The 144,179-nt window shown below is 29.0% G+C and overlaps 3 protein-coding genes and 1 long non-coding RNA gene across 4 annotated transcripts; all 4 read right to left on the bottom strand.

Annotated features, from left to right (window-relative positions):
• Positions 1-3,101: 3,101 nt before the first annotated feature.
• LOC129975466 (uncharacterized protein DDB_G0290685-like) lies at positions 3,102-5,543 on the bottom strand (the record flags this gene model as incomplete). Its single annotated transcript, XM_056088527.1, has 2 exons — positions 3,102-4,364; positions 5,394-5,543. Coding segments are annotated over 2 exons (1,413 nt in total), but the record flags the coding sequence as incomplete, so codon positions are not given.
• A 19-nt stretch (positions 5,544-5,562) lies between these two features.
• On the bottom strand, positions 5,563-6,048 carry LOC129975085 (uncharacterized). The gene is made up of 3 exons (XR_008785008.1): positions 5,992-6,048; positions 5,841-5,875; positions 5,563-5,651 (listed from the first exon to the last, which is right to left on the bottom strand). It is a non-coding gene; the product is annotated as an uncharacterized LOC129975085 (long non-coding RNA).
• Positions 6,049-40,173: 34,125 nt separating this feature from the next.
• On the bottom strand, positions 40,174-103,416 carry LOC129975960 (uncharacterized). Its single transcript, XM_056089268.1, has 4 exons — positions 103,283-103,416; positions 45,790-45,845; positions 44,115-45,499; positions 40,174-42,412 (listed from the first exon to the last, which is right to left on the bottom strand). Exons 2-4 carry the CDS (start codon positions 45,830-45,832, stop codon positions 40,961-40,963), a joined length of 2,880 nt encoding a protein of 959 aa, XP_055945243.1. The 5' UTR covers positions 45,833-45,845; positions 103,283-103,416; the 3' UTR covers positions 40,174-40,960.
• Positions 103,417-109,630: 6,214 nt separating this feature from the next.
• On the bottom strand, positions 109,631-133,843 carry LOC129976523 (galactoside alpha-(1,2)-fucosyltransferase 2-like). Its single transcript, XM_056090136.1, has 4 exons — positions 133,568-133,843; positions 116,729-116,925; positions 112,115-112,366; positions 109,631-110,639 (listed from the first exon to the last, which is right to left on the bottom strand). Exons 1-4 carry the CDS (start codon positions 133,806-133,808, stop codon positions 110,175-110,177), a joined length of 1,155 nt encoding a protein of 384 aa, XP_055946111.1. The 5' UTR covers positions 133,809-133,843; the 3' UTR covers positions 109,631-110,174.
• Between the last annotated feature and the right edge of the window lie 10,336 nt (positions 133,844-144,179).

Genomic DNA, 144,179 nt, shown 5'->3' with positions numbered 1-144,179 from the left:
ACTCAACAACGGCACTTAGAAAGATTTATTTTATTCTCTTTTATCAGTAGTACAGGAAATGATTTCAAAGGTCTGTGTTTGGATTTATTCTGTGTATTTGCTTATAAAGGATCATTCGTCTGTAATTCAAAATACTAATAATGAGATGATTTGTAATTACCGGAAATGATGATTACTAAAATGCAGGGAATGAAAATGAATAGGAATGACCAATGTGTGTCAGTATTTTTTGCATTGCTCTTCTTTTTGAAATGTGTACTCTGTTAACTCGTTACGATCGAATGTGCAGAAAAAGAAAGACTCCAATAACCTTAACTGATATATAAAAAAACATTAGATAGAAATCATTTGCCTTCCTAATCATGATAGACACGTACTCTATGACTTTGTTGCTTTGCATGTCTTTTAGTTTATTTCCAAGCAAATATTTATTTAAATATATTTACATTTATTAAATAAAATTTGCATGGAAATATACAATTTAAGTAAATTGTTGTTATAAAAGTACAGTGGAAAAAAGGATTTTTATAAGAAACTTTCGAAACTTTGTGGAACTGAATATTGTCGAACTGATATTTTCATCCGAAAAGTAAACAAACAAACAAACAAAAACAGAATTATTTTTTGTTGATTTTAATTTCAAAAATAAGAAGTTATTGTTGATTTGGGTTATGAAGTTTTCAAACGTATTATTTAAAAATTTGAGTTACCTTTTTATTTTTACTTTCCACTTTATTCAATGCGTTTCTTTTTGTAAAAAATATTTTGACTTATGAAAAGCTTATGAAATATTTTGACTTTAAAAAAAAGTAATAATTATTGGTCGTGTAAAATGCATCATCATAAAGCATTTTTTAACAACTTTTTGATTTTCCTATTTTATTTTTTAAATCAGAGATTGGATAAACATATTGAACAAACATGTGATTTTTTTTATCGACGTGAGAAATAAAATATAAATGCTCTCGTTATTTCTTTATTAGTTCCTTTTAATAGATAATATCATTATTATTCTATTAATCAACTTAAAATATTGTAGAAAAAAGAGATTGTATGGTTGGCCATATAAGGGCAAATAATTTTTTGAATTACATCGAGTTCGAATTATTGGTAATAGTCTTCATATTTTACATTATTTATCCAACTGGTGAAAATCCTTTTAATTGTGTTGTAAGAATGCTAAATTGAAATTGGATTTTGTAGTCTATTAAATAAGTGTAGACAAATGGTCCACTTTACAATGTTATAAGATTTCATTGTATTACAGAGCATCTTTTTTCATAGCTCTCTATTTAATATTAAAATAATAGAACTTGAAGAAATGATAATATTCAAAATATTCTCATATTTATAGCAGATATTTTTAATTACTTGAATAAATGAAGTATTATTGCATGGATTAGAAAATAAATGTAGGAAAATGCTTGAAAAATTAAAATATTTGTGCCATTTTTTAAGTTTTTAATGCATAACGGACTCGCTTTGATTATTGAATTTTATCATTTTAGGAATGCAGATCTATCAGAATTCTTTTAGAACCAATCTTGCGTAGGCTTAAGAAAATCTGAATTCAAATATCAAAAGTAAAATTAAATATGATGCAAAATTTAGCTTATATAAATATGTTGTCTAATGAAATTATACTTAATTTCATTAAAAAAATAATAATGGATTCCACTGACATGATTTTACAAACATATGACAAATGTTTCACCCCATGTAATTTTTAAAGAAATACGCGTATCATTCTGACTGTGACTTTATGCCCATTTTATTTTTTTAAAAATGCTGAAGAGATTTTAAATTCTAATTGATGTGGCCCATCTGGCATGCGTTCCGTCAGATCTAAATTGCTTACTTAAATACATTTTATTATTAGCTAAGCAACATAGAATAAAATAATTGCAATTTTACAGAGTAGTATTCATTTAGAAATACAAAATGAGTGGGATAAGATGACACAAGAAGGATAACTGATTCTTTTTCTTTCAATAAGTTATTTTTTATTTCTACAGGCTATATTTCACAATACATTCAATGCTAGTACATAAAGAATAGAGATGACAAGTATACAGGGAAAAATAACCAGTTTCATGTAGTTATCCTTTACAGAAGGAACTGATATAAATCTAATACTTTTATCAAAATTCTTCTTTTTCACGATTTCCAAATGTTGTTTCTGAATTCCATACCAAATTTACATAGCTAAAAAAAATCTAGTAAAAGAATTTTCAAGTATGTAACAATTTTCCTCTAAAAGAATTTGATAAATATAGTATAAATGCTGAAGATATTTCAAAAAGAAAGTTCTTTTATTTTATTTTTTAGTATTATGCGGGCTTTGAATATTTCCCTATTATATATATATCGTAAATATTTAATACTTAATTTTTTTGATAATATATATAAAAAATTTATATGTGAAGACTAATTAATAATTTTAAATTAGCCATCAGTATATTCAACAAAGCCATATGTAATAAAAAAATCTCAAAAAATTAACTGAAAGATTATAAGAATGAAATATTTCCCACAGAGTTCTCTGTTTTCTTGTTTAATTTTTCTTTCTTTCTTCCTCTTTTAAAAAAATTTCGGTTATATGTTATGATTACTTATGAGATTCTTCTATATTTTGATAAAAAAATATTTAAATAAAAGAGATAAATGAACTATGCATTATATCATGCTATTCCTCATTATATCAATCTGCAATACATTTACTGACAATACAGAGCAAGCTTATCCAAAGAAAAGCATAGTAAAATAATACCTGCTGAGTAAATTCTCAAGCTCCAAAACTTTCGAAATATAGCGGCAACCCTTTAAAATTGGCAAATATTCATATTATCCAACAAGATAATGAGAATCTGCCAAAATGTTCAACAAGCAAACAAAGATTCACTTGCCAAAAGCGGAATGAAGAAAAGACAGAAAATCGAGCTCAACTACATCACGGAAAATATTTTTTAAATTCTATATCTAACACCATTAAATATGATATCACCATTTCTAAACATTGAATTCTGTTTCATAATCTAAAAGGTACCATAAATGCTAATGTCCCTGAGGTATAATTTGTTTAATAGAGGTATTGGAAATAATCAAGAATTCCATACGTAATCATAGTCATTTTCGCCAGCTTGTCCTTCAAAGGAACCTTTATCATTAAAATTGAGGGAATCGCTATTACCTTCATCATAATCGGGCTTCCAATTATCATGGCCACCCACATTATTATTTCCTAATTCAGATTGAAAATGACCAATCCTATTACCCCACTGGTTGATATCTCCTGCACTATTCCAGTTGCCGTTACCATCTTCGCCTTTAATGTGTCCTTCAGGTTGGTAGTTATCAGATCCTTGCCAAGAATTATTATCTTGCAAAGAAGGTGGTCCAACTCTGAGGTTAGGATTATTGGGCAAACTGTTCCCTTTTTCGTTGAATGAATACTGGAAGTTTTGTGCACCCATGCTCCAACTGTTTGCACTGAAGCTTCCTCCTCTTTCTGTAGATCCTTTCGTAATTTGATTCCCCATACCAAAATTTCCACCACCAACTTGACCCTTTTGTCCTTGAATATTAACAGGACCATTTGGAGGCAAGCCACTTCGTCTTTGCATTTTGTTATTACCGCCCGATATGCCTCCCTTCTGGACCCCTCTACCTTGTCTAGGTTGATTATTAACACCTTTATTTCTTCCTGGGATATTTCCTTGGTTACCCCATTCAGGATTCATATTACCGGTCATTCCAAATCCTTTCTGACTTCCTTGATTCCCACTGTTCTGCCAGTTACCTACTCCAGTATTGCCTCTGCCTGATCCTTTGTTTTGACCTCCTTGATTTCTTCTGTTTTGCCAATTCCCTCCAACATTACCTCTTCCCGATCCTTTGTTTTGCCCTCCTTGATTTCCAGTGTTCTGCCAATTGCCTCCAGCATTATTCCTGCCAGATCCTTTGTTTTGGCCTCCTCTTCCACTGACATTTGTATTTGGTCTTCCCTGTGGTTTGTTGGAACTTTCTTGATTTCTCCAGGGTCCTTGCTGCCCACCTTGGTTCATTGCACCTTTCATACCCCAGTTACCATCCCCACCTTGGGTACTCCATGTTGGAATTCCAACTGCTGGCGGTTGATCGGAGCCTTTGAAGTTCCCTTGCTCTCCTTTTCTTTTTATTTTTGAACCGTCTATTCCGATGTCAGATCCCCTAAAAAGATTTTCATTCCGTTCGTAGTGGAAAGGTGCCTCGCCACAATTGACGTTGAACCACCAATCACACACGAAGCTTTCCTGGTTGAAAATGGTTCCAACAGGACAAAGGAATGAATTCTGCCTGCCGCCGGCTTGACAAACATGGAAAACCTGAGAAGCAGAAAGCAAAGGTTAAAAAAATCGACAATAAATAGCAATATTTGACATTTAAAGTTATACAGAAATGAATATATTTGTTTATTGCTGATTGAAATCAAATTAGTGTTAGAATATCTGCAAAAATGATTGTGTTATTTATTCAAGAATCAAGAATAAGCTAATGTATTTCATTTTGTCTACGTACAAGCACTATATTAGTTTTAAGAATTGATAAATTGTCTACGTGCAAGAACTATATTAATTTTAAGAATTTATAAATTCTATGATAATGTTCAGCTTACAAGAATGTAGATGAAATATCATTTGAGAATCATATCAGCAAGTAAGATATATGATTACTCATTTAATATGAACAATTTAATTTACTACACTTTAATGCCTTATTACTCTTATAATGGAATACCGAAATTTCAGAACATTTTTTTTCCTTTTTCTTAGAACAGTCAAACTTTTTATTCAAAAAAATCTGAATTTTTCTGTGGAAAAATTATTTCTGGAATAAAATTAATGAATATGTACTCGTTTTTATTTAGGAATCATATCTATCACTAAGAGTTCACGTAGATTGAGACATTGACTATGAAACGTTGATTATATTGACTATTCAGTTAGTATAAACATTATAATTATAATATTGGAAATCTTTTTCTTAAAATTATCTATGAAAAAATTATTATAGAAATTAAATTTTTGAATTTAAAGTTTGAAGTTAATCTACCATTAAATTACCAATAAAGACTCTTTGTTGATTATTATAAATGTCCAAGAAACAGCACAATTAATCTAAATGTGTATACTATAGTTCATCCGTATAGATAAATGAAAATTTAAAAAAAATCGTTTTATAAGAACAAGATTTAGTAAATACACTAAAAATTCTAAAGTAAGATCATGCGGAAGTTTGTAACTCAAGTCTCCTATGAAAATTTAGAAAACCTTAAGAAGAATTGAAATGCTTCGCACATACCAAAGCTGTGAATAATTTGCTATGATATATAAAGAACCCCGAAAGAAGCATACCTGGCATTGTGACTCAACATCGCCATAGTAACCTGGGTTCTTCTGCCTTCTACAATCAAAACTGGTTTCAGGAATTTTGTCAAAATTTGGATAACTTTGTCCCGGAATTCCGGGGATGGAGTCTTCCAGTTTATAGCCGCCTTTTGCATTTCCCCAGGAGTTGCTTGGTTCGTCATCCCATCCTCCCAGAGGACCTTTTGTTTGACCGCCTTTCATATTCCAGTCCTGCTGCGGCCAGTTCTGTTGACCACCATCGCCCTAAGAAATTAATTTTCACGTTAAGAATAATCCATTATAATATTTAAATAGCTCATTAAAATGATGAAAATACACCCATCTTAAGTTTGAAATTGCAAATTCATCTGATATTCAAATATATATTTTTTATTTAAATATATGATTAATTTATGATTTTTTCAGAAATTTGCGTGGCAATAAATTACTTACCCTACTTAGAGATAAGCCTGCACATCCGATAAAAACTGAAATAGATGTGTGAAAAAAAATTAATTTTGATTTTATAATTTGTTACTTTATACAAACATAGTAATAAGAAACCATATTCTGAAAATAATTATGACAATAAAAAATTACTTACTAAAAATTCTAACAAACCAAATCTTGAACATTCTATTGTTCTTTCAAACTGCTTCCTGTAAAAAAAAATTTGAAAGAATTTTGTTAAATTTCATCATTTTCGTTACTTTGCATTGCTTCAGAAAATTATTTTTTTTTCCAAACACTGCAAATTAACAAAAAAAATCCTTATAGCATGTTTTTTAAAAGAAGAATACTATATTTTAACCTTTATCGGATTATTTATACGAAAATAAAAACGATAGTAAATTTTTTTGTGTTTCAATAAGAAAAACTACTGTTCTGTTGAGAAAAAAATATAAAAATATTGATATTATAAAAATTACAAATTCTGAGCGTATATAATTTCTTCCTCATTTTTAATTCCTAACAAGGGAAAATCAAAATTAGTTAGACATGAACTTTTATAGTTATTTTCTAAAAAAATGCATAACTTAACGAAGAAACTGAAAAAAGTATGCAGTCTTCATGCAGTCACATATTATATTTTATTACTGAATATTCTCGATATTTCAGTTCGAAATTATAATTATCCCAAATAATTTAAAAAACAAAGTCCATGGAACATGTATATAATATTTTTAATATTTTCAGTAAACATTTAATAATATTTACATTTAATTCCTTAAAATCTGAAATACATTTATTTCAAGAAAAAAAAAATTAAACTGAAATCGTTTTCTAAATCCAAAGATTTCTCTTTAAAAAGGAAAGCAATTTTACTCATTCAAATTCATAAAATATTTCGGAAATTTTTTGAAATAGAGTATTGTTTAGAAATAAAGATGCTGTATTACATGGAGCAAACATTCAAGAGTGTTTGACATTCATCTAAATCTGAAGGATATTTAACAAATGATACATTTTTCGAAAGGTTAAAAGGATTAATAATTTTCTTTTTTCAAGTAAAAACAATTATTTACTTAAGAAAATATACTATTTCCTAATATATTAGAAATAAGTAAAAAATTTTCGTTACCTTATCTGATCAATACAAACAATCACACACGAGCTGAGAGCTGTTATTTCTACATTCTCTTGAAGTTTGTTTTTATAATATATTTTTTAGATATCATTAATCATTATTTATTTTTAGTCTGCGAATTAACGCAACTATTCTTACTTAATTGCTTCGAATTCTTTTAATATTCTATAAATGGCTTTTTCTATAGAAATTCTCTATAATTATCGTAATGCTCAAGATTGTCTATCTGTTATTACATAATATTTCTCAAAATAAGCAATTATTATAATGACTTTGCGAGCATTTTGAAAAACGAAACTTTTAAATATAGCTACGTAAGATTTATTGTCATTTGTAAATAAATTAATTAGTAAATGAAAAATTAATTGAAAATCCATAAAAAGGAAATTTAAATGTTATTTTGGGTAAATTAAAGTATGGACAAAACTTGCGTTGGAAAAGAATATCTTTCTCATCTTTATAATCTTATCTTTGGATTAGCAAATGTGTTGAAGTAGAGTGATAGTGATTGAAATAAAGGCTTTATTAAATTTTTTGAGAACTACAAGTTTGTAAGTAAATAAGCATTATTTTGAGTGTAAGTAATTTTTTAAAACTTTATAAAATATTCATGATCTTATTTTATGATTATATAATGCGAATATAAGAAAGTTTTCTTTTAAAATATTTTTTAAATTTAACCTCCTTAATTTGCTTAAATATTTTGGATTATTAAATGTGTTACAGTAGAGTAATATTGCCGGAAATAAGGGCTTTATTAAATTTTTTAAGTCTGACAAATTTGTAAGTAAATAAGTATTATTTTGTTTGTAAATAATTTTTAAAAAATTGTGGTGGAAGAAAGTCATGATCTTATTTTATGATTATATAAAGAGAGTATTTAAAATTTTGCCTTTAAAATATATATTTTTTTAATTTAATCTCCTTATTTCTCTTAATTTTTGGATTTTCAAATGTCTTTAAGTAGAGTGAATAAGGGCTTTATTAAATTTTTTTGAGGCTGGCACATTTGTAAGCAAATAAGAATTAGTTTGTTTGTAAGTAATTTTTAAAAAATTTAGATGTAAGATAGTCATGATCTTATTTTATGATTGTATAATGCAAATATTTAAAAATTTGCCTTTAAAATATTTTTTAAAAATTTAATCGCCTTATTTCTCTTAGTTAAATTTAAAAAGTAAAATTGTATCAATATTTTCTTTTTGCTTAATATTAGATACTGAGTGATTGTAGCTATTATTAACTTTAAAATATAACTAAATTATTAATCTTATTATTGTTAATTTGGTAATAAAAATTATTTAACACAGATTTAACTATAATTAATGAAAATAATTTTTTTAAACACGGTTTATTTTCATCTATGTGCTATAAAGTAGGATTTTTATTTTAATTATTTTCGACTTTTGTATGTTATTCATTTTTATACATGTTATGAATTCTAGAAATCAATTTTCCACATATGCACAATCATGGGGTGTCCCTAGTATGGAATCAAAATCCAATTAAATTAATCCAAATATATTAAATATACTTTATTACCGATAATTCATAAATATACTTTCATAATATTTTTCAAAACTCAAGAACATGCGGAAATGTGTGGAAATTCCATTAAAAATTCTCCTCATTACAAACATGAGATAAATCGAGGTAAATAAATGACTATAAAAATAAATCATACAAAAATTCATTAATCTTTTAAGCATTTTACTGAAAAAATAGATATTTAGCTTTATTATCCAACCCCTTTTAAGATTGCATACTGCGAATCTAAGATTCACGAATGTGAGATAAAAATTTTAAAAAAATCCAATTTTGAATGGTCTCACAGTTTTTCGTCTTATTAGGTGCAAGTTGAGGATCTTGTCATCTTCTTCAAATATACATAGATTCTCTTTCAGTAATTAGATGAATTTTACAGTAAATTAACCAAAAATTCCATAATTATTGCAAGAGTTAGTGATTATTCGATTTCAAAATCGAAATTCTGCCGTTAGACAATTCGATACTTTAACAATAAACAATTCTACAGATACCAAAATTTCATACAGAAATTCAAGGCTTAATGATATAAAAAATAATTATTGTCTTTCTCTGTTTCAAGTTTAATCATCAATTTGAGAAAAGGAAATGATTAAATAGAATTTTCATATTAAACAATGCAAAACTATAATCATCATCTATCAGTGCCATTAACAATTAGAATGTTTTTATGCAGGTGAGAAGTCTAGAGTACATCCATTTTATACGATGTAGGGAAATATTTTTTCCATTGATTTTGAACTATTATTCGCTGGGACAATTGATTAATAATATAGCTATCTTTTGTTTGAGTGTTAATAATGAATTACTCAATGGAAACTGGCAGTTTTTCAGAATTATTTAAAGGACATTCGAGAATGTTCTTCATTGATGCAGCATTCTCCTATAAAAACATTAATAATTTTCAAACAGATTTTAAAACATTTATGCTAAAATTTACCACTAAAATTCTTATTTCTTATAATAATTTTCTTTACCTCTAAGGAACTTCTTAATAAATAATTTGATCAGTGTTTCAATAAAGTATGAACAAAAGATCAATAAAAATATTTTCATTAATTACAGATTTTATTTAATATATAAAAAAGAAATTTTCTTATATAATAAATCGAATTTATTCGGAAACTTTTACAAAAGAAAGAGTCAATTTTTTTTCTTTTAAAAATCGTAAAACCAAAATGCAAAGCGCCAATCGGTTTTTGAACGATAATTCCCAACGACCAAGCATTACAAAATAATGCCGTTTGCATTTAAATGACTGAAAGGAGAACAAAATAGTAACTCAAACAACATGGTTAATTTGATCAATTATCAAATTTAAATTTATATTTATAGCTTAATTTTTTTCCGAGACCTTTAACAGAATATCAAAAATGAAATAGATAATGTTCACTTTTACTAAAATTTGTCTTAATTTTAGGACAGAGACTATAGTTTTTAGCAATAACTCTTAACTAATAATTTAATGAAAACTTTTAAAGGCTATTAACAGACAAGATCAAAATGACCCATAAGATTAAAAGAATTATTTAAATAATGTCATTTTTGAAATTTGAGTTAATATCTTTCATTTTAAAAAATTTTTTGTCGTTTTTCACCGAAATTTTTGAAATGAAAGTTCGAAATACTCACGTGTACCTAATGTCTTCCAGAACTTTTCCTAAACTCCCACTCTCGATCCTTCGAACACCTCGGAACAATTCTCTAGACGTATCAATTTCACTTTTATACACATCAGTCTGTTCCAATTACATTCCTTACACTTTTGACGCGACGAGTCATTAAAAAAAGAACACTTTTCATCTCATCGGGGTCACTGACGAATCTTTTGTGGGGTGTTGCAAGCGACGCACATCCCAAATGATCTTCTCAAAGAAAGTGAAAGAATGCCTCAAAGATCCCATTTTGCTCAATTTCTATCAAAAGCCTTCGACCTTCCCATTGCTTGGAAGGGGTCTTCCAACAATAGGACAGTTCTTGACCGGATGTTGGCCAAAAGAACACGCGATTTGCTTTCTTCTGTGTTCTGTTCTCTTTTCTACAAGGTTTTGACTATGTGGGACGTATGTTTGCTCTATGTTAATTGCTTCAAATTAAAACAAGAGTTCTAATTAGACTAAAACCCCTTCTTCGAATACATTATGCAAAAGGATGGACGGCAGACAAAAGAAAGTGTTCGTTATTTAAACAAAGTCGTGTTGGAAATGGTGCGAGAAATAGATGGATTAGCGTAGTTGGGGAGGATGGTAACATGGTGGGACATTGTTCGTGGTTGAAAAGGGTGTTGTAAGGGATAGAAATTAATTAAAATAATCGTATGGGAGGTGTAGTTAAGTTACGTAATGAAATACTTTTGATTTTGAATTGTCGTGAGAAAGAGAACCAGTGTCTTTCTTTGTTCTCGACTCTAGCTTCCGGAATAAAAACACTGACATAAGAATTAAAAGAAATGGAAATCATCATTTATTGCTTTTAGAGAGTTATATCATATACATTTTGTTCACAATGGGTAAGAAATGAGTCTATATATAACTTCCACAAAAATTATTGATAAAAACATTTGTAAAATGCATCATGAAAATTGCAAAATGTTGTACAAAGTTTTTAAAAAATGAAAATCATTTATACATACTGTAAACATTTGACCGGATATATTTCTATTAAATAGACTATTGTTGTTTTATATATTTTGATATATTTATATTTGTGTATTGTGTGCAGGTTTCTGAAAATTTTTGTATGAGTTCATCTATTTAATGTTCAGAATAACTCAATTTTGTCTCAATTTTCTTCCTGTTTTAGTTTTTTCATAAAATAAATCCACTATTAAATAGGCCTCAAATTAATAGATGGAATTTAACAGATGCTAAAATTTCTTAAGCTTACCAAATGAGTATCACAAGGATTTTGTTAATCGAAAATATAGTATTGTATTAAATAATTCTAAATCTTACGCCAGCAACACATGTTTAAAGGATCCCAATTTTAATACTATTCATAACATAAATAAAGGTTCAATAGACTTTGGATTTTACGAAAAAAATTTTTTTTCCTTTATTAGACCATTAAATTGAGATATATTATTCCGTCAAAACGAAAACTTAGTTGGATTTTAAATGACATAAATAATTATATGTTATGCTTTTGAATCAATACATGCACTTTTGAACATTACATCATCTATTGTTATTATTTACAATATTTAATAAAATATTTTTACCACACTAACATTTTTAAAAAAAGTGCATCACTCTTCTACTGTTAAAACTGACCGAGTTATGAAGGTTTGATTACAATTTAGGACTATTCCCCTTATTTATATCGAAAAATAATGGCCAATGAAACGGTTCGTGCCAAAAGCAGCTGTTGTTGGCTTACAATTGAAGTAAAATGAAACCGGTTTTTAATTTAAAATCTTAGTGTGTGTAGAATATGTTATTACATGTGACTATAAGATCAGGTTAAAAATAAAAATGTAAGCTTCTTTATTTCTTCGGCATAGCATTCATTAATTTTATCACTTCAAACAAAATAAAATATTATTCTCAGAGTCATTTAAGACATTATCTAAACAGAAATAAATGCTGATATCCTGGGATTTAGAAATTTGATAATTGGCCTAGATTTAAGTGTGCATTTTGTATGATGCAATGCATTTTTCATTTAGTGGTTCAATCTGAATTTAGTAATCATTATAACACTAACATCTGATCTAATATATAGAGCAAACATTTTTCTCGTGTTCTCTCTTTCTAACAAGATCTCAATTTACAATCAAATTTTTATTTAAATTTGAAATTACGAAAAATCAGTCAAAATGATGATCAACTGAAATTTAACTTTCATTTTTTTTATTACTATTAATACACGAAAACATTGCAATATTGTGACAAATATATTTCCTTTGGTAATGTTATTTCTTGCTATAAAATTATTATTTTTCTTATTTTCAATATAATGGTCATGTTTTATTAAATTTACAGAAAAATATGGAAGTTTTACATTATCCACATTTTCTGAGTTTTAAAAGTTATTTAAATACGATTTTTCGTAATTTTTTTAAATATTTACTTTTTTTAAATTTGAGAAAAAAATTATGATATCTAATAAATATAAACCAGTTTAAAGACTATGCTGTTCGATTTAGACCTTTTAAGTTTTTCTTCTGGAAATAAAAAATACTTACGTTTACATTTGTGAGTTTGCCGCAAAACAACTTTCTTTAATTTGAAGTTTTTATAGCTAAAATGAAACAGAATTTAATAAGTAAGAAATGAAATTTCACAAGAAAGAAAGTAAGGGAGAGATAAATTCCACGCAAAAGAAAGGTACTAATTGTCGCTATGTAGCATTTCTTACCAGGAAAAGGGCGCAATTGAAAATGTGGCAGTTGCTCCGGGATCCCTAATATTGATTAAAAAAGTATATTTTCAGTGAGATTCATATAGCATCTCATCCATTTCTTTATATGCAATTTCTATCCCTCGAGCATTAATAAAATTTTTCGTAGTCCATTTTCCGAGTGCTCATTGTAGTTAACCCGTTTTAAATTTCAACAACGTTAAAACTTCTCCTGTTGGGCATTATTTTTACGGATGTTTTTGATGTTATTATTGTTTCATGCCTTCTCTAGTGTGTATATGTATTCTGCTAAATGTACCTATTTACTATGTATAAATCGTTAAAATATGTAGTATATAGATTTGTTAAATATTCTATCCCATTTCTTTTATCAATAAATGTTTGATTTCAATCTCACTTTAAAACAAAGAACAGATCAAATTTTAAGTTACATAACTGGAACTTTTTTTATTTTTTACATACATTATGAAGATGAAATATAGAAACTTCTTATAAATAGTAGTTTATTTCTAAAATCTTAAATATTAAATACTGCTTTTCATTTCTAATAGAAAATTCAAATAATTGCATATTTGAAGCAAAAAATGTCAATATATTATGTTAAACATACAATATATGAAACAAATTAGAAATATGTATTAAAAAAAATTTTTTTTTGTCAGTAGAATATTTTCAGGTTATATTCTATTGAAATAAGTATTTTGCTTTTTAACCTAAAAATAAAAAAAAGTAAATATATTTGTGTAAATGTTTTTTTTATATATAAGTATAATTTTTCTGTATAATTACTATAAATTTTATAGTACTAATAATTACGTAATATAGATCTTATTTTCCATCATAGGGTCTCGAAAAATTCTTCTGTAAGAAAATAAAATAGCTAAAATCTCTTTTTGTTCCAAAAAGAGTCAAAAGCAAAGAAAATTTTAAAAATCTTGAGTCTGAAGATAATAATGCATTTTTTTTTTTTTTGGAAGTTGAAATGTTCTCTGTTGTAAACAAACAATCAGATGTGAATTGTAAACAAAACAGGATTTGTTATTTTAAACTTTCGTTATTTTATAGCAAATCAAAAACTGGTTGTGATGCAATAATCTGTAAGTTATAAACTTAAATTGGTATTGCGATTTTAAATAAAATCACAACAAAATTAAGATAATATGTTTGTAAGAGTTCAATAATTACAGTAAACTTATTTTAATTTTAATATACTTAACAAAAGAATTAAAGAAAATGTTGCATATCAAATAACAAATCTGAAAAAATAAAATATATAATTAAAAATAGCACTTTAAAAATATATTATATCCTTGCAGTAAATAAAAATTGGCTTAACTGATGCGTGCTCCTTATAAGCACTATAACATAAAATTTATCATGCAATTAAAGCATATCAATTAAAAATCTTTTCTTCGTGCTTATTAAAATTTGTATAACGTACTTTTGAAAAAAAAAGTGCTAAAAACCATATATTTTTATAATGCGTTTTTGTTGTTTAAATTTTTTAAAACTTTATGAGTTTATGATTTTTAAAAATTATATTTCACACCAATTACCTTCGACTACCAGCTGGTTTGCCAAGATTGAAAGTCTTTAAAATCTTCAATTAAATATTTTACATAGATTATTTTAAATGGCTTAAAGTAAAGAAAATTGTTCGTACTTGCTTTAAGTCCTAAGTAAAGTAATTTTAATACACACATAAGGTGTTATTTTAGGAGCATTGCGCCGTTCTCATAATTGAATTATGTATTATCTTAATTTTCTGTTACCTCCCTTAAAATTTGAAATAGAAGTTACGGAACTTCATTTAATATAAGCAATTTCTTCCTGAAATTAATTAAAAATAAACGTAATAAAAAATTTCACCTTTGATTATTTTTTTTAAACAGAAACTAACTCATCAAAGAAAAATCAGAGGAAGTAATCTCACCAAATCTTTCTCGCTTACTCTCTAATAAAGATGTTATTTCTCGCACCCCCCACCAAGAATATAATTATAAATCTTGGATGAGACCTGTTCTGTGACTTTGACTTTCTTCTTTCTGTGACACTGACGAATGAGAATCACTAAACTTTGAACTTTGGCGTGAATTCAGCTCTTTTACTAAATCTATCGCATGATCCTTCATGCATTTTTGTGTTTTACCAACTGATTGAAACCAAAGCTTGACATAGAACTACATATATCATTTTTCATATTTTAAATTTTTGAGTTATAGTGTTTACATCCTTGCGAAAATATTGCCTAATATACGAGCTGTCAACTTTTTTTTTTGACATATTTGGCAGAAAATTTTATATGAATCGTCATTTCAGATGCTAAATCTGTGTATCAGTTTTTTTTACCTTCAAATGTTTTTCGTTTTGTAAAGATGAGAAAACATGAGCCATATACTCATGTCTTGGCCATCAACAACGAAAAAACAAACAAACTAGGATGAAATATTTGTAGAAGCAATAATATCGATTTACAACAGTAAAATATAAAATATGCAAAAAAATACTGTTTCAAATTAAATAAAAGTAGACAAAAGAAAAAGAAACTGTACAGAATTTAAATTAGTTGAGCCGTTCCTGTGATATAATATGGTAGTTGTGAGAGAACACTTTAAAATTTCGCTTCATTTTTATTAAAAAAATGACAACGAAATTCCCATTCCCACCCTCAAAAGTCTGCACCAAATTTGGTACTTCTGAGTCTAACGAACTGTAGAGTAAAAAACCACACACGCATGCACACACGCACACGCACGCACGCATGCGCACGCACACGCACACACACACGCACACACACACACACACACACACACACACACACATACACACACACACACACACACACACATCGAGTCAATGATTGTAAAAAAATAAAATTTAAAAAAAATAAATTTTTTGGTTGTGCAAAATGTTCTGGCTCCGACAAACAAACAAAAACACAATTTCAAGGTTATCTTTTTCATTTTCTCGTATACGGAATTATGCAGGATGTATGGTAATAGTTAGAAAAAAATCGAATTTGAAATTTTGAGGAAACTCCACGTTTTAGACGTTCTTGAGTTCAAAAAACATAATTTTAACAATATGTTTATCTGATAATAATACTAAACCACTTTCAGCTAGACTGATGAAATCTGGTGCGTGAACTTTAGAAATTTTTATATTTCTATCAAATTTTGAATGAAATCCATTCAGAGGAAGTCTGCCTATTTGTCTGTTCGAGTACACGTGAACTGGGTAACGATTAAAAGCAAAGAAATAGGTAGAAAATATTTGACACACAAAATTAGCATCTCATATAGAAGTTTTTATCAAATTTTGGACCATATCTGTCAAAGGGTTGAATGTCTGTCGGTCTATATTTCCAGATGTATTTAAATGCTTAAATAAATGAAATTCGATATGCTATCTTGTGACTATAGCTGCAAGTTGGTGTCAAATTTTGGTTTGAGCTGCAAAAAGGAATCCAAAATGTATAATCGCAAGATAGATTCAATAAAAATACTAGATTCATACCAGACTTACATTTCACAACTATTGTTTGCCATTGTCAATACAATGAATTGGCCTTATCCAAGGCCAATAATGTTGTACTGGAGGGATGGTGATAGGAAATTTATTGAATAGTATACTAGAGTTTCCTGAAAACTGTTGTTGTTTCTTATGGCACTTGCCATGGACAAGCCCACTGTTACGAAGACAGCGATTTTAAGCCAGTGGGGGAGCGTCTCTTGTTTTTCTAGTAGCGCCAACTAGGGCCAAGAGTACGACTTTGCTACTCACGCATCACTCATTCGCTCGCATAACCCCTTTTTACAGGAGGGCACATTCACACATCGCACAGATAGAACGACAACCATGCCCAAAGCGGGACTCGAACCCAGGTCGCCCAGAACAAGGGGAAGACGCGCTACCCTTATGCTAGGACGCCGGCTCCTGAAAACTACTCTCTCTAATTAGAATAAGATAGTCAGAAAAAAATAATAATAATAAATACTTTAGCTGGGCATAATTTTACAATTGAGAATAAACTTAATTTAAGTATTTAAATTATACTTAAGATTTAAGCTATACTCAGCAATAACGTTATGCCATTAAAATCCGAATTAATTCAATCTATTGCATAGAAGATCACTTAGAAAGGATAGGACTTACATAATTAATTTGGGAGTTACCAATAATATAATTTTTTATCCTGAAAAATTTCGTGACTAGGTCAGAAAAAATTTTGAAATTTATTCCTTATTATATAGCTATATTTAGCTATAGTGTGTATTAGCGATATAATTATCTTATATCGCATCTAGAGAACGATAATTAAATCTGACTGTTCATTCGGAATACTTAGAATTTGCTGTAATCCTTTCTTTATCCTTCATTTCCGCCAGGAGAAATTACTATTCAAATTAAAATTTAACTGCTATCCAAAGAAGCTCCTAAATATCCGGATAATATGGTCTTATGTATATATTATATGTCATGTACTATGGGCTTACTCTCATTTCCGAATTTCATCAACAGCTTATATTTTACTTCTCAGTTAATATTATTCATATATAGCTGAATAATTGAATCTGAAACTCAGCCACGTTATTAATTTACCATATTTTTATATGGCGAGTTAAAATAATATTATACATATTACGAACATTATTAATACCGGTACTGTTCTTTATTTTTAAAATTCATTACTATAAATAGATATATTAAATAAACTAATTTTTATGATGCATTCTCCTTAGTGCACTATAGTGTAGATAATTTTCATTTTCATTTTTTTTTTATGTTTTGTATTCTTTAATTTATAAGGAATTATTTTAAATATTATGTAATCATTATTGTCGATTGTTTTATACTTTATAACCAATCTTTTCCTCTTATTCACTCTAAGATGGTGGCATACTTACAGAATTAAAATGTAATTAAATTAATCAATATTATAATAATTTAATTCTAAAAATTTAAAAAGGATAAATTTTTATCGAAGATGCAATAGTAAATAAAATTTCAAGATTAACATATCCGGAATAGAGGGGAAAAAAACAATTACAAAATTTTATTTTTGTAAACAGTGAATTAAAAGTAACGATACAGAAAATCCAAAGCACCCATCCTTGGGTTATACAATGAAAAATCAAACTTATACAATGAAAAATCAAACAGTTCAATAACGGATAAAAATGTTTTAATCTGCACGAAAATACAAATTCACAGTAGCAAAACACACGATGCTCATAAAAGAACAGCATTCGCAATAAACAACAGCGCATAAGCAGAAAGTTTCTATTTAGCAATGCAATAGAACAAAGCTCTCAAAGAGAGTTCGCTGGCGATGACATTGAAAAATCAAAATTCACTCAACTACTCCCTTGAACTGAACTGATTTGACTGATTATTCAGTACTGATTCGATTCGCCTGCTGAACTTTTACGTTTTGTCTCTCGACATTTTAATTTCTGAGACAGGGCAACAGGTGCATTCTAGAAAAAACGCTGGAATTCGAGTCCTAATGCAGGTATCGCCAAGATTCTTGAATATACCGGATCCTTCATTTTTGTCTCTAAAACTGTCAAATTCGGCACCTAAATTCCCAATTGATCACCACGTTTGTCGCAAAGGTCATGGATTATTGACACTACAACCATTCAGCATCCGTTAGAACTAGCTATCTGTAAATCAGAGTATTAACTTTATAGGGAAACAATATTACAAATTCTTAACAGTAAACTATAGTAGGAAAATATTTATTTCCTTGAGGGTATTCATAATTTATAGAGTTATCAAGACTAGGAATTATTTGTTTTAAAATGTTAAATTCTGAGGGGGTTAGGACATAGACACCGAAATGTGATTAATTGTAATTGATTAGAACACCATCTTAGAGGATTGTTTCTTTTCCTTATACGTTTCGACCAGAAAATAAATAATATTTTTCGATGGATAAGTGAAGCTAATTTAAACCATTTTTCCCTTTAAATGATAAATTTAAAAAGTAGTTCTATTTATTAATTCACAAGTTGTTATCCAAATCATTATTTTTAAATGATTGTTTACTTCAGCTATGATCCTCTGGTGACAGATTTTTTTGTGTGTGTGTGATTGTTTGCATTACTGAGTAAATATGCAATGCTTCACTGTAGTGATGGATAACATAGTCTATGCATGAGCATGAACGGAAATGAAGTTTGAAATGAAATTGAACGGAAATGACAGAAATGAAGTTGAAGTTTGAGTTAAGAAGCTCCGAAATATATTACCATTCTGCAAAGGCCTTGTAATAAACAGAAAATAAATTGAAATTGTAAAACAGAATTCAGGCAAAAATAAATAAATAAATAAAATAAAACATGTGAGTTTAATACCGGAGCTTAAATCAATCACTGCCTTAGTTCGAGCGACTTCATATGATCTTTTTCTTAATAGAGCATGATTGGTTTACATATAATAAAGCTGGAACACGCTCGATTTCGTCGAAAATATCGCAACACAAAAAAGTTATCCCTTTGAAAAAATGTTAAGGATTTTCTTTACTGGCCTATGTTGTAAGAAAATTCAGAGTTTGCCGGTCATCCTTTAATGTAAAGAGTTGATTTAAAATAAACTACTACTTAGCATAAAACTAAGAACAACCGAACAAATTTTCCGGCTGAAAGTAGAAATAGAAATCTAATACACCGCATTGCTAGATTATTCTTACTAGTGCTTTTAGTTGTTGAGTTGTATAGACGCTATTCAGATTTTTAAAAAAATTAAAATTATTTATTGAACATTTATCTAAATAATCAAATACATTTTAAATAAGATTATTTCAAATAATAAAAAAATTATTTTAACGTATTTATTTTAAATTGAGTTCTGATATATTTAATAATTTATTTTTTTATACAGTCGCATAAATGAGCAATTTTCATTGGCTTATGATTGTAATATAAATCGTTTGCAAGAATATTTTGGAATCGCTTGGTTTTATTTTGAAATTCATCATTTAGATTGTTGTTTTCACCTGCTAGATGATTTCTTTTAGTCTTCAAAAATATTTTATTATAAATTTCTAGTTATATAGACAGTACGCAGTTTTCACATAGAAGTAATATGGAATAATATTTCAAAACCAAATCTCAAAGCGTTTCCTTAACAGTGTAAGAATTAGAATTCGGTAAGTCTATTTATTCTTTACTATTTCCTGTTTCGAAAAGTGTTAATTCCTAAAAATAAAGTTATTTGGAATAGAGTTTTTTTTATAATTCTTTTATTTTGGTGCTTATTTATTCATTTCTAATTTCCAAATATTTTTACGATTAATATATTATCGCATTACTAACATTTCCTCTCCTGCTTCTATCAAAGCTTCCTGCTTCTATTCTCATAAAATTTTAAATATTAATCAATACACCTTTTTTATAAAGGTATAAAAAATAAAATCAATTTCTTAATTGATAAAATCATATGCTTTTGAAGATTACGAAATACAAAATATAAAGTTTATCTGATGTTTAGGTAGTTTATTTTTTTACTTCAAATTCGAATTCACAGAGAAAGATTTAAGAGTATGTGCGAAATCAATGTATGGCAAAAAATTTAGATAACTTTCTATCAACATCTGTTATAATACTAGAAAAGAGGAGAAAAAAATTAAATCAATACAACTCAAATATATAATTATTATTGAAGATTGACAAATCAAAACTACATTTATAAAAATTGCATTAAGCAGAATTTCCAAAACTTTTAATGCTTAGTTTGACCTTTATTTTGAGTTAAGATATCCATCTACTTTCTCATTCGCTTTTTTTTCGATAGATAATTCTTGAATGAGATAACTTTCTTCAAGAATGTCTTAGCATATTTTTTTTTAATATTTCCATACAATTTTGAACAGAATAAAGCAGAATTCGCTTTCACGTTCAGCAGTTCTTTTACAATCGAAATGAATAGCCTCCCTTTCTCAACTGAGAAATGAGGACATTTTGAATTACTAAACACTAGCATGCATTGAAATTGAAATCATGACTATCTGAACGAGATTCGGACATGCGAACTTTTATTTCAGTTATAACTTTTCCACTGCTTGAAGGGTTTTATATTTCTAACAATAAAGTGCTTTATACCTGTAAATATCATTTTCGCATTGTCGGTATAGGTATAAAACTTTAATGTAAGCCTATAAGATACTTGTTTACTTTTAAGACTTCCGGGTTTATTTTGAGATTTCAGATCGCCAAGATAATTACAAAATAGTCAAGCTCCATTAAACATAAGATGCTAAGATTTTAGCATTTATCATGGAGGTCGGGTATCCATAAAAATTAACTAGTACCGGTTATACCAACACTTACTTTGAAGTGACGGAAAATCCCATATTAGCTTTGAGAGATCTAATTCCTGATTCTTTGTTCTGATTATTAAAAAAAAAAATCTCCAATTTTTTTTCGGGTTTTGAATAGTTCTTTTTTTTTGGGGGGGGGAGGGTTAAATATTATACCAGATTGTGCCTATATGCATATAGCAATAGTTCTTTTTTTTGAGGGGGGGAGGGTTAAATATTATACCAGATTGTGCCTATATACATATAGCTGATATTTAAAAACAAAAGGAATTTACTGGATTTAATTTTAAGTAATTAGTTTCCAAATTTTTTTCTCCGTCTTCTATTCCAAACAGAAATCTGATAACCTTGTTTTAAAGAATATTAGCTGTTATCGACATGAATCCCCTCGAATGATTTATAAATTCATTCGTAAAATTATGTTCGCGCTATCATAAATTATGGTTAAAAGGAAGAGATATTCCAAATTAGCCAAAAATGTTCCAGTTTATTATCTTTTATATCAACTTATCATTCTTTAATATTTAGAGCGCTTTGGGTTAGAGCTCATAAAATCTGATTTTTTTTTTTTTTTTTTTTTTTGTAAATGTCACTATTTAACTCATTTAAATTGTTTAATTAATTTTATTTTTCCTTAAAATATAGCGCTTATTTATTAACAATAAATTCTTTTTAAAAAATGAGACAGCACAAATTATTATCAGTTACAAATTGGTCTTAAATTTCTTAGAACAAAGTCATTGTTGAAAGCTAGATTTGATAGAAATCTTTATATGAAACAATGATATCCATTTATTTGCTCGCATTATCTCACATGGTGTCGTTGAAGTAATAATATAAATCATTGATACGTAAAGTTATACAGCAAAGCAATAATGATTCAGTTATAAGTTTAGGAATGCCTTTAACAATGGTCAATTGAAATCCGACAATTTCTATTAATTGAAAATAAAATGATGCATTTACGAAACAGCAGATGGCCATCTTTCCATAATCTGATGACAAACGTTTCCTCTATAAAACTGATAGCCATCAACAATGGACAACATAATCATGTTATTTTTATAATGAATAACTTCGAAAGATATCCATTAGGCTAGTGACCACTTATCTAATTTTTTAGATTTTATTAATCTTCTTTCTTAGTTTTGTTTTTTACATATTTTATTAATTTTGCAGATCAACAAAATTCTAGACTGAAGTTATTCACATTTCTAAGAACATTAAAACTAAGGAAAGATAAATAAAATTTTATATTATTTTTAATTTTTCTTACATAAAATTTCTACTACTAATAAAGATGAATGTGTCTGTCTGTCTGTATGTGTGTTAGAAATTTACAAGCCAAACTGTTTGACCTACAACTACTAAATTTGATAGCACGGATTTTAAAAATAAATTTGGTTGTCCTCGAAATGATTTTTTTTTTGAAATTCAAATTATTTATAATTTAAGCAAAATTTTGGCGTTTTTCTGCAATAACTTCCAAAAATATTGTTGCACAAAAATAAATTTTATCAAATTAAAAATTACCTTTTCAGTGAAATCGATCTAATAGTCATGTGAATTCTTCCTGAATTTCTTCAATAGATTATATTGTTGCTTTGAAATTCAAACCACTTTCATTGTTTCACCAAATGTTTAAGCGTGATTGTTGAAAGCTAAAGAAGAAGGATTGTTTTTAATATCTGTGTACTTTTTAAGCCAAATAAAAAGTGAAGTTATAATAACGTGAAATTTAGAGCATAGATGAACTAGATATTTACGTATTTAATAATTCTATAATGTCATATGATTAGCCTCAATAAGTCAATATAAGATTGTCAATCAATTGTCATATATAAGACAATTGATATAACAACACTGTAATGTTTGGCAATTGAACGGTGTCATGGACATGAAATTAAATCTAAACGATTTAACCAAAATTATTTATAACCAATAATGCTGATAAACCAGCTGATCGCCAAAGGTGACTTGTATAATAATAGTAAAAGGATAATGATAAAAGAATAATTCTAATCAGTGAGTAAAATGTAGCCATCTCAAAATTCAAAAGATTAGCTTTGGATAAAACTCCACATTTCAGACGTAAGAAAATGCCAATTTCGGAATTGTTAACAGACTGTCTGGAAACATTATCATATCAATACGAGAAGAGTTAGTTGAATAGAATTTGGTATGTTACCTTTATGTTAAAGTAGTAGAACAGTATAAAATTCGGATGAAATATGTTAACTGAAAATTTGCCGATATGTAAATCCATTCGGAAAGCACAAAGATAACGGAAAACTGATGAGAACTAGATAGATGAAATTAGGAATATAATTACATTATTAAAATTGCAGATTTATATTAAATATTTGAATAAAATCCTCTATTTGTTTGATAAAATGGTCTGACTTTTGGTTTATTTGTTCGCACGCATGTATTGGCCTTACTCAAAGCCGCGATAAATTAAATAAATGAAAGTTTGTACATAGTCTTAAAATTATAATTATAGATTTAGACTCAGTCGATCAAAGGGAAGGGATCATAAAGATATAATTAATTCTCTTCACTATACAATGAAACTAATTATAAAACGTGCCATAAGTGTCGAAAAAGCTAAGCAATTCGTTAGGAGAAAGTTTTTAATTATTTCCTGATTTGCTTTCTTTTAAGAAAATAATAAATATCTTTGGTTTTATTTTATTAACGGATTTTATTTCTATTCGAAAATTTTTAATTTTCACGATAAAAAAAATGGCATTCTTTGCACAACAAAATCAATTGATTTAATGCTTCGTAAATGAAGACATCCGATCGGCAGAACGATTTACAGTGAATTCCTGTAACCAATAAGCGAACACGAACAATAACAATCACTAATAACGAGTTGAGGTATTATTGTACTAATTTCAAAAGAAATTATTGTACCGTTCAACAAATATCAAATAAAAAATTACTTTTATTGTCAGAACAGAAAGAAAATTAAAAAAACTGGATTTTGAACAAATATTTAACAACAAATTTGATTAGTTTATATATAAGTTAAAAGAATTGCTCTGCTTTTTGCACCCAATTTTTGCAATTTTAGGTCTTATATTTCTGTTAATTTTTCTAATTATGCCTTTTCAAAATTGTTTTGATATAATTTCGAACAATAGAATTGCTCTTTGATGAAAAAAAGTGTCAAGATAGATTCTATGCATGCACATTACGGAAAACTTTCAATCTCTTGTAATTATATTTACACAAATTATTTATACGAAAAGGAAATAATAGGCTTGTAAACAATGAGCGTGGATGTTTTAACACTTGCAGTGCGATTAAACGAAAAAAAAAAATAAATAAAAAGAATCGACATAAAATTGAATTTTCAATTAACTATTACTTCTCATTTTTTATTATAAAAATTTACCTTTTTCTGCTTTGCATTTTGTGGAATTAATATGCTACGTTTTTAATATGATGATGTACTCTGATTAATGTTCATTTGAACATCTAATTTTTATAATAATTAATTAGTATATACTGAAGTTATTTTAAATAAAATCAAAATAAATAAATCAATAAATTTCTTGATACATTTCTTTCTAATAATAACTCACAATATATGTAATTAATATTAATGGTCTGTTTTAAAGTAATACTTGGCTATTTTGCATTGGACCTCGTACTTTTGAATTGCGGCCCTATGGCAAAGACGACACCTATGCACTCCCCTCCCCTCTCCCAACTTTTGAGCCACACCAGTGGGAGGACATTTGGTCCGAACGGATTTAAACTGCCCCGAAGTTGAGACCTCACTACCAAGACACCACGGCCTCTACACAAATACGCTAGTTAATACGATATTTGGGTGTGTAATATTTTAATGTTCCATTTATAGAAAATCATATCCGACTATTACTGTTGTTTAAAGACAGATAAAATAAAAATAATGAATAGTCGCATAATAAGACAAAATAACATAAAACTTAACAAAGCTTATTGTTTTCATAATAGACACTTAAGATGAACATCAGAATCATGGCTGAATGTTTTACTTGTGATAGTAAAAAGTAAATACGCTAATTGCCTTAACTATTTGATCCACGAATTTATTATCCTCCCAATTAAATGACAAAACCTATTTAGAATATTTATGTTTATTTCTATTCCTAGAAGAACGTAAAGAGCAACTGCGATATTTTAAGTGTTTCAAAGATTTTTTTTTCTTTTTATGAAAACTAATCTCTGTTACAAGTTATTTATAGATTTAAATGTATCAAAAATAAAATTCCATGAAAAATCAAACCCTTCTTTTATATAAAGAAGGTATCAGATATTTAAATTTCTGTAAAAGGATAAAAAACGCACATAATTGGCCAGTCAAAATACATTCTTGTTCGAATAGTATGTGTATATATATTAAATATTCGCATATCCCATAATTCACATATTGTATCTATACTTACTATTATAAATGTGAAAGTTTGGATGGATAGATGGATGGGTGGATGTTTGTTAATCAATCACGCCAGAGCGGCTGAACGGAATTGGATAAAATTTAGCACAGAGATAGATTATAGTCTGGAATAGGACATAGGCTACTATTTATTCCAGTTAATTGAGTGATTAATTTTTTTATTAATTAAAAACTAACTTTCCCACCAAAACTCTTCACTCCCCCCCCGCCAAATGAATAGGACTTCATTTTTTCCCCCCCACGTTAAAGAGGCTAGGCTTAATATGGTTTCGATCGATTATTTCAAATGATTCTGTTCGTTTTCATAGTGTTTGATGCATTTAAAATTCAAAATTGTTAATGAATCGATCTTTCGAATTCATTCTAAATTACTTTTAAATTGAAATAAAATAAAATAAAGGAAATAAAAATTTCTAATCCGCATTGCGTTTCCCTAACTAGCGTAGAAAATTCACGCATTTGCGTTACGCCGACTGGCGTTGAAAATTCACGTAAGCGCAGTGTGTTCTGATTGTCGACAACTGTATTTTCATTTTAATTAAAAGTTTAAAAATTATGTGTATTGTACTGTTGTAGCTATCTCAAACTCGATCGATAAATAAAATAGATTTGACTTGATTTTAAAGAAATACGGACTTGATTTTCTATTTTAAAATGACGACCAACAAATCCCAGGGTCAAACCAGAGCTTAATGCTGTATACATTATGGTATTAGAATAAAAATAAATGTTGGAATTTTTATGCAGATCTTCCTCAATCAATTACAAGTTTCTTGATTATATCATATCTGACTCTGCTTTCAACAGCACTATAATGATACGGTTTGTTAATAACATTTTACATTTTGATCAGACCGTCAGTTCTCATACATACACATCAAAATTTCCACGCGTACGAAGTCGCAAGTAATAGCTAGTTGCTAATAGAAAAGCATCCTTGTTTACGTCAGCGGCGGAATATAAGGTGGTCACAGGGAGGTGAAATAAAAAATATTATTAGCCTAGGTGTTAAATAAATAAATTTGTATATATATATATATATATATATATATATATATATATATATATATATATATATATATATATATATATATATATATATATATATATATATATATATATATATATATATATTTGTATTTTGTAATGTTTGATTAGTTGTTGGGATACTTATAAACAATGAATGTCTGCCAAAAGAAAGCTTGAATACAGCGCACCTATAATACATAAAAACATATCTATTTTCATCAAATTATTGAAACAGAAAATAATCTAAATTATTAACATGTAAATTAAGTTAAAAAAAACTAATTAGGCTGGCCATTTTATTAAAAGAGTTGCAAGATGCAGACTTTGGTCACAAGATGCCTAAATACTCCACCAGCTAAAGTTGATAAATAAATATTGCTTTAAGATCATATGTCTTCACCATGGCTAACAAAAACCAATATTCTCTTCTGAAGATTTCTTTATTTTATACGGGTTTTGGAGATCAGTTTTTTGAAGGGAAGAGGACGGATAGAGTCTATCAAAATAAATATTTATTACATTCGATATGATTGTGATTTTTTTTCGTACAATATTTATCGTTTTTAATTGTTGGTTACAAAATACTGCTTAAACTGATGTGTAGCTTTTAAATCCAACACAAGATATCTACGTGGAATTATGTGTGTATGTATGCTAACAGTGTATTCAAATTCACAACAAACTAGAAAGATAAGAATTGATACATTGCCCTAATATAAATAAATAATGTTTAGAAAGGCGTCGTACAAAATCCAGTTAAATAGACTTTTACATAATATATATATATATATATATATATATATATATATATATATATATATATACAAATTATAAGATGGTGGAAAATAATTGGCTGTATTTCGCATGAACTGAATCATTGAAATTCTTACTCTACAAATTTATCAATATGGATATGCATACACAAAAACCAAAGAGAGGAGATTTTCTTTTTCGAAATTCCGTTTTGTTACATACATATATTTTGTGTGAAAATAGAAAAATTAGTCTTAATAAATAATAAACACTTGATGTATCAGGTTAAGAATGTGTTGTATATTCAGACACAAATAAGAAAAATTATATTAGAAAAAGTTAGAAACCATTTTCATCCGAGAAAAATGTTGAAATGTGTGGCGCCATCTATCAATTAGCAGAAGTAATTATTTTAGATATCGCCCAACTATCCCTGTATTTCATTTATATTTCTTCTAGAAATAAAGATAAATATGTACAGTTTCCTATATGCATAGATACGTGTTAGATCTAGAGTTACCAGATATGGCGCAGATACATTTCGGAAAGTGAAAACGTGGATATAAATACGATTTTCTTTGAAATTTTAATTAAAAATTAAGCGAAGTTTTAGAATTTTTCTACACTAACATAAAATAAATTTTTACATCATACTAAAATTTCGTAATTTTCTTTTTAATGATAACAATATAATGTGGGCACATTTTTTCTGAAATTAGGTTTTTTTTTAAAGTTTTCATTGTTTTAAAATATATTGTTATCAGTTAATTAAAAAATTAAGCAAGTACTGATGATTTCTAGCTAAATCTCTCGAACAAATTATCTGAAAAATATTTTTAACCGCACCTAAAATTCAAAAAAAGTATCTTTTAAACTATACCCATTTTACTTCAGTGTAATTTTTTCTTAATTTTAATAAATTAGGAAATATAACTAAATATACCTTCTTTAAAAATATTTTATAGTTATAATTAAATTCGAGCTAACTTCCTTATCTCATCAAATCAATTAGTTCGGAGATTTTGCTAATGCCAAAATTGAGATTAAAACATTGCCTTTCTGAATATTAACTCCGAAGTTGGATTTTCGCTTCTAATATTATATCTTAATATTCTACACATTTTTTTTAAATTTATAAGCAGATTAATTTACAGTTCGCTGATTGCAATAAATTCTTATTTTTTTAGTGTTATCGAATTGCAAGGTGAAATTTTAAACAAAGATATACAGGGTGTTTATAAAGTCCCGGACCCATTTTGATGTTTAATAACTCATAAAATAATGAAGATATAAACAAACTTATGGCATTTATTGATGGAATAACTCATATATTTTCCTTTTCGGGTTTGAATATTTTTACTTTTGTAAATATCGTCTGCACGTGTGGTTAATTTCAGATAATTTCATTTTGCAGTCTAAATATATGTACTTTTCTAAATATCATCTGCTTATTAATTGCATTTTTCTCTCTTTTGTTTTTGGCAACTATTGCAATGTTATGTTTACTTTTGATGTGTTTGTTCTATGTAGTACTTTTGTATGTGATGTTTTATTCGAGCGGATATTAAGGAGAATGCATACACCACAAGAGAAAGCACAGATTTTATGGTGGTTCATAGAAACGAAATCGATAGTGCAAGCACAGAGAAATTTCAGAAGAATTTACCAAAAAGATCCTCCATCCAAAAACAGCATCTTGCGGTGGAAAAAGAATTTTCTAGAAATTGGAAGTATCGCAGATAAGAAACGTTCCGGACGTCCTTGCGAGGAGGATTGGGTGAGGAGGTCCAATTCCTTGGCCACCCAGATCACCTGACATAACGTCACTGGACTTTTTCCTTTGGGGGTTTGTAACAGACAACGTTTTCAGGAGGAGAGTGTCGAACATTGATGACCTAAAAGCCAGAATTACAACCGCAATAGGCTCTGTGGATTCCGACATGCTTGCCGCTACCTGGCGTGAAATTGACTATCGACTTGATATTCTCCGTGCGACGAAGGGGGCACACGTGGAAGTTCATTGACAAGGGTCATGAAACTTTTTGAGTCTATTTAACCATTTATGTTATTAATTTTAATCTATCTTTATTTTTTTATGAGTTATTAAACATCAAAATGGGTCCGGGACTAAATAAACACCCTGTATATTCCATACTGATAGTCAACAAAGGTGGCTATTTGTCTTATAAAGGAATCATGCGTCCCGGATTCAGTATGATAGCTCTATTTACTGCTTATCCTTGTTTTTTTTTTAAAAAAAAATCCGACTTTTATTGTCATGAATAATTTTTTAATTAATCATTTATATTTTAGAATGAAATATTTGAATTCTAATTTAGCTTTCCCAGAGAGCCGCGTCGCACATATATGTGCGACAGGAATATTGCACTGAGTGACTCAGTGACTCGCATTGCACTGAGTGATATTACGCTATATTTTATATGGGTGTCTGATATTGTTTCCGGCGTTTTAAGCGTAATTTTTGGTTTTCGCGATTGTAAAATAATAAAATACACGAGAGTATCTTCGCGCATATGTGAGTGATATCAAAATAAGCTAAAAAGTGATAAAATTTAAACAATTTAACCAAGTCTTATATAGAGCAACATATTTGATGTAGAATTAGAAAAATATAGTCGTGATCCTCTGGGGAATATTATTTACTTGACCGTGTCATGCAAATTAATTAAACATACCACTTCGGAAGAATTAAGCATTTATTTATTAAAAACACTGCTAAATATATCTAAAAGAAAGAACAAAAGACGTAAAATAACAAAATATTATATTTATAAAATTCGGAAAGCTTACTTCGTCATTGTTAAATTATTTCCAAGGTATTTTTATTTTCTTCTTTTTCACGTCCTACATTTCACCATTATAGATACTAAAAGTACCTCATACTCATCTGCTAATCAAGGATTCGTCAGTTTAGTTATTTATTCAGTTACAACTTAATACTTAGCAGTACAAAAAAAAATTGCTTTACATTCTAAATTTTTAATCTTTTCCTTGCAGACTTAAAAATTCTATACTTTCAGATTGCTTTTTACTTTGTTATATCTGAAAAAAATCCATTATAATCAGAGAAAAATCTTAACCATTTGGTAAATACCATCGTTTACAGATACCTTTCAATAAATAAAAAAACACAGACATTTTTAGAATTATGTTTTCTGCATTCGAACATGGTAGCTTAAAAAACACAATGAACTAGAAACTTAAAAAAATAAATGATAAAATTAATGAATTAAAAATTTAAAAATGCCTTTTAATATCAATGTAATGAAAAAAAAAATTACATTGGTATCAAAAGGCAGATCCTTCATATTGATGCGAAAATAATACATCAAAAATAGCACGACTCAATTATTCCATGAAAAAGATATTGTTTTAAAATGCATATTCAGTTCTTTTAAACATATGATGCTGCTTAAAAGAAAATACTTTATTTCCCTGAAATATGCCAGAAAGTATGCAAAGTTTGAGCAAAATCTGCCATTAAGAAATCTGTCATTCAATTGCTTGTTAACGTAATAATTAAGACACAAAAACCAAGGAAGATGATATTTGGCATAAGGGTTTTACTTTCAGAATTTTTAATATTTTTCAAAGTTTAAATAAACAAATTGTTAAAGTTGTTGACTGCTTGTTGGGTTTTATTATTATTATTATTGTGTATATGAGCGTAATAACTTCGAAACGTTATAAGCCGAAAGGAATTCCCCGAAAGTGTAAATTTGTTTCAAATTTTAGATTCAATTCATTAAAAAGCAGAAGACAATGCATACGCGATTTTCTTTGAAATGAAACATAAAACCCGTTCTATTGTGTAAATATATGAAAGAAAAAAAATCGACGAGAAAGCATTCTCTCTAGCTTATTTTTTAATGTAAATGGCACAATTGTTCTAATTAATGGTTAGTGTTTACTTTTATCTGAAATTAATTGTGTCTTTGTCTGTGTATCTGAATTAATCTTTATTTATTATTCTTATTATATTTATATTTATTATATTTATTATTTATTAATCTTATCTGAATTAATCTTAATTTGTCTTTATCTGAATTAATTGTGTCTGAAATTAATTGTGTCGCGCTGAAATTAATTGTGTCTTTGTTCCGTCTTAATATATTTGTTTTATTACGTTTTAGTTTTGGATAAAAACAAATTTTTTGCAATACCAAGTGTCTTTATTCGCCATTTCATGTACACACATGTACCGAGCTATAGCTCTTGATACATTTTTTTTGTCACTTTTTACAGTCATTCTTGGTATAGATGACTTTGCAGTCTTCAAAAAAAAAAAAAAAAAAAAAAAAATACAAAAGCGATTTTAAATGTATAATTTAATTAATGTGCTAGTGCTATAGGGGCCTGGTTGAAAATTTCGGGTTCGGGACTGGAGGATTTCAGGCTCAAGAACCTATTCCACCGCAGGGTAAATAAGTGGATCTAAAGTATGCCAAATCCGTCTGGACTAATTTCTATCTGTCTGAGTGGCAGGGAAACCTGGGCAAAGGAGCGCCATCTCAAGTGTCGTCTTCATCATCTGAGCCGCGGCTCAAAATTTCAAACTACATTTTAAAATAGGTGTATCAAATTTAAAACGAGGCGTTAATATAACTAAATTAATGCATTAACAGATTTTATTTTTTGAGAAACAATTGGAAGTTCAAACAAAATAATAAAAGAATGAAACGGTGTTCGAAAATATTTAAGGTGTATGCACACGACACTTCGAAAATCGTTCAAAATATCGAATATTTTTTTTTATTGCTTAATAATGTTCTCTGATCCTTTAGCTTTCAAACGATACCAAGATGTTGTCAATATTCGAAATATTTCTCAAGTTATAATTATTTTTCTTGAGGTGCTTTCATTAAAAACTCTAGTCACGTTTTTTTTGTTTTTTTTTAACTGATTTTATGAAGAATGATATTTTTCCACTATGTTACTTCATTCAAACAATTATAACTCAACAATAAATTAACCAAATACAGTTATTTATATATCAAAAAAATCTGTATGAAATAGCGCATTTTTTGTTCTTCAATCAAAGTTATATTTATAGTGTTATGTATCTGGCAACAGCCAGATTAGAGAAAGGAACTGTTATGTATCTGGCAACGGCCAGATTAGAAAAAAACCTTCCAGGCTATGTGACGTGCGCGTGTTGTTTGTACCTTTTTGAGTTCCGTAGTTCTTCGTATTGTACTTGTTCGGTGTAGTTGTTGTTATGCTCGTTCGTGCCTGTGCATCTTAATACTAATAAATATTCTTTGCGTGTATGTAAAACGAATCGTATCGTCTCTCGGTCTACCTGGCATACATGACAAAAGAGTTGGCGACGAGGATGGGATCTTCGAACATTAGTTTTGAATCTTATGATGCGTCTGTGGAAGACTGGTCCAGTTATGTGGAACGTTTAGAATCTTACTTCGTTGTTAATGGGATCGAAGATAAAATGAAAGTCCCTGCTATTTTAAGCCTTATGGGAGCACAACATATAAATTGTTAAAGAATCTGGCCACTCCGAACATATAGGAATAAATTGTTAATAGCTATTTAAAAGTTAAAATTACAGAAAAAATCTCGCTTTTTCTATTCATCGTTGATGAAAAAATTGTTAATAAAAACTATATATTTTTATTACTTGATTGAGGCAGACAACATGAAGACTAATATTAGGCATCATTTCTAACTAGAATTGTGTGTCTGTACAAATTAGAATTGAAGATATCATGTTTCAAAAAATAGGCTAATAAGTTTATTAAATACTAGCCGCCTTTGGCGACCAGCCGGTTCGCCAATCTTAATGTTCGTTTAAATTTTAATAATTAAATAGGTTGAACCGGAGTTTGACCCCCTTCTTCGCCACTTTGCGATAACGCTCCAAAGCTGGCAATCTTTATTATGCACTATAATTGAACATTTGCTCCTTTGCTTTTGAACATTTCGCAAGGCCGTTGTTGGCGATTTTTAAAAATTGACCTAAGCAGGGGGTTAAACTCCGGTCGTACCATTAAATATTTTACGCAATTCCAACTTTAATAGATTCTTCAGCAAAATATTTTAAAACTTCAAATTTTGATAGTCATATAATTTACTCATGATATTATAAAGGCCTTCAGTCATAACGTGATATGTATCTCTCTAATTTTCTGTTACCCCTCGTAGAATTTATGCTTTAAATTAAAGTGTAAATGATTAATCTGCAATTAATATAATAATATTTTTTACTGAAACAAAGCATTTTTTTTAATAATATGATTACTGATAATAGAATCATGTTGTCATGTCAACAGTCAGAAAACAATACGCATGCGTGAATTTTCTTCGCCAGTTACGTTAACGCAAATGTGTGAATTTTTCTACGCCAGTTGGGGTAACGCTATGCAGATTATACATTTTTAATTTCCTTTATTCTATGTTATTTTAATTCAAAAGGACTTCAGAATGAATCTGAAACATGTATTAATTAACAATGTTTAATTTTAAATGCATAAAACATTAAGAAAATAAACAGAATCGTTTGAAATAATCCGCCGAAAAATGTTAACCCTAGCCTCATTACTGTTGGGAGAAAAAAAAATGAAGCCTTACTCATTTGGCGGTGGGAAAAATGGAAGATTTTTTTGGCGGAAAAGTTAGTTTTTAATTAATAATTAAAATTATAATTAAAATTTCAAAAAAAGGGACCCCAGGTGCACATTCCCGACCTCTAAGGTATACGTGTATCAAATTTGATAGTTGTATGTCAAATGACCTGGCCTGTAGAGCGCCAACACACACACACATTGAGCTTTATTATAAGTATAGATTATTTAATTAATTAATAATTAGTGAAATATGGTTTTTTCTCATTGAAATGAGTTTAAACATATATTAATGACCTAGTGTGAAAAAAACTGGATTTTTAAAGTTAAAATTTAAAAAAAATCTTCTAGTGTGTACATACACCTTAAGTTAATTGAAATTTTAGTCATATTTAAAACGAGTTTCTTAATTGTCTCCAAATATTGATGAATTTCCTCTATATGATATTCAGGGTGGCTTACTTTTCATATAATATTGTTTTCAACTTTCTTATTATTTTTCTCAATAAATTTCTACGTCTTGAGATAAAGTATTCCTTTAATTTTTTAAAATGTTAATTTTTTTGTAATTTTTATTAATTAATATAAATCATTGTTGTAAACATGGTACAGCTTTGCAATCAATATTTTTGAAATTCATCACCAGATGGCGCTATCCATATGGAATAAAGGTTTGAAATGATCAAAATATATCATTACATGCTAAAAATTCCTGAACATTTGTAAAGTAGAAAATGGAAATGGATTATAAAATTCCATTTTTACATGCCTGAGATAAAAGGTATGCAAAAATTAAGTGTAATAAGAGCATGTAAAATCCCAATCTGGTATTTTCCCGATTGTTTTTTTTTAAATACTTGCATAAGATCGATCGTTTTTTATTTGATATTACAACAGTTTTTACGTTTTCTGTTATAGATAAGACAAATAATAACTGAAAAACATTATCCATCCGCTACTTTTATCGTTATTTCAGTGCGTTGCAAACAGTCTGTCAAGAAACAAGAAAGATTAATTCAGACTGATAAAATTAATTGATGCTGTTAAGCTTAGAATATTGAATGATATCTAAACCCAAATCAATTCTTCTTTTCACGCGCTCTTAATATAGAAATTAATGAAGTCTAATATGTAACAATACAGCAAAAACTTTATGGCGCAAAATGTAATTATTTTCATCATATTGATGATGTGATCATTTCGAAAATTTATAAAATATTTTACTCCTTAAACGTAAAATTAACGTTTCTTAAACGATTAATAAAAAGTGATTTATATGCAATATTTTTATATTTAAATTTTTAATCTTATTTTAGATTTATATTATAAAAATTAAAAGAAATTTTTAGAGCAAGAGTAAACTAAATTCATGAGCCATTTTTTCGTAAACCGAATCAATGCAAATGTTATTTTGTTTATTGAGGATCATGGTGGTGTAATTCAAAAATCTAATTGAAATTGTTAAATGCTACTAATTTAATCAACAAGTAAGAAAAAAACGAAAGCATACCTCAACCATTTATCTCTAGAAAGCGCCGCATGCCACTCAGAAAAAAATTAATTTCGAAGCACATTCCTTTGTTTGTGAATTTCGGTCTTCAACCTCTTTGATTCTCAACAGCCAGTATCTTCAGCTAATATCTGTTTTTTTAAAAAAATGCTAAGTTTGAAATTCAGAAGGAATCTTTCTTGTGCGCTGTTTTTTTAATGAAACCATCAATCATATAATTGATTATGCTTTTATATTTATTTGTATTTATATCACCGTCACGACTAAATACTATGAGAGAGCAGTCTTTTTTAAAAGTTAGTCGAGTTTAATTGAATTGAAAATGAATTTTATCTATTTTATACTATGGTTAGCGAATATTCAGAAGATCATAAGATTTTCAACATGTCTTTTAATATTTTTAAATGCTTCTACTTTAAATTCTTTAATTAATTGCTATTTATCTTCTGTTATACAACATAATAATTAATATTCATTTTCTTTTAAAAATTGGAAGCAAATAAAAGGAATTTTGTGCATTTGTTCAAAATTCTAAATTAATGTAATTCCTTGTTTTCATAAGAAAGCGGCGGGAAGAGAAGCATTATGGAGTATCTGACCAGTCTACTTTGATAAAACAGAAGGCATCAACTCAATCTTATCAGGAACTGGTTATTTCTCCTAGATTTATTCAATATTTCATAAATTTCCCTTCTCATCAAATACATTCATCTGACTGAAATCGGAAATTAGCCGCCAACTCGCCAAAGTATCATTTATTCTTACTTTCTTGTATACTAAATATCCAGAGTGAAAGTAATGCGATCATTTAAAATTAGAATTTAAAACGAATCTCTACATTTCAAACATTCTTAAATCCAACAAACACGTTTTGGAATTATATCTGTCAATGAATTAGATAACTCAAAAACAGTTTGAGCTAGATGTCTGAAATTAGGTATCTGATCTTAACACTGTTTGTAGATTTCTGTTCTGTTTTAAAACGAAATTAATTCACAGAAAAATTATCTGTTAAAGAGAAAATGAATACATTAACTACAAACTAGCGGAGTAGTCTCCCCAAAACTTTCTCGCATATACTCTAATAAAAAGGTTATTCCAGAGAAGGCCTTGGATAGCATTGGCGTACTATAGTTACGAAATATTTTTTGGCTCGAATTTAGCATTTTTACTGAATCTATCGAATTATTTCGTGATTAATCCCTGGCTTGTGGTTAATAACATCTGAAAATCGAATTTGAGTTTAAGAAGCATTTAGATTGTAACAAAAATTTGGCGTAAAACTATACATAAAATCCCATACCAAATTTGATATATTTAAATCATTGTGTCTTTGTGATATCACGTTTTCATGTTTCTAAAAGTACCACAGACGGTCAAGCCCTATTTGGATTTTGCTCAAAATTTGATAGGTGTCTAAACTATGGATGTTAGATATATGTATGGAATTTTATCCATCTAGCTCTCATCGCTCAGTAGTTATGGTGTTAAATTATATTCCAATATATATTCCGAAGAACCAGATAGATAAACTTCCTCTGAGTGGATTTTGCTCAAAATTTGATATGAATCTACAAAGTTAGTATAAAGATTGTATACCAAATTTCATCCGTCTAGATCAAAATTTTATTATGATATCTTTGTTACAGACAGATGGACATTTTCTAAAAATGTGTTTTTCGAATTCAGGGAGTTTCAAAACGTGGAGATTCGTCAAAATCTCCAGTTCGAATTCTTTGACGATTTTTGTCTCTATACTACGTATAAGAGAAAGTACAAATCAAGAACTAAACAGATAAAATTTGGTATACAGTTTCAGCATCTGTAATTTAAATTGCTATCAAATTTTCAATCAAATCAATCTGCTGGTGGGTTAGTTGTTTGTTATTCTTCGCATCCGGGTGCATATAAACGCGATGATTAAAAAATGCAACGGTTTAAATAAGTGAAATTCGGTTACAATCATCCTACTAAAATTGTAATATTGTGTTATATTTCCATTTCAATACAAGGAAGTAAAAGGCTTTCGTATCTACGAAGCACTGAACACTCATGAGTAGTACTATGAACACAAAAAATCTGAATACTCGTATTGTTCACGACCTTAGTCTATGCCCACGATTTTTATGTGGGTGGGAGCGGATAACATCTTTATTAAATATGAGTAAAATTTTCAAGGTAATTATTTTGGTGTTAAGTTAACGCTTCATTTTTTAAATTTTTCTAAAAAAAATATTAACTTTCTCAGTGGAGAAATTATTTTACCCACAACTACACAAAGCTCCTATTTTCGACTTTTCCTCCTTTAAACTTATTATATATGTCTTATTCCATTCTGAAAGGATTTTCCGTGTTGATTCTAATTTTACATGAAAATAACAGTCATTGCATCCTGAAATTTGTTAATATTTAAATGCTATCTTTACGATGTTGCTTTGTAAGACTCAAGACGCAAGTCCTAAGAATTTAAAAACTCAGTTTCTTTTTAAATATTCCTTAATTATTCTATAAAAAATTTAATTACTTTTTTTGAAATTGGTTGTGATTAAAATTTGGAAATAAAGAATTTCAAATGCTAAATTTTTAGATATGTTAAAAAATAAAATTCAAGAACAAACTGACAAATATTTTTTAAATTAAAAAAAATTATATTCATTAAAGAACTACAGAAAAAAAACCCATTTGGAATACGCTTGCCTACTGATGAATATATATATATATATATATATATATATATATATATATATATATATATATATATATATATATATATATATATATATATATATATCTGCAAGAAAATTGCTTTAAAACTAACTTATACCTGTGCTAATACTTTTTGTAATTTGTATGATTTATAATTATATATATATATATATATATATATATATATATATATATATATATATATATATATATATTGTATCTTACTCAATAGATAAAATATTCCAATATTCTATAACATTTATCATAGACTAGATAACAAATCTGTCTCTTTCTTTTTATATTAATATTAATAAAATTCCTGAAATTTACAGCATCGAACATTTTAAAATTAATTAAATAATATTTTGATAAATTTCGTTAAAACGTTTTCACCATTTCAGACAGCTGGAATGCTAAACTATTGAGGATATTTTAACTTTTTAATGCAGACTGAATTTAAAATTCTAGGAAATCTTAATGATACTTCAGAATAAATGTGACCAGAATTTTTAAACCACAACCGGGAATTCGCAATGGATATTAGGCAGAACTATCAGCCGTGATGAAACAAAGAATATTTTGCCATTTCGGGTTTAATTATAATATTAGAATAGATATACATACAATGGAAATTAATAATATTTGGAAAAAAAATTCCATACAGAATTGCCATTAATTTTTTAAAGCAGCGTATCGTTGTCAGACGGTAGTTATAAGAAAATAAAAGCTGGAAAGTTTTTGAGAAATATTTTTTAAAATTGAAACTTAGTTCCTCCTCTTTTAACTTTTCTTCTATGTGATACTAAAATATCATTTTACATTACATTATGCCATTGATTTATACTTATTAAATAGGACGATTTGGAAGCATTTTATTCAATGACGGAATATATCTGGAATGGAGAATCATAAAGGAGACTTTTCTGTTGATTCGGGACATCTGTCTCTTTAATTTATATGCAGTTCGAAGTGATAACTATTAATTTATATCAATTATTTGATTTTTCATCTGTTAAATGCGAATAGGTTAACATCTATTAGTCGAACAACTATGCGTGTAATCATTGCTGCAAAACTTAAAGAAATGTAAGCAAAAAATATATGTTTGGGTATAATTATAGGTGCAGAACAAATGAAATAAATTAGTGAAACATAAAAAAATATAAAATTGTTTTAAATAATAAACAAATTGGATGTGTCATAAAAACTCAAGCTATGAAATAATAGAAAAATATGAAAAATATAGAAAGATATGAACTTTATTTAAATACAAAAAGTATTGCACTAGAATAATACATGCACATACACATATTGAAGATGAAATTCAAACACTGAAAATCGAGAATGAAGGTCTTGGAAATGTAAGCAACAACACAGAATGTACACGACATGCAACAAAAATGCGCTTATGTACAAAAGCAATAAATTAAATACTATTCGCATCTTTTAAATTCTAATTCAACTACATTAATTCGTAAAAAATAAATATTTACAAATTGTAAACAAATGTGTTTATCTTCTCGAAATATTTCGGTTTATGATCAGAGATATTGCCTTCACTAATTGTACTTTTGCATCTAAATGTGTAGTTTTCAATTATAGAATGGGATCAATTTATGCTTGCGTGTTGCTTGTCAAATCAATCATACCAATATATTTACAGAATCCATGCTCATGTTGCCGGAGACATATATATACACCATCATATATGCAGTTAGATAACATGAACGCTGACATTTTGACTGTGATTTCACATTAACATTCCTCATTATTTCTAAAAAATTACCATGAATTAAACGATTTATAAACTCTTAAAAGGAAGTGTTATTTTTTAACATTAGAAGTACTAAGATATATCCACTCTTATAAACATTAATAGATGCGTGTATCTTAATATATGGATTAAACCTTTAGGCTCAAACGTTTAAAAGATATAATGTACTCCAGAATATTTAAATAAATTCTGTATATAAAAAATAAAATTATCAAAAGTAAAACTGCAGACATAAGGCCAGTTAAAACACCAATTGTTTAACGCATGGATCTTAATCCATGCTTAATCTTTTCGAGAATCTTTAGAAACAATTTTCTAAGGAGGGCTATAATTTTATTGTGATTTATTAACGAAAGACAACAGATGGCAGTTGGAACTCTAGTAATTTTTTTTTCAGTAGACTTAAGGTGTTGTCTCGAAGAATGATAAATAGAACAATATTCCTGAAAAATTAAATATATATTTTTCATCTAAGAAATATTTTAAGCTTATATGTCTGAATTCTTTAAGCAATTTTATAAACCTAGTTGTCATTGTCATTCTCTCTTTCTTAGGAGAAAGAGAAATGATTAACGATTATAGCATGTGTGGCACAATCTTTCAATTTCACTTCCTTTATCAATATATATCTTTTTACCTATCTCTATAATCCTAGATATAACAGGCACACCATTATATAAAAATAAAATACTCAAGACCAGTATGCACGTAAGCAATACACAATACGCTGTCATTTCTTCTGAATTTAAGGAACCATGTTTTCTCAACTTAATTCTAAGACTCTTCTAAGTATTTGAGGGGGGAGGGGGTATGTTTGAGTGATAAAATTAAATAGATCAGATTTTTTAGAAATCTACATCATTCTAGCTCATTTAACGAAAGCATTGTCTCTGTTCATAACAAAAAAAATCTACAGATTCTTTTTTATTTAGTTAGTCCAGTTTTGTTGTTCTGAATTCCTTTCAGAACTATAATCTTTGTCATGATCGTAATAATTATTATTATTCAAACTTCTCCAGTTGCCGTAAGTATGAGGAGTGTCTTTTGCATCTTGTACATTATTAATTGCCTGGATCGAATCATTCGGGTCTTCTTTCCAGCCTTCCTGACTTTTATTTACATTTTTCTCCAAAGTGTCTCGCCACCAGTTATTTCTCGGTGTTCGTGCCTCTTGAAGAAGTGCTGTTCTGGTTGAATCCTCTATGGTTCGCCATTTCCTGCTCGGTGCTTCCGGTTTATTACCAATTTCCTGTAAGTTATTTCGATTTTCGTTACTAGACCAACTTCCGTCACCTTCAAAAGGTTCCAAAATATTTTCTTTTGCTTTCCATTCATTACGTTGTCCACCTACTGGCGGTTCATTAACGAATTCTTTCTGTTCTTCAGCTGCTCTTGCATTCCAGTTTTGATTTTGAGCCTCATTTTCGTATAGTTCAGCTCTGGCATTTGTGTTTGAATTCAATGGTGGTGGTATTTCTTCCAATTTCATCCAGTTACCTTCTTGGCCATCCAATGCGATTTCTGAATTATCAGATCCCCACCTTTTATCTAATTCACTATCATATGTATCACCACTTCCCCAGCTTCTTGCCTTACGTCCTTTAACATATCCTCCTTTTTTAGAATTTTCATTTCCCCAATCTCCTCTCATTACATTTCCATCGGGATTCCATCTTCCTCCTTGATTTCCGTCAACAGGACCACCTTTCACACCCCAGTTTCTTTTACCAGATTGATTCCCATCTCCCCAATTTCTCTTACCACTATCTTGAGCAGTATTTCCTTGTCCATAACCATTATTTTGTCCACCTTGCCCATATCCAATATCTCGACCACCAGCTTCAATTCCGACGTCTGGTTTTATTCCATCGTTATTATAAGGCTTTGGACTTTCTACGTTCGGTACATTCACTGGCTGATCGATTGGAGGGCGAAAAGTATCTGGTCTTGCCACTTCATTTGGTCCATAAGTTTCAGGCTGTATTGCTGGCCCCACTACTGGTGGAGGAATTGGTTCTACCACTCCAGCCTGTCCAACATTGTTTACACCAACTCCTGGTGGAATTATTGAATCGACTTGTCCACCTCTTCCGTAATCAGTGCGTCCTACATCTGAAATGACCCCAGTATTGATAGATTGGGGTGTAGCTACTCCAGAACCACCAGTAGGTCCTTCTGCCCCAACTGGAGTACCTTTAAAATTTCCTTGTCCACCATGTCCTCCTTTGTACAGATCCGCGTTCAGATTGTAGTACATAGTTGTGTCCTCACAATCATAATTGAACCACCAAACGCAAACAAAATACTGTTGATTGAATATTGTTCCCAAGGGACACAGGAAGGAATTGTGACGACCATCAGCTTGGCAAATATGGAATACCTGCGACGAATAAAAATATTTTAGAGTGTGGTAAATTTGTGCCATAAAATTATATATTACTATTGTGTAATAAATAATATTGTGAAGACAACAGCTGTAATGCGATTTCTGCAGTTCCAAAATGACAAAGGAAACTCAGCCGTTGATTTAAAAAATATTAGTGAATAATTTCAAACTGTAAGGCTTATCGATTTAAGCAAAATCATTAATAAAGTCTAACATAGGCTTATAAACAGAAGTATTCAGGCTTATAAACAGAATTTTTATTATTTAATTGAATAATTATACTCTTACTACAGTCTCCATTTCGTAATCCAAAACGGCAGATTATTGGAAAAGTGATTTATGAGCCAAAACCATACATAAGAAATTACAATACGCAGTCAATACGAAGTTAAATTTACAATACGCGGATAAACATAAACAAATTAACATGCGCACATTAATATTCCTTTAATAGCCGTCTTTATTCAAAGCTGAAGGAATGAATTATCTAAACTATTCATCAATGCATAAGCGTATTGGATTGCAAATTTTCTTTTATGTAATTTGCATGCACAATTGTAATTTATATTTAGTCAAAGTTAATTGCAATATTATGGAAATCTGATGACAGCGAAGTTATTTATAATCTGTTTGATAATATTAGAATGAGCTAAAAAGAGAAACAATAAAATAAGAACTGAAACATGTTTCATTTTAAACGTTAAAAATTATTTGTCAGAATTTTACTTTTTACTTCCAAAAACTATCTTGTGACTTATAGATATGAAAATGCAAAAAAAAAAGGCAAAATAAAAAAACCAAGCAAAATAAAAAATAAAAATAATAAAAAAAAACTAATTTTTTTACAATTAATTCAAGGAATATAATAGTCATTTTAAAATTATTTCTTTTGTCTAAAATTCTAATAAGGTAAATTTCATAAATTTGAATGATTGTAAAGTGAAATGGACAAAATAAGTAAGTTTGTAATGGGATTAGTATTATTTTTTGTTTCTGACTCACTAACTATTCATTGCAGGATTTTTTAAATTTTCAATAAAAATTTAATTTTTAGAATAATTTTATTGATAATTGCTAGAATAATAAGAAATAATTTTAAAATTAATTTTGATTTTAGTTCTATATTACGAATAAATTAAATTTTAATCATATATTAAAGATGATTAATTGATTAATTAATAATTTACTTTGGATTTATTTACTATTAAGAATTTCACATTCAGGCCAAAAACTGTACGCTATTGTACGCTATTTAAAATAAGTACACTATTTTTTCTTCAAAATCTAAATTGCATAAAAAGTATAAAATGATATTTTTTCTAATTTTGTATTATAATTATTTTTTTCAAATTTTTACTTATTAAGCATTGTAAATAAATTTCCTGAGTTCAAGTAACAATTTCAATTTTTATTTAAATTCAATTTAAATTAAATGAATTGAATTTGAATGAGTTATGCAATTATTACAAAAATAAACTTGTTCAATGTGCTTAATTTCATATCAGCCTAAAATTATGAATGATCACTTCCATATTCTAAAAATTTTAATTATAAATAAAAAAAATTGTACGTTACATAGTTATTTAAATTGAAATTTTGGGAACATTTAGTTTAACATAGCTAATTATCTTATTTCAATGAAATTGTGGAGATAAATAATTGTATATAATGCTCATTTTCCTACAAAAACTCTTACCTGACATTGAGCTTCTACATCACCGTAATATCCCGGATTTTCGTGTTGTTTGCAATCGAAACTTGTTTGGGGAATCGTGCTGTAATTTGGATAATCAACTCCAGGTGTTCCAGGAATGGAATCTTCTAGTCTCCACTGACTTGGATCATCCCCAGGATATCTGCTAGTATCACCTCCTTTGTAATTTCCCTGAGGAACTCTTGGTGGAAAGCCTTCTGGCAACATCCCAGTATCACCCATATCTCTATTTCCCCCAGTTCCATAGTCACTATCTGGTATTCCTACTTCCCCTGGTTGATTATTTCCTTGGTTAATATCTATCGCTGGAACTTGGTCAATCGGTGGTTTGCTGATATCGTCTTGAACTGCAGGCCACTGACCTCCTACAGCTGGACCAGATGCTTCGTCTGGTTTCCATTTACCTTCTACAGGGGCACCTTCGGTTAGACCAGGTATATTTGAGCCTTGATTTTGGTCCCATTGTCCTCTCGGAGCATCCGTGTTAACCTCTTGATTCCAACCTTCATTTATTTTCATTTGTCCTTCTCCTGGACTCCACCTTGATCCATCACCCTGGTTTGTCTTTTCTTTGTTCCATATTTCATTATCTTTCACTTGACCATCAGCGGGATTCCAGTTTCCAGGATTTTGTTGATTGTTATTACCAGTCCATGGTCCAGGAGATTTTTCTTGAGCATCGTTTGGTACAAAAGGTCCAGCAGGTTGCTGATTTGCACCATCGTTCCATCTATTTGAATCTTTGACTTGTGCATCATTTGGGTCGAAATTTCCTTGGGAAGGATAATTTCCATCAGACTTCCAACCACCTGAATCTTTTCTTTGAGAATCTGACGGACCAAAGTTTCCTGATCCTCCTTGGTTGTTCCCAGTATCCCACCTTCCTGAGTCTTTTACTTGAGAATCAGAAGGATTCCAGTTTACTTTAGTTTGTTGAAGTTCTGCGCCATCCTGATATTGCGAATCCTGATTTCCCCAATCATGGCGATTTTCACCGGAATTCCACCTTCCAGAATCTTTTACTTGAGAGTCATGTGTACTCCACATTCTTTGAGGAGGTTGGTCATTCCTTCCATAGTTTTGATTTCCACCAACTTTCCTTTGCAAATCACCCTCAGACCATCCTTGAGAAGATGGTTGCCATTGATTGCCCTGTCCATTATTTCCTATATTTCTTATTTGTGTATCTTGGCTCCATCCCCGATTGTCTTGATGATTTTCTATACCATTCCAATTTCCAGCATCTTTCACCTGCATACCACCAGAATTCCAGCCACGGTCTGATGCAGCATCTGAAGGTTGCCATCTATTTGCACTTTGCTGAGACCAGTTGTTCCCTTTGCTGTCAGCCGCAGCAAGTAAAAATCCTGCAAAATAAATATGCATGTATTTTATATTTTAATAATGAAAATATAAATTAACGAAGCTCTATTATTATATATTCATATTAAAATAAAAAGAGCTTTATGCAATGCCCATTTATAGAGCAATGGGAATAATTAAACCAGTACATTCAAAAGCCACTTCAATTTTTTCAGGTTAGTCAAGATTTTAGAAATGAAATAAGGCGCCCCCAATAATTATAAAGAACTAGCTGGTAGTCGAATGCTTCCAGTTAAATTAAAATAATAGAACATTCCTTTTTAAAATCACTTACCCAACAGAAATATAACTCCCTTCATCTTCTTAAAATCTGTCATTGTGTTATCCTATCTGTAAGAAAAAGCGAAGATATTAAATCAGTGGAAGAAAAAACGGAATTAAACGGGAAAAGTGGAATTCAATGGATTCAAATTTGAATCCATTGAAAAAATATGGCCTGGAGCAAATAATAAGATTAAGTTTTTAAACTATTTCTGGGCAATGAAAATAAAGAGTTGGCAATACGGAAATATGTAAATATGTTTGTAAAACATGAATGTTTTGAAATATGTTTTGACTCTTGATAAATTGAAATCTTTTATAGATTTTTTTTCTCCTAATATCTAAGAGCTGAAATAATTTCCATAATTTTTCTGAACTAATTTCTCAAAATATAATTACATATAAAGCGATAGCATACCACCAATTTGTTTAATACGTAAATAAACCTAAAATTGTGGAAGCCTTTTAATATTACACAAGAAAGATTCCTTCTCTCCCCCCCCCACCAAGATAGCTTTGTTTTGCTTTTGGTTTATTTGTACAAAAACCCTTCTTTTGATTATATTGGGCTAGGTGTAGATAAATTAGCATTCGTCTAAAATAAGATTAAGCCAAAAATTATTAGGAAAAGATAAAGAAATCGTGAAAAAGATGAGTTATGATGATTTAATTATTTTTAAAATAAAATTGTGGTTCAAATATCTCTATAAATTACAAAATAAAATTCCACGAATTAAAATAATTAAATTTCGCACTTATCCTAAATATGTAAATTACGGAATCAAATTCCACAAACTAAAAAAAGGTAGAAAAATTTGCACAAGTAGGATGTACCCACCAAAAGGCGAGATCCTCTGAAAGTAATGTAAGCTTTATGAATGAAATAATGAGTTTTTTAGTAAAATTTGAACATGGATACATCACAGTGGGGATATGTAGGAGCCTGTTTTCCTAGTAACAAATGTTTTTGGGTGTATATACAATATGTCACACCCATGTAAGCTTAGTAAATAGTTTTCGATTTTTGAAGGAAGTTGAATTTCGTATAAGAGATTTGTTAAAGAAAACTATTAAAGAATTAAAAAGTCTGCCCGTTGGATTTGCCTAAATTATCACATTTTAAACTTTTCCTTACAGACGCCAAAGATGCTGTAGTAGTAAACATTTTCCCTCAATTTATTTCAAATTATGGTAGCTACTCTTGAAAATTTCTTAAAGAATATAATAAAGAAATTATTAGAATTTTTGTGGTGCAAATGTGGAAAATAGAAATGACATATTATTAAATCTGTGGAATTTTGCTCCTTGAGGTTAATTTCTCTTTTTTTTCAATCATTCTGTGAATTTCTTTAATTGAATTTTCTTATTGTATTTTAAAACGTATGGCAACTAGATATATTGCCAATGAAAAGAAACAAGATATGGTAATCCAATTAGGGGTAGAAGGGAACAACTGGTTTTATTGTACAAAGACTTGAAAAAAAGTGGAATTTTTTCTTATTTCATTCTACTAGTTCATGCAATAAAATTGTCCCGATTTCAGTATTCGAGGGAAAATTGTAATTCCTGGTACTGCACTTTACAATTACTAGATTAAATTGCCCCGTCTTGCAGACAATCCGATTAAAATGCGGGATTATATCCTTGTCTCAACTCTAGAAAAATAGGAACTTTAAGTACATTTATAGCATATTTTTAATTTTCATAAATAATCTTAGGATTTTTCTTATTTTATAGTATTTAGAATGGCTCCTTTTCAGAAAAATATTGCTTTCTTGTTTTGATATGCGGATCGATTTTTAAAAAATGATTACTATTTTCAATATTTTAATAAAAACGTGTTTTAAAACTTTCTTAAAGTCAATGCTTTCCTCTTTTCTTCTTTTACATATTTCTTCACTCATTATTATACATATTATAGAACTTTCTAATCAACTTTTTCTTCAAATTCATTACCAGATGGCGTCTCGCGTTTAAAATAAAACATAATTATAGTTGATAGATTATCTAATTTTTAAATTCTGAAAATCTTGTCTTGTCATCAGAAAAACACAAATACACAGAATTTCAGAATTCTAGTACGTTAGAAAGTAACTTGAAAGTGGAATATAAAATTCCATGGAATATAATAGAAATTAACTTGTAAATGGAATATAAAATTCCATTCTTTAATGTACAAAAAGAAGAGAAAATAAAAGTGTATAAAATGTTAATTATTTAGGTTCTAAATAACTAACTCTAACATTTCATTATCAAGCTACATTATAAAATAGTATAGTTTAATACATATGCAATAAGTATTTTCGTTAAAAATGTATATTAAGGAAATTAGTCCTATATAAGTAGAATCTGTATATTATTTAAAATATACGAAAATTAATTCTGAAAACTAATTAATTTATACAAATCCCTATTATAATATTAGAAGGAACTCATTAAAAATTTAACAAATCAAAAACATATGGTTTTAACTTTCTGGTATTATTTCTTAGTTCCTTCTGGATAATGGATATCTTGTTTTTGCATGTTTATATGAGTTCTAGATCATTTTGTACACTTTGATTTTTTTCCTTCCAAAAAACGCAAGGAAAAATTTTTATAAATTGCAAACCTTATCATTCTGATCCATAAGTTGGCATTGAAGAATAAAGATTTGTATTTATTTCGTTATATTCATAACCGCAAATAAATTTATTTTGTAGATTCATTCATTTTCCTTTTACGATGGGATTATATTTTTATAAATAATAATAAATTAATAAAACACAAAAAATGATATTTCTTGCTTAAAAGTTTTTAAAAAATTATTGTTGAGAGCAAGTTTTGTATCAAAAAGCAACTCTTTGAAATTAAAATATAAATGTGAAAATCAAAAATGGCAAGTTCATCTGTAAGTAATTTCTGTAAGCAACTGTATCAAATATTTTCAAAAATAGAATTATTTTGAAAATAAAAGAATTCAAAATACAATTAATAAATATAATTTATAGATTTTTCCCTTTAAAACAGACTTAAAATATTCAAAATTTTCATTAATAAATAGAGATAAATGAAAAGCTTTCTGCATGAACTATTCTAAAAATATAATTTTAAGTGCGAAATACAAAATGTAAATATATAGTATACGAAATTTATTTGAAGGAAGTTTATAATCTGAACTTTCAATTTTTATTTTTATTAGATAAAAGACTTCATAAAAAGTTTATTAATTGTTAAAATGAAAGGTAAAAGTAAAATTTTAAGGTTAAAAGTAAAATTTGAATGGATTTGGTATTTAGTAATAAAAATAATATCGGTTCAAAATTAAAACGAGTTTTACTGGTAATTCTTCTATTTAATTATATCTCTCGTAAATTTTAACTTTAGGGTAATCTTCTTTTTGAAGAGTAATATTTGGACATAATTCCTAATTTAAAATAAAAAATAAAGGGTATGATGCTGTATAATATTAAAACAAGTGTTGAAATAAAAGATAAAAATGCATGATTAGGTAAAGTAACAAATGGTACTCTTCAAAAAAGAATTAAATTTAATTAAGAAGAGGGTGCTAAAATATATTTTAGAATTTTGCTAAAAATTATAGAGCATTCTCTCATGATTTTCTCATACAGTTCTACAATAAAATACTATCGATATTTAGATTCATCCCAAGAAACGCTAATAAAGATTTTTTTAAACAAACTTCAGTTTTCTCATTCACCAATTTGATTAAAAATTTGATACAGATTTATATTTTATTTTAAAAACCTATTATCATGAGGCATTCTTTTATTCGTCTAGGAAAGGATTTTAATAAATATAAATAGAAAAAAGAAAGGTTTGAATATTTCAAATACATTTTTCTATATTTAACAATGTCTCTGTATTGGAAGAAAAATTAAAACGCAACATAATCTAAATCGTTAGTAGTGTTGTGCAACGAATTAGTAAAAACTGTATGCGCATCACTATTAATATATCTGCTCTGGAAAAAGGAATTAGGAACTTGAGACGAGAAAGAAATGTGTTTTTTGTGCTTCAATAGTTTGGATAATACGTAATATTTAGCACCAAAAAATATAATATATGATTATATATATATTAAAGATAGAATTAGTACAGAAAACGTTACAACGTTATACTATACTATATTTCATCTAGACAATATCACTCCATAGTAATTAGTTTGTTTACACCGTTAACAATAGAATTCATGTTATAATTTAAATCTCTTTCATAAGAAAGATTAGATTTTGAAATGATTTTACATTTTTTAAATACTGGCATGTAATTATCACTTACATAATCAATATTTACAGTGACATTCTACTCAATACTCTGAATTCTAATAAAAAATATATGTCTTATTTTGATTTCACCTTTGCCAAAAGAGCAAAATTGTGATTTAATCCTCATTTATATAAAAAATTGAATCTTAAAATGGCATTCAGCAATTGTTTTGAAAAATTTATATTTAGTTTCCAATCACAACTGAGCATTTATAACAACATTCTATTCTGTTACTGTATTTTAAATGCATGTATTAATAAAAATTATATAATTTGTATTTTATTCTATATTAATTTTAAAAAATTAGATTCTGAAATGAAGTGAAATATTTTAAAGCTTTTATATTTTTTTTTATTTAAAAAATTAACTTTTAAAATAATAACTAATTCTGCATTCCGTTTAGATATCATAAATTGTATCTGTAAATAGTATCACCTTAATAAAAATATTCAATTTTTCTTTAAGAAGATTTAGATTCTGAAATAACATTAATTTATCTGAAATTCTAGTCTTAATTCTTGCTTAGAATTAATTAATTATTACAAGGTCGACTTTTACATCACACCAAATCAGTATTAGTTTTAACTTGAAGATCTGTTCATCTTAATCAAAAAACTATGATTGACCCTATGGCTTAATCTTCCTTCGTAAAAAACGATTAGAACCTGGCATTATCTTTTTCATATTGTGCTTTTAAATATAATTAAAGAAATTTTTTTATAATGGTACCCAACATGGCTCAAATGTGTTATTTACATATCTAAATTAAAGCATTTATATCTGTTAATTAATCCCAATTTGTAAGAAAAATTAGGTTTTCAAATGGTATCTCATTTTTTTAAAATATTGTATTTTATTTCAACTTAAAGAAGAACAACATTTATGACGTTATTATGCACTGCATTAAACCACTCTCAGCATAAATCTACACTTTAGTAGTTATTTTATTAATTGACAGAAAAATCTAACTATGTAATAATATTTCCTAAGAAAAGATTAAATTTTTCAATGGTATTTAATTTTCGAAATTATGAATCTATTAATTTGCATTTAAAAACCAGCATTTATAAACATTTTGAAGTTTAATATATTTTTTTATAGGCACATCTTAGCTAAAATTTTGAAATTTTTATTTAATCCTCTCTTATAAAAAAATTACTTAATCTTGAAGTTAGATACAATTTTTCCTTAAACTATATTATAAACTTTCTATAAATCTCTTTTGAACATTTATAACTATATTATAAATTTTCCACCTGGGACAGTTTTTGTCCCTTCCTGGATAGCCTCACTTTGATAATATTAGATAAAATTACGACAATGGCATATTATGAATATTTTCAGCCAAAACGGTTTAAATCTCTACAGTAGGTGTCCTCATTTTGATAAAATTATCCAGGAATAGAATGGATTGTATTCCACCAAAGCTGTTTTAGTCTATATCAGTAGGTAGCTTTACTTTGTTAAAATTACTCAAATTATGATTTAATCCTTCATAAGAAAACTTAAATTTTAAACAGAATAGATTATATTCCTCTAAAATAGTTTTATTCTCTACCATTAGGTACCCTCACTTAGATAAAAATTACTCAGATTGCGACTTAATCCTTATTCACAAGAAATATTAGATCCTGAACTACATTTAATTGTTTTAACATTGATATTAAATTTTAATTTTTTTAAAAATATATATAGTGTCATTATTCACTGCGCTCCATGAAGATTGAATCACTCCCTACCTGTAGGTGGCGTTCTGGACGTCAGACGACAACTACTGTCATATGGCTAGGAAGGGGTAATATCCGTTTAAATCCCCAGGAAGGAGAGATGGAACGAAAGAAGCAAACGATTCGATTGAATGACTCGAAACCCCCAGCCGTCGCTATATATATGTCCCTTTATCCAAGAGATCTAGATTGGGAAAAGAACGGGGTCATCCCTTTTGTTTTCAGCAGCAACCACTTTCTCTTCACCCAGTCCTTTATTCTTTTTCTTCAAACGATTCCTCCTTTCCTCAAACGATTTCCAGTGGGGTTGGGGGTGGAGGAAGATGATGTCATCCTCTTACATGAGAGATAGATATCGAAGAAGAAGAAGTGAATTGCCGAGAGATTAGTTTTCAATTATGTCTATGCAGATGATGTCCACTTTCTTTTTGTATGAATTGTATGGAAGGGTGATTTGTTTGGCTTTATGGTTGTGAGCTCTGCTTAAAATAGCGACTAGTAATGGAGTCGTGTAACTGGTAATCTCTTGTAATCAGATATGTATCGTTTTGACGTATTGGATATGTAGCATATCAAAGCTTAGTACATTGTATAACATATCAGTAACAATATTCTTTTTCCTGTTTCAGGAAGAATTTCATTGTTAGTGATATGTAATCAAAAAATGTTGGGATGATGTATATAATTGGATAAATAATAATATTTTTTAAATTTTTTAATATTCAAAGTATGCATTAAAGAAAGTACTGCTGTAGTCGAAAATTATGAATTTCGAGAATTTGACAAGTTTCAAAGTTTTTAAATTTTACAATATCAAATTTTCCAAATTTCTTTTGTGGGTCAGTTAATCATTAGGCATCTGAAGTGACAATTAAATTAATGAAATATAATTTATATTCTTTGCATTAATATTATCAAGAATTTATTAGAGTATTGATAGACAATCGAAAAGTGTGGAGAAGATATACAGTATTTTGAGTAATACTAGATTTGTTTTATATAAAAAGTATGCCTGAAGAAAATATGCCCAAAGAATATTTAAAACTAATACGCAAACAACTTATTTACAGCAATTAGAAGAATATTGGCGTTTGAAATGATCTCATATTGAAAGAATCCTAGTTTCGAAATTTCTTTAATGTCAGCCTTCTATTACTGCGTAATATTGTAAAAGAACTTGCGGGAATTGGTCTCTCCGAAGCTTTCTCGCGTATTTTCTAGTAAAGGTGTAATCCCTTCTCTCTACACATAAAATTGTGGAACTCTAAACCGGCGCAAATGCTATGAAGGCTCAGTATTTTTATTTTTATTTTTAAAGACCCACACGAGAGCGTTTTATTCTTAGTAATATAGTAAAGAAAATCAAACCTGCATTTTTGGATGCTTTTTTTTTAATGGATTTAAGCCCATTTTACAAAGAACTGCAATTTTAGAAACAGAATCACGTACAACTATCGCTCATTTAAATCATTGCGTTTTCGTGTTTGTTTTGTAAGTTCACATGCATGAGAAAGTGCAGACCAACAGACAATTAATCCTTCGACAAATTTGATTCAAAATTTCATATGAATCAATATTTTAGATGTTGAAATTTTGTACCAAATTTCATTTACTCATTTCATTGTGTTTTTGAATCATCACATATCATATGCGAAAAGATAGACAGATAGACAGTTTACCTTTAGACAGATTTAGTTCAAAATTTGATTAACATTAGATGTTAAATCTGTGCAAAAAAATTTTATTGACTTTGCTTTTTATGTTTTTTTGCCTTGTTTACTTGTGTTCTAAAAAATGAATTTCTTTCAAAATATGAAAGAAATCTACAAATTTGGTTCAAAGGCAGTATATAAAATTCCATCCTTCTAATTAAAAGCTTTCTTGAATTCTAGCATCCATAGGCAGGTATACATAATTTTAAAAATGTGTTTTTTGGACAACGGCCAATCTCAAACATGAGGATTCATCAAAATCCCAGGCTCGAACTTTTCCACATTTACAATACTTTTTCTTTGTATACTTAATGTATGAAAAAAGTTTTAAAAAAAAAACGGTGAGCCAAAAAAATTTCTAAAAATAAATACTGAAAATTTTTAGAAGACCTGTATGGTTGGCAATTGTGAAATTATTAACATTTTCGGTCTTATCATATATTTATTATAAGTTAGTGGTCTGCTTGTGTGAAAAAAAAATTAAAGGAAGGAAAAACACTTTTTTTCCCCCCTTTCTTAATTTTAGTTTTTTTTGCAAACATTAAACGGATGAATCTTCAGATGGTACTTTTCTTCAGATGTTACTGATATATTTGAAAATAAAACAAATGTGATTCCGAAAATGTCAATAACTGTTACAATGGGCTTTGCAAACATTCTAATTTGACATTTCAATCTTTTACAGCGAATCGTCATGAAAAATTTTGAAAATTCATCTTAATAATCCAGATGTGGCATCCGATTTTGAAATTAAACTATTTCCCAGTGCATTTCGTAATTTTCGCTAACTTTTGAGGTTTATTTTATTTATACAATTTTTACAATTCTATTTTTGCATATAAATTTTAATTTCTTTCGTTTTCAAAGTATTTGTAAATATTCAAAAATGTTGCATACAAATAAAGATTTTTTAAAAAATCTGCATTCTGAGGTAAATGTAGTGTTATGAAAAAAAATTGTAAAAAATAGCAATATATTATATTTATATATTGAAATGCTTATTTAAAAGAATTGAAGCACAGAAATATTGCTAGAAATTTCATAAATAAGATATACAAGGGGTGTTCAAATGAAAAGGCACGAAACGACACTGTGGGTATAAATGAAGACTTTATTCAAAGTATACAACATCGGCCTGATCACAATGATCCTATTGATTAACGAGCCGAATGATTCCTTGTTTCCAGAATTCCATTAACCGAGTCCCAGTCATTCACAGCGTCCATTTGTCCGTTCCTAGTTGAAGTGTTTCTCTTTCAGATGTTTCTTCAGGGGACCAAACACATGAAAATCGCAGGTGACATCTCCGGGTTGTAGGACGGATGGTCAAGCTGCTCCCACTTGAACTTGGCCAGTTCTGCGCGTGTGACTCTGGAGACGTATGGAAGCGCGTTATCATGGAGAAGAACCACACCCTCCATCAGTAGCCCCGGTCTTTTGTTCTTGATGGACCTGCGTAGTCTTCGGAGTGTCTCACAGTACACATCGGAGTTAATGGTTCTTCTATGCTCAAGGAATTCAACAAGTAGCGGACCTTGGACGACGAACTCAAGAACGTTGTGAAGGACTGGGTCTCATCAAGGCCACAGGAATTCTGGGAACAAGGAATTCTTCGGCTTTTTAATCGATGAGATCGTTGTGCTCAGGCCTATTGTGTATACTTTGAATAAATTCTTCATTTATACCCACAGTGTCGTTTCGTACCTTTTCATTTGAAACTCCTTGTACAAACCAAATTTACTTAATATAAATGTAGAATTTCAATATAATTTGTTTTTTTTTCCATATTACAGAAGATTTAATGAATTTACTATGTCTAGATTCTTAATTAAATTTAAATAATTTGCAATCAGTAATAAAAATAATATTATTTTTCCATTTCTAATTTAAGAAAGCGACTAAGTTTTACAATGGTTTATATACTACTTAAAAGCAAGAACACGATTTTTTTTATTGTATTAGAAAATTGACGTGGATGATACATAACCTATTTTTTAGTTTGGAACAAAAAACAAAAAGTTTGCCTAATTTATCTTCAATATAAACGGATACCAAATAAGAATGTGCATTCATAAGTTGGTCATCTGCATAGTGCCGGTAATTTAAATTTCATTTCTGTGAACATAACTGGTTAACTCTATACCTTAAGGACTCTCAAAAGGAAAGAGTGGCGTCTTCTTTTGGTACTTCAGTTGCTATTCAGTAGAGGTGGGTGACTGCATTAGTGTGGTGGGATTAGCATCGATTTTGAATCGGATTCGAAACCCATTTTCGTCTAACAGATCGGGATAATAATGGTAGGTAGAGTATGAATCTGATGATGATATTTATATTTTGTACAAATATAACAATTTTTTATTACATTATGATCATATATAAAAAGTAAAATAGTACAGTGCTTAAATTTCCCACTTCTGTCAAAGCTGTTGTGGTTTCACGCAAAATCGCGACGTCACTTTTTAGATCCGGTGTGTATACGATACTGGTGGAAGTCGGTTGAGAGCCAAATGTTTTATCGCTGGTATGGTTGTGACGACTCGGAAGGGGGAATGTTGACTCAGGTAATGTCCTCGTTTATTCACGCTACAGTTTAGAATGTGAGGGTTAGTCAAAAATGAACTTACATATTGTTTCAAAACGGGGTCTACACCTACACATTATTGTCAACTGATGTTGTTGTTAACTGTAGTTATAATGTTTATTAGTAATGAAATGAGTTGTACTGAAGTGAATATAAATATACCTATTCTATATACTTGAAAGTGAAGTGAATATCCAATACACCTGAAACATCTGGATTATGTGCATCAAATCAGTAATATCTTGTTTTGCTTTTAAACATTGCATATGAGAAGCAAAGATAGAATAACATACTTTAGAGATAAATATATCGGGTAAAAATTAGGAGGAAAATGGATTGATTACAAATAATTTTTATTTTAGAAAAAATATGTGGATATCATTTTAGTAAGACTAGATAAAAATTATTCTTTAGTTTTACTGAAAAATTCTAAAACATTTGTATAAAATTATAAATAAAATACTGAAGAATCATGGGATGTCAGAAGAATCGTTTGTCGTCCAATCAGCTTAAAAATACTAATGAATTTTGGGATGACATAACAATTGTCTGCAATCCAATTTGTTTCCTTCTTTTAAACTGGAGTTTGTTATTTGTATATTTATTTCATGCATGTGACAATATCTTATTTTGATTTTACTAGAAGTATAGTTTTTTTGTTACATCGTATACTAGAAGCAAAGACTGAGCTGGATTTATCTCTACCTAAATAAAAAGAAATGACTATATATTTATTTAGTATCACAAAGAGAAACAAAGGATTTTAAGAACAAAAATGTTGTGCATAATAAATGCATAATAATATCTCTTTTCTTTGAGAAAGGAAACACCAATGAATATCGTCTTAAGCCATCTTTCAGAAAATAACAAATGCTATTTTTAAGAGTTAATTATTTTTCATAAAAAGTTTATTCAAATTATTAGAAAATAATAGAAATATCGATCATTAGATTCTCCACAAGTTGTTTATTACATTGTTAAAATAGTTTACTTTTTTTACCAACCTACTCATTTTTGAAATTAACAGAATGCTGAACACTAGATTTCAATCTGCTGCTTATTACAGATTTTTTTAAATGATTATAATTTTTTTAAATTCGTTTCAGTTTTTCGAAAGCGTTGAAACATCGGCCACATTGTGCCACTTATTTATAGTCGTTTTATAAATAGTAATTTTTTTCAACGAGCGTTTCTCTTTTCGAAAACAATAGAGCTTCGACAACTGAATTCGATTAATGTAAAAAATGTGGAAATGTAACTGCCGCCAGGTACATTTGATGTTTTATATATTGACCAACCACGTTTATCTGTCAGTAAAGTTTCCAGAAATATTATTGTTGTGTTTACTTATAATTTAATGTTCATGATTTTCATAAGAAAATATTTTTAAGCAGCAAATGTTGATTAACATTAAAGTTTTGTTGCTTTAATAGTTTGAATTTTAGTTCGATGATGAAATCACTTGCTGAAAATAACACAAAAAATACTTGTAAAGAATTGTCAAAATTGGGAAAAATTTGTTCACAATATATTAAATTGATATAATTAAAAGTAGAATTTTTTAAATTTTAAACTATTTAAAAGATTATTTTTAGCAAAAATATGTTTGGTGTCATCTTGGAAAATGCCAAAATCTCGGTTAATTTAATTCCAATTAAAAAATTTAAAAATCACTATTAGATGCACATGCTCTTTCTTCAAAGTATATCTGTGTTGAATTTAATAAATATTGGTCAAATCCTCTGCCCTGTAGAGTGCCAATGGAAGAGTGCGTAGAGTGCCACACACACACACACACACACACACACACACATACACACACACACACACACACACACACACACACACGCGCGCGCGCACTTTTCTCTCTCCCATTTCGTTCGCTCTTGCACACACACACTTTCTCTCTCTTTCTATCTCACATAATCTCACTCTGTCTCTCTCTCTCTCTCTCTCTCTCTGTTTGTCTCTCACATACTATCTCTCTTTCTGTCTCACATACTCTCACTTTGTCTCTCTCTCGATCGCACATACACTCTTTCAATCGTTTTTCTCTCTCACACACACATTTATGCACATTTTAATTTTATTGTTAAAGACTCATCCAATGAGAAAATAAAAATTGGTTAATATGAAACGTCCATCAACACAAAAGATTTTATCAATTTATTATTTCTTATTCTGTTCCACCTATTTAACAAAATAATTTTTTGTACAAATTGAAAAGAAAAGAAATATGCGTGATCAAATGCAGAAAAAATTTCACGTTGTATCACTACCGCATTAAGACAGCCACATATTCAAATTATCATAAAATAAATAGTCGGTTTATGAATCAACTGTCCATCAGTTCTTATATATATCAATGTGATTATTCTAGAAAAATAATGAGGCAAAATATACTGATATTTAATATATAATCCTGACTTCAAAATTTTAGAAAATTATCAAATTTGTCTTCAGAAATGATTTAAAATTATTTCTTTTCACATATAACCAATTCTCTTAACCCATCTATGACGCTGAATATAGAATGCCCACATGTTTAAACGTACGAGAAAGTCGAGAAATGAATACTGTTGGTAATTTATTTTTTCTTCAATTCAATCTTTTTTGTGTCAACAAATGACTGAAAACAAGCACTACTCTCTCTCTCTATATATATAAAACAATTCTTATTAGAAGAATGTTAAGAAACTCTTTAAAAACGAAAAAAAATTATGAAATAAATATAAAAGAACTGCTTATTTATCGACAAGATTCCATTTCTTTTCATTACCCACGAACAACAACCACGCCTTAACAAACAATTCTCTCTTGTTTATCCCTTTGTGATTTTTTTATTCATCTAATTAATTTGATAAATGATTACTTATTAGAAATGGATGATGCAAACGAAAGAGCAATTCTCGATTACAAAAAAAAAAAAAAAAAAAAAAATTGGAACACTTCTGTTGATAAACAATAGAGAACTTTAAGCTATTATTTTTTTTCAGGTTGGCGATAATTTTCTCTTCTTTTGAACGGACTTTTAAAACTTTCTTTTCTTTTGGTGATCATTTGGCCCCATAAATTCTGCCAAATTGGAAGTTGGGCGCCGGGTTGAAATCTCTAAAAGGTAGAGACTCGTGCGTGAAGAGTTCTTTTTGCAGTCTATGAGATGACGCAAAATTCTGAAGAATTGCTCTTATTCTTCTACATTGTTTACGGTTCCTAAATTTTGTACAAAGTCATTTTATTTCAACTTTATTTTATATCGACTTGGGAATATGATCGACAAAAAATTACAAAGGAATATTTATATTTCATATATTGTGCATTGATAGTTAAATGTGTAGTATTAGCATTGATTAAAGCATACCCTTCAACAGCTAAGGAAATTCTAAGGTTGCTATGGAAATTCAATGAAAACTATGGAACTAAAGATACATAATGAAAAACTACGGAAAGCGCCAAATAATGGATTTATACAAAAAATTATAAAAAAATAAAAACTCTCCCCAAATAGTTTTTTTTTCTTCAAATTCTTGCTCACAATAATGCTGGTAGTGAAAGAATTTTTAGCATGGTTAAACAAATTTTTTGTTCCATCATAAATACAAATAAAACATATTAATAGATAATAATAAACATTGCATCTCATTACAAAAATACTTATAGGCATTTTTTTTTATTATGTTAAACTGAGCAGTGACTTAAAATAGCAAAAATATTTGCTATTTAATGGGAAAAAATGTAATTGTTTGTAAAAAACTTAAAATAATTTGTTTCATTAATAAAATCGTATTATTAAAATTATATTATTTACATATTTAATCGACTTTGTCACTTTAATTTTGAATAATATTTGAAATATTTGTTTTTAATGAAAATTCTTTGGAAAGATCTAGTCAATAATTTGTTTATACCCATTAAACGTAATATATGTATAAGAAGTTCTACTGATGATTGAGTAACCAATGTTGAAAGGCATGCTAAAGGCTCACGAAAGCTCAATAAAAATGAGCTTAGTTTGGGAACTCGAATTTAAAAATTTCGGTCTGATAATAAATATAAACAGCAAAGAAAACAAACAAAAAAAACACGATAATTTTTAAGCTAAAAAAATTGAAGAAAATCCGAGTGTTTAATCCAAAGCATCTTAATATGATCCGTTTCGGCTTGAATCATCTGCCTTTTTTCATGTCGTTTTATTGTGTCAGATGTTGTATTTCCTGTGAAACAATTTTGAAATTGCTCTATTTAAAGAAATAATGCCAGCTTTAAAATATTATAATGCTAATAAAAATTGATGTGAAAATTATGCTTGTAGTTAAATTTAATAGAAAGTGATTTATTCAAATCATGCTATTAACACTGGGAAAATTTGATAAAACAATAAAATTCGTTTGAATTTCATAAGCAACATTAACAATAATAATAAGCTTTATTAGAAATTGTAATTACAATTAATTTTTTAAAAAATAATAAAATTGGAAAAAATAATTGAACTGAAATAACCCTAATGTCCCTTACAATTTTGTTTTTTTTAATTTTGAAGTATTAAAATAGCGCTTTTGCGATAATACGTAGATATAATAAAAAAAGAATGTAAAAATTTCTATTCATTTTTAATTAATTAAAATATAATTTATATTTTCTAAACTCTTTCTTTTTGAAAGACTATCACTTGAGAATTAATCAAAAGCCACATTTGTCAGCTGTAAATCTAACGATCTGTCTTGGAAAGTATTTCAACGACTTTTGCATCACATAATTAACAAATGCGAGGCTAAAAACATTTTCATTTCAAAAAATAGAGACAATAAGAACACAAAATATCAGATGAACGGATTTCAATCAGAAATGGAGAAATAGTTGATTTAAAAAGGAAGAAAAAATGTTGGAGAAAAGAAGTGCATTGGACAGTCATAACTCTTATTTAATACTAGCCGCCTTTGGCGACCAGCCGGTTCGCCAATCTTAATGCTCGTTAAAATTTTAAGTTAAATATTTTATGTAATTCCTACTTTAATAGCTTCTTCATCAAATATTTTAAAGCTTCAAATTTTGATAGTCCTTGTAATTCACTCATAATAATATAAAGTCCTTCAGCCATAACATAATATGTATCTCTCTGATTTTCTGTTAGTTCCGGTAGAATTTATGCTTAAAATTAAAATGGAAATGACTAAGCTACAATTAATATAATATTATTTTTTACTGAAACAAAGCATTTTTTTTAATAATATGATTACTGATAATAGAGTCACTGAGCGTTTAAACTTTATAGGCACTAAAGAATATCTTTCTTAAGTTATGTAATATCTCAAGAATTTGTCAACAAAATTTTCTCAGATTCGTCATGAACAGATCGATTCATTAACAATGTTTAATTTTAAATGCATCAAACTTTAAGAAAATAAAATGAATCGTTTAAAATAATCGGTCGAAAACAGTTTTAAAAAACTACTTAAAAAACGATGTACTTAAAACTATAAGCATATACAAAAAATATATATAACTAACATAAATACAATTTACTTACAAAAGCATGCAACTAACCTAAAAATAATTTAAATCATCCGTTGATAACGGTTGTCATGGTAACAATCAGAATGCGCATGCGTGAATTTTCTTCGCCAGCTCCGGTAATGCAAATGCGTGAATTTTTCTACGCCAGTTGGGGTAACGCTATGCAGATTATACATTTTTAATTTCCTTTTTCTCTGTGTTATTTTAATTCAAAAGTACTTCAGAATGAATCTCAAACATGGATTAATTAACAGTGTTTAATTTTAAATGCATAAAACATTAAGAAAATAAACAGAATCATTTGAAATAATCCGCCGAAAAATGTTAACCCTAGCCTCATTACTGTTGGGAGAAAAAAAAATTGAAGCCTTACTCATTTGGCGGTGGGGAAAATGGAAGATTTTTTTGGCGGGAAAGTTAGTTTTTAATTAATTATTAAAATTCTAATTAAAATTTCAAAAAAAGGGACCCCAGGTACACATTCCCGACCTCTAAGGTATACATGTACCAAATTTGGTAGCTGTATGTCAAATGACCTGGCCTGTAGAGCGCCAACACACACACACACATTGAGCTTTATTATAAGTATAGATTACTTAATTGGCATGTCGCTATTTATAACAAATTTTAGAATTCATTACAAATCCGTGCTAATAATAGTAATTCACAATGAATAGTCCTCGTGGGTATAATTGACTGTTATAAATATAATGTCTCTGTTGTTATTAGATGGCAATAATTGCCGATATAATTATTATTAATATCAGCAAATGTCTGACCAAATGATATTCAAAAGGTGTAGTTACAATAGTATATAATAATAATAATCGTTTTTATTTTGTGGTTTTTAAGTGTATTTTCTCAGAAAAATAAAGCTGTTATTATTTCCTTTTTAAAATTAGCAGCAGTTGCTTATTATCCAAAAGGATAAAATGATGAAAAATATTGTCAGAAAACTTCTTTTGTTATTTTGCTTTTTAATTTTCAAATCAATTGTAAATGTTGTCTAATATTGTCGAATGTCTTTTTAGAATGAAAATGAAAGGAGAAGAATATATCAGTATTTAAAAAAATTAACCTTTATATTAATTGAAAAACTTATAAAGAGCGTTTTCTAAACCACCGGCGTCCTGGCATAGGGGTAGCGCGTCTTCGCCAAGATCTGTGGGTTCCAGGTTCGAGTCTAGGTTCGGGTATGGTTGTTGTTCTATCTCTGAGGTGGGTGAATGTACCCCCCTGTAAAAAGGGGTTGTGTGAGTGAATGTGGTCCATGAATTAGCGAAGTTGTACTCTTAGCTCTAGTAGACGCTACTGAAAAACAAGAGACGCTCACTCGGCTTAAATCGCTGACAGATAACTGTCAGTGAACATGTAAAGTGCCATAAGTCACAACAATATAAAGCATTTTCCAAAATAAACATATTAGTCTTAATGCAAACTTACTGTTTATAAATATATATAGGAAATTTTAATTATTTCCGGCATAAATTGTTGTTCGTATGTAAAAAAACAATTATAGTTACTTCATTTTTTTTAATTATTCATTTCATACAGATAATTAAATTAAGATTTCCCACTCATTATTCATTTGCTCCCAGATGCCATCTAAGTACAGATTATACTATTTATTGATTTCGGAAAGCAGATTTCATCAGTGATAGTATCATCGGGAAGGAAAAGATTAAACACGAATGCAATTTTTAAGCTAATTTGTTATAGAAAGTGCTAAGATTTTCAAATAATTAAGATAAGGTTAAAACTAAAAGAAATAATGTATTATTGTTCACTAGAATTTATGCATCCACTTGAAATGTATCATAATTTTATGCAATTTCGAAGAAATTATTATTTATAATAATGGACATAATTAAGCAAATAATAATGGAAATTTATTATAATTTGCAAATAGTTAATGCTAGTTTACTAACATTGCGAAGAAATCGTTAAAATTTATAAGAAAGTAAAACACGTTTGCGGTTTATAATAATTTATAAATTATTTTTGAAAACTGATTGAGAATAAAATGTTTTCAAACTCAGATTTATGAAGTTCATACCAGGATTCTAATAAAATAATTTTATTTACTTTACAGCCAAATATTTACCAGCTTACAACATATTATTGCAAACGCTGAATCATATGTATCGGCAAAAACTTAAAATACACCTAGTCGTATATCTTTTCTCTCCTTATCCTCATGCGATAACGTAATTCATAGTTAAATATAGACAGAAATCCAACGATTTGAAATATAAAAAATAATAAAGCTGATTTTGGGATATTTCAAACTTTTTTGTTTATTTTAGTGCAAAGAGGCTTTTATAATGAAGTGGTTCTTCATATTTTGTAAATATGTGTTATTAATATTCTCCTGAAATAAGATATTTTTGGTCAAATTATAGACCTTATAAATATCTAACAAAGATTCTCAAACAGTTTTTTGAAACTGTTAAAATCCACCTAATTGCAAAAAGCTAAATTTTTCATTTATGTTTTTATTAAAATTCCAGCTGAAAATAGATCCATGTTTAATGTATTAACAAAAATAACTAACAATCTATTTGAACGTCGTAAAGTCTTTATTGAAACAGTTCCTATATTTTACTACTTGTGAACAAAGGCTTAAGTTCTTTAGACTTTTAAAATATAGCAGAACAGAGGTTGTTGGTAACATTCGCCAAATCATCTGTTAACAGTAACGTGGTAAAAGTATAAACACCGTTTGGCACAAAGAAGAAATATTCTGCGCATTAGTATTAAATGAACAACAGATCACACTTATATGAATGCAGTTTTGGAAAATAGATATGATATATTTTATAAAAAAATACTTTTGTATAAATATAAGAATCCACAAATTCCTCACATTGTCAGTAACTTCAGCAAAGATTTTCATGGTGATTAAATTAATATCATTAAAAAGATAATTGTTCATATTTTAAAACGGTGTAAAAAGCATTTTTGTAATGCAATATTTTCGGAAGTTATCGCGGAAAAATGCCAAAATGTACCCTAATTTTTAATTAAAACTTCAAAAAATTTGCTCTGGGGTGCACATTCTAGACCTCCAAGGCATACATGTGCCGAATTTGGTGACTATAGGTCAAAAGGTCAGATCTATTGAACGTCAACACTCGCAAGCTCCATCTTTATTATTATTATAGGTGAAATTGTGAATATCAGCTGAAGTAGACAATTTATAAATGTTGAAACTTCCTGGAAAATAACAGATTGCAGAAAAGAATTAAAAAAAACACTAAAAAAAATTTAAGGGCTTGCATCATGTTATACTAAGTTTTCTAAAGCTCAGTATTTCATACGTATTTTCATTTTAATTGAAATTTACAGTTTTTTGCTTTTTGATCACACAGTCATTACATTATATTTTCTTTTACATTTTTTACCTTCAGCCGGAAAGTAAATAATCTTATAACTTATTTTTTTTAATGCATATTCATAAACTTGCATCGGAATTTCAGATTCAAATTCATGAATATAGACTACACGAAAGCAATATAGGGGTTTTTTTTCTGAATTTTTTCCTAAAATGTTGCTTTTTACTTTAAATTCCTGGATTCGTCTGCTTTTTATAATTCAACTAAAAATATTTCAATTGAATCATCGGTCTATTAAAATGTCTATTAATAGATTGTTTATTATCAAAAGAAAAATATTTATTTATGAAGCAAAAAATATTGTATCACAATGAAATGTTAAATAAAAAATGGTAGCAGTACAATAAGAAAAATGAAGCATTCACTCTAAAAATCCCCTTCTTCCACTAAACCTTAAAAAAAAAGTAAGTTTAAAAATATTTCTCAGAAGAAAAAAAATCTCAGATTCTATAAGCGCATTCTAAATAATTCTCTTTCTCTAACATGGTGAATACTCTCTTTTTTATTTATTTTTTCGCTAAAAATAAATATAAATGCCGTTTATAAATCGTGTTCTTATTCTTCTCAAAATTGTTGTAGTTTATAAATCGTACTCTTATTTTTCTCAAAATTATTGTAGTTTAGAAATTGTGCTCTTATTTTTATCAAAATTATTATATTTAGCATGAGATTTAATATAATACATTTGTTTCGGTACATTCTTTATGTTCTGAAATAAATCGAAAATTGATATAAAACTATTATATTTACATTTATAAATTTTTAACTTAATCCACTCATGATACAATTCATTGCTTCCATAAGTCTCGAAAATTTTAAATGATAAAAGTTCTCATGTCTGTAGAATAATTATTAAACTGTTCTTATTCATAGATTATGTACTTTTTCTCAAAAGTTTGTAAGGTCTATCACATTTGAATAATTTGATACTTTATAATGGGCTAATTGTTAGGATACTTCTTTTATTATCAGTTTCCATATATAATGAGTATTTTTTTTTCACCGTAAAGCTTTCAAGAAATATATCTCTTACTACTAAAAAAATATCTCTAGAAAGAAAAACTATATTAATTTTTTTAATATATAAAGTTTATATCTTTCTTAATTTAATTTTTCTTCTTGATCCAGTCGGAGAATTCTTACCTAGACTTTCTAGTCAATAATATGGTACATTTTCCCCTGTAAGTACATCATAAAATGAAGATTATTGAGCGCGCATTTAGAAACTTTTTCAGGTAATCAGTTGAATTTCAAGAATTGTTGAATCCAATTTTATATGGATCAACAAGTCATAATGTGAAATTATGAGTCAAATTTCCTTTAAGTAACTCATTCCGTATTTAGATTAGCATATTTATATACATATTGTAAACTATATGAATTTTACCCAAATTTTGATACAAATCAAGAATCTGGATTATAAAATCAAAATTATTTGAGAGTTAAAAGTTAAGGTGAAAGACGTTAGATTCAAAGGAACAAAATACATTAATGACATCATTGTGAGAATAGCGCCGGTGTTTTCCAGTTTTAAATATCGAATAATTATCCATTTAACAATAGAAAAAAATATAGAGATTTGTATATATGAAAAATAGTTGAAAGAAAAGACAGACCTTTAATCTGACAGCAGTGTAACCAGTAGATTAGAAATAAAGTAGTACTCCGTTATCTGTATTTCTAATAATAAAGTCAGGTATTTTTTAAATATTTTTTTTATTGATGAACTAGATGATAAAAAAATTAATTGCAGGAGAAGTATTTTTAATAAAATTAATAATAAAATGAGGATGAAAATAAGCTTCAAAATCACATTGCTTATTTTCGTTTATTGAAAATTTCTTTAAAATGGCAAGAAAAGACCAATAAAATTTTAAAAATACTTGGATTTGAACTGGACCTAAGAAACCGTTGATAATTTTCATTAAAAATAAAAGCACCTGACATGAAAATTATAAGCAATAAAAAGTTTCAGTATATTGCCATGAGAACAATAACCATTTAATATTTTTACCCAATTTTGCAGCAAGATTAATTTTTTTAAGGCATTGAAACAGAACTGGTCTACGATTATGTAATACAGGGAACACTCAACAAGATATTATGTTTGTGGACCATTCCTCAATGAAATAACAAACCAAACTTCATTTTTCTAGCTTGAAGCGTTTTAGAATTATCGTTTTCATGCTTAGACATACAGACATAGTTTCAGAAATGGATTTTTCAGATGAAGGGTGGTCTAAAAGGATTAATTGAGATTAATTAAAATATCAAGTCATTAAAAAATAAAAACTTTGAGAAATTTCCATTATTTTCTTAAATTGGGATTAAATAACATTCAGTCAAATATTGTTTCTTTTATTCCGGTGTACTTTAAATTAATACACGACTGCAGCTTTTATTAGAATTCACGGGAGCTGGTACAAAAAAGTGGATAATAAATGTAGAAAACAAACATAAAATCATACATGTGTTGATATTATATGCTTTTAGTTCCAATTTTAAGATAAATCAGCCAGTTTTTATTCAGTGCAAAGGAATTAAATTTCTTACTGTAAGCAGCATTTTGCAATGTTTTGTAATCCTTTGTTCATCTTATTAATTACATAATTTAGAATAAATATTAACCAAAAGATATTACGAGAAAGGCGCATTATTTGTCTCTTCAAAGATACCATTGTTCTTTTTTTCTCAATGTTATTATCAACGTCATCAGATGGCTGAATATTTCTTCAGATCTATCAACAATTTTTTTAGATAAAAAACGCCTACTTCGTTTAGATAAATCTGTTTTCCATACTTTTACACATATGTGCTTATTAAATGACTATTGTTATGTTGGGGAAAAAATGAATGATTGCATATTAAAGTTACCATAAAATAATGAAATAAGGGAATAATCTTTTTAAAAAATAAGAAAACTTTGAGCATAATGAATTTAAGTTAAAAATGCAAATAGAAAGTGAAAGGTTCTTTTGTTAAATAGTTCAGTTATATTTATTTATTTTAAAAGAATGGATGCATGCCTCATTTATTCAGAAAATATATCATCTAAAATATGACAAAATAAAATTCAAAGAAATGCTTTCTGTTATAATATCACTGTTCCTTTCGTTCTAAAACAGCCTTATTTGTTGGATTTAGTTTACTTTGGAAATTTCATAATAAAAAAGCGGAAAATTTTAGATATTTTTTGCTGTGCTCATAATTGTTTGACAACTATCGAGATTTTAAAATTTAGAATGATTTGTCTAGATATTATCTTGAGGTTTTTTTTTTAGATATTTTATCGTCTTCATTGAAACATCCAACTTCTCATTGGGAAGAGTTATTGTAAATACTGAATTTTCTGAAGTTTGTTTTAAGGATGGACTTTTAAAATTGTGCGTCCTAGTCTACAACAAGAATTTTGAATCTAATGTTAGATTTATAAAAGGTTTCATTGGAGAAAATTATACTTTTTTGAAATATTTAATTATATTAAATATAATTTATGGGACAACTTTTTATCCATTGTTGATTGCTATTCTTAACATAATCGTTTTCATAAAAAAAACCCGAGTCCTACAGATTCAGTTTGTTCGACAGATGACAGCTGGAATATGATTTTATTATCAAATGCATGCAAGATCCGAACGCCTTCCAAAATGAAGCTAAGCGGGAAATTATGTGTTATCGGAAAGAAACTTATCTGGAAGGAAAATATCAAAGACAAAGGTAGGAACCAAAGGGCAAAACCAAAGACAGTTGGACCATACACTTAGATTCTTCGAAATGGCAAATAATAGAATCAAAAATTTAAGAATTTATAATAAAGAATTTAAGAATTAAGAAGAAGAAGAATTTAAGAATAAAATGTTAAAAAAAATAGTAGAGTAATGGGAAAAAATAATAAAAATATAAACATAAAATAATATAAAATGTAAAAAAAAAAAAAAAAAAAACATAAGGATGTTTATAGATAATGATGACTAAACAGCGTTCAGTTTTTTTAGTCAATTAGCTTTTCAGCAATCAGAACAGCAAAGCTTCTGATAAGTTCGAAAAAGGCTTTGAGTTTCGTTTTTATCCAATCAAAAGGTTGCTAGTCACTTTCATAATTTCAAAGTTAACACTCATTATTAATGTGTTAAACCGCGCCCACTGCTTTCCCATAGAAAGGTTCCATTGTTGGTTCCATAGAAAGGTTATTTTGTTCCATTTCCAAAAAAATAATCACCTGATGAGCTTTAAACATTTTATGAATAATGATAATTTGATTAAAATAAAAATTTCCTTAGACTCTTTTGATACTGATATTATTGAATAGTTTTTCGTCCATGTGCTTTTTGTTATTTCCTGCCATCTATTTTGCCATGAATTCAACACTTCCATCTCGCATTCAAATTTAATTTGAATACATAATTTGTTAAAATTAGTATCAATTAAAATATTTTTTGTTACAAGTATTGATAGGATGTCTACTTTTTTATTTCCAGCCCGTTTTTATAAAAAAAAAGGGGGGGGAGGTGAATTTTATATCGATATCGTTTCATCAGTAGTTTGATATCGTGAATATACTTTCTTTATTCTAAGAGGGAATTGGACGATATAAAAACTGTAATATTATTTTCACGCCTTATTACTTATAATATATTCACCACCTTCTTTATTACACCAGTTTTAGCCTGAATACACTGCATCAAATGTATATTAAAATATTAACAAATGTATATTAAATTTCAAAAATCCATCAACAGTTTTCATATCTATCCATACATCTAGGCTTGTATATATTTACAGATTTTTTAAAACCAATGAGCTAGACGAGTGATTTTCAAATGGGTAGCAGAATCAGTGGGCAAGTAAGTATAATATAAGTGTAAATCAGTGCTAATTTTGAATGAAATCTTGTCAATGTGACTAAGAACATGATGACCCCAAACCGCATTGAGAAATTGGGTTTGTTCAGATAGGACTGACACGGACTTTTTCTTAATGTAAACAAATTTCAAACAAAAATAAACAACAGGGCTTATGGGGTACACGAAATACCCAGATGACGTTACGAATAAACGAATAATAAAGATGTATGGTTTTTATTCTCATCAATATCATTACAAAAATAGGAAGAGGATAGAAGCTAGTTATCATGGTTCTTCATAGAATAGTATAATTTACGAGGAAAGCGTGAGTTTGGGAAAGTAACATCCATCATTCTATGAAATCGGTGTGTGGTGACCAAGCACTGTTAAGGCACATTATGCCTCTTTTAGGCTACGTTTGACAGTAAACAGGAAATTACTTTCAAAGATATGAAAACAAATATTTGGTTACAGCAACTTATGTATATGGCGTGTCGAATTATACTGTGGTAGAGGCAAGATATTTGATGAAAAAAAAGGTCTAGCTACAACGTAAAAAAGAATTTCAAACAATCATCTGTAGATAGTGCACCAAAACACCCTTGGAGTGATTTGCCACCGCTATCCGGTAGACAATGCAAAACTTTTTTTAAATTTATTAAAAAATATAAAAATAAATTATAACGATTTAATTTTTATTGATTATAACTTTTTCTATCGATTAATTATGATTTTGACTACTTTAATTTTTTTACTGTATGAAATTGGTTTACATTAAGAGAAAGCATGTGCCAATGATATCTGAACGAGTCCACTATCTCAATCAGTTTTTGAGTCATCTTGTTTCATAAATATGGGCAAGATTTGATTCAAAACTTAGCATGTGTATGAAATTCAGCTCTGAAGATTCTACTCTTGATCTACAACTCAGCTCTAAAGATTTCATTTGAAAATCTTCCTTCTAACTTGTTTATTTTAAGCAATATGTATAAATCTAAGATTGGTTGCTTAGATAGACATCAAACCTGTTAATGGATTATTTAAGTTTTAATATACATTTGATGCAGTATGTTCGTCAAATGGTAAAAATGTTTATACTGAATGGTAATAATGGATCAAATAAATATAGTATTCAGTTTTTATGAATGAAATATTTTTTATCCATTTATTACATTTGCATCATCATTTCTGTTGGATCTAAAGTGTAAATAAAACCAAATATCTTATCTTGAGATACCTATAATATGAAAGAACCTATAAAATACCTATATATATCTTGAGATCAAATGTGCAGATTTTTATCAAATTTTATACCCAATCTGGCTGTAGATAGGCTTAAAATGTAAACTCGATTCTTTTCTTCCTAAGATAACGTTAAGCACCGGCTTTTGTGAAAGTATCCTAGAATTTTGAGGGAGAAACTCCCGCTTATTTGGCATAAGATAATCTAAGATATTCTCAAATAACTGTGACTGCTCTGCTTCGATGACAGGAAAAAGAAGAGCACATCCTTTCTCCTTGTCCATATGACAATGATACAAGAAACAGAACATTTGTGTCAAGTTGCTTCTTTTTCGTTGCTTTTGAATAAAGGCAGGTCAAACAGCACTGAAAGGTAGGAACTGGTTGACGTAACTCTTAAGATTATACTCTACTCTCTTCTTTTCGAGTATATTTTTCTGTGCAAAATGTGATTATATAACTAGTTGTTGTGCCAAATATTAAGCACTAATTTTAATCACATAATGTGCCTATTAAAATTGTAATTTTATAAGCATATGTGCTGGGTACAGATTCTCCTAAAAGTATTAAAAAGTTAGAAATATCCAACATTTTTCTTTAAAAATTTCGCTTTTCAAAAATACAACTTATGATTTACGTATTTTTAATTCCATCGTTGTTGTTTTATTTCATGTATATAAAGAGGGGATTTTGATATCGATTTTTCACTCATGTTCTAATGTGATAGAGTTTAGGAATTTTTTGCATTTGTACTATTTCTGTACAATATTTGCCCTGATACACTATTTTAATTCTTTTTCATAATTTTACCATCAATAAATCGATGGATTTAATCAAATTTTCGTTGTATGTAAGTTATTGCTGCCCGCGGAGAATTGAAAACAAATTGAATTCAATAATCGTTAATATTAATAATAAATTATAATTTAAGGAATAAAAATATTAAAATAAAGAAATCATAGTTTTTAAAACACCAATAAAGGTCTGTTTTAAATTTTTTTTGATAAATTTATCTAGGGATATTTTTGACTAAAGGTTTCAACAGAATTGAACATAATTTTTATTCAATAAGAAATACTGAAAAAAATGTACATTTAATTAATATTATTTCTTGATTAATTATTTTGCACTTTTTAAGTTTTTTTTATTTATGACAATGTTAGTTAATTTTAATAAAGTAATAAAAGAAATAAGACGTTAAATTTATTTAATCGATTTTTCTCCATTTATAAAAATAAATCACTTTTTATTATTATGATAATGGAACTTATTACTTTTACACTGTGTTATTGAATCGCATCCTTCGAATTATAAAGTCCTGCTGTATTTGACTAATTTAAGTAATCAGCATTTGATAACATTTCAATCTTGTTCTATTAAAAAATAAAAACTTTCGGCCAAAACTTGTAAGAATATTTATTTTTAAAAAAACTTTTTACCAGTCTCCTTCCACCACAAAGGGATGAAAAGTTTTAAAGTAAAGTAAATAAAGGGAATAAAAAATATTAAAGTAAATAAATAAATAAAACTTTATTAACCTTCTAATTTATTAAAAAATAGCATAACACTATAAAAAAATTAACAAATAATAAAGCCAAGTTATAAATAAATAATTTTCTAATTAATACAAGCAAACTCTAAATGAATCAATTTCTAACAAGTTTTAGTTTAATTACATGCAAAATAATTTAAACTAACTTAATATTCACAAGTTATTTCAATGCAGTTTTTTAATTCCTAACAAGATGTGTGGGTTTTTAGAAATATCATATTTTTAATTCAACAACAATGCATTCTTATCTGTCCGTCGAATATCTGTATTAAAATCCGTATTCTTATCTGTCCAATCGAATATCCGTATTTAAAAAAATTGGAATAAATTTTAATATTATTCGAAAGGTGCGGTCTTTGTATCTTTATATTTGTATCAAACTTTTGACTGAGTTCATCATTGCGAAAAGATACTTTTTCCATAATAACTATGTTTTTCTTTCCTATATTATTGAGATCATAAAACAAACCATCATATTGAAAAAAATTTAATATGAATTATTCACACTGAGAGAAGATATATTGTTAATCATTTCATGAATTTATCAGCGTATTTCCTGTTATATCTAGGGAATAAATTAAGCTCAGGTCTATAGTTATTGCATTTAAGTTATCTATTATTTCATTATTCCTAATTTTTTTCGAATCATGGAGAAAATTAAATACTTGTACGATTGTAGTTCAGGTTTAATTTTCAAAAAATTAAGAAAATGAGAAAAAAAAGCTTAATTAAATATTTTAAAAGACTTTCTTATTTACTTTACATATTTTTTATTTCCTTTATTTATTTTATTTTAAAGTTCTTTATTCCCTAGATTTGGGAGGACAGATAAAAAGCTTCATGTAACAAATATTTTTAGAAGCATTCACTGGAAGTTTTTTTAAAAAATAAAACAAGATTGAAAGGGTGTCGAATGTTGACTTTAAAAATAGCTCTTCAGGCATGATTAAATACAAAGTCTTCTTTAATTTTTAAGATGACATAAAAATCATTTCCTTCGAATAAAATTTTCAATATTATTTCCAATTAGGATAAAGATTCTAATATCAAATGAGAAATAATAACAGCAAAATATCAGTAGAAAGGTTGCTTTTGTAACCCTTTAATGTACATTTATTGACGGTGATAATTTCCAGATTCATAAAAGTACACTAGCACAATCATTTATAATCAAATTATATAATAGACATATTGATATAAAAATATACAGGGAAAATGGGAACATTATCGCCTTTTATGTCTGAAAATATTTTATTAAAGTATTAATGTCTCAACTAATAATCAAAAATTTAATTCTTTTTTTTACATAATACAGAGATATTTCCATTAACAACAGAATTTTTTTTAACCAGAGTTTTATCCAACCATGCAACGTTGTGCCACTGCAGTTCCGTCGGTTTTTCCTTAACGAAGCATTAAATTTAATATTAATTTGAAAAATAATAAAACATATGAAACAAATGGTAATTAAAATTTAAATTTTCCTGTAATTTTAGTGAGTTAGATCGTTTAATGATAATATGAAGCAAAAATGTCTCCGTAAAAAAAGAGCTAAGCGCAATTTTATTTTTTTTTCTCAAAAATAACAAGATTTTATTAATTTTTTATCATTTATTTTATTATATCGACTAACAATTGTTTTTAATGCATTTAAATACTTCAATGAGGAATATAATTTGAATTTCATTGTGTAAAATTTTACATTTCAAGCATTTAATTTCTGAAATATGAAAGAATTTTTCATTGTTTTCACTTTAGTTAAAATTGTAATTTTTGAAAAAAATCAATGAAAATTATTCTATTATCAATTTTTGTGCTATATAAGGATAAAAAAAGAAGTTCTAGGGATTATTAAAACATGATAAGTAACAGTATCAATTGCAATAAAGAAAAACATATTTTATTTAATAAAAAAATAGCAAAAATAAATGAACCTGAAAATAGAAAGCCTAAAGCAAACATCTTTTTAATGGAGTTTCATACGGAGATACTGCTATTTTCCCATATACTATTTCTCTTTTGCAGAATTGTTTTATCTCTTGAAAGAGAATCTTCTGCCCTTACTAGAATTTGTGAAACTAAGTTCAGTCTGGATACTTTTAATGTATTTCAAAATTTTTGAATAATAAAAGCTATTATTATTATAAATTATTTTTATAGCAATATCGCTTGATAGAAATGCAAATTACTAACATAGAAAGAATTTGATCCTCGAAAAATTGCACAGAAAGCTAACTTTCAGGAAGAATTACATAAATTGGCGCATAAGAATTATGAAACGAATACGAGAATCACGTATTTTAAAAATATTTGTTATTATCGAAAGGGTTTCAAATAAGTAATCGTAAATCTCTACTTATTCTTCCTTCTATTTTTTATGTGCCAAGGTGAAATAAGTGAAATTCTTTATATTTATTGTTACTAATAATCAGCAATCCAAATCTGAGCCAATAAACATAAATTAGAATTCAAAATGAATAGTTTGAAAACAGATATTCCTGAATTTCACAATGGAAAATAGTTTTGCTTTACATAAGTATTTATTTCTTTATTGTTGAAGTTGTTGAAGAAGTACACCATATGTGATTAGTGATGCCAAAGTTGACAAGAAAAGCTTCTTTTTTAATTCAAAGATTCCCCATCCAGTTAGAATAGCATCTTCATTCCTCACAAGGATTTGCTCTCTAAAACTAAATCCATTTTGAGTATTTCGATTCAGAGCTGATTTCTTTATCAAATGTCTTTGGAGTTCTTGAAAGCTTTTCTGGACGTTGTCAGCAGCAAAAATCATAGCAACAAACAGTACGCCTGTGACAACACCGTATGAGCCAGCATTGATAACCGATGCAGACTGAGGTTTGCCTCTCACAAAATTGAAGAGAAGACTGAAGACCCTAAAGAATTCCATAAACAGTCGCATTAAACATATGAAACAAATGAGTGACAAAGTATCCTCTGTCATCAAAATGGTTTCAAACAACTCTTCGTAGGTTTCAAATAATTCATTGCTGAAACTCTTGTCCACCTTCTTAGTAACAGTCTTAATGAGAAGGCTGAGTTCCAGACAGCAGAAGATTACCAGCAAGTTGACCAGATACGACAGAGACCAGTTGACTAACTGGTGATTGGTTTGTATTAGAAAATAGACACAGATTCTTGCAGTCTTGGTTGGTAAGGGTATATATATGTGAAAGCATTCAGGCCGTATTGTATCTTCTTTTATTGTGTTATCAATGTTGTTTACCCCTGGCTCCAGTGTAAATAAAAGAAAGACAACTAATGAAAAGTTAATAATTTTGTTAAAAGGTCGAAAACGGCCGACAACTTGATAATGCAGATAGCTTAAGGTACGCAAGAGGTGATATATTTTTCGACGCTCTCGAAAAAGGATCCACCAGAGAAAAATGGACACAATTTTGACCGCTGCGCTGAAAACATAAAAACTGGAAGGCAGTTTTGTAGAAACCGATTCCACGAGGCACATTGTGGTTCCTAAGGTTCCAATGATCCACAAAAAGTGATAAAAGATAGCAAGAAATTTCAGAAGTGGTTTCAATGGTCTAGAATTTTTAAGAACAATACCATGAAAAGAAAAGAATGATAACAAGTTGTTGAAAATTATTTCTTTAGAACGTTTGTGATATCGAAAGCTCTTGGCCCAACTTATTTTAGCTGGAATGGTTATAAGAGCTGCTTTGTTCATCTTTAGATAAGGCCTATGCATTGAATAATGTAATAGTTATACTTTGTCGTTCGTCTTGCCTTAAGGATTTTATATTAAATAACCTTTGTTTAATGTATTTTAACTACTTAATAGCATTACAATTATTTTAGAATCTACATATCATTAAATGCTGAAAACATGCAATTTTCATGGGGAAAAAATCAATGACAAGAGAATACTTTGTCTCGAAAATAAATATAAGGGATTCAATTACCGTGAAGCAACCCTTTATTTTCCGTAAAATGTTTTTCAATCATTCTAAACACGAAAAAGGATTTTTTTTGAAGGTTTGCTTTTTATTTTTGAATCTTCTATGAAAGTTTAATTTAATTTTTTATTTTTTTATTTTGGTAAGCATGCTTTTTGTGAATCGTTTAAAAACCTTATACATCAAAACATTCTTTGTTTACAAAAAAGAATAGTACTGAAGAAGATTCGAAGCATATTTTAATTAAAATTGTGCAATATTCGTGAAAAGAGAACTGCATGAAACTTTTTTCTGTCAACGTGACTTTTTTGATGGATCATTTTTTAGAAATAGATTGCTGATTAAGAATTATTCTCAAAAACATTTATTTATCAAAATCTAAATTCTCTACATATGAAATTTTTATAAGATATTAATTTAATCAGAAACAAAAATAATACTCATAGCTGTTATTTTATGGTCCAATCCCTTGGTATACCAGATCTGTATAAGTTCATGAACCTGAATAAAAGGGAAATATGACACCATCTTATGTTCGTTTAAGCTTGGTAACGCCTAAGAAAAATTCTACCTTATGTCCAATTCATAGGATATAGAGATTTTCTGTAAAACTTTCTGGGTAAACTGGTAAACAAACGAGTTTAGCTTGGAGAAAAACCGGGAAATTGTGTCTGAAAGTCATATCAGACTACTAACTGTTGAATAATGATGTCATCCAATATTTAGAGAGCAGCCAGAGAATATAATTGATCATTTTATTTATAGATTGAAATTCCTCAGCTATTCTGTGCTTTAACTTATAAATTCATCAATTTAATATCTGGGTTATAGATAAAATAAAGTTTGGGTGTTAATAGTTGCAATGCAGTTCAATATAATAATAAAAAAAGAAATTTTGCTTTGATTATTTATTTAATAAAACATAATTTCAGCAAAGACTTACAGACATTAGAATTTTAATAATAATAGTTTTCGGAAATATAATTCTGCAATGGAATTATGCTTAGCTATATACTATCAGTATATTACAAATTTAAGCAGCTCATTCTGATAGCAGCTAAAGTTTCTTTAATTTGTTCAATAGAACTTACGTGCAGGCGTCTTGGTCTAGAGGTAACGCGCCTTCCCCGAGATGCGGGCGTCCCGGTTTTGAGTGGTTCAGGCTTGGTTGTTCCATACCTTATGCTCTACCTGTAAGAAGTGCGAAAGCGCCCCACCCCTCCTGTAAAAAAGGTTTGTGCAAGTGAGTGTGTGAGTGTCATTTTCATATGAGCTAGAAGTCAGACTTCTGCCCTCGGGTACTCAGGGTATCACATTGGCTCTCAGATGCTACTGCACGAACTCGGCAGTTTTTTTTTTTTTTTTGCTTTTTTTTTTCTTATTGAGTTATGCACCTGCTTCATTGATAAGTCGGCATTGTAGGTAGTTTTAGGGATGTGAAGGAACACAGTAAAGTGAATTTCAACCCAAAAAATCAAAAGTTTCATTTTTATATAACCTTATTAGTTGATATAACCACTGTTGCTTGGCATTAAAATCATTCCATATGTGATTATTTTAAGCTAAAACCTACTTTCTTCTTAAATGATGATTTCGTGTCTGCATTACCACGGAAATGGGGTGCAATTGCTTCTGAGGGTAAAGACCCTTGAGCACCCGAGGTCAGAAGTCTGACTTTTAGCTCATATGAAGATGAAACTGACACATTCTCTTGCACAACCCCTTTTTACAGGCGGACCCATTCATACACCTCACAGATAGAACACAGATGAAGAACAACCATGCCCGAACCGGGGGATTCGAACCCGAGACGCCCAGATCAAGGGGAAGATTCTTCTTAAATATAATAATATATAAAATCCTTTTGCCGTTTCATTTTAATGGAAATTGGTAGATCCATCGAATCAGAAGATTTTTAAAAATTATCAATAGCTAATTTTCTCCATAAGTTCTTAATAGTTGCTCTGTTTTTACTGTTATCCAATTGAAACAAGGTTAGTGACAAGAGATTTTCCCAAAACAAATCGATAATTTTCTTAAGAGGCTAAATATTTATTTGTGCTCCATAAAGGAAATATTAATTTATTCATAAACCAACGGAAGGGGTTTTCCCCGAAATTTTTCGCAAACGTTTTAATATGTGCTCTCTCAACGCATTTGAGGACCTTGAGTAAAGTCACAAATACTTTGAATGGCATTAGTGAACAATAGATGGGAAATATTGATCTTTGGCGTTTTTGCTGTATATAGAGCGCTCTTTGGGTATTTTTTTTTTTTTTGCGATTAACCCTTCCTATGCGGTTAATATACAAGTACCTGATAATCGAATTTGTATTTTAGGATGCTTTTTTGCCGCAATATTGAAATGAAGTTTTAACATACAGCTACAATTATAGCCACATGAATCACATACCAATATTGCTTTTACGTGCATGCTAAAGTATCAGCAGACAGATGGCCAACTCTTTGACTGATTTGGCTAAACATTTGATAAGTATCTTCATTTTAGGAGTTAAACTTGTGCGCCAAATTTTATTTACATAATTTTCCACCCTTTGTACTTATCGTGTTCACTTATAATTGGACAGATGGGCTTCCTCTGAATGGATTTTGTTCAAAATTTGGTAAAAATCTGAAAATGTGGTGTAAAATCTATATACTACATTCCAAACATCTAGATCAAAACGTTTTTGAGTTACCATGTTCATAAATAAGCATTATTCTTTATGGGATTGGAATGAGCGAGGGTAGAACCTTGAACCTTGTGGTTCGCAGTTCAGTAACATGACCAGGATACAAAAGCAAATGCTCGTGCAGCGTAGCTGTTAACTGGCTTATAAGCTATTCACTACAATTCTAAAAAATGTGTGTTTTGGGTTTGAGATGGTTTAAAACGTGAAGATTCATAAAAGTATGGGATTCTAATTTTTTGACGATTACAATACTTTCTCTACGTATACGGGAAGGTAAAAATATTAATACGTAAAAGGAATATGCAATGTCGAAGTTATTTCAGGAATATGTTTCCTTCTTACCATTCGAATTTGTTAGTTTTATTTTCTTTAAAAAAATTTTATTTAGAACTTTGCTTTGATTAAATATATTTATTTAGCCTCAGTAACTACCTGTTAATCTACTAATACATTGTTCTCTTCAAATATCACTTACACACATTAAAAATCAGATTTGCATGCAGAAATTGAGTGTTTTTATAATTTAACACGGGGATTCTTATAAGTCACTGGACTTAAGTGAAAAGAGAAAGAAACACTAGATAAAATGTGCTACACGGATTTAATGGAATAAAAATTTGGTATAACAAGTCAATTCAGTTGTATAAGTAACATCATGCAAAGCGTACATCGTTACGAATGGCAAGCCTTTTGAACACTTACTTAAATATTGTAAACATTTATTGCTTATATGATACTTAATACGTCCTGTTTGTAATTAATTTATGTGTTATTCTCTATATGGCTTATAAAGTAGTAGACTGATATGCGATTAGTTATTCCACTAAATTTATGATTTAGTGGTTTTCATCTACTATATCCTTTTCATTTAATGTAGTTACAAGGAATAGTGCCTTAGGTTGTTACAAGGTTTTGAATTTGTATTTCTTTTAATTTATAACTCACAATTTATTGGTTGGGTCCTGTTCTTTTACTTAATTTGCTGTCGAAAAATAGTACCCTCACTTTGCCTTTCATACTCCATGTTTTGTTGCTAAAATAACTTATTTATTTGTGTCTGATTATTTTTTAAATTATAAGCCTTTCAACAAAACTTTGTTTAAATTATATCAGCATTTATTATTGTTAGTAAATTTATAAATTAAGTAATCTTGCTCAAGACAATTTTAAAATTTTAAAAAATCGTTAAAGTCGCTATGAAATTCAAGTCAGAGTTTCAACTTATTCTCACTTTGCTGGACTTTACTTTCCTTAATAATCAATTTCAGAATTGTATATCTACATTTTAAATTTTTCACTACATTTTTTACCATACTTTATAACTATTTTCTAGAATTTCATTGAACTATGTATGCTTAGAACAGCATAACCAAATAATAATCATAAACTTTTATTAAATATCCTAACAATCCACCAACGATTACAATTTCAGTTTTCAAAAAATTAAGCAATCATTGTCCATTCTTTAAAAAAATATTAACTAATACATGGACAATAAGATTTTAAAAATATTATTTCATGTAATTTTTGATATTGTGATATGTATATTTAAAACTTTAGATATAGTTAAATTCTGGAAATCTGGACACTTAAATCAGTGCAATGTTCTCATTTGAAATTGTAATGAATATATATTGAGTATTCGATATAGATGTATATTTTTGTTCCCAAGACCACATACTAGATTTAATTTTATGCACGTCGTATTTTTTTAACTATCCTGTTCACATAGAGATGGACAGACAAGTATAATGTTTTAAATGTTGATATTTCAGTCCAAATTCATACACAAATGTACAAATATTTGTACACAGATTTTGCACTAAAATTTACCCAACCAACCAAGTTGTGCTTTTAAGTTGTGGTAATGATAAATACGATAATAGACAGATAGAGAGGCCTTGTTATCGGAATGTGATACAGTTCCATGTTTCTAGAAATAAATTCTAATAATTTAAATTTATTCCCTCTGTCTAGACTGTTGTGTTTTTTTAATTTTCTCGTTGGCAAGCACTAGACAGCTAAAAAATAATGAATACATTCCCAGTCACAGTTTGTCCCAAATATGATAGCCTCCATGAACTTAAATCAAAGATCTTGATTGAAGAAGAGTTGAGTTATCTTATTTACAGATAGTCAGAAAGACAATTTTTTTTATTCAAAGATTTCTAAAATATGAAGATTTATTGAAATCTCGAAATCAATACTTTCAACGTTTTCGATACTTTGCCTTTTGTACATTTCTTATACGAGAAATTAGAAAGCTGCAATATAAATTTTGCAGTATTCTAATTTGCTGTCCTAAAAATGACAAAATGAAGTACTACAATACGTTCTGCGACTTCCTTCAAGTGGCAGACCCTAATCTTGGTTCTACTTATGTACACAAGATTGATTACGATTGTCCATTGAGAAACACATGTCAGATAAATTATTTCGTCAACAAGCCCCAGACAGATCTTCTGAAGAAGATCTGATCCCTGATTGGTCAACCATACTATTGTTCCGGATGCTTCAATTAAAGAACAGATTACCATTCCAACACGAAGCAGAAGACTAGCCTGTTTGATGTCCGCAGTCGTCTTGGTCCACTTGGTACAAGAATTTCGTGACCAGCGACAGGGAATGTCAAATGGGTCGTTGGAAAAACAGCCCCGTCACGTGACCTATGCCCAGTCAGCACGCAAGTCATGTGCTCCCAATCTCTAGAAATTGATTTAAGAAGATTATGGGCATAACCGTAGCATCCATTTAACCTGACCCACCCACTTGCCGACGATGTTCCAACCCATTTTGATATTGTTTTGCAAAATTCTGCAATCAGGTGTTGTCATCATTTAGATAAGGTGAATCTTTGTTGGCAAATAAACAATATCATTGTGGGTAGGATGGCTGGAAGCACGAAAGGGAAGAAAGATTACGATTAAGATTTGTCAATCTATAAGATTTATTGGGATATGGAATGTTTAAGAAGATAATAGATTATTATTGATCTTTTTTGTGTGTTAAAACAAACACCATAGCAACTGATTTTTGTTTTTGGATTTTTCCCTTTTTATTTTTTAACTCAACATTAAAAATACTGGAAATATACCAAGGGCATTTGGTTGCATAAAGATATTGAAACTGAGTCTTTTGAATTGCAACTTCAAAAGTTCTATATCAAAAGATTCAGTTCTTGCAATTTATGCCTAAAAAATGTATCCATAATTTTAGAATTCTCCCAGAGATTGCACTTCTGTATAAGATAGGAAAGTCAAAAAGATCGAACCGCAACCATTAACTTTGCAATCTCACCCTTCTAACAGATATATCGACATTGATTCCATATTTTCTATGTTTCTAAATGTATTTTCAGTCATGTTTAAAATTGTAAATGAATACAACTTTCGATGGGGACCTTCCCAAGGAATTTTTTATATTCTTAATTATTAAAAATTAACTTATAAATCAACTTATAACTTATGATATCTTATATAATTAATAAAAAAATTAGCTTTCCCATGAAAGTTTTTTTTAAATGATAAAGTTTTAAATGATAAAGTTTATTACTTTCTGCAAGAAACTTTTAAAATACCCTGCCGTTTGATCAAGAACTATCAAATTTATAACACAGATACTTCTTAGATTGTAGGGGCTCATTTAGAAAGTTTATTTTTTTTAATTTAACTAAATTTTTAATGAAATAAAAATTAATAAAATTTTAAAGTTTCCTTCAATAATTCGGGAGAATATTATGTTGCAAAATTTATATTTACATCATCTTAAAATTAAAAAAAATCTTTAATGATATTGATCCTATTTCCATGCATTTTTTTTCTAATGTTAATAAACTTTCGAAATTCGTTTCAAACACAATTTCTAAAAATGCATTTTATAGCTGTAATCAAGTTCAAAACAATTATATTGCCTCATCAAATCTCTCATTCACATGCTCTAAGCAATGTCTAAAGTTCTCATCAGAATATATAATTGATCAGATACATCTGTAAAACTTGGAAGAATTTAAAATCATCCTCACTGATGGGAAATCTCAACTTCTTGCAAATCAGACATGTTTGTTTTTTCATGTGCACTATTAAAGTCAATCATGAATAAAAATAGTTATGAGATCGTAAAATTCACTCTTTATTTACATTTTTTATGATGAATTGTAGCAAAGCTCAGTAAGCTGAGATCTGCAATTTTTATTACCCTGATACGTTATATTCTCTCTTCACGGGATGGTTGGACGATATTTCTATTATTTTCTTGTAGCATTTTTTTAATTATTATTCTGTATTTCGTAATGCATTTTTTTCTATTAGTTGATAGCTGACTGTTTCGTTCCATTTTTTATAATTAAATTCGAGAGTCATTATATTTTTTAGTTCTTTGGATCTTTATTGCTTACTTTTAATAGCAACATTTATTTATATCTAAAATGCGCTAAAAATTATAATTCTTTTATATCTTATGTACTCTTCCAAAATGCGCGAAATTTTCACCGCAACTTTTGTTAATTAATCTATGACGATCAAATCTGATAATGTTAGCAGGAGTGCAGTTCATCTAGACCATAGGTTCCCAAAGTGGTCCAGGTGGACCCCCAAGGGTCCATAGGAGACCACACGAGGGTCCACGTAGACGTGAAAAGAAAACAGGGGTTCACACGTTGTAAGTGGGGGTCCACGAAAAGTTTTCTGGTTTTCATAATAAAGAACAAAAATTTTGGCTTTGATTTACCTATCAACGTAGGCAGGTAGCATCATTCACTAGGTAGGTACTCAAAAATATTCGAGACTCAGTTCAAACACAGAATTGAATACAACAATAGATAATAGTACAAGTGGGGAATAGTGGGAAATTGCGAGAAAATTTTTGATAGCGTTTCCCTCGTCATAACTTGTCAAAAGAAATTTTAGTGCCGTTACCAACCTGTTAACAAAAAAAAGGAGCAGATTGAACATCACAGAACGGAGAGATTTGAGATTACTTCTTACAAAACTGAAGCCAAATATTGATAATTTGCTGTCAATTCATCAAGTACATCTGTCTCATTAAAAGTATGACTATTTTTTATTGTTGATTTACATTTCAGAGTTCATTGTTGATTTTTTTGTCAATTGTTGATTGTTTGTAATGATGAATGTTTATAATTTTGTATAACCACAAGTATTATTTTAATAAATAGGACACAAGAAAATGTGCTACTTTTTTTTCTTCTTAACAGCCCCAATTTAGGGTGATATTTGTTAGGAGTTTTGGGAATACAGTGGAAATGTAGCAGCAGGGGGCCTACCGAAAATAGTAAAACTTTGAAAGTGGTCCACGAGAAAAAAAAGTTTGGGAACCTCTGATCTAGACGAACACATCGTAATTGTTTTTGGATATTAACCACTAAACAAAATTTTCATTTTTGCTTTAATCAACATGCTAAAGTTTATAGGCCAACGTTCTTTTTGTAAAATTCGTTAAGCACGGAATCCTACAGTTGATGCATTAACCCTGAAACATTATCATGCTACATTGACTTTTGCAATACTTTAAACATACATATTTACAATTCTTTTTTACATACAACTTTTAAACATTTTTTAAAAATAAAAATAAATTAATGGTTTCTAGGTAAATATATAAGATAATAATAATATTTTCTAGGTAAATGTATAAATAAATATTATATTTTCTAAAGCAATTTTTTCCATAAAACATTTGGCGATGTTTGGCCAATATAGGCCTATGTGGCTATAAAAAAGTCATTTTCCATTAAAAATATTGAAATTAACTGAATGTTAATATTTTTAATGGAAAATTATTGAAATTTCATTTATTTAAAAATCATTGCTTGCAGAACATGAGATTAGCATCTCGAATGTTACTAATAAATATTTTCTTATTCTTTCCGCATGCGATGATTAATTACAATTTCACTTAAAAATGTTCAAAAATACTGAAAACATAAAGCTCCTATAATAATTTGCTAAAAATTTAATAAAACAATTTATTTGAATTATATATTAATTACTAAGTAAATTTTTCATTGGTTAAAAAAAAATTGGAATTTTCTTCTCGAGCCATGCTACATATTTCAACTACTATTTAACACAACTGAGGTTACATTAAAGGTTTATCAGATGTCAGTCTAAATTCAATAACTCTCTCCTAAATCTTGTTAAAAAGAAATCACAATGAATGTTTCATCGAAATCTAACTTTATTTCCACAGAACCGATAGAGACAGATCCAATACTTTCTCCATTCACGAATAAGCCATAAAACAGTAAATCAGATTTCCTATATCCTATCAACTGATTTCGAAGAAATCCCATCTCCACACACTCCATAAATCAAACGGCAGGTGTCATCGTTTTTGATAGTGCATCTGCTCCTGGTGAAGCTACTGACTTTGAATAAACCCTGCGTGGGAGAGGCCCTTTTCCTGATCCTTATTTCGTGCGCGATTGTTTACGGATTAAATTTCATATCTAGGAAGACGCGGGGAGTTAAGCTGCATCCGGGTCGAGACAGATAATGAAAGATCATGTTTTCAGATTTTTGTCTCGGGAGGAATAGTTAACCATTAATCGCGATCATTGGTTAGACTTAAGATTTTGGTATGATCTCGTCAATAAGTTCCAGAAATCTTCGCCAATCATTAAAATAATCGCCAAACGACAGCCATCTCGGATAGCGAAAAAAAATGACTTTCACTTTTGGCGAATCATTATTTAGTGAAATTACTATTTATTTAAAATTGCGACGACTAGATTCGACGACTTACAAAAAATTATGATAGAGTAACATGATACGAAAAAACACAGGTAATATTTTAATATGATACTGTAATCAATAAATTGCATAATATATGTAATGAAAAAATCAATTAAAACTCAGGTACATTATACTAGTCATACTAGTAGTTCAGTACATATAACCAAAAGTGGATTTCTGGGTAAAAAGACTAGGCACCTGCCTAAAGGTGGCTGGAGTAAAGGAAAGATACCAAGAACTTCTTGAAGTGTATTTCTTCAGGTTTCTGTCTATTATATTATGTTCACTTCGTTACCACAGCATTTAGAAACACCGAAAATAATTATGAGTACACCGAAAATAATTATGAGTACACCGAATATAATTATGAGTAAATATGGATATCGCGTAGTCAGGAGTTGTAACAAGTAAATAAAAAGTTAGATAATTCTCGAAACTACTAAAATGAAAAAAAAAAATTAAAATAGTTATACATATTAAGCTAAAAATATGTTTAAATGTGAAAAAAAATTGTACATTTATTAAAAAAAAACTTTCATTGTGTCTTGCCTACAGCTTCAAAATGTCTAAATTCGCCAGTATATGTATATAAAACATTATATCAAATGGAAGTTAAGCTTTATTAATTACAAGTCGCCTTATATGACTACCTGGTGCAGCAAGGATATTGGTTATATTTGATTTCAGATAAATTGTTTAGATATAACATCAAGTTCATGATTCCACCAGACTGTCTGCCATTGAAGCAGTTATATTTTGATTGTCTTACTTATATTCTGCTTATTGTAGGCATGAAAAACATAAATTTCCTTTCTAGGTAACTTCTAAACTTCACTTTTTTATTTGTATTGCAAATTACAGAAATATTAAACAAATCGTTCTTCTTTAACTTTCAACAATGGAAGAAAGTCACGTGACTAAATATTTGATGAAATAATAAAATTATTTTAATTTCAAAGCAACAAAGCGATATGTTGTTCGAACTTAAGCAAAAAATAGTTTTGAAAACTTGCCAAAATTGTGGAAAAATTCGAACAGCTATTAAACCCGTATCATAAAAAAAGACAATTTTTTAATTCGGAATTTCGCTAAAATTCATTTTAGCGCAATAATATTTTTAGAAATTATTGCGAAAAAACGCCAAAATTCAGCTTAATTAAAATTCCAATTAAATTTTCAAAAGAAAAAATGGCACATTTTCACGCTTTTTTTCTGTCTTTTATTTTTATACTCACTTCCATATAAAATGTTCTAAATGATTTTTGCAACTATTATGATATCTCAAGCTAAGACGTCTATCTCCAAATAACTCTCTTGTAACTCCAAAAGGAAATCTAGATCTATTTCAATCCAACTCGGTCAGAGATAGCATATAAAAAAACCGAAATCATAAAAGAAATAATTAAATTTCCTAGAATAGCCAATTTGTGTATGCTTATACATGTCCAGGACACTCTTCAATGTAAGGCTTAAGATTACCTACTTATAATCAGGCTTACCTTAACTCCAATGATGACAAAAAAAACCCTTATGAGAAGATCTCCATTAGCTATCCACAAATAACATTATAATTAGGAATTTGATATAAGAAAAATTTATTAACCGCACCTTCAATATCACTTAACAAATTAAATTAATCTTATTACAAGAAAGTTAATCTTAACGATTTACTTCCAGCTTCTATAACGATGAAATCAAAAAATATTTCTAGATAACATCATTAAATATCAGAAAGTAAGTAATCCGATTAGAAATTCTATTTTTACCAAGGCAAAATAAATCGAGCTCTAAAAAAGACCGACTTGCATAAATAAATCGAAATAATCCTCGTTTTATTGCAACAGATGGAAACACAGTTTCAGCAGATGCTTTTGGTAAAGTGTATAAACAAATTTCAAAACGTTTTCGAAAACAGTGAGAGGTTCTTTCAAATAAACAGAAAACAAAGACACCTGACTTCTGTTTTATGCTAATGAAGCAGGCGCTAATCCCGGGTGAATTTTGAAATCTCGGTTTGACCTGCGAATGGTTCCTTCTTTTTTCGAAAAATGCAAATGTAAATGAAAGTAAATGCAATTCTAAAATTGACTTTCGTGTGGGGGAATAGGAAGAACAATTCCCATTTTGGCTTTTAAAACGAAGGGACACAAACAATTGAATGAAAGTTGTGAACAATAAGTGAAGAAAGAAAAGTATGAAGAATAGGTTTTGATAAAAAAGATTGCATCGTTTTTGCTTAAGCCTCTTAACGCCTCACGGTAAGTCTGAAATGGAAATGACTTATCATGCATACGAATGATCATCGTTCCATTAATGAAAAAGAAAATATCCCCAATGATATCTTTAGATATGAAAGAATTACTTTTCATTGGTTTCTAGTTCTTTTAAAAATATAATCTTAAAAATATCATTCTTTTACAATTCTTTTCTTGTTCTGTTTGTTAAAAATGTATTTATTTTACATTGTGATACTTTATATACTTTAGTTAATACTTTTATACAGGATGTCTACTCTAATCGCAAGACAATGAGAATATCTACTATAAGCAAAAGCCATTAGAGATAAACTTCCAATTGGTAAAATGCTTTAAAAGAAGTAAAGAATTTTTTTTATGTTGATTTGGGTTAGTTAACGAACTGTAGCAAAAAACATAATCAAAAATTAAATCTGCAAGTTTTATATTTTTTTACATCTTTTAAATCAAATTTGCTAAAATTATCTTCATAAAATTTTTAATTTAGTTATTTTAAGTCAATCAACAGCTGTCTCGAGAAAACTTATAGCTATGATTGGAGAATCTACCTGAGGTAAATTATAAAATAATTATAAAATCGTCTAAGCTAACTTCATAACTTGGTCTGTTTGGGTCGCAAAATTCTGGACTTTTTGTTTATCTGTTTAAAATTTCAATGCATTGAACATTTCACGAAGCATTGCAAATAACTAATGTGACTGATGGATTGCATAGAAATTTAGGTTTCGTAATTTTTCAGATCTCATTTTTGACACACACACAGATATATATATATATATATATATATATATATATATATATATATATATATATATATATATATATATCTTGCTATTGTGGTTAATTTTAAATAATAATTTTCTGTTTAATAAAATGAAGCAGTTAACAGTAATTTTTAATGTAATCTAGCCTTATTGGACTATATAAAATATGTTAATTTTTTTATTATTATTTTACGTCCTTTACGATCTTTTAAATAAGGCATGTTTCAGTTAAAATCCTGTAATTTATTTTATATTATACACATTATTTGAATTAATTTTCAAAAAGAATTTATAAAAAAGTAATAAATAATATGCCATTCATCCTATGAAACATAAAATTTCCAAAGCTGAAATTTTGCCAAGATTTAAATTATATTTTAAATTCTTTTATATGTTGTTTTCTTCTTATTACTTTGCTTATATAGAATTCTGACATTTTGTTTATATACCCAGATTTAAAATACATAATGGCGAAAAACCAAATCTATATACTATGCATTTTTGAAGTAAATTTTGCATAAACCGGATGAATTTAAACAATATCAGAGGGTTTCGAATTTTTTGCTGTAATATTATTACAAATTCTTATGTAATTTAAATATTCTGTAGGCATCTGTGAATAAAATTAGAATGACATTTGAATAATTTAAGATTTTCAATTAATTAACAGTATATATTTAAATAAGTGTCTAGAAATTCGTGAGTGATTTTCAAGAATCATATTCTTCCTTTTGGCTTTGTAAAAATATCTATAAAATTTTTTTATATGGATTAGGAAACTTTTATCTTTGTATGTGTGAGCTAAGAAACATTATTCCTAAGAATTCCAATTTATTTATTTTTCAAATTCACTGTTAACTTATGACGACATTAAAAAAATTAGTTGCATTGTGTCTTTTGATTGGATGAGCTCAATCTATATATAATTTTTAAACGATGTTTAGGACATAAACCACGTAAAAAAACTATGACGCAGGAAATTCATATCAAAGGGCATGAAAAAAAATTGCAAGATGCCAATCAATGTTTATTTTCCTAATTTATTCTTTATTATTTTTCTTTTATTAGAATGATGGGTCAATGAAGAAAAAATGTTTACATTTATAAATATAAAATTTTAAAAACACAAAAATATAACTTTCTGCTGGGTTTTTTTCTGATTTTTTTTTCTTTTATTAATGTTTTAAAGCCTTTTAAATTCCGCACGAATTTTATTTGTTAGCTGCATTAGTCACTTAATACTGGAAAAGTATCTATAGTCCTATATGATAGCATGGTGTGCCATCTTTTTCTGAAAACGGAAATGGACATGAATGACATTTTTAAAATTGAACTTCGTGTGGGTGACTCTTAAAATAATTCCTCTTTCAGGTTTTAAAATCAACGATAACTAACAATCGAAAAGAAGAGTCTATGAACAATGAAAGTAAAAAGGAAAATATGATGTAAAGATCATAATAAAGAAGATTTATTCACTTTTCTTAGCCTCTTAAAGCCTCAAAATTAATCTAAAATGATAATGCTTATGATAATATGAAAGACTTTTGTCTATTAATCGGTCAAAAAATTCAGGGCTGACTTTTTTTCAAAAGGTATTTAAAAAAATTATTTTTGTTTGTTTTTTTTTAATTATTTTTTCTTCCAAGATTTAATAAATTAAATCTAAAGGTATACCAATTTTCCTTTTCCTTTTCCAGTTTAGTAAATATACCACTTATGCTCAGAATCATATACTTATGCTCGAGAATCCAAATAACATTCAAAGCTCATGGATTCTTGAGATTCTTAGAATTATCGTTATACCTTTTGTAAGATTATTCAGCATTTCAAGACCCTTCTGAACTCAAAAATTAATATATAAACTACGCTGTATTCCTCCAGTTACTTCAATATTCACACCAATGGTCCAGATTCGTGTTAAAATCCTGAAAATGGCAACCGTTGTTAAGTCCAACGAATAAATGTCACGCATTGCTTTGTGTCACGAAAGAAAATACATTGTAAGAGACGGCTGACATATAAAAGAGAGAGAGGGGGAGAAATCAGTTTCACCAAGTTTCTTTGACCAGCTTTAATAATAATAATAATAAAACCAGCGGAATTGTCTCCCCAAAACTTTCTCGGATACTCGTTTTGCCAGAAACGCCTTGCATAACATGGCGCTCGATAGTTATACAAAATATTAACTTTTGGCATGAATTTAGAATTTTTATTTAATCTGTCGTGTCATCTTTGGCGATTTTTTGCCAATTCTCATCATTTTATAACTATCCCATTAACTTATATTCGAACAGTCGGACGGATGGATTTTCTCTGAACAGATTTTGCTCAAAACTTGATAAGAATTTACAAATTTGGTAGTAAGATCGTATACCAAATTTCATTCATTTAGCTCAAAGCGTTATTGAGTTATCCTTGTCACAGACAGATGGACATTTTCCAAACATCTGTTTTTTGAACTGAGGGAAGTCTAAAATGTGGAGATTAGTCAAAATGTTGAGCTCGCATTTTTTGACGATTACTATACTTTCTCTATACTATGTATGCGAGAATGTAAAAATGGTATGCAATTTAGACATATCAAGCAGAATTAGAATAAATAAATTCTAGTTCTGCTTAATCAAAATAATAATATACAAATCAAAATTATAATATATTCAAAACAGAAATTGCCTCCTCATTGTTTATAAAGAAGAATTAATTATGAAGGGATAACAGGAAAATTTTATTTGTTAAATTTTAATATGATTCCTGAATTGGAAAATACTGCAATAATCAAACATGAATTGTTTTTAAATGAGTATAACCGAAACATGATGTATCTAATATTAGTATTGACGAGAAAGGAAGAGCAGATAGATCGATTAAAAATTCTCCTTAGTTAATTTGCACATTATTAAATATGCAAAAAATACAAGTTTTATGAAGTAAAAACTATTAGGATAATATTGATACTTTGTCAAGCATAATTAATCGGGTTCGATTTAGTTCCCTTGTTTTATTATAGTATCTAAAAGCATGGAAAGTAAATAACATCTATAACAACTTACTTTAAAAAATATGTGCATTTTCACAAAGTTACTAAAACAAAAAATTAGCTTGTTATTAAATGCTTAAATTAAAATGTAAAATTAGTTTGATTATGTTTTAAAAAAGAAGTCTCATGATGTGCGCTACTTAGATCCCCAAAATGTTAAAATATGCCATTGTTAAGAAAAATTGATTGTTTTTGATTAATCAGAAACCGAGTTTGTTTTTGAAGCTTTGTTTGAGCTTCATAAAATACGTGTAGGAAGAGATTTGCATAAAATATTTGTTCAGCAAGTAATAACCTAGTCACCATAGTAACCTAGTTGCCAGATGGCTTTGCTTAAGTCACAGAAGATTAACTACATAGCTCTTGCATTAAGTGAATGTTTGAGAGCATACGCAGTCCACCTTTTAACCAGAATTACTTGATTTAAATATTCATTTGATTGCGAGTGCAAGAACACATTTTTCTCAATCGGAGTATAAAAACGAATCTTATGAAAAGTTTAAAAGTTCAGCCAAGGTGTGCTTTATGTCTGATTGTATAAGCCGCTAAAAATGAAGTAACAATGCGTCGATGAAGATTTCACTAAATTTGTGGTTAAAATGAAATATTTTAAAGAAAAGATTTCAGTTTAGACTTACCAAATTAGAGCAAGTCTAAGGTAAAGGGATTATTCACCATAATATATGGAACCAATATTAAAATTTCGAAAATAAAGTATAGTTATTTAATTAACAAAGGTTCTTAATTCTTATAAAGGCAGTTTGTTTCCCGGCTGAAAATAATTAAGCCACAATTATATGAAATACCGTATACGAATGAAGTATTGACTTGATTTTAAATATTTAATGTACAAAAGCTATCGCCCTTAGACAAGTGTTTCTTTTTGTAAATTGTAAATTAATTAATTAAATTCGTAATTGAGACAATTTGTTTCACAAATTTTAATATGTCATCCTTTGTAGCTCGAAAAATTTCGTAATGCTATTTTAGATCTCGCCTTATTTTATCCACCATTTGTTACACAAAACTGCATGCAACATCAATTTTTTTAGCTTTCAATGTTTGATTAACGTAAAGTGATGTGATAAACATCCATAACAGCATCGAAGCTCCCTTAAAGACAGCTGAAGCTCCCTTAAAGACAATTAATTACAAAGATTTTTTTCTTGAATATTTTAAATAGAACTTTTACCGTTATGCTCTGAATTAGTATACTGCCTAATGGTTAGAATTAGAGTATTTTTGGCTCACATACTGTAGAGTAAACCAATTAGAGTGGTTTCCAAACGTTCTTTCATACTCTCTAATAAAAGTGCTATTCTGATCCTTGCGTATCAAATTGTAACTCTTTGATAAGACCAGTATGCTTTGCATGGAATTGGTGAATTATGGTATTGATTTATTTTTGTTGTAATTCTAGCATTTTTACTGAATCTATCTTGTGAATTTTAGCGACTAATCCCTGGAATGCTTTTAATACACAAGTACCAAAAATTCTAATATGTATTTTGAACGACTTTTTTTTTCTAGCTGATTGGATCATTTATCGTTTGACATGGAACCATTATTATAGACACAAGGACACATATCAGATTTCATTTATTTTAGTTTTCGAATTGTTGTGTTTGCATGCATTCGGAAATACCGAGAGACAGACGGTCAACTTTTTGACAGATTTCATCCAAACTTTGAGAAGTGTATAGTTTAAATAAACTGTGCATTAAATTTTATTTATCTGGGCAGATTTATTTATCTACGTTTTATAGTATTCGTGTTCTTTCGTGTTCGGGCAGCCAGCCAGACAGATTTTCTATGAATGTATTTAGTTCAAAATTTGATATAAATCTACAAATTTGTTTTAAAGACCATATATTAAATTTCATCCATCTAACTCAAATTGTTTGTGGAGTAACCGTGTTCACAGAGAACTTAAGAAAATAATTGATAAATATCATATTTTTCAACACATTAACTTCGTTATCAAAATTTTTAGAAACAAAAAGCATCTGTTTCAATAATATTGTATGCAAACATAGATATCGAAGAACCTGGAATGAAGATAGATAAATAAAAATGATTATATTTCTTCAAAATTAATAAAATAATAAAGATTAACCTAAAATAAATCATGAACTTGTTAAAAATGTGAAAGGTCTCATAATATGCACTGACTACGCCTGTAAAATATCTAAATCGTCACTGCTAGTCTACTAGTTGGATATCTGTGACAGGCAATCCTATTTATTCCACCAATTCCCACCCATACTCAAAGACCTTAAAGGAACTCTTATTAAAGACACTGAAGAAGTGGAAATGAGCGAGTTCCTCTTTCCAAATGAAAAGAGAAAACGGCGTTCCCAATTCTGGCCGAAACAAAACCGCCGTATTGTCCTTTAATTTGTTCTCTCGATTTGTTGCGCTGATAAAACGGCAGTAAATTTTCGCTAGCGCACGGAAAAGGAGGTATCTTTAGCAACATTGTGTTTTCCTTTGTGTTTAGGAACAGGAACCCAGGAACATCCTGCAGACTTTTCCCGCTTCAGTGGCGTTACGCAAGCGGGAGTCGCGCACCCTTTCTCGCTCTCGAGGTTTTGCCGCTTTCCGCTTGGTCAGTGAGGAGATGCCAATCTTGTGTTGGGCGCCATCTTTGGTATTTTTTAAATTCAATTGTCCTGAAAAATTGAAGCTCATACTCAGAACGTTTGGGCAGTGGCGGTTTATAGCATTATGGGTCGCGTTTTCTAATACCTGGTCAATTTAATATCATATTTTAATACATTTTTAACACAATCAATATGTTAATGATTTTTTTAATAAATGCATTTTTATTTATTTATTTATTATTATTTTACTTTTTCATATTCGAAGTTATAAAGAAAATATTGCAATCGTCACAAAATTCGACTCGAGATTTTGTCGAATTTTTAAGTTTCAGACTTCCCTTAGTTCCAGAGATACATTTTTGATATTATGTCTACATGTATTAGAACACGACAATTCCAGAAAAGCTTTGAGCTAGTCAGACGAAATTTGGTTCATAGATTTTACAATGCATTAGTAGATTTCTATAAAACTTTAATCGAAATCCGTTTAAGAAAAACCTGGCTGTCCAAGTATAAATGAATTTGATGACTACAAGACATAAAAAGGTACACTGGTGGCACAATCGTTTAACTTCTAAAAGGTAGATTCTAATGAAGCTTTGAAGCAAATCGTTCAAACATTTCATGTACTTTTGCATACATGAAAATGCAATGACTTAAATCAATGAAATTCGGTACGTGATATTGTGAATACAATTGTAATTCTGCATCAAATTTGGTTTCCTTCGATAAGAGAAAAGGCTACCAAAATTAAAATTTTGACAATAGATTCAGTAAAAATGCTAAATTCATGCTAAAAATCTGTATTTCATAACTATTGTTCACCAATGTTTTTGTGATGGAAGTGAAAAAAATGTTTATCAGAGAGTTTACGAGAAAATTTCAGAACGCCAATTACTTTTACTACACTTTTGAAGTGGCCATATCACTGATTGAAGATTTATATATTTATTACTGATTGAAGATTTATATATTTATCACTGATATACTTATATATTTTATCACTGATATATATATATATATATTTATAACTGATGGGTTGGATGTGAGTAATTTTATTAAGGAAGTAATTGCAAACAGAGAGTGGTTGATTTAAAGAATTAAAAGAAATTGATTGTTACAGAGCATGAATTTCTGTCCCTAGAAGACAATTATAAAATTAAATAAGCAACCTTATCGTTTCAATACGTTGCCACCAAATTCCAGTGGTAATTGTTACAAACTGAGGTAATAATAACAAAGTAGCAAACTGAAAGAAAAAATTTTAATAGTAGGTGTTGAAGTAATTGATTAATACGGATAGAAAAATTCAAGGGAACTATCAAATTAATATGGGGTTCAGTTCTTTTTTTTTTTTTGTATTCTTAAAAAAAAAGCAAGAATGCAAAACATATAAATTTCATTTGCAACTATTTCAGCTTCAATATATGTGTTTATGAAGACTTAGGCATTGTTTGTTCGTCAAATGCAACAGGAATTATTTTATCGTAATTACATTTTGTTTGTCGTTCGTTTGTTCGTTAATTTCGTTTGTCAAAATATCTGTGGTTTAACTTGGATCGGCCTTGACTTCGTTATTAGAGGATGCAAAAGAATTGTATGTTTTATTGTATGATTATCAAAAAGTAAGTTTTATTTGAATTACCTTATTTCCAAAATTTAAAATGATTTTTAAAAAATGTATGTAAAATAATATATAAAATACTGTCATTTATAAAACCTCAGAACCAATTCAAACTAGGATTCTCAAAATAACATTGCAAATAGTTTTATTTTATAGATTTCTGACAACCAACCTCCACCCCATCCCCCATCCATGGGTAAAAAAAATGTCATTAAGGTATTCTTCAAAGATTGGTGTTTCAATGAGGGAGGAGGGGCGTAAGTGGTCGGATATACTTAAACACTTACCAACTTCGAATTTTATACAGAAAGGAAGATAATGCATCAATTAATTCCACGAGATGTTTCAAGGATTCTCACGTTAACATGGAGATTACGTGTACCATATTTATAATAATTGTGGATCAGTTTCTTCTGAAATTCTTAATAAATATAAAAAAAGGTCTTCATCCTATCTTCAATGGACAGTTTGGTTCAAAGAGCTGATTAGCACTCAAATAGAAATAAAATTATATTTCTCGTAGATTTTTTTCATGTTATCAGCTTGTGATGTGTTTAATTATATAAAGTAATTGCTGATCCAATAGGACGAGTACTAACTATGTTAACAAATATTTCATAAGTTTGATACATTTGAAATCAACCGAATTGAAACCATTCAGGTTGAATTCACGTTTTCCAGTAGTGCTAACCTTAAGCACGGTGACAGATGTGTCCAAAAATGGCGATCCCTTTCTCGAGGTGTTTCTATCCATCCATTCGAAAGCTGTGAAAGTGATGGACAATGGGCAGGGAAATAGTCAATTACGACATTAAAGAGCCGCTCTTTTTGATCACGTCTATTATTTTTCTTTCTCCCTTCCTAACAAAAACATTTTTTTTCTCCACACTGGTCGTTTTTCTCCGTGGGTGAGAGCAATCTTTTTGCTTTATTCTTTCTTATCTTCGTCAGTTCTTTTTTCTCTTCTGTTTGTATTTCTTAACGGTTATTATGTTATATTTCGGTAACTGACAATGTCCTAATTCTCAGAGACGAGAATAAGTTTGCAATGAAAGCAATGCGATCTATGATTCTGCGAAAACTGGATTTATAAAGTGTACTTGAACGGTTATTAGATATGATGAAAAAGATCGTTTCATTATCGTCTGCATTTATTAATATTTAAATGTGTTTCAACGGTTATTAGATATAATATAAAATATCGTTTTATTATCGTCTGCATTTATTAATTTTGTGAATAAGATTTTCTTTAATATAGTGAGAAATATAATTCTATTTTTAAGTCCAATATTGATTAGGTCGATTCATGAATAAATGAGGTATTTCCTATCTAGGTTAGTTAGAAATTAAATTTTACAAAAACCTTTGTATAATTGTTAAGGTATTTATGTCATTGAAATTATACGAGCATATAAATTCTGTGAATTAGAAGATGTGCTGATTGCAGTTGGAATTATTGATTCTATTTTTGAATGTAACTCCAATTAAACACGAATAATGATTGGTTGGTTATTAATATATTATCAACCCTATTATAGGAAAAATTTGATTTTTGAAATTATTTCTATCCAGTTAATAGCACATTTTCTGCTTTTTTATGGTGAATGTATTGATTTTTTAATGTCTTTTTCTTTTATTTAAATAACATTAAAGAAACTTCCTTGAAGTTTATTTCGTTGTGATAGGAATAATTATTCCAGTTTCGGAAACTTTTGTTCAGTATTGAACTTAAAAATGAATTGTATTGATAATTATTTTCGATTTTAAGAAGCGTTTAAAGTTAAATTTTACTTATTATTTATGTATAAAGATGAATATAAGATCTATTTCTTATTTCTAAATTTTAATGAAGACCACAGCATCGACTTGTTTCATTAAAAGGTCAAGGATTCCTCTTTCTGTTTAGATCGGTTGATAAATGTGATTTTGCAGAAAATTCATTATATATCTCACAGAATGCTTCTAATGAAATATTTATGGAATAACTTCCTCGATTACTTCTTCATTTTATTTAAAAAGATGATAATTTTAAAGGAGTATTTCGTTTTCGAGAGAAATATTCATTTTGGACAATCTACTTTATGGTTTCACAAATGTGACTTTTTTTTTGGGGGGGGGCATATAAAAGAAAATTTAAATTAGCCAATAAGTGCATTTTAAAAGAAAAAGTTTAAGTGAAAATAATTTTCTTGACTATTTTTCTAGCAAACAGCGTTAAATTTGAAAGGGAAAAAACACGACCTAAAATTTGACACAAAACTGTTGTATAAGCTCCCCTCATTATAAGGTGAAAATTGTAGTTTATGAATTTCTATTTTGTTAAATAAATTACTCTCTCTATATACAATCAAATATGATTATTTCGAAGCTCACGGGAATAAAATAAAAATTTGATTCGTAAAAAATTACGAATTAGAAAATTCGAATTTCAAAGAGAATACAGCTAAAGAAAACGATAATTTTTAAACCAAAAATACAAATAAGGATTTATTTTTGATACCTAACAACTTTAATAACTACTTGATATTTCTTATATTTAATTTTCAAAATAATAATTTAATAAATAAATATTTTTTTATAAACGAGGTTTAGTTTGGTTTAGTTTAGTTGTATTAACGTCCCGTTGTAAAGCAACACTAGGACTATTTTGGGACGGACCTCGTCATTTTGAACCGCGGTCAGATGACGAGGACGACACCTGAGCTGGCATCCCCCTCTCCACACCACACCAGTTCATAAACGAGGAGTATCATTTTGGATAAAGAAATTTACAATAAAACTTGTAAACAAACAGCGGTGATCTGTTTCATATTTTAAATAATTCATGAAGATTTTTTTAAAGTTTTCACTGAGAATCATTTTTAAATGAAAACAAAATATTTCTGTTTAGACTGAATATATTGAAATACAGCAAAAACTTTTAAACACCTTAAAAGTTATTAATGCCTAAGATTATTACGATACATCAATATTATTTAAAAATTTAACAAAACTAATTCAGAAAAAAAAAATGCAATTTTGAGTTTTAAATTTTAATCAACCTAAATGTTTTGGAATTATAGATTTTAACGTTATATTAATAGGAAATTCAACGGATCCGAAAAGGAATCGTAATATTAATAAACTTGTAATATAAAATATATGTTGCAATGTATACCCTTCACAAACGAAAATTATCATCATATATTAATATAATCATATATTAATGATTATTTTTATATCTATTAATAATATCCATATGGTTAATGGATATTTTAAGCCCGCTATTTAAACTTGCACTGCGCATAAAAATAGCTGTTAAGCATTGTTATCTTATTTTCTGCATTCCATTTCTGCAAAGCCAAGTTGCTCTGAAACACATTGTTCTTTACATTATCTTTAAAGCAGATAAAAAGCAATCCAGCATATCAATTATTGACATCCGTGTACATTTTCTGAATCTTATAAATCAGATATCAAAAATCATCTCAAAATTATCACTTATTGTCATAAAATTGATAAAAAATATTCTTTTCTAGAAGATGGTGGATTTTTTAGGCTTCGAATAACGTAAATAAGTTTTATCTATGTATAATAAAATCCTAAATAAATATAATAAAGAAATTAATAATATAAAAAGTAAGTATAAAGAAATATCAACTTCGTATCAAGAATCCTTTCTTTAAATTGCAAATTTACGCCTCTGATGTACTTTCTCGTAGGCGTAATATAGATAAAGTATTGTAATTCCAGATTTTATCGAATCTCCACGTTTCAAACTCTCTGAGTTCGGAAAAACAACACATTTTTGAAAAATATCCGTCTGTCTGTCTATGATAAAGATAACTCAAAAACGTTTTGAGCTTGAAGGTTGAAATTTGGTATACGGTCTTTAGATGTTATATTTGCTACCAAATTTTCAGTAAAATCTGTTCAGAGAAAGTCCGTCTGACCAGCTGCTCGAATATTAAGCTAACACGATAGTTACAAAACGAAGAGAGCTAAATAGATAAAATTTGGTACACAGATTTCACATCTATAGTGTAGACATCTGCGATATATTTAGCCAAATATAACTGAAGGTTCACTATTTGTTGGTCTGTACTTTCAGAAACGTACAAACGCGATAATTCAAAAATGCATTGAACTAAATATATCAAATTTTGTATGGGATTTTCTGACTACAATTGTTGTTCCAAGTCAAGTTTTTGTTTCAATCGGTCGAGAAAAATGCATCTAAAACACAAATTCGATTTTCGATACTATTAACCGGATGCCAGGAATTAATCGCCAAATAAATCGCCAAGTTTGACACAATAAATTCGGTAAAAATGCTAAATTCGCTCAAAAATAAATATTTCGTAATTATTGTACGCCAGTACCATGTGAGATGTTCTCTGGCATGACAAGTTTATTAGAGAGTATGCCAGAAAATTTTGGTTAGATCAATCCAGGTAGTTTTGATCAAATTTGAAAGAAATTCGTATTTTTAAAGAAAATAACTTATCATTTCTAAATATTTTATTTTAATCCTTTTCTTTTACTGTATGACATAAAATCAAATTCCTGCTCATTTAAATATAGTATATAAAATTTCATTTTTGTATTAAATAAATCTATTATGTTCAAATATTTTTGATTATATGAATGTTTCCATTTGTATTTATTATTAAAGCCGAGAGTTTTTTTATATATTTGAAAAGAAAGAGAAATTTATAAGCAGAACAACTCATCTTTTTTTATGTGGTTGCTTTTCAGCTATTAGTTGAGTTGGCAGTCAGTTTAGATGTAGATGTATTGTTATTTACAAATAACAGAAGAACTACGAAGAAACAAAATTCTGAGATGAATCCTGCGCATGCTTATTATGAAAGGAGTTTTATCTTTTCTTCTTTTTAAAGATGATAATTCCAGCAACAAGGAAGCACAAATTAAATTAATTAAAATAATATTTTAATAATTCTCGTGCTTTTTAGCAAAAATTACTATAATTTCTTTTTTTTCTTCTTATTCTTTTTAATAATGATTTGGATTCTCTATTTTTCTTTTATGAGATATCAGGAAATGTTTCTGATATCAAAACATCATTTTTTCTCTGTTGCTAGATGCGTATTTAGCCAAAGCTAAAGTTTGATATTTCCTTACGATAATTTAGGAAAATACGTCAGCATGGAAATGATTTTTACACCGTTTAGAAGTCCAAAAACGTATCGTTTCAATGATGCCAATTTAGTTGCATAAAAATTCTTTAGTTTAAAATTAAGAACTTTTAAACATATTTTTATTTCACTACAATATTTTCATTACTGTGAATAAAATCGAAATAGTTTTCATTGCCCCATCAAATATTCGATCGCAATATTTTCTTCCACTGTTAAAATCTAAAGAAGGATCCTGTTTAATATCTATATAGTAAAAAAATGAAATTACAATATCTCTAAATTTAAAGATGAACCGAACATAATAGCGTTATGATGTCATAGAACTGATTTCCATAAGAACAATTCATAAGTACAATGAATAAAAACATTTGCAAAATAATACAGCTTTAATGTTTGATACTTTGGTGGAATAATGGACACAAAGTTTTATCTAAAGTATTTAACTGGAATTATACATCTTAGATTTTCCAGGGAAATCACCATAGTCTACCGGTTATTAATGAAGGAGAATACGTTTAGTTACAAGATCACTGACCTAAAGAGTGAAAAACGAAGTTTGACACATATATGCGAAACAAAATTTAGCACCAATATATTTTGAAAGAGAGAAGAATCAATTTAAAAAAATTTTAATCAGAATTATAAATTATTAAAAAGCAATCAAAATTTGAGCATTTTCCCGCGTAACTCTCAAAAATATCTGCTTAAGTCCGATTTTTATAACATTTTAAAACTTAAAAAATTATCGTTTAATCAGATCGATTTTATTGCTGTGGAATTTTCTCTTAAGTTTTCATAATATTTTAAATAACTTTTTGCATGATTTTTAATAAGATTTGGAAGTGATTTTTTTTATTGTTCCAAGACTGATTTTGATTTTTAGATTTGATTATTACAATGAAATGGAAATCGTTTTCAATGTTTCATCCAATATTTCTGTTGCATTATTATCTTTCATATTTGGAAGCTAATGAAGAAAGATTCTACTTACTATCTGCACAGATTATATGAGGAAACCAAAAGTTAATTTATATTGCCACAACGCAGTTTGAAATAGACTTCCTATACATCTAAATTATTAATGGCATTTTGATGTCAGGGAACTGGATTCTATTTAGAAGGTTTATGTATACATTAAATAAAACAAGTGTAAAACTATTAACTGTTATAACGGTTTTTACGACTTCTATATTTAACGCTTAAAGATACTTTTTTTAGGAAATCATGAAATCGAGTTTTGCATAAGAGATTTAATTAAAATTTAACACAACCATCCAGCAAGTTGCCAAAGTTGGCTAATACTGATTAATGAATTCATATTTGGAATACATGCATTGTACATAATTTCAATTTATCTACATTCTAAAAATATTTATCTTCTAGTTATACGAACTCAGGTTTCACTTTAACTTCTGTGCTGAACGGGCTGTTATTTTCCCACAGTAACTCTTTAACATGTGCCGAACTGAAATGCCGTGTCTGAAAATTCCTTTATGGAACTGTAAAATTTAAAATCTTTATCATACTCTGTTTCTTCTGTTTTCTGATTCGTACTCAGCTCACTGTTTCTCGCTTTTGCAAACAAATCTTAATAATATATATAAATTGGGCTAATTCACTTAAATCACTAAAAATAAAAATTGTTAAAGAACTCTACGCTTGCGCTTGCTTTTCCGTTAATCTAGGAATGTTTTATATGTACACAGACATTATATAATAATATCCATACAATTAAAATAGGGTGCCGTGTTTAAGACATAATCTACTACATTTTTTTTAATTCTAATTTTTAATCAACTAATTTTTCTTAATTTTAGTCATTATAATTAATTTGCCAAAAAAATAATAAACATAAGAAACGATATTTACCTACTTCTTTTACACGCAAACAAAAATTATTACTGAAGTAGCTGTTCCATGCTAGGTTATGAGCATCATTACGCTAACTGAATGTACTCTGATGTGAATTTTTGCATCATTTTAGGTAATATTTTGATTACATTCCTCATGGTCACGATTAACAAACAACACAATTTTTTTTTTCAATTTGCATCACAGGAAAAAGACTTTTTGTCTAATCTATCCAAATCTGCATCCTTTAAAGGAATCATCGCATTTTTCGTGTTGCTTGTCCGTGAGCTTTTCCGCTTGACAATTTTTATCTCGAAATCAGGAGTGATCGCGTTGAAATTCCGCAAATCCTAGCAGCTGCCTTGGGATACAAACATAACATTCATTCATCACTAGAATATTTAGATACTATCTGTGCATGCATATATGTTCAAACTTCATTAATGAAAGAAAAATATATTTCATATTTTATTTTCTCTACGAAATATACAAAAACAAGGAACTTATTTCTGTTTATCGATAAATATGATTTCTCAGAAACTGAACACTGCTGTAAAAGCCTACATGAATATAAATCTAAAATATATTTTTTATAAAAAGTTGCCGGTATATATATATATATATATATATATATATATATATATATATATATATATATATATATATATATATATATATATATATATATATATATATATATATATATATATATATATAATTTAAAAACTAATTAATTTCCTATATTTTATCTTAATTTAGCCCATATTAACTTCATTCTAAAATGTTCTCATATTTCCTGATCCAATTCCCACTTTTTTTTATTTAATTAATTCCATATGCGCTCTATAAAACTGCTCATTTCAACATTTTTCACGCTCTGTGTAAAGAGATCAAAATCCCTCATGCTTACAACATTCTTTTGCTAAGATCCCTTTCCTAAGCCTACACATGTCAATGAAATTCCAATCAAAATCTCATTATAAAATCACTAAAGGGAAAATTTCTGTCTCTTTTATGCTGGCATATCGTTTAATCTTTATATAAAAGTTATGCTTCCCGTGGTGAAATAAATTGAAGTTAAAGTTCCAAAAGGTTTCTTCTATTCAGCCGCACAACGGCTGAAACATGTTTACACACACATGCACACGCACACACACATATACAATTTCGAACGAAATTCTCTCTCTTTCATGGTTTTCATTCAAAATTCGACCAAATATGCAAATAAAATTTTGAGCGTACAATTTTTTTTTCAAACTTCGAGCTTAAATTTTTGACTTTAATGGTCAATGGAAGGAGGGTCAAAACGCATTCTATTTACTAAACAATGAAGTTCGACTTACTAAACGATGAACGTTGCGTTTAATATGATGAACATATTAAATTTCATTGGAATCCATTATCGTATATGGAACCATCAGGCCCTGAAGACGAGATACTACATTAAACCATAGTAAAAAGAGAATGATTGTTGAAATATGTAAAGAAGTTGAAGAGGAATGTTAAGATGTATAAATGAATACATATGAATTCGTTAACTAAAAAAATACAACAGGCTATAAAAATAAAATTTTACACATGATTTTCTCATTACTGATTGCAAATCTGCATTAAGTGTTTGATCTAAGGAAAGAGGACCATAACACATTCTATTCACTATATAGTGAAATTCAATCCCTTTCATCGAACTGGACCATTTGACCTACAGCAGCAAAATGTGGCACTATATACCCTTCAGGGTTTAAGTAGTACTTTAGAGAGAGTTTTTTGAATTTTTAATTAGAATTACAATTAATTAAAAATTAAGATGAATTATGTCTCTTTACCGCTGCAACTTTCGAAAATATTTACTGCACAAAACAATTTTTATGCCGTTTCAAAATTTTAAAAATTGTCTTTCTAATGATATCGATTTAATAATAGTGCAAAATTTTCCTGGACTTTAGGTAATTTTTCAAAAATATGTTTTTGTCTTATTCCCAAAATAGATTATATTGTTGGCCTGAAATTAAAAGTGTTTTAATTTTTTCATCAAATATTAAATTGCGTGATTTTGTTTCATTTTTAGAAATTATAAACAAATACTTTGTCTAATATCTATGTAGTTAACAATATGCGGAAAAAGGGATGCAATACTGCGAAATTTATAAAAATAGATGAATCGCGCATTTATAATTTTAATAGCGTTATGTTGTCATGGGTTGGTTACCATTAGAAAGGATTATGCACGCAATGAAGAGAACATATATAAAACAATTAAAATAATATTCAGATAATTTTGTGAAATCGCGAACAAGAAAATATATCTTAACGATTTAATTAAAATTAAATACAGCGAATATACCCGGTGAACAGCTGATCACCAAAACCGATTAATATGTAATGAGCACATGTTGTTCTTCGGCGAAATCAGCATTCGAACTGTCTGGTTCCGAAAACGAAACTTTACCACTAGGGAGATGTGTGTGTGAGCTAGGAATATTTTTCTTGGAATATGAAAAAAAAAAATAATTTAAATGTAAAGAATTCGATGCTGTCTGTATTCTATAAATTGTCTCTAAATTCATTACAAGTGAGGATTTTTATTTAATTCAGCTGTATAGAAATTTGGGAAATAGAGCTGAAGGATGTTTTATATTCTTTCATTATGCCGCCCATACAAAAGAGATTTGTAAAGGCCTATTTCATAAAACCGGAAATTCCGGATTTCAGAGAGCAAAATATCCGGAGCACAATCTCCACTATTATTTATACAAAATCTGAACTGAAGGTTGCAAATTTCATAGATTCCTGGTGACCACATAAACAAGGTCTACGTTTCAGTAGGCAAAAATGCCTTCAAACTTCATAGAAATGTAGATTTATTTCGAAATGTAAGTTCAAAATAATGACCATAAATTCACGATTACCCTATTTAATAAGAAGTGCTGTAGAAAACTTCAGTCACAAATAAAAATGCAATATTTAAACATAAAAAAAATCAATGGTAGTGGTCTTTCCAAAACTCTCTCGTATACTCTTTAATAATGCTGTTATCCCAAAAAACGTTTTCCGTGGAATAGTCGTACAATAGCTACGAAATAACCTTTATCGTAATGAATCACTTTTACTTGATTTATCGTGTCATGCTTGGCGAGCTATTTGACGATTAATCCTTGGCATGCTTTAATAATATCCAACAATCGAATTTATGCTTTAGACATGTTTTCTCTCAATCGATTGAAACAAGAATTTGTCACAAAATTGCACTTATAATCGCAAATTCTCATACTAAATATGATATATTTAAGTCATTGCGTTTTTGAATTATAGTGTTTACTTATATCTGAAAGTACAGACCTACAGGCAGTTTGCTTTGCAGTTATGCAGAGAAATTCTTAATAACTAAGATAAATCATGATCAAGCAGAGATTCAAAATTAGTCATAGATAATTAACATTTTTAATTTTTTAATACGTTTATGCATATGGGGACCGCCAAAAATCTCTATTTGTAATTTGTAAGTTTTAAATTATACTTTGCTCAGTCAAAAAATGGGATTGCAAACATATTAGAAGCAATTTCATCTTCATTTATTTCCCTAACAAACAGTTTCATTTAGGCCATGTTTTGTATGAAGAGACGGAAACGGATGCCGTTGAACTGGGGAAAATATTCATAAATTCAAAAAACAGAGCCAAAGCGGCAAAAGTTGTTACCTATCTTGCCTTAAGATATCATGATATTGTTAAATTTTCCTTGGCAACTGAATTTTGTTGTTAAGCTGTATTATTAATTCAAAATTATTGATAGAGAAGTTAAACTTCATCAATATCCACTGTATTTTAATACTCCTGGCTTTTTATCCATAGTTTATCCTCAAACTTTCTCTGGTATTTCAGTTTTTTTTCAATAATTGTTTTATTTGTTCGGTCATCCTGCACATTATCACGTTGATTCATCCAGTTTTCGTATACTCCAGATGTTTTTCATTCTAGATTTTGCCTTTTTTTGTTATGTTATATGTAATTGTATGTGTTTTTGCAATTTTTTGCTTTTTTTTTTTGTTCTTTAATAAAATTCACCTACATCTATATCAATCTGGAAAATGGCCACATAAACAAAGACGTGGTGTGGTGTTAATCGATAAGATGCTATAGAAATATATCCAAAAAGACATTAAAGTAGCAGACATCGAAAACAATCCAACCACTGCCCGTCTCTGTAAACACCTTTTTTTTAAGAGAGCTAAGAAAGAATAAAGTTTCTATTTTTACATTAAAATTTCTTAAAAACTTATTGCTATTTAATTTAATGCCAATCATTGTTTTCCGTTTGAAGTGTATTAATAAATAAATTGTAGGGTGGCTACCTTATACAAGTTGTAGTATATACATGTTTGAACCTAAGAAACTGCATCATTTATGTATTCTTTTTTTTCCCTAGCTGACAACATTTCAGATCTGGATTCAGATATTAGCTATCAAAATAAATCCTTAAAGCTAGTGTCATTAGTTAATATTCTTACTTCAGTTTTCATGTTGTTTTTTTCATAAGTTTTAAAAAAATTGCTATTTTTATTACTTGTATTAGATTAAAATTGTTTTCGTGTCTCCAGAGAAGTTATTTATACTTCTAAGCCATGTTTAATTTTCTCGTTCTCTTGAAGAAAAGGATGTCATAAGCAGTTTCCTTAGTTCTGATTCTTGATACAAACTGATTCTTGTTACCGACCAACACTCTTTCTTTCGCTCAAGTAATCTTGCCTTCGATTATTTTGTTGATAGCTGTTGCCCGATCTCAGATAGAGACACCTGCACTTCTTCCCAGCCGATATCTTTTGTCAATTGATTAAATGTGTCAGGGATTATCAGTTTTAAGTTATCTGTTGCCTAATATTATATATTTTAAAAAGTATGGATTTTTTTCAGTCCTTGAAGTGCTATATTAGTCTAGGTTATTATCAGTTTTAATTTTTTGTTACTTAACGTTATTTCATTAAAATAATCTGGATTTTTTTTTCAGTCGTTGAAGTTCTGCATTAGCCTAACTAAACACAATCACCTTCTAGCTCTTTATTCCAGTACGTTTCAAAAATCCATGCCTAGTCTTTTAAGTTCTAAAGGTGAAATCGTTATCGTACTTTCAACTTCTATTTTACTTTATAAAATCTTTTCCCGATTTCTGATCTAGCATAGTTAAAATAAAAAATTTTTTAAAAAAATCGATTTCAGTTAAAAAAATTTTAATGTAAAAAGTAGTGTTTAAGAAATTTCTTCACAGGTAACAGAAAATTGACTTCCGTCTTTAACGAATCAGAAATAAATTGAATTATTTCCTAGTTATTATTTAATTCTAAATATAAAGCATTGCAATCATAGACATAGTTTTGTTGAAAATGGCATCTCTTCATACTATCGCAAACAAAAAAATTTGGCAAAAATCCATTTCTTCAAGCATCTATGAAAGATATTTATAAAAAAAACAAAAAGTGAATATGCATACATAATAAAGCAATTAAAAAATAAGCGTGTATTAGTAAATTTCATGTACTATAATTATTTCTGTAAATAAAGTATTGAATCAGTAGTTTATCTTTTTTTGACATACAAATTCGTCAATAAGCTATCTAAATTGATTTCTTCTGTCAGTCTTTCTTTATTGCAATCAAACCTAAGCACAGATTGATAAAAAAAAAGATGGAGACAATGATTTTTCTAAATTTTTGTTTGATGTGTTACACATTTCAATTGTCACAATTCACGTGTTGACTCGCTCGTTTTTCATTGAAACAAGTTATCGTCTTTCAAAATTAAAAGATGAGTTCTAAGACAAATTACATCTTATTGTTGTTGTTGTTCATAATGGAACTTGCCATGGACAAACTCGGGACGAAGTCAGCGATTTTAAGCCAAGGGAGTCTCTTGTTTTAGAAACGCCAACTAGGGTCAAGAGTACGTCTTAGCTACTCACGCATCACATTCGCTTACACAACCCCTTTTTACAGGGGGGCACATTCACACATCTCACAGATAGAACAGGTTAAAACAACTATGCCGAACCGAGACTCGAACACAGGACATCTAGGCCACGGCGAAGATGTGCTACCCCTGTGCCAGGACGCCGGCAATTGCATCTTATAGAGAGCACAAACATCTCATATGTTCCCGAATGCATGCTTTGCACAACCGACAAACTTGCGTTTGATAAGGATAGTGTTTTTTAGCAGTAATAGGCTAAATACTGTAAGAAATATATATAATAATATCTCCATATAAATGTGTTCATAAAATTAACAATGAACGAAAATTTAAAGAAGAAACACAACACCAAAATTCTAACGAATATTTAATATAAAATTTCAAAAATAAATATAAACCTAAAGATTTAACAAAACAGATAGCATATTGTCTACAAAGCAATGGGATTGTGAATGGTGTCAGATTCTCATATTTTGTACTTGACTAACGTGAAAAAAGATCTAAAAAATATGTAATAACTGCAATATTGCTCATATTTACATAAAAAAAAATATTTACACAAAGCTGAGAGCAGAACAGAAATGCTGTTTAAGTAGTTGAGGTATGATAGTTCATATTATAAGCACCAATAACTAAATAATGCATAGTATGTTCATAATAAATTCATAGAATTAGTCATGATAATAAATAAAGAAATGCTATATTGTGAGAGCATCTAAAAAGCCATCTAAATGATAATGAAAGATTTATTTACATACTCTAGCTATGCTGATGTTGTTAGCATTCTCACATACTTGACATGGCAGAGGATAATACATTTATAATGAAATGTAAAAAAGATGACTAAAATCCCTTTTTACGCACTTCATTAGGCTCAAAACCGTTTGTACTTAAATGACCATATCACAGATAAAGGCATTTGATGCTTTTTTTGACATAAAGCCAGAGCATCACGTCAGAAATGGGTTAGTATAATTTTCCCAGAATCCTGGTGGGGTAGTTGATATAGCCACCCAATCTGGAGGGTACATCTTTTCATAACGAAAATAATCTTTAGTCATACTCGTATTGGGTTTCAAGAAATCGGTGAAATACACTACTTCTCCACCTGCTAAATAACCGCCCCAAAATCCGTAAGTACCATAAGTCATGATGGTATGGTTGCATTCTGCCAACAGAGCCAAATCTTCGGCAGGACCAGGACTATCAGGTGTTGTTAGGATGCCAAACTGTGCCAAATTCTTCCTGCACCATTCACGATCATCGCTTACAGCCAGAAAGGTAACGTTGGCATACTTGTTCCTGAAATAGTCAACAGCCCTTTGGAAGAAGGCGAAGTCCACTTCCCTGCCGTCGAAGGCCCTCAGCCATCCTCCGCCGGTATGGCTCAGATAATCGCCGCGTCTCACATGGACCTAGAAATCAAAAACAGAGTTTTTTTAAATTATTGATTTAACATGCCAAATACTACATTGCTAAATTGGTTCTTTGGGAGAGTTTACCGGCTCAAAAGACATATATGGCATGTGTGAGCCAAGCATATGGTATATACAAAGGATCACGATGGAATTATGGTGTTAATGATGAATATTTAAAATAAAGTTAGCATATTTATGATCATTTTCCAAAAAGCACTCAATAGTGAATAAACTTCCTTCTTTAAATTATTAAAGTAAGTCAAAATCAACATAGGTAGTGAATATTTTGAAATAAAAATTTTATAGCAAAAGTTAGGTTACATAATAAACTGTTATGGAAATCAAAGAGAAGCCTTAAGTGGAAGTGGTGCATGTCTATCAGTTTATTATTGTTTAAGCAATTGTGTTAATTAGCTACAAGTGGGAGAAAGACTTGTCAGAATAAGGAATCTACAACCTGTACAAATTATATATAACCTTTTTTTTCGTCAGTTTTTGTAGATTTCAAATGGCATCAGTAAATAAATAAGAATATTGTTAGAATAATAACGTTTAAAAGGAAAAAAATTTTTGAAAAGTAAATTTGTATGTAATAATTATTTAACAATAATAATTTATTAAAAAATAAGGTTTTGTAATGTGGTAACGACTATAAATCTTCACGTTTCTTCATTATTATATCTCCTTTTTGGAATAATAAGAGTAAACACCAGAAAAAAAATTGATTTTTCAAGATTTTCAAAAAGTACCTAAATGAAATCGTTTTCACAAACAAAAGAGGCGAATGGACATCTCAACTCGTTACTTTTAAAATGTGGCATAAGCCTTACGGTAAAATAATCTTTGAATTTTCCACAAATTATGAAATTTTGTAACCACGATTCTCAATAGATGATGTATGCCAATAGGCGAATGCTTCCATAATTTTCTTGTTGCATTTCATTGACATTGTAACATTTGACTTCGTTGTCTGGTAAACTCCTACTCGTGATTTTTCATCTACTAATGATAAAAAAATGACGCAAAATAAACAAATAAAATTTTAAACATTGGCAATTTGAAATTTTTGTCATAATTATCTTGGATTTTATGATACTTATTTTTTGGTCAGGTAGTTCAATGGCTTTACAATGCAACAAGCCGGAGTCCTGGCATAGGGATAGCGCATATTCCCCGGGATCTGGGAGTCCTGGGTTCGAGTCCCGGTTCGGGCATGGTTATTCTTCATCTGTTCTATCTGTGAGGTGTGTGAATGTATCCCCCCTTCCTGTAAAAAGGGGTTGTGCAAGCGAATGTGATGCGTGAGTAGCTAAGGCGTACTCTTGGCTCTAGTTGGCGCAACTAAAACAAGAGACGCTCCCTTGGCTTAAAATCGATGACTTCGTCAGCGAGCTTGTCCATGGCAAGTGCCATTCGAAACAACAACAATGCAACAAATGGAGAAAAGAAATTAAAATAGAATCCAATCTCACCCCAACATAAACTTCTGTGGAGGGGCGGACAATCTTGACATGCCTGAGGAACTCTACCGCATCATTTTTTATTTTGTCGCTGAAACGAAATAGCTCTTTGATCTCCTCCCTGACATGATCGAAGAAAGTATAGGAGGTCGGGTAAATGTTCCCTTTCACAATGTTTGAAACAAGAGGAATGGCCTTGTCCTCCTCCTTCAGCCAGTTACCTATCTGCCAGGGCTGAACTTCAACGAAATGCTTCTCGTCCACCTGCAGAAACAAAAACTGAAATTATTTTCCTTGTTCAGATCACTTAAATAAATCTATATAATAAGCGCTCATCAGCACTTATTACTAAGTAAACAATCTCCCTGATATAGTGCCCATTATTCAATTCATAGCGCCTTCATTTTTTTCAAACAGCTTCCAATACACTGTCTGTATTTAATGGAAATGCACATCAGGATCACATTTTACAATTTTTTAAAGCAATTGGATTCTATAATCTGATGTAATAAATTTTTCATTTTATACTAAGCTTTAATTGGGTACAATTCGGTTTATCAACGACCAAAAAACGCCAAGGAAAAATTTCGCCAAATTATAAAAGTACTCAAGTTTCAAGTTATATGATCACATGCTTGATGATTGAAATCGCCAAATTGGCGAAATTTTGTCTTGTCGCTTTTTGATAGCCGTTACAAACGACAAGTACCCTTAATAGCTTAGCCTTTACTTAATATCAATTTTACTGTCATTTCAAGATCATTTACAAACCTTTTAACTTTTGATTTATTGATAATGGTTTAGACATTTTATGTAGAAAGAAATATGGCATTTAGAATGGTGCAATATAGCCAACGAACTTGTGTTAATAGACCCAAACCAAAATCAGTTGTAACAATTTTTTTTAAATAAACCATTTTCAAGCTAGGAGGAAAAGGTCACTACTGCAAGCAAATGAATGAAATTATAATTGTTTTTTTTACACGATATTGTTTATGATTAGCATACTTTCTGTAAACTGCGTGATTGCGATATGCGGGAACTAAACCAGCAGGAATGGCGATCTCAAAATTTTCTTGCATTCTTTCTAATAAAAGTGTTACTCCCCATCCTGCGGCATAAAATTATGGACATTGTTAGATATTAATAAATATTAATAAGGAAATATAAATCTTGGTGTAAATCTAACATTTTTAATGAATCTATTGATCATAAATGATGTGTTTAGTGATTTATTCCAAACATGAAGTTCATACACAAGTACTTGAAAATCAAATGTGCATTTTTGACGAATTTTTCTGAATAATTCAGAAAAATTCGTCAAACCAAAATTTGATCTGAATAGAAGTTGCCAAAGGCGTTGAAGATCTCATGCCAAATTTCAGTTATTTAAGTCATTGCGTTTTTTGAGGTATTTCCTTTGTATACATTAGAAAATATCGGTCGACAGGTGGTTAATCTTTCAACAGATTTGGTTTAAAATTTTATAATAATATACATTTTAGATTTAAACTAGAGTAACAAATTTTATTTACATAGCTCTTTAGATTTGTATTTGTTGAGTTCGCTTACATTTAACAACCGAACAAACAAATTTTCTCAGAATCGATTTCGTTCAAAATTTGACATTAATCTATAAATTTGGCTTTAGGTTCATACACTAAATTTCATCCATCTAGATGAATGAGTTTTAGAGTTATCGTCTTTATAGACAGGCAGGCATAATTCCAAACACGTGTTTATCAGCCTCAGAGCCTTAGATGTTCGTCAAACTCTCAAGCCCGAATTTTTGGATGATTGAATATTTTGTATACTTTACTCAGAGAGCGGATTGACAACAATACAATTTTCAGAGACTTAGAGTTACTATATTTTGCACATAGTTTCCTTTTGGGTAATAAGCGTTTAATGAAAAAAGGTTTTCTTGATTCTTGAATAAATTTTCGAAATCAAGAATCAAAGTTTCCGCGCAATAATTTCTTCAAATAATTGTGAAAAATCTACTTTTATAGCACTTTAAAATTAAAAACTAAATTTTTCAGCAATAAAATTTTTATTTTTATGAATTTTTTTTCACTTTAATTTGAATAAATTGTTGAAATTACTTTTGCGTTATTTGGAGTTATACCTTTACATTGTTTTAATGACTAAATTTATACTTATTGATGTTGCGACAAATTTCTAAAGCAGCAGTAAATAAATTATCTAGGACAAATTTTTCGTAGGTAATTTATTACCGCTGCATGATTAATAGGAAATTAAAAATAACGATAGATAAATCAAGTCGAAATTTTTTATCTGGCTGACATGTTTTGACTAGAGGTTTAAAACATCTTTATTTATTTATCATAATCACTTTCTGAAAACTTGGTAATGTTTTTCATTTAACTTTCTCGTATAATTTACGCATATACTTAGTTTAGTTTAGTTTAGTTTAGTTATATTAGCGCCCCGTTATAAAGCAACACTATGGCTTTTTTCGGACGGATCTCGTAATTTTGAACCGCGGTCAGATGACGAGAACGACACTTGAGCTGGCACCTCTGTCAGTTTTATGTGCAGTAGAATGGAATATTATTGTATTAAGAATATTATTACATTATTGTATTTCATTTAGAATATTATTGTATTAAGAATATTTTTAAACATGATTAATAGGATCAAAAAAGTACATAAAAATTGAGATATTGTAGAATTTTCAGCAGCATATTTATTGAATTCACACAACAAAAAAAATATAACATTTTACAAAGATATATAATAATTTTAAATGTTTTTTTTTCAATTGAGAGTATATGCTTACTTGTGAAGATTAGAAATTAGTTGTTAGGCCACGGTTACAGATAACAGTGATATTGTGCTATATCTTTTATAAATTATCTTTGAATTAATGTATTGATATCAGTACAGTATATCTATTACTGAAGGAAATAAACGGATTTTTTTTATATCAGCACGAAATAATCATTAGTCAAAACAGGTGTACCTGACGATTTCAGGTATGACTGGCAATTCTAGTAATTTCATTTTTATCTTATTACGTAATCCCATTTTATGGCCTTTCAAATTTATTTCTTCTCATAAACGTTGATAAAATAGTTAAGCATGCGATACGGCAGATGCCTCGTCGGTCTTGTATGTGAAAGAGAGAGTAAAAAAAATGCCTGACTTATTAGGTATTAGTCACCTTTGATGATTAGCCTATTCTCATAGAATATTAGCTTTCTTGGCTGAGAAACTATAAGTTCTATAATGGAATGCACTCATTTAAACATCTTGTTTTTTAACGAGACTGAAAAAATTTCTCTATCACTGTCTTTCTCTATGAAAAGAAAAACACTTTATAAAGATAGAAAATAAAAAAGTAATCTAATTTTCAGTTGCTTGTTTTTTCAAGAGCTTCTGAATACAAAAAAGGTGATAGTTAAACAGAGGGCTAGATATCTGATGGGTTAAAATATTACACTAAATTTATTAGATTATCCATTAAGATTATACACTAAAACTAATAGAAATAAACTCTGTGAAATTTTCTCGCATTCTCTTTAATAGATGGAGTACATGTGTATTATTTATCCCATGCCATTTGTGAATAGTAGCTACAAAAATGCCTATTAGTATGCAATCTTTGGGAATTAATGTGGGCCCATCAGATATAGGATGTGATAATATATAAGCACCAAAACCGGATATTTATTTCCAACGACTGTCCTGTTCGAATCGATTAAAATCAGAATTTAATATAGAACCACAATTGTGATCGCCAAATTATTTCAAAGATTTTATAAATTTAAGTCATCGCGTTTACATACTTGTGAAAATATAAGCCGATAGACAGTCAATTGCTTTGAGAATTTGTCTTCAAATATTATGTACATCTCCACTTTAGATGTTAAATCTGTGTAACAAATTTGATGTATCTATCTCTCTTGGTTTTGCAAATTTTACCTTTTTAAAAATGATAGGTTTCTTCTATTTTATATAAGTATTATTCATTCCCTTTTAAGGCTTCAAATCTTTATTCTAGAGGGAAAAAAAACTGTTGTAAAGTATTTGTGAAAGTGAGCAGAGGTTTTGAATAACCTTTTAAAATGTGACTATGCGCCTTTTTAAATAACCATATCTTTGCATATACCTTATGGTTGGCGCTGCATAATCAGAAATGGTTTTAGCGCCAGTAAACTCCATCAAACTCAAACTCAAACTCGTTTTGCAACTCACTAATATTCGAATTCACTTTGCTCCCTCATTTTCAAACAGCCGGACAAATGGTCTTCGTCTCTAAATATCATAGAAATCTATATATATGGCGAAAACTCTACTTACCAACTTTCATTCGTCTAGTTCAAATTATTTTTGAATTATTTTGTTCACAGTCACACAGGCATAATTCCAAAAAACTCTTCTTTTTTTTTTAACTCAAAGAGGTATGAAACATGAAAAATTTTCAAAATGTGAGTTCGAAATTCAAAATTTCAAATTTTTTATTGATTATAATATCCCTATCTATATTTCGTATATGACGAAGTAAAAATAGTAGCGGTGCTGCAGTTGTTTTATGCTGCACACGTCCACTGCAGATGAGAGTTTCGGTTAGAATAATCCCGACTAAAAGAGCAAACTCACCAATGGGAAAATGCTGATATCGAAATACTTTTGAAGCACTTCGTAGTTGGAAGGCATGAGCGCGATACTTCGATGGTTAAGACGACCCAAACCGTACAGGGTGGCGAATGTGAACATTTGGTTCCCTAGGCGGCCTTGATTCGTGTGGATGGTCAACAGGTTGAAGCCCTTGGGAGCATTGATTCCATTCCAAGATCCTGGAAGAAAGAAGAGAGCATCTCAGAATTACATTGACACTTTTCAATTAGTCTGACAGTTAAATATTGATTTTGTTTTATTTTTTTAAAAAAGAAAATAGTTGTGTCTTTTCACTAAACCACATGTAGCTGTTCCGCCCACTTGTAAAAATAAGTGAAGTGAAATGAAGAGAAAAGAACAGTTTCCTATGAGTCGAGTGGCGGATACGGTTGAGTATTCTGTAGGAAGAGTTCCAGAGGGAACATCGAGATATGAGTTTTGAATTTGAATCTTAATTCTACACATGTAAATATCATCATTTAGACGATAAAATACTATAAACTCGAGTTGCCAAATAAAGGACTATCACTCGTATCAAGGCAAGCGACAAGTTGTAGTCAACTTTTAAAATCTCTTCTTTCAAAATGTTTGAATAAATTAATAATAATCTGACAATTTAAAATTATTCGAAAAATTCATATTGATGTACATATAATGCAAAAAGGAAAAATTTAAAACGTTTTTCAATATATTAAAAACTACATAAATATTATTAAATCCTTTTATGATACAAAGTACATAAGTAAAAATATTCGTCCTCTACTTTTTCTCATAGTTCCGAAATACGATGATTTTTTTAATTTAGTTTAATAGTATCGTTAAGAGAACAGTTTAGTTTAATTTAATTATATTAATATAGGGTTTGAGAGCAACACAAGAGCCATTTTGGACGGACCTGTCATTTTGTGCTCCAGTCAGTTGACTAGAAACACAATTGAGTTGGCATCCCTCTCTCCAAACTTCCACATCTCACCAGTGGGAGGACATTTGGTTCACAACATCAAATTTAATATGCACCAGATCTGTGTACACGACATATCTTTAATGCTATCGGGTCTCGAATTTATTACTCTTTCGCCCTAAAACCGAGATCTTAACAATAGGCTGTTGCAATTTCCATTAAGAGAACACAGTATTTAATTTGTATCTCCACTAGATGACCAACTAATTTTAAAATTTGTTTGAAGTTTATATTCTTGCGATATGACACATGCTAAATGCATATGCTGAATTTCATTAGCCTGACCTGTTGCATTTGTAGTAGACTATCAGATAGGTTCACAAGTAGATTATCATATAAAAGATAGCCTAACTTCCTTTTTACAGATTTCAAACAAAATTTGGTGAACATTTACAATTTTGGAATAAAACCCATAAACTAAATTGCATTTATCATGTTCCTACGTGTTCGTAAATGATTTCAAAAATGCATTTTTCAAGTATAGAAATATATAACAAGTGGAAATTAATCAAAATATAAAGACCGAATTCTTCGATGATGCATCATTGCCTCTTTGTATGTGGTAACTTTTTCTCTATATATTACAATAGTTTCTTTTCGAATACTTATTCTTACGAATACTTATTGTTTCATATCCGAGAAAATAAAGGCTAAAATAAAACTAAACACAAATTAAAAGAAGCATTTTGGAATATTTTCGCAATTCCTAGAAGCGTTTTTTTAGAAAAATGCAATAGGTATTGTTAGATACTTTGCACAGAGCAAGAAAATTATTATTATGCTCGATGTGACACAAAACTTTTCTGGTTTATTTCTTGTTTCCTTGACATTTATAATTGAGGATATTTATCTTATATAAAATTAAAAGAGGCTGCTGTCAGTTCTATATTTATCTACTTTAATCTATCATTACTCAACAGTTGTTGTGATAAGAACAAGTAGCATCTACTCTTACTTTCTTCAACCCTTTTTGCAACTAAACGCTATCTTTTTTTTTTTCTTTCTTTTTTTTTTTTTTTTTTTTGAAATTACCTATTATTGCATTCATTGTTCAATTTTTTTTTAAAAAAAAAGGTTCAACTCAAATAATTATTTTTTACTATCAAAATAATTTTTTTGCTGTGCTAAACTGTAGCAAAGAATAAAATAAAATGAACTTCTATGTCATATCCTCTATGTATTACGGGAATCTACAGCATTTGGTTTATATTTTATATAAATACTAGGGTTATTTTATTTTTTACGTTACTGCAATTTGGCTATTTGCCTTTCACAAGATTACTCTTAGTAAGTAGACAGAAAAAGAAAATTTCAAAATGATATTCAAAGTAAAAAATCAATAGGAGGGGCCCCAAAAAACTTTCTGCCATATTTTCTAATAAATATAATTGAATATTATTAACTGCATATCATAGGAGAACAATAGTTAGTCTATAAGTGGGTGATTGGCGATTTTTTGGAGGCGATGTATCGTTCAATGCAGTCAATACATAAGAACCGGAAAGCAAATATGTATTTTAAATGCCTTTTATATGACTGATCAAAACCAAAATTTGACACAAAATCACATCAGTATTCACAATATTAATATCAAATTTTACATATTTAATTACGTTTTCTGAATTATCATGCCTATGAAATCTCAAACGTTAGACGATCAACTCCTCGGGAGATTTGATAGAAAAATGTTTCCAAATTTTACACGTATATACACTTTGGATGTTAAATCTATGTACTAAATTTTATCCATATAGCTTCCTCTGATTTGTAATGTGTTAACTTATATTCGGGTTCCTCTGAATAGGTTTTATTCACAATACGAATACGAAGACATCGATAAATTTGAAGTCCGAATAAAATACCAAATTTCTTCAATCTAGCTCAAAGCATTTTTGAGCTATCGTGTTTATAAATATGCAGATTTATAAATATACAGGCAGACATAATTTCAAAAATGTATTTTTCTGACAAGGAGGTCTAAAACGAGAAGAATTCTAGTATAAATTTTTAAACGAATGAAAACTTTAATACTTTCACTCAATACATTGTGTACATTTTATATACACGAAAGTAAAAAGACTGTTAATTCCCTTTGAACATATCAAAGTGAAAATTTTCTTAAACCTCTTAGTTTCTAGTGAAAGGTTTCTCCCAATCGATGCCTGCTCTAAACCTTGAGTAACATCTGTTTGACCTTGAAAAATGAAAATGAACACATAGTAGCAGCTGCTCAGCATTCGAACTTAGAAAGCGTTTTATTATTTTGATTTCGGATGATGAATATCTGAATCATTATTTATCAATCTGAATTCATTATTTATTCAGGTTTGGATTATTTTTAAAATGGATATTTGTTTTATTGTGAAGAGCAAATATAGGCACGATGGTTTCTCTTTATTATTTTGATTGGCATTTGAATCTTCAACGAAAATAATGAATTTCGTTTCTACAGAAATAGAATTAAGAGATAAAAATGATTCCAACATTTTAAAATAAATGAATTAAAATATATTTTAATGGCTTTTAATATCGGAACACCTGTATTTCGACATTGTGTACTGTATCCATTTCAAACATACATACTTTCTACCACATGGAGATGTTAAATTGCGTGGGAAAAAAAAGAGACTGTTGATTTTTTTTTTTTTTCATTCTGAATGAAACTGCTCTATTTGTAGTTGGAAATTATAAGCGAATATATTAAATTGAACAGAAACGTGTGAAAGAACAGTTTTCATGGTGAATTCGATTCACTTAACACAATTCATGGAAACCATCAAACATTTGAGAATAAAGAACGTGTGATCTACTATACCATATGAAAATCTTTTTCAAACTTAAACCGAAATGGCTCAATATTATGCAACTGCCCGTTTCACAATGTTTACATGCAACAAAGAGATGAGAAACCAAAAAAAAAAAATTAGGCATCGTATAAACTGTACATGGAATATCGGATAGTGATATTCAAAATGCTAATTCAAAGACAAACCACCGGGCTTAGTCTTCTCATACTCTTCTTACATACTCTTTCTAATAAATTTCAAACACGTTTTTCCCATTAGAATGAGTCTAGAGTTCGACACAAAACTAAAATTGTAGTTGCAAAATCACATTCCAAATTTTATACATTTAAGGCATTGTGGTTTCAGTTATCGAATTTACATGCTTGTGAAAGTAGAGACAGACAAAAAAAGTCAACCCCTTTAGGACTTGGTTCTAAATTTGATATATATCTATATTTTCGATCTAAGTCTATGCACCAAATTGTATCTATCTAGCTTTCGTCATTTGGTGTTCGTCATCGTTGTCTTGTTAATTTATGTTCGAATAACCAAACTTCCTCCAAATGCATTTGTCTCAAAATTTGAGGTTAATCTATAAATTCGATGTGAAGACTATATACCAAATTTCATCCACCTAGATGAAAGCATTTTTTAATTATCCGTGACACAGGCAGACAAAATACCAAAAATGTGTTTTTGAACTCAGGGCGATCTAAAATGCGGCGATTTATCAAAATCTCGTTCGAAATTTTTGAGGATTACAATATTTACTGTATATTTCGTACATAAGAAAGTACAAAAGAAAAGAAAAGAGTGACTTAATTATGGCAATACAAAGTGTATGAAGACTAGCCGTCATTGGTGACCAGCTAGTCGGTTTGAAATATTCTTTACGTTTCATTTTATTTTAATTTCTTTTTCCAAGCTTGTTGTTAATGTTTTCCTCAACTATATTTAAATATTGAATTATAAGAGACATTAAAACCGTTTTTATTTAAATAGCCTTACATTGTTTTATTTATTGTGTAATTATACCTTCCTATGAAGTCAAGTTTTGGACATTGTTATACGAATTATAATTAAATTCTAAATTTTTATTTGGTTTAACATTTTATTTCATTATTAAATCGAGTTTGAGGTATTGAAAGTAAGATAACATAAAAGCAATTTCGACTCAGGGGGGTTTGATGTGTAAAATAACAGTCAAATGAAAACTTTGAGCCACAAATTAGTAATTCTACTTTTTAAAATTCGATTAAATCTAGTATTCTATGAAACGAGTTTGGATACTTCAATGATAATGTCAAAAATATCTCCTTTAGTGTAATTTTTGGAATAATTTGAATTATTCCGTAAAATTATAAAACCTCTTTAAGTACCTAAAAGTAATGCCTTAAATAAGATGTCAATTTTTATGGTAAAATTTAAGATTTACAGCAAGTTTCTAAACTGAAAAATATATTACTTCGACAATAACCATTTTCAATGTTTTCTTGCAAAAAGAAAAAAATCTTGCATGATGGAGAAAATATTAGAGATATTCCTTTTGCAGAATGCTCCTCACTCAAGTGCCAACCTGAAAAGCGTCACGCCACTTTGTGTCTGAACTCAAATTATTTTCTTGATTCATTTCCCACTTAACCATAAGCAGATTTTTTCCAGATTTTTATATTATACATAAATTTACTTATATACATAAAAATAAGGCAATATATTGGATTAAAATGGAAAAAAATCACCAGTTTATGATAAAGTAAGCCCCGTTCTCTGCAGATTCCCCTTTTTTCGTATTTTTTATTGCATTAATTATTTTAATTTGTTGCTTTTTTTTTACCCAATGTGTTTCTTTTACGATATGGTCTGTATCTGCAGTAATCTTATATGTCTAAGTATATATTGTCTCTATATGCTTAATGATTCATATGTAGCCGCTATTGGCGATTAGCTTTTTTTTCGCTGAGAATTTATTAGCATTTAGTTCCAATTAAATCTTTTATGCATAATTTAATATTCATGGAAATGTTTTTAAGAATTAAATTGTGAAAGAAATTAAAGCTCAATAGACTAAAACCTGTTTCGTTCCTCTTATAAATGAACCAAATTAATAGAATCATGCCATGCTGATTATATCATGTTTTCTTCCTATGAAGAGAAAGATTTTTTTAATAATCTATTTCAAAGAAAATATTTTATTTAAAATATCCTCAAATCTTTCAAGGACAATGACTAAATAAATATTAATGGATTGCAGAGTAAATTGATTTAAATGCGTGCTCATGAAAAAATATATTTCTCTTGGAATGCTGCTATATTTGTTTAATTAAATTACATAACTTCCACATTAAAATATTTACTAGGTAAAATAATATTTTGAAAGAATGAATACGAATTTCTTAATCTTTTATTATAAGCAATGATAGTAAGATTTCAAACATTACTTTCTTTAGGAAACTGTAATTAAATATAAAATTAAATACTGCTTATTTGAATTATAAAATATGATATATAAAATAATCATGATACTGTTCGTTACTTGATGAATGATAATAATTCTACTGTTAAATCGTGACTTATTTAACTATAAATTACAAAAAGAAATAAACACAATAATAGAGACAATTTTGGTGTTGAGTCTATTTTATTTTGAGGGTTGATGGATTAAAATGATATTAAAATTAAATGCTATTGAATGCGCCTATTTATAGAGTCCGGAAGGAGATGTAATCCAGTAACAATGTTCGAATATAGATGTTCGATGCAGCAGCCGTCAGATATTTGACCTTCGGCAAAGTCTTCAAAGTTCTCTCAAGTTCATTCCATTCCTTAAAGAATGTATAAGTCACAAGTGGGGTAACCGCAAGCGGTCATTTAAGTCAAGTCCGGGTACAGAAAAAATCATAATCGGGAAATATAAGCTCAAATATATACAAAGCAATAACATAAGTCCGCAGTGTGAAAATATAAAAATACAAACAACACAAAATACATACAAAATAAAACTATATACAATATATACAAAATGGGTTTCATGACTTCATTTCTTTCGATGTCTGAGCGATGGTAATTCCATTTCTAAATATGGAGGAATTAGTTTGCAAAGTAAAAATGGTGATTATGGAAAATAACTTTGATAAGATGGATAAATTGCTATTGCAGATAATTCGGAGACATTTTTATAGTTCCATTCAATAAATAGTGACGCTATGGAGGACTTCAAATTGCGATAGATCCACTTTATCTTTCTTGGCGCTTTACAAAGTTCAATGATCTTTTAGCTGAAGCTGTCAACAGTAATGCTAAAAAATGTCTATTGTCTTTACAACAGAAGAGGTAACGGATTTGTAATGATATCAGATTCTTTTACAGGTTGCTATTGCAGAAATATTACTGGTATTTTTATAGCTACTTTTAGTTGAAAAAGGTCTCATGCTTAAGAACCCATTCTGCGCATGCAGAAATCCCATCTGGCTCAACAGATTGAAGATGAGCAAGGGGATCTTCAAATGAAATGTACTCATAAAACGGGTTCGTAAAAGGGTTGATGACAACTGAAGCAATAGGCGGCTCTGGTTGCAGCAGGTTAGCAGCCTCGTCGATAGTAGAATCATATTCAGTTTCTCGCTCGTTGAGTCGAGTCATAGTTTCATCGACAGAAGTGGCTGCGTCCGCTTTCTCAATGCGTTGTCCATGATCCATTGATGCTTGGCATCCAACCTGATTTCTATTCAATTCCTCCATAATAGCGTTCTTCCACATCAGAATAAATGGTAAGAAAAAGATACACGAAACCCAGTCATTCAACCAGAAGACTCTAAAATAAGTCCAAAGAAAAGTGCATAAAGAAGCAAATTCCAGCAAATCCATTTTTAATTGCGGAAGTTTTTTCCTCCAAGAAAAATCAGTAAGAAGCGCTCAAAACAAAAACAACACCTCACTCAAGCTGATTGAACTTGAAAATGCTGAGTTTAACAATGATAGACCGAAACTGATTCTCTCTGTTTAAAAATGCATTGTTTATTCTATTATCCCATTACAGAAAATTCTGCTTTTAACAACGTAACAAACAATGCATATAATAATACAGTAAATAATATAGTGTAACAATACATGCTAATACATTTTTTAACCTTTGTTGCTACTTGTCAATGTCATAGAATAATATATTTGTTGTTTAAAATCAGATTTTAAAGTGCAGGATCAATAGATTTTTATGTTTAAAAAAAGCATCTCACATTGACTTATAATCATTACAAATCAAATATATCGCATACCTTTTGTGATTAACAACAATTCGCTGTGATAAACAAAATGGAACATTTTTTCCTAAATATTAAATGAACGTATCATTTTATTTTCAGATTTCCTATTGTATTCTTCTTTATATTTTAATTATATAGCGGATGTTGGTATAGTATAAGAAATAAGATAAAGCCATGAAAGTTCCAGCATTTCGCAAGAATGAGGGAACCCCCTTCCTCCAAACTCTGAGTATAATGAAACACATATTTCGTGTTCTATGACTCTTAATAAAATGAAAAAAGCTGCGCATGCATTTTAACAATTTCCTTAACTTCATTGAATCCATAAAGAGAAGCAGGAAAAAATGAAACATTAAAGCTTAATCATTTCTCTTATATAATTGTTAAATTCTATCAAGAACTTCAATCAAACCTGTACAGTATTCATAAATTATCTTCTGGTCATACCTATACTATGATGCAACATTTAACTCAAATTCTCAAATAAAATCCATGTTTAATCTTCTTAATAAACTTAATAGCAGCACGCTTTTGTTATGCATGTTCTTTAAACGAGGGAAATCCAGAAGACATATCCGTTAGACATATACAGTTACCGTCCTATTGCTCTGATTAGTTGTTTATGTAAAATTCTAAAAAAGCCGATTAACCTTAGGCTTCTTTATATTTAACAAAATAATAAAATTATTTATTAATCTCAAATTGGTTTCTGAATAATGCTATCCACTTTAGACAATCTTTTATCACTTGAGTCAAATATTCGACATCCTTTATGTGCAATAGAAACATCTTTTGGAAATAGTTTTCGACCTGAGAAAAGCCAATGAAAGTGCATGAATGTACAGCATTCTGAAAGATTTGAATGATTTGAATTTCAGGGATAATTTTCGCATTTTTATACAAATTTTCTTTAGTATTCTGGAAATTTCAAGTCAAAGTGGGTTCAGAATTGCTTGACATTCACGTTCAAGAGAAAAACTCCCTTCCCGAGAATATGTATTAATCTTATCATTTTTTTAAATTTAGAAATAAAAAGCATTTTAAACCAGACTTACAAGTTCGTGAAAGTACATCTTTCGACTGACGTTCTGTATATTTCTGGATCAGTAAAGCATATGAATGTCATTGAACGGTAACACAATATGCAATTAATATTATACAAAATTTATATGTTATTAACGGTTTTGCTTTATCTAAATGTAAAATAGCAGCCTTTCACTTTTTCCATACATGCAATATCCATTTGGATCCACCTGGAGACTTTCTGATATTATTTGTGAATGAAATGTTTCTTAGTAACATTGATTTCATTGTAATTAATTAGTAAGTTTAGTAGTAATTAGTAAAAATTGTTTCAATTAGTAACATTAGTATTCATTGAAATTAATAGTCTTGTTTCGTGTAATAAATCTAAGGGAAAATGCAAAAGAACACTAAATACCCTTTGGCTTTTGTCAACGATATCCATGGGAGTAGACCAGAACTTCTATGAGGCGCATCTATAAAGCTATTATTCCTTCGAAGATAGACAATGAATGTGCGTTTTTTTGGCTCGGGCAAAAAATTTGTTCTTCAAGGATTGACATAATACGTCATACTGCTCTCAGAATGTATTCATGGGTCTCCCGGACATCTCCAGTTATATGATCTCAGTTTATATGATGATTGTTGTGAGACACCCCTTAGAATAAGAGACAAAAGTTGTCGTTGCATTTTTATTTAAAAACATCATCATTTCCTGATCATCCTTTCCATAACTTTCAACTTCATTCTCATCTAACTACTTGCGACAAAATGGAAAGTCACCCATTACTATTTCTTCACTAGAATGTAGATATCGGATCTTATTTTAAGTTATATAAACGTGTCACCACAAGCAATAAACAGTTTTAACTCTCTTGGGAAACTAATGTTTTTTTTTTATTATATGTATCGTTTTTGATAACTTCTCTAAATCCCAAACAGCAAATATAATTTACCAGAAATTAATTTTTAGGAACCGATTATATTACAATAATTTTTCCCCATCTTCACTGAAGGATCAAAAACTTCAACTGATACATCATTTGAAATTATTTTCCAAAACAAAATTTTATGCTTTAAACTTCGTCATCCGTGTTCTATTTTTACATCGGAAATTACAGCGGCTATGTTTGCACTGGATGATATTTTAAAAAGATCTTGTGGATGTTACACCATCTGCATTGATTGCTTCAATATTTTAAAATCAATCAATTTTTGAAGTTCAACTTCTAACATTATAAACCTCTTTCCCTAGGTTTCATGGTTTTATTTTGTTGTTTACCATCCCATGTGGGCCTAAATGGGAATGAAGAAGCAAATAAGGCCTTTAAATAAGTATCAATTTTTTTACATATTTCCGTCTATGCAGATGATTTTAAAAATATATCAAGGACAAATTTTATTCACTCTGCCGAATACAATGTAGTCGTGAAACTCAAAACAAATTTCATGCCGTTAAACCTATAATAGAAAAATGGCCTTCCTAGAACTATCGAGAAAAGAAACGTCACTGTTTTAACAGGTCTGCGAATCGGGCATAGCAGATAAATTCATCGGTATATATTGATAGGAGAACAAGCTCTTACGTGAACACAATGTAACTGCTCCTTATTTATTTTTCACCTTCTTACTGAATGAACTTCTGTTCCTTCCTTGAAATTGATCCAACAAAAACCCACATGATCAACTGTTTCCATTTTTAAAATCCTTTGCGCTTTATTCTTCAATTTAATTACATTTCTGCACTTTTGTCTGTTTTTTTCTTCTAAATTTACACTGATTGAATATTTTGCACTTGGTCGACTATTCAACTTATATCTGCTTCTAACACTAGTACTATTATTACAAAATTTATATAAGATTTCAATTAAATTTCTTCGAGTTCTACATTTACACTTTTTAATTTATATTTAGAAACTCTAAAGAATATTCAAATGTGTTTTTCTAATCCTTATTAATAAGAACTATGAAATATATTTCATATTGTACTCGGTAACTGTTATTATTCGAGATTAGAAAAACAACTTTTTTTAGTCCATTAATATTTATAAATAATATATTTGCATCTTATAAATTTTAAGCTACTTTATTCTTTTTTTTATTTAAGGTTCCTTGTTTTTCAGTATTAAAATTAATTATCACTTTTTTTTTTGCATAAAACCGTGTTATACGGTAAAACATAAAAATAACACAACATATTCCTTCTCTGATATTTTACTGTAATGTTATACACGTTGTTTTTTTATTATTATTTTCTTATATATCATTATTTTATTTGAAGCAGGAGGCAGATTTGAAGACATAGATGAGACATTTTACATTTTTAAATTCATTTTAGTCCATCGGGAAAGCATAATTATTTACAAGCAGGAACGCGGACAAGGCACGTCCGCCACAGCGCGTCACAAAAGCAGAAGTCGGGAAAAAGAGAGAGAAAAAACTATCCCTCGTCTTATATAACCTGAGATTTTGATAGTGAAAATATTTCTTCATAGTGCTAATATATTAATAAGATTTTGATGGGGATTTCTGACGCATGTTAATCACAAGTAAGAGAAACACAGAGATCTTTTAAAAAGAATGTGCTTACTGGATATTTTCCTATCCCTTCAAGCGGAGCGTGAGAATGTATCGGCGTTTAGCCGATTCAGCAATTTTATAAAGCTTCTCTTGAATTAATTAAATAAAGAAAGTGGAATTGGATCAAGAAATAATAGAATGAAATTAAGATAAAATCTTGAAAATTAATTAAATTGAAATTAGAATTAAAATATATATATATATTATACGAATTACACGTGTTTTTCTGTCTGTGAAAATGATAATTCAAAATACTTTCTAACAGATGAATGAAATTTGGTAAATGGGCTTAGTATCAAATTTGTAGATTTTTATCAAGTCTTGAATGAAATTCAACTAGAGGAAATCTATCTGTCCAGCTGTTCGAGTTCAAGGGAACTCGATAATTACAAAAGACAAAAAACTAGACAAATAAAATCTGGTACATAAATTTATTACCTAAACTATAAATCCATAGCAAATCTGAAATCAAATCTTTCAAGAAGCTTACCATCTATCGGTCTGTACTTTATCATACACGTAAACACGATAACTCAAAAATGTAGTGACTCAAATAAATGAAATTTGGTATGTGATTTTGTGACTACAGTTATAATAAATGAAATATGGTATGTGATTTTGTGACTACAGTTATAATAAATGAAATATGGTATGTGATTTTGTGACTACAGTTATAATAAATGAAATATGGTATGTGATTTTGTGACTACAGTTATAATAAATGAAATCTGGTATGTGATTTTGTGACTACAGTTATAATAAATGAAATCTGCTATGTGATTTTGTGACTACAGTTATAATAAATGAAATCTGGTATGTGATTTTGTGACTACAGTTATAATAAATGAAATCTGGTATGTGATTTTGTGACTACAGTTATAATAAATGAAATCTGGTATGTGATTTTGTGACTACAGTTATAATAAATGAAATCTGGTATGTGATTTTGTGACTACAGTTATAATAAATGAAATTTGGTATGTGATTTTGTGACTACAGTTATAATTCTATGTCAAATTTTGATTTCAATTGATCGATCGAAAAAAACACGTCGAAAATACATATACGAATTTCTGGTACTTATTTCGGCGATTAATCGCCAATGGTCAATGTTAAATTCAAGTTAAAGATCAATTTTTCTCGATTATTGTTTGCCAGTGACGTTCAATTGATGCACAAGTGCAAATTTCCTTAATAAGCATACAACTTCCATGCATGAAAATAAAAATCAAGGCAATAGTGGCATTCAAAGCCTTGCCCAATATCCACCATTTTATGCGGAAAGAGGAGGGTGTCCATTTTATAAAAAAAAAGTTTCCAGAAGACCATTACTGCTAGTTTTCATCTATAACTATTAAAAAATTTATTAGTAGGCCTTAAAATTTTTATATTAACTTCTGTCATGCCGTTTTGTTAAAAATATGAAAGTTTCTCTTGCTCGGTGTATTTGGTGTTGTTTCTCTTATTTACTTTACAGACACTTGTGATCTTGATAATGGGCTGTTGCCCCAAGTTTACGACTTAGCATGGAAGATAATTCTATTTGCTTGTAGGAATTCGGCATACTCTTGTTATGCTTCTTTCTCCATTCATATTTCATGGTATATTTATTGCTTCTAACAGTTACATTTTTGGATGTTTGCGAAAAAGGTAAACTTTTTTTTTATCAGTCATTGTTTGACAGATGTCAGCTGTTTCGAATGGTGTCATGTTACTTCCGCAAATCCATATTTTAACCTATTTAATTTTTACCCACCAAGGTATTCCTCTTGTTCAAATTCCTCTTTACTTTCTTACATAAATGAGGTAGTATTTTAATCATAAAAGCACCGGACATTAAAATTTTGCCGAATTATACATTTTTGGCCTCGCTTATACCGAAAAAATATGTCTTCTATCAGTTTGTGAAGATGCTAATTCGAAAGCAAACAGCTGAAAATTGTTATGTAGTACAGTACACTCCAAAGTAACCGGTTCACGACTATCCGGCCTAATTTTGTATTATCGTAAGTAGATGAGTAAAGCAAGGTGTCTATTAAATCATCTATTAAAGACTTTTTCAAAACATAAAAACTGTGAGTTTTGACTCTTATCTTAAGGTTACCTCTTCGTATCTTGGTAACATTTATCAGTGAAAAATAAAACCAATTTCAGACAATTTTCTAAAGAACCAGGCCTATGATTTACGTTAATGTTTTATGTTTCCTGTATTTTGGGCATTACAAAATTTATTTTTAAATGTCAACAGCTTGTATCCTTTAACTTACTTTTTCTATAATAAATTCTTAAAACGTGTAATGCAGTATATAAATATATATAAATTACCAATACAGAGCCTTCTATTTTAACTCAACGCGTTACCGACGACTGCTTCTATGATTCGCCGTGCCGCGGCTGCGTTCATATTGAGATAAATGGAGGGTTTAGTACTCAATAAGAAGTGAAAAGTTACATATTATAACAGTGAGTTTTGGATAAAAACGTTGTCATCTGATATTGGTGGGCAAAGAAAGGAACTCATAGAACTCCGGCGTATCCGACATTTTTGGTATCCGGCCAGTCCTTCCGCCACCTTAGGCCGGATACTTGGGAGTGCACTGTATATAGAAACTTTAAATGCTTGTCAAGTTTTGAGTGAAATCTATAAAAAGAAAGTGTGTCAGTCTCTCCAATCAAGACAGCCTGAACGCAAGAAATAAAAAGTACAGAAATCTAGATGAATGAAATTTGTTGTACATGTTTTACATCACTGTCATAATCTATAATCAAATTTTGTTCAAAATCCATTCAAGTGTTGATTTATATTGCTGTTATTCTCTGCGTACAAATGAATGAGAGCTTATAATTGTAAAGTATTGAGAAATATTACAAAATAATTTGAAAATAAGGATTAACATGTTGCATTGGATTTCGTCTTGTTCTTTGATTCAACGCAACGTTAGATTTTATATGAACGAACGAAGTTATGTAAGAATACTTTTAAATCTGCAAGATATCTTGACTATAGCAGATCTTTCTCCAAGCGTATAACATATATTCAAAACTTATTCACTAAATACTGTATAAGTCAATGTGCTCTGTGCTCATAAAGTAGACTTAAATGTCGATATAACTCTTAGATAAGCTCAAAGCAAAGCATTAATCCAAAAAATGTGGACCAAATCTCACAAATATGTAATAACATCATGAAAATAGAAATTATTCGATAAAAGACTTTTAACAATTCGATTCTTCAGTATTTGTAATACTTAATTTGGCATTAATTTGTTTGTAACATCCGTTTATCTTGCAGCGATAAAATGAAAGATGCTATTTGTAGCAAAATGTCTTTTACCAATGAAACAAATTAAAAGACAAATTTCATAAAATATGAAAATTTGGTAACCACTGTACAATAAGTATATTCAAATATTTATTTTGGATATAAAGAACATAATTATATTCAAAATTACAGATATATCTTTAATATAAAGGAGATATTACTGCATTAAAAAAATTATTTTAAACAATACTTTAGTTTCGGAAGTTTATTCACAAAATTTACCCAAAGAAAATATCAAATTTGTGCATCATCTTATGATAAACTTTATTTTCATATTTTTATGGGGGGGGAGAGGGTTTAAGTAAAAATACATTTTTAAGTTCTATCCAAGTATTAGCGGATTTGTTGGAATCATGTCAGATTGAATAAAATTTTTATTACCTTCTCTAATTCCACATTTTAAATAGTTTTAAATAGTTAAAATGTTAAGAATACCCAAAATTCAAATAAGCAAAATAATGCTTTGAAGAAAAATATCACATTTATAAGAACATTTACAGGAATATCACAAAATATAATATTTTGCTCAAATTACTCTGTAAATGCAATTCTATATATTACTCAATAAATAATGCTCTATAATAAACTGAAAAATTATTATTCACCAAATTTTCAAGCAAAATACCACCATTAATGAGAAGATTCGCATCCATTATCTGAATTAATTATTCAAATAATTCTCGAATAACTTTTGCAGATAATGAAACAAGGAAAACATCAGATTTTAATCACACCTTAAATCGGTAACATTAGAACACTGTGAGTAGATTAATTAATTTCAGTCTTTAATTAAATTTTGACTTAAAAATTATTTGTGATTCAAACGCAATTGAAGTAATCTCTCCTCGCACTTTGTCGCATATTCTCAAATAAACAATTTATCTCCTTGAGCAAACCTGTGACAATTTTGGCGACATTTTTGGCTCGAATACTTCGCATGACTTTTATGAATGATAGTCACGAATATATAGATTTTTGGCGTGAATATAACATTTTTACTGAATCTATGGTGACAATATGTATTTTGGAGGCCTTTCTGCTCACCGATTGACATCAAAATTTGACATATAATTACAGGTTTATTCACAAGATAAAAAGGAATTTCATTGATTTCTTTATATTTATGAATTATTGCGTTTACATCTATGCGAAAGTACAGACCGGCAGATGGTCAACTGTTTGATAAACCTGGCTCAAACTTTGATGAGAATCTATATTTTAAATGCTAAACCTGTGAAACAAAGTTTATCTACCTAATTCTTTGCTGTTTGTGTAATTATCGAGTTCCCTTGTACTCGGACAGCCAGACAGTAGAATTGCTATGACTAATTTCATTCAAATTTCATCTACCTAGCTCAAAGCGTTTTTTTAATAAAATAATAAGTAACAAACCAACAGACAGACATAATGACACAAATATCGGATTAGATCAGTTTTGGGATTCAGAAAGGTCTGAAACGTGGTGATTCGTAAAAATCTCGAGTTCGAATTTTTTGACGATTACTACTCTTTTGTACTTTATATACGAAAAAGTAAAAAAATTGTAATATCAAATAAAATATAAAATTACAGATTTCCTGAATTACTTTGTGCTACAAGTTTACATACGCACAAAATTAGAAGATATCAACAGAATTACCATTGTGAAAATACTTAAAGGCCACTTAATTTATCATTTTCATCCTAATATTTTATTATGTATTATTTTTGAGCAATAATTTGATTTTTATAAAGACAAAATACCAAACTATAAGGTAAATGTGCAATCTTTTCCCCGTCATATTCAAAGAAAACAGCTTTTCATTGTTACTAATTTATCCATTCTATTCATATCACCTTAAATTCAAACAAAAAATGATATTTCAAACAGTAAATAATGTAAGAACCTACCTGCATTGTCTTGCACATGAGATCTAAATCCAAAAAGGAATACGACAGTAAACACCATACAGATGAAAAATATAGACTTGCAGGTGTGTTTGATACCCATTTCTGTCTGGCCGCACAGGTGGGAATTATTGAGGATATACCTTTCTCTGACATTAGATAAGGTACATTCAGCACTCGGCGTAATCAAGCTCGTTCTTTGAGTGATGCGTAAAAGGTGGCAACGGGTGATATGACGACACATGCTGATAGGCTGGAACGCACGTCAACCACTTGTGGTTTATCGTATTGTTTCCAAAAACAGAACGAGTGCACATGTTTTCTAGTAAAAAAAAATAGGTAAGGAATTTTTATTATTTTATGTTATAAAAATGAATTGTTGAAATAGCAGAGCGCAATACCCGTGATCAATCCAATTTAATATATCTGCATTATTTTGGCATTTATAATATGAGAGCGAGGAATTTTTTAAGCTTCGATGAATCATAAGTGAAAAGAAAAATATAAAGAATAAATGAATTTATTGTCAAAAATTATGTACAATCATGGTATTTTTTATTATATCGTTGTGAATATCCAGACATTTATCCTATAAGCAGATAAATTTCTGATCCCCTTTTTGAATACGGTTGCCACCAAACGGCGTCCTGGCATAGGGGTAGCGCGTCTTCCCCATGTTCTGGGCGTCATGGTCCCGATTTGGGCATGGTTGTTCTTCCGTTGTTCTATCTGTGAGATGTGTGAATGTGCCATCCTGTAATGAGTGATGCGTGAGCAGCATAGTCGTACTCTTGACCTTAGTTGGCGTTACTAAAGAAACAAGAAATGCTCCCCCACCGGCTTAAAAAGCTGTCTTCGTAACAGCGGGCTTGTCCATGGCAAGTGTCATAAGAAACAACAACAACAATCATGATGTGAAGACTAACACAGTGAGACCAGTCTGGGTCTTAATGTTCATTTAAAGCTCCTCATTACAGTGTAAGTTGTTTGAATTTTCTTTTAAGAAAAGAATATGAAGCTTGAATTTCTAAACGTCCACTCTCCAACTCGTAATTCTGACACACTGGCTGGTCAACTCCTTGTCTGGAATTTCAACATCCTCTGTTTTCTTCAAACTCGAACAAGATCTTCTATTGCGCCAGTCTTCAGCCTTTGTCCTCCTATATTATAGAATATGGTTTAGAACCGAATGATGTCCACCGTATTTAAAGAATTGACTTGGATGTCAAAGTGTACAGTCTAATGAAAAGCTTTAAAAGTATGTTAAAACCCGTCTCAAATCATTGGTCGTAATATGGGTCGTAATTGGAGATTATTTTGGAAATAACTATAATTGCACATGACTTTTGGTAATAAATTCCTTTTTCTCTCTACTATGCATTTTTCATGGTCCAGTAGAGCTTTAAAAACCTTCGGGAGTGGTCTCTCCACAACTTTCTAGCATACTCTCTTAAAGATTCGTTATACCAGAGAACATTTTGCATGGCATTTGCGTACAATAGCTATGAACTTTGGCGAGAATTACCATTTTTACTTAATAGTGTGATCCTTGGCAAGTTTTTGGCGATTAATCCCTGACATGTGGTAAATAGTATCAGAAAATCGAATTTGGGCTTTTGACGCATTTTTCACACCTGATTGAAATAAAAAAGTGACACAAAATTACACTTTTAGTCACAAAATCGTATACCAAATTTGTTACATTTAAGACTTTGCGTCCTCGAGTTTATATGCTTCTGAAAGTACAGACCGACAGACGACCAACCCCATGTTGGATTTGACTCAAAGTTTGATAGATGTTTTCAGTATAGATGTTAAATCTGTGTACCTAATTTTATTCATCCAGGTTTCTTAGTTTTGTAGTTTATTGTGTAAACTTATATTCAAATAACTGGACAGGCCGACTCGCTCTAAGCAGATATTTTTGTTCTAAATTTGATATCACGCAACAAATTTGGTGTAAAGACCGCATACCAAATTTCGTCCGTCTAGCACAAAGCGTTTTTGAGTTATCTTTGTCACAGACATTTCCAAAATGTGTTTTTTTTTTAACTCAAGGAGATTTGAAATGTGGAGATTTGTTAAAATCTCGATTTCAAATTTTTTGACAATGACTATACTTTCTCTATACTAAGTATATTAGAAAGTAAAATAACGCTCAAAAATTTCATGAAAAATTTTTAATGAGCAGAAACAAATTTAGTAAAGAGGAAATATGTATCGAATTTACCCTCTCACAATACTGAATGCCTTTCAACAATGTAAATCTTTAAATACTGTAACATTCCCCGTTTCTTAGTACTGATAATACATTTACAGCCAGCTATGTCGTCGCTGTTACTTACTAAACCCCTCAAGATAGCCAGATGGTGGATCTTTTCACCTGGGTGGTCTCGCATCTGTTCATTAGCGACTACAATGAAAGACCACATGTGGAATTCCTCGTCCAAGAGGTATTGATAGTACCTTCAAAGAGAAAGGGGTGTCCAAACATCTGGATGCTAGATGTTTCTCTTTGTGAAAGGACCTTCCCACGACCCACTGGCGCTGCTGAGAGAGCATATTGCTGAACCCAGATTGCCCAAAAGAGAGCTCAGATGACCAATGTAAATTAAGAGGCGGAGATTGTTGCCGAAATAAATTGCGGAGATTCTTTTTTTTGGGGGGGGGAGAGAAGAAACGAATTGCAGGAGACGTTTGGACTACGCCCACGAGTTTGGAGTCTGAGAAACTACCCCTGGAGTGGTCGTGTTGACGTGATGGAGAACTGAGTTTCAAGAAAAACCTTCGACTTTGATTGTTGTATCTTCTACTACAGGTGTAAATAACTATTTATTTAGCCAAGATTAGAACAAGTTGTTCTTTGTATATATAGGGCTGTAAAATAAAGAATTGCCTGGAAACTCTGCTTCGTTATTTGATCAGTCTAGATCAGGACATTACAATACTGATTCACTTTCGCTAATGTTCTTTCTGATACTGTGAACATAAGGACAATATTTACAAATGTTGTAACTTCACTTTTGAAATATCATTAGCATATGATGAGTGTTTATATAGCAAGTGTTTTATACAATTTATAAAGTAGTAATTTCATTTTGCAAAAGATACTTTCTTGTACAGTAGAAAAGAATTATGTCAAACCATTTTCTAAATATTCTGTGCTAATTTTAGGTAAAATAGAAAATGATTATGATTTCTATAATAGAAACAGAAATCTATGCATTAATATGGCTCGTATTTAATTGATATGTTAATTTTTGAAGATACCAGACGCATAATCATTACCAATTAGAAAAGAATGGAAAGTGGCGAATAATTTTGCAATTCTATCGAGTTTTAGCAAGGTTTTGCTGACACTTCTAACCGTTTTAGAATGACTTTTTAAAATGCATTTTTAAAATATATAATATACTATGTACATACTAATGCATATCTAACTGATATGGTAAACTTACTTAAAATTTTAAACTATTTATTTTCTCCCACTAGTAAAAATTGAACAGCTATAAGAAATTTGCTAAAATAAAATTATTTTTTTAAAGAATATCTTCAATATTTCTTTTCTACTCTTGATATAATGTTTGAAAATGAACTAGAATAACGTTTACTGAAATAACACAAATGTAATTAATTTATTTCAATCCTTTAAAAGTTTTCAGACTATTCGATAAATGAAAGCAACTAAAAATATGAAAAAAATAGAAAGCGTGATCTTATCCCAATCTTATCATATACTTGCACAATGCAGGGCGTTTGAAAAAAGATAAAACAAACGTGAACAATCAGTAATGCACACATGATCAAGCAAAATTTGTAATAGAGGATTCTGTGTCAGAGATGGAAGGAAGGACAACTGAGGACATAAATCGTCAGGAAGCGGACAGCCTTGGACAGTTGTCGCTGCCTGACGAGTGTTCTTGAACGCTTATTCTTGGAGCAGAGTGTGGCATAGCCTGAATTTCCAGTGATTGCCTTTATCATGGATGAAACCACAATATGAGACCACCTATGAATATATACTATATAAGAACGAGGATAAATTCTTGCCCAATATACATGATGGAGAGTTTTATTTTATATGTTCTATGATCCTTACCTACTCCATTTGTCCAGAGATTCCTATAGGCTGATGAGGAGTATTATGATGTAAATTTAACATATTCAATTTACATGCATGAAGATAGGCAGATCTACATTCCAATGGATGTAAATGTATAACCTTTTTGCTATTATTGTGTCGGCTTATGCCATTATGTTTAACCTCTTGAACCCTTTGCCGTTAGTAATTCCCAATCCAACTATTGTATTCCAAAATTTGCTAAATAATAAATAAACTTACTACAGCATTAGTTTGCGCCATCACCTTCAGCATTTCGCACTCTCTGACACCTAAAACTTCCATTTCTGAATCGATAAACAATTACATATCTTGCCTACTTTGTTTTTACCATTTGGATTATCTTTTATTAATTACTATGTAAAAAATTTTATCATCCAGTTTCGACGCATATCATAGAGAATAGCATGTCTTAACTTCGATCTGCCGGATCCAAAATGAGATTTTAATTTAATGCCAAGAAAAATGTCTAAATTTCGATTATTTATGTCATAGTGTTTCTCTAGTTATCGTGTTCCACACATGCTCGAATTGAACATAGAAACGATGAATGTTTCTGTCGCAAAGCAGTGGATATAGGTTCATATGCTATCAGATTTTTAGCATGGGAATAATCAACATAAACAATAGCCCTCAAGATGTATTGAAATGAAACTGAAATAAAATTCTAACTTTTCAAAAATTATTCTAACCTGGTCGGTGTGAAAATGTTGATTAAGGAATTAGAGAATACTTAGTTAATAATATTTATCAGCATGATGACATTTTTCTCATGTTGTCGCTCGATTTTATATTTACCCCTTTTACTGTTTTGATTATTTTTTAATCTATTATTTGATTCTGCTCTTTAATATTCCGAAGGACCTTAATGTATGTGATTCAGTTGCCAATCCCCGGTTTCTTCATATGATAGCTTAGGAATTTCTTTGGCGCTTTCTTAATGGATGGGTTGCTTCGTAGTAAACCATTTTTTCAAGTTTTGCTTTGATTTTTGACGGTACGGTTCTTGTATTTATGCGAATTGACACACCAATAAAAAGTCAATCCACTGACAGATTGGGTCCCAAATGTGATTCAAATCTGGAAATCTGGAGATAAAGCAGTATGCCAAATTTTATTCATGTAGTTCTTTCATTTTGTGCAATTACTCATTCATGAACAAAATTCCTATTTAGAGTAGAATTGAGAATTTGAGATAAATGAGATTAATGAATACATACCAATTTTCATTTCTGCAACTGCTTCTGTTTTCTACTGTTGTGTTACCAGACAGAAAACGTAGTTTCTAAAATTGATTTGAATTGATAGCTCAGAGGTGTCTAAAACATGATGGTTCATCAAAATTTCGAGATCAAATGTTTTGACGATTGTAACATTCTCTGTTCGTGTACGAGAGCGCCATTGGGAGTGGCATCATAATGAGATTCAGTTCGTGCTACAGTGATTGGCACCATGTAATGGAGTTTGACTAAACTCTGCTTGCTTCAAATGCAATGAATTCTCATCAATCATCTTATGTTGTCATATTATATTTCAACTCCAAAGACTCAACTGCGTTCCTGTGACACAAATGGAAAATCTTTTTTGCAGAATTCGTGTTTTCAGTCCATTAAATTTCTTTTCCCAATTCACAGAAAAAGCTATGAATCGAATTTCAGATGAATTGGCGAAACTGTTTTGAGAAGGTATTCAGCTTTAAAGGACTAGGAAAAATTTTAAAAAGAAACCTCAATGATTTTCTACATCGATGAATAGGTCAAAAATGGTTATCAATAAATTGATCAATGGAAATCAATCATCCATTAAGAGAAACAAAAAATCGCGTGACAAAATATTTGAGCAATATTTCGAATATTGAAAAAAGTTTTATACGTTACGTGCTATATTCTTTTCCAAGGAAATGATTGTATGGAAAAGGCCTTAGTTACAATATTTACTGATTTTAGAGAAAGTGGATGAGATTTTTAATCTTTTCTCATAATATGGCAAACCTAACAAACACAACATATTATTGAATCTTTCAACATCATGTTTTATTATAGAAAACTAATACATTTGTTATAATTAAGGAAAAAATGTAACATTCAAAATGTTATCCCAAAACAATATATGAACTAGAACGACGTACTTTTGAATATCAGTTTAAAATGCGAAAAATTAATTTCTTTATCGATATAATATAAAAGTGCAGTTCTACTTTTTTTAAGGTTTTTAAGGTTTAACAATCATTTCAGTATATTACCATGATTTACTGTCACTGGCTATTATAATGCTATTTTTTTGATATTTTAAAATAATATCATTACATTTATTTACTTATTGATAACTACCGAAATTTTATTCCTCTTAAATAATTGCATAGTATACCTATATATCCCATCCTGAATCACAGAATGCATTATAAAATTTAATTCATAACAGGTCCATTCAGTCGAAATCTCACATACGTTTGTGTGTGTGTGCGCGTGCGTGCGTGTGCGTGTGTGCATGCGTGTGTGGTTTTTTACTCTACAGTTCGTTAGACTCAGAAGTACCAAATTTGGTGCAGACTTTTGAGGGTGGGAATGGGAATTTCGTTGTCATTTTTTTAATAAAAATGAAGCGAAATTTTAAAGTGTTCTCTCACAACTACCATATTATATCACAGGAACGGCTCAACTAATTTAAATTCTGTACAGTTTCTTTTTCTTTTGTCTACTTTTATTTAATTTGCCTTGGGAGGTTTGTGCCTTGGGAGGACAGAAACGTGCACTTCGGTGAGATGTTTTATAAATTTTAACTAAAATTTTTTTAATTGGATAAATTTTTGGCGTTTTCCACGGTAATTTCCGCAATAATTAATGCTGAAAAGTAAACTGAACACCGTTTCAAAATTTTAAAAAATACCAATTTAATAATCATGCAAACTTTGAAAAAATTTTTTAAATATTTTGCATGATTTTTCAATAATTGATTATATTGGTGTTCAGAATTCAAATCGTTGTCTTCCATTGTTGAAAACTAAAGAAGAAGAATTCTGGAATTCTGTTATATATATATATATATATATATATATATAGTTTATTAGACGAATAAAAGAACTGAAGTTACGTGAATTCATAAGGACATTTACATTTTTAATAACATTGTGATATTAATGGACTGACTTCCATCATGTTTATACAATAGACAGAAGTTATTAGACAAATAAAATAATAGGGCTTTAATATTTAAGAGTTTGACAGAATCATAGCATGAAGTTATATCTAAAATATTTAAATAACATTAAATATAAACATTTAACAATCTTAATAACTAAAGAAATTTTTATTACATCTTAAATTTTTTTTTCTAATACCAGAACATATATTCTACAAAATTATATTGAAAAAAAAATGGTACATAACAAGGAAAAAAATAACAATTTCATTAGCGCGTGATTCGAAGTTCATTTATATATGCAGAAAAAAAAACTAAATATTTATTTCTTGCATACAGCCCTCAGATGCATTGGTGTAATTAGATTGGGAGAGGCGGGGCAAGTGCCTTAGGCGGGGGGGGGGCATACTTCTACAGTAAATAAATCGTATGTAAGGAAAAACAGGGTTTAACTTCTTTAATTATCTACATTTGTGTTGAATTAAAACTTCCATTATCCTCCTTGCAAAATAATGAGCTTGACGTAAATCAAATTGAAGGAAGCAGAATAAAAGATCAATCTAAAAATTCAAAATAGCAAAAATATGTTCTAAAAATTAGCACATCAAGTGGAAATGATAAATTTTAAACTAAAAATTTATTTTTAATATTTAAATATTTTAAGAAATATTCTGTTAGAAATATTCTATATAATAAAAGAAATGTCATTGATGATTAAAACAATTTAATGATTTTAAAAATAATAATTTCAGTAAAATGGCAAATATATTTAATAAACAATATTTGAATATGAATCTTATTTTTCAGTACAAAATTTCTGAAATAAAAACTTCAAAGTGAATAGTACAATTCCTAACTAAAAACTTCCAAAATTTTATTAAATTGAATGAGAAATTTTTAATGCTTTTTTATTGAAAATATTGTATAGCAGAAAAAATATCGACTGAATCAGTGGCCTTAGAAATTATTCAGTCATAATCACTAGCCGACTAAAGGATGTGACCATGTTTAATAAAAAAGACTCTGAACAAAAATAAATCTTATCCGGTTTTAGTTTTTCCTTATAATTAAAAAAAGAATTTTAACTGTAGAAAATATCTTAACATTATGTTCATAGTTAAATTCAAAGACGAGAGAAAAAAAATTCGAATCATCGGTGAATACGAATTGAAAAGAAGCAATGTTTTATCATATTTAAGAATTTCTTAATTCTTCTCTGTGCTAGTTAGAATTTTTAATTTAATATTATTTTTATATCAGAATTTACTATGTGAAGGCTTTGGAAACAGTGCGCTCGAGTTTACTTCAAGTAGCAATCTCTTATTTTTATTGCAGAACAAGGTCCTATCTACTTTTCAGTACATTAAGAAAGGTTTGCTTCATTTTTATAAATTTTACTTTTGATACTGAATATATGTATTAAATTATTACAAATATCATGCAATTCTGTAACCAATTTCTGCTTAAAATCGAACGTGGAACTATCATGAAACTTATCATGTGGAATCAAAATTCTATTAAAATTAATAAGTTATCCTATTAAAATCTGAAAATATTATATTGTCATCGCAAGCACACAACTATATGGAATTGCAGAATTTCTATATATTAATGAGTGAGTAATTGACTAAAATTGTTCACTGAATAAATGATTTTAAACAAGAAAAAAAAATAAGTTCATTAAAATTGTGTAAAAGAAACTATTTTATCTGACTTAGAATTGATTGTGCTTACCTGAATTCCGTTAAAATCTCTTAATGTATTTATCAGTTTAAGAAAATAGGTTTCATTTTTAATTGACATCAAACAGAAATAGGTAGAACAGTTAATCAAATCAGGTATAATAATTTAAAAAGCGAAACTTTATTTTCACTTTCACTTTCATTTTTTTTTTTGCATGTTTTGATTAATATAAAAGAATTTCCAATTCATTATTTTTAATCTTTTGAAATTATTTCTTTATTCGCGCAATTATTTCTTTTTTTTTATAGTTTTTAGCCGTTTGTGTAAAAGAAACAATAGCATTCAGTAGTGATAAAAAAAAACCTTTCTTATCACTTCTTTCTTACACTGCACGTTACTCTTATCTTTTAGAAACTGAATCACATGACGCTCACGTGATTCAGATCAATTTTGATTCTTTGCGAGTTCAGCAGGAAGATAAGGGACGTGGCATTTCAGCCAAGACAAAGATAGAATTAACTGGGATGGCATGCGCATTTACGCTTGTCACGTGACTGTGCCATCACGTAATTCCTTCAATTAGACTGTATTCTACAAGTTATCTTTAAACAGTTTAACAATACAATAAGCGGCAGTCCTCCTAAATATTATTAAACTCGTTTGTCATATGTCCGAAATACATATTTTGCTATTCCTTTATTATTCCTATTCCTATTATTATTATTATAATTATTCCACCCTTCCTATTGTAGTATAACTAACAGATGGGTTATTTTATCAAGTCCTCTACACAGAATTACGATATAATTTAATCTCATTGTCGTGATAATAATGCTTGGCTCTAAGAATAATTCGATCAATAAAGTAAATAATAAATTAAAATTATTATTCCTTTGCAGCATAAATGATAGTAACCACCGCAGAAAATATAACAAATCCTTATAAAATATAATATCTTATTATTATTTTGTTCCATTTATCTTTCAAAATATAACTGGAATACCAAAGTTAATGAGAAAATCAAAATAATTATTCAGCAATCGTGAGGAGATCGTATTAGGTAAGGTTTAGGTTATATATATTTTTTTCTTTTTAATAATTTATTCAAGTAATTAAGTAAAACCAAACATATCGTAACCACACTGGTTACTCCATCCTGCCAAATTAAGACTTTCGGATTAAATCTGATTGACCTGACCGCCACCATAGCAACTCTGGCGGGAAGTAAGATTGAGTCCTAAAGTCATCACCGGCCACGGTACAGCCCTTCCCATGAGAAGCACGTCCCATCATGATAGGAGGAACACTACCCCAACATTTTCTATACCCACCAGGGTTGAGAAAACCAACCACTATAACTCATTTCTGAGGTACTCCCGGTGGGGGTAAACCTAATATATTGTAAACAAAATTGGAACAAAAAAATTTATGCATCTTGGTATTTAGTATTATTTGCGGAAAATTTAAGCAATGGAAAATAAGACAAGACAATTTCATAGCTCTGAATTAAAATTCTTTCGAAAGGAAATGAATGGATTTTTTTTGTGTGTGTGTCGTAAAATATTTCTTTAATTATATTCATTTTTATCTGCATTTAATAAATATGTTTGTGTTAAATACAAAGTAGATTAAGTATCAAAGTATATTAAATAAATATATTGCTTATAAATCAAA

This window comes from Argiope bruennichi, chromosome 7 (genome assembly GCF_947563725.1).
Source record: "Argiope bruennichi chromosome 7, qqArgBrue1.1, whole genome shotgun sequence".
Taxonomy (NCBI): Eukaryota; Metazoa; Arthropoda; class Arachnida; order Araneae; family Araneidae; genus Argiope; species Argiope bruennichi.
The sequence above is the reverse complement of the archived record's forward strand: the minus strand, read 5'-3'. Positions and strand labels throughout refer to the sequence as shown.

Excerpts from the sequence above, each read along its gene's own strand:
- LOC129975960 (XM_056089268.1), bottom strand. The coding sequence starts at position 45,832 with ATGACAGATTTTAAGAAGATGAAGGGAGTTATATTTCTGTTGG. Across the intron at positions 45,500-45,789 it reads GGGAGTTATATTTCTGTTGG|GATTTTTACTTGCTGCGGCT; the intron begins GTAAGTGATTTT and ends TTTATTTTGCAG. Across the intron at positions 42,413-44,114 it reads ATGTAGAAGCTCAATGTCAG|GTATTCCATATTTGCCAAGC; the intron begins GTAAGAGTTTTT and ends TATTCGTCGCAG.
- LOC129976523 (XM_056090136.1), bottom strand. The coding sequence starts at position 133,808 with ATGTGTCGTCATATCACCCGTTGCCACCTTTTACGCATCACTCAAAGA. Across the intron at positions 112,367-116,728 it reads ATATCAGCATTTTCCCATTG|GTGGACGAGAAGCATTTCGT; the intron begins GTGAGTTTGCTC and ends TTGTTTCTGCAG. Across the intron at positions 110,640-112,114 it reads CCACAGAAGTTTATGTTGGG|GTCCATGTGAGACGCGGCGA; the intron begins GTGAGATTGGAT and ends TTTGATTTCTAG.